General features: G+C 51.1%; 4 protein-coding genes and 1 long non-coding RNA gene across 7 annotated transcripts; 2 read left to right on the top strand and 3 right to left on the bottom strand.

Annotated features, from left to right (window-relative positions):
* Nucleotides 1-26,779: 26,779 nt before the first annotated feature.
* Nucleotides 26,780-37,693, bottom strand: LOC311510735 (CD209 antigen-like protein C). The gene is made up of 7 exons (XM_084610691.1): nucleotides 37,550-37,693; nucleotides 36,802-36,891; nucleotides 35,771-35,839; nucleotides 33,945-34,012; nucleotides 33,026-33,171; nucleotides 30,283-30,389; nucleotides 26,780-29,117 (listed from the first exon to the last, which is right to left on the bottom strand). Exons 1-7 carry the CDS (start codon nucleotides 37,576-37,578, stop codon nucleotides 28,973-28,975), a joined length of 654 nt encoding a protein of 217 aa, XP_084466817.1. The 5' UTR covers nucleotides 37,579-37,693; the 3' UTR covers nucleotides 26,780-28,972.
* A 3,953-nt stretch (nucleotides 37,694-41,646) lies between these two features.
* LOC311510311 (C-type lectin domain family 4 member G-like) lies at nucleotides 41,647-59,951 on the bottom strand. Its single transcript, XM_084609882.1, has 12 exons — nucleotides 59,814-59,951; nucleotides 58,574-58,708; nucleotides 58,168-58,203; nucleotides 57,693-57,746; nucleotides 57,258-57,311; nucleotides 56,306-56,431; nucleotides 54,426-54,488; nucleotides 46,498-46,563; nucleotides 44,531-44,626; nucleotides 43,932-44,083; nucleotides 42,710-42,819; nucleotides 41,647-42,623 (listed from the first exon to the last, which is right to left on the bottom strand). The coding sequence occupies exons 1-12, from the start codon at nucleotides 59,887-59,889 to the stop codon at nucleotides 42,491-42,493; spliced, it is 1,101 nt and encodes a 366-aa protein (XP_084466008.1). The 5' UTR covers nucleotides 59,890-59,951; the 3' UTR covers nucleotides 41,647-42,490.
* Nucleotides 59,952-68,305: 8,354 nt separating this feature from the next.
* Nucleotides 68,306-70,600, top strand: NDUFB7 (NADH:ubiquinone oxidoreductase subunit B7). Its single transcript, XM_084609860.1, has 3 exons — nucleotides 68,306-68,483; nucleotides 69,383-69,551; nucleotides 70,427-70,600. Exons 1-3 carry the CDS (start codon nucleotides 68,372-68,374, stop codon nucleotides 70,515-70,517), a joined length of 372 nt encoding a protein of 123 aa, XP_084465986.1. The 5' UTR covers nucleotides 68,306-68,371; the 3' UTR covers nucleotides 70,518-70,600.
* Nucleotides 70,601-72,717: 2,117 nt separating this feature from the next.
* Nucleotides 72,718-121,622, bottom strand: TECR (trans-2,3-enoyl-CoA reductase). Of its 2 annotated transcripts, none has more exons than XM_084609798.1 (13): nucleotides 121,461-121,622; nucleotides 96,477-96,527; nucleotides 83,512-83,563; nucleotides 82,551-82,595; nucleotides 81,967-82,070; nucleotides 81,768-81,883; nucleotides 81,005-81,110; nucleotides 80,776-80,848; nucleotides 79,126-79,169; nucleotides 78,711-78,768; nucleotides 77,654-77,742; nucleotides 75,266-75,311; nucleotides 72,718-74,164 (listed from the first exon to the last, which is right to left on the bottom strand). In XM_084609798.1, exons 1-13 carry the CDS (start codon nucleotides 121,473-121,475, stop codon nucleotides 74,037-74,039), a joined length of 927 nt encoding a protein of 308 aa, XP_084465924.1. In that variant the 5' UTR covers nucleotides 121,476-121,622; the 3' UTR covers nucleotides 72,718-74,036. The 2 variants fall into 2 exon arrangements, with proteins under 2 accessions (XP_084465924.1, XP_084465923.1); XM_084609797.1 differs by lacking the exon at nucleotides 121,461-121,622 and adding an exon at nucleotides 121,223-121,454.
* A 192-nt stretch (nucleotides 121,623-121,814) lies between these two features.
* On the top strand, nucleotides 121,815-126,311 carry LOC311510825. Of its 2 annotated transcripts, none has more exons than XR_014709148.1 (3): nucleotides 121,815-121,920; nucleotides 122,903-123,001; nucleotides 125,421-126,311. It is a non-coding gene; the product is annotated as an uncharacterized lncRNA (long non-coding RNA). The 2 variants fall into 2 exon arrangements; XR_014709149.1 differs by having other exon boundaries at nucleotides 121,828-121,956.
* The last annotated feature ends 6,465 nt before the right edge of the window (nucleotides 126,312-132,776 follow it).

Raw genomic sequence — 132,776 nt, 5'->3', positions numbered from 1 at the left:
TGAGCTACAGCTCACTTCCTCAGATGCATATCGTGGAAACTGCAGCAGGCTTTATATATACACAGAGAATATGAAACAATACCTATTCCCACCAGCAGGACAGTGGGGTGGGAATAGGTATTGTTTCATATTCTCTGTGTATATATAAAGCCTGCTGCAGTTTCCACGATATGCATCTGAGGAAGTGAGCTGTAGCTCACGAAAGCTTATGCTCTAATAAATTGGTTAGTCTCTAAGGTGCCACAAGTCCTCCTTATCTTAAACCTGGTACTTTTCCATTTAGAAGGAGGGGTGGGGACCCAGACAGACAAAAGATTCCCGCCTTGTGCCAAAGCTATAAAGGGTGTGGAGCAGGACAACGGGGTGCCAGTCATGAGAAAACCACAACTTACCACCTGAGGTGTCTGCTGAATGGAACAAAGACTGTACCAGGGGAAAGGACTGGGCCCAGACTAGGAAGGATTCTAGTCTGTGAAAGAAGCTAATTGGAACATCTTTGAGGGTGAGAGATTACCTGTAGTCAAAAACAACAAGGAGTTCGGTGGCACCTTAAAGACAAACAGATTTATTTGGCATAAGTTTTCTTGGGTAAAAAACCCACTTCTTCAGATGCAAGTGGGTGGATGTTTTACCCTTGAAAGCTTATGCCCAAATAAATCTGTTAGCCTTTAAGGTTTTCACCAGACTCCTCGTTGTTTTTGTGGATACAGACTAACACAGCTCACGCTCTGATACTTGATACCTGTAATCAGTTTCTTAATGTCCTAGGCTTAGACTTGCGTATTTTGTTTTATTTTGCTTTGTGACTTACTTTGTTCTGGCTGTTATTACTTGAAACCACTTAAATCCTACTCTTTGTACTTAATAAAATCACTTTTGAATATTAATAAACCCAGAGTAAGTGATTAACACCTGGGGGAGCAAACAGCTGTACATATCTCTTTATCAGTGATACAGAGGGCAAACAATTTACAAATTTACCATGAGTAAACTTTATACAGAGTAAAACAGATGTATTTGAGGTTTGAATCCCATTGGGAGCTGGGTGTCTGGGTGCTGGAGACAGGTAACCTGCTGAGCTGTTATTAGTTAAAGTCTTCAGCTTTGGGGGCATGGCCCAGACCCTGAGTCTGTGTTGCAGCGGGCTAGAGTGTCTGGCTCAACAAGGCCGGTTTCTGGAGTCCCAAGCTGGCAGGGAAAACTGACTCAGAGGTAATTTCAGCACATCAGGTGACAGTCCCAAGGGGATCTCTGTGACCAAACCCATCACACCCCCACCCAGTAATCTGGGAAAACTTCAGACCACGCCAGGTGCCTCTAAGAGGCAATTACATCCCCTGTCACAAGCACTGAGTCTGTGTATAACAAAGAGAACTTTCAATAAAAAGGGGAAAGGAACCTGGCAGTAATATGGGAAACCCCACAACCAAAATTCAAAAGCTTCTGACCATGAATAAGGCAAAGCTATTTTTAGTAAAAATCATGGACAGGTCGCGGGCAATAAACAACAATTCACAGAAGCCTGTGACCTGTCCTGACTTTCACTAAAACTATACTCCTAAAGAGGGAGTAGGTTTTATTGAAGCAGCCCCTGAGGAATATCCCTCCGTTTGTCTTTTATTTATGTAACCCTTCTGCCCGTCAGACTTGTCAGCAACAAGGGCCGGGTTCAGTATCTAGGGGTTCCGTTTCACTAACACAATGCAAAACTGGCTCAAGCCCTCATGCAGAGACCTGGGACAAATACATACCACCGCCCTGGGCGCCTCTAAGAGGCAATACTTCCCCTCTCGCTAGGACGGAGTCTGCGTGTAGCAAAAGCCTTTTAATAAAGGATGGAAACAATGCAGCGTTAGGTTGGGGAAACACCACAAACAGGATTCATAACACAAACCAAGAGCAAAAGACCCACCCCCAAGTAAGTTGGGCAATGTCCTTTTCCCCTCAGGGTCTTAAGTCCAGCAACCCAAAAGTCACCCAACTCACAGTTGCTGTCCTTGGTCAGTGCAGCCCCAGAGTTCAGAAGTTCATCTGCAGAGTTCACCTCCCAGCCTGGGTGGAAGGTGGGGAGGTATGGAGGCACCTCACACTCTCCACTGCTCAGGCCCTCGACCACCAATTGCCACTCCTCTCTGTGGGGTTCTGCTCCCGTCCTCTCCACCAGCCGTTTCGCCAGCCACCCAGCTGGCCATGCCTCTCCCACTAGCCACCCAGCTGGCCACACTTCTCTGCTAGTCATCTCACTAGCCACTCACCAATATGTCTTCAGGCCCTCTGCACTTAACACAGCTCTCAGTGATTTCAGCTCTCAGTAGGGGAGCCTCACTGCTGGTAAACATGGATAATTTTCTTGCACCAGAACAGATCTAATGCTTTGACCTAGGTATCAATGATTTCAGCTCTGCTCCATGTAACAAGACTCTTACTTCAGTCTAAATTAGCTCTATGATTACACAGTGGAAAGAGAACCAGTCAAGGTAGTGTTTCAGACCCCCATACCACCAGGTACAAATACCTACTCCCAATCTTCTCCTAATTCACTGGGCTTTGGAACCCATATCCCTTGCCTGGTCAGTGCTATTCAGTTGAGGGTGAGTCCCTCAGACATAAAATGCCCAGTACGGTTCTACTGTCCTTGATTCACATAACCAGGATAACAACCTTTATTACTCCTTCCCCAATAACACAGAGACTGGGGATTCTACAGCAGCCAAAGTGACCATTTGGGCAAGTAGTCCCATCATGTTAGGCAGGGTGGGTGTGCCCATGCAAACAAGATCAGCCCCTGAAGTCCTTTTCCAGGGCTCACCACCAGATGTTAGGGGAGAGCTCATCCTGACTCTGCTTATATCTTGAATTATCCAAATGAACAAAGGGCTGGGGAGAGTGTCAACTGCTAGCAGAGCAGCCTCATTACTGGGCCACTAGGGGATAACAACCTACTACCAGTTAATGGAGCTGCTTCTTTGGCCCAGCTTGGAGATAGTACCTTTCATCAGGGGAGAGAAAGCACTTTACAAAGCATCGTTTGGCCATTTTGCAGAAGGAGAACCAGAGGCACAGAGCAGAGCAGTGACTTGACCAAGGCCACCCAGCAGCACAGTCAGGGATGGAAGCCAGCACTACTGAGTCCCAGAGCAGGGCTCTAACCACTGGGCCAAGACATTACTGTTACAGGCCCTCAGTTCACACCCATGCAGTGGAGGATGTCACATTATCAGTGGTAGAAGCTGCCACCTACATGGGCTATGGCAGCACAAACTTCTCCTTGCCATGGTGTCTCAGACCTGCCAGGGCGCTGGGTCACACGCCACACCATGCGGCTTGGCCCTGCTCCAGCTGGGGTGCTCCAATGGCCCTCTCCGGTGCTCCAATGGGAGCTGCAGGGGCGGTGCCTGCAGATGGGGCAGCATCCAGAGTCACCTGGCTGCGCCCCTGCCTAGGAGCTGGAGAAGGGATATTCCACTGCTTCCGGGAGCCACTTGAGTTAAGCGCTGCTCGGCACCTGCACCCCTCAGCCTCTCCCTGCGCTCCAACCCCCTGCCTCAGCCCTGACCCACATAAAAGACCCCCTAAGTTTATATTTTACCAGATTAAGTTAAAAACTTCCCCAAGGCACAAATTCCTTTCCTTGTCCTTGAACGGTATTGCTGACACCACCAAGTGATTCACACAAAAATGCAGGAAAGGGTCACTTGGAGTCCCTAGTCCCCCAAAATATTCCCCCAAGCCCCTTCACCCCCTTTCCTGGGGAGGCTTGAGAATAATATGCTAACCAATTGGTTACAGTGTGAACACAGACCAAACCCTTTGGGTTTTAAGACACTGAAAATCAATCAGGTTCTTAAAAGAAGTATTTTATTTATTAAAAAAAGTAAGAGAATCACACCGGCAAAGTCAGGATGGAAGGTAATTTTACAGGGTAAATAAAAAGATTTTAAAGACAGAGGACTCCCCTCTGACTCTGCTTCCCAGTTACAAAACAGAATTAAACTACCTCTTAGCATAGGGACAATTCACAAGCTAAAACAAAAGATAATCTAATGCATTTCCTTGCCTTACTTACAGTTTTTGTAATCTTAGATGAATTATTTCAGGTATGTTTTCAGGAGATGTTTTACTGTCCGGAGAGGGAACAAACAAAGAGAGCACAGACAAAACCGTCCTCCCCCACAGATTTGAAAGTATCTTCTTTCCTTATTGGTCCTCTTGGTCAAGTGCCAACCAGGTTATTTGAACTTCTTAACCCCTTACAGGTAAAGTGTTGCAGTACATCTGGCCAGAAGGGATTTTATGTTACTGCATACATAAACATATTAAAAATTATTTTCCATACCTAGCAGGACTCATTGGGACAGGGAATGTTTAGCTAGATGCAATCAGGTTATTTCTTTATTTTGGCTTGTGGCTCTCCTCTCTGCTAACCCCAGATTCTTTTGTTTGCTTGTAACCTTTAAGATGAACCCCCAAGAAATCTATTTTGGGTGCTTAATTTTTGGAATTGTTCTTTTCAAATCAAGCAAAAGCCTAAGTTCCGGATGTATTTTCTTTCTTTGTGTTTTTAATAAATTTTACCTTTTTCAAAAACAGGATTTGGATTTTTGTGTCCTAAGAAGTTTGTGTATCTGCTGTTGGATTAGCTGGTGGCAACAGCTGCTTTCCTTTGTTTTCTTTTTCAGCTCTTCCCCGGGGGGGAGGGGTGAAAGGGCTTGAGGGTACCCCACAAGGAGGAATTCCCAAGTGCTCCTTCCTGGGTCCAAGGGGCCTTTTTTGCATTTGGGTGGTGGCAGCGTTTATCAAGCCAAGGTCAGAGAAAAGCTGTCACCTTGGGAGTTTAATACAACCCTGGAGTGGCAAGTATTAATTTTTAAAATCCTTGCGGGCCCCACCTTCTGCACTCCAAGTGCCAGAGTGGGGACTCAGCCTTGATAGCCCCCATCCCCAGTCTTCTCCCAGCTTTTCCCCAAATGATTCTGGGGCACAAGAAACAGCCTCTCTGTAGCAGCCCAACCCAGACTGTTCCCAGAAGCCCAGACTGGGAACACACTGGGGTGAGAATCCCCGGCACTAAAAGGTTAATCAGCTTCCCCCCCACACACACACCCCACCATTCAGAATGGGCCCCTGGTGCACACAGAGCCCTCAGCGCAGGCTCTGGGGGTATTGGCTGCGTCCTGGCCAGGAGTCCACAAGGGTGGGGCTTGGCCCTGGGTTTTCTGCCTCGATGCCTCCATCTCAGGGAATGAATCCCAAATGCTGCTTGCTCAGGCTGGAACTGGTGTGGGGGGAATCCCAGATTGCCATGGCCACCCAGGGCTGGGATACTCCAGCCCCATCTCAGCTTCCTACTCCTGTTCCCGCACCCCGGCCTTCCTCCGCCTGAGCCCCGCTCCACACCCCCGCCTGCCCTCACCTTCTGAAGGAGCTGTGAGTGGGACCCGGGAAGAGCGGAGACAGAGCTCCCCGGGCACAGAGCTCTCTGGAGGGGCAGCTGTGGAGATTTCTGAGCAAGGAACCTGGCTGCTGGGCCAAAGGGGTAACAACAGCAATACCAACAAACGGACACCTGGGAGTAAGCTGAATTGTTACCACTGGCTCTGAGCACCGATTGATCAGTCCGCATCTGCGCCAGCTCCCTGGACATCTCTGCATCTAGAAAGAGGGACAGACGTCAGCTGTTGTTTATATGGTTTTGGGGGACTCAGAGTAGGGATGGGTTTTCAGTTTGGAGTCATGGCCCAGGGAGGAATACTGCATTTCTATGTCCCAGCTGTCCACTGCTCACTCGTGTCTGGGGGAGACAATCTCCCAGTCCTCTCTGAGCCACCCCTGCCCTGGCGCAGTCTGGCCAACCCTAAATGTTAAAAAAAAAACATGAGATTGGCTTAAAAATGGTCACGTCACTTTCTCAGGCTTTTCTCTGCAACTAGAAACTGTCTCCATTTTTTAAATGAAAGCTGAGAGTCTCACCTAATCACATGACTCCAGGAGCTGGGGCTTTAATTCAACCACCTGGAGCTGGCAACGCTGCAGCTGTGTGTAATCTCCCACCAGGTGTCATCAGCAGGGTTTGAATATCTGACCCCTGCAGCAAAGACCTCGAACCACTTGAGCTAAAGGAGTAGCTCTGTTGGCCGGCAGCAGTAGTTGAGCTGTCATCCAATGTGGAGCAGCTGCCAGAGGGGGTCCCAACACACACTGTACTAGCTTGTGGCACATAGGGATACATTCAAGCATCACACCCCAGTGTGTCCCTGCTCAGAGTGCAGACCCTGGGAAGGGGCCCCGTCAGAGGCGCAGACAATGTGATTTCCCTGGGGCTGCTGGACCTTCTCTCTGACCCAGGCCCCACCCTCATTCCACCCTTTTCAAGAAGGCCCCACCCAACCTCTTCGTACCCCCACCCTGTCCCCTACCCTGCTTCTTCCTGCCCCCCCTCCTCCTCTTCCCCCCTTCAGTGCCTCCTGCAGGCCGCTGAACAGCTGATCGTGGCGGGCAGGAGGAGCTGGGAGGAAGCGGGAGGAGCTGATTGGTGGGGCTGCTGGTGGGTGCTAAGCACCCACTAGTTCTTCCCCATGGGTGCTCCAGCCCCGGAGCACCCATGAGTCGGTGCTTCTTGGCCCCACTGCTGTGAGCTGGAGGTCGGGTGGCCTGACTTAATGAGCCTTGTCTTACAATTAACAGTACTAGGGCACAGCAAAGTGCATTATGGGGGATTATACCCAACCCCTGCAGTATCCCACCCTGGCCATTGACAGAGACATGGGCTGGGGCTGCGAGGGACATGTGGGGTGATATCTTGGCCTTGTTGAAGCCAATGAGAGTTTGACCATTGACTTAATGGAGCCAGGATTGCACCCCTGGGCTTTTCCACTGGGACTGTTCCTTTGTCATGGTCCTAAATGCTCTCCAGGATACTTACACTTCGCAATTGCCACGGCGAGGAGCACGGCCCACAGCACGAACGACATGGCATGCAGGGCGTAAAGGGTGAATATGGACTTTGCCGCCCCCTTCGGGCCCCTAGGAAACTGCAGCCAGCCATTCCCCTGAAAGGAGCAGCAGAGATGGGGCGGTTAGAGCACCAATCCCTGCCCCATGGGGAAGGCACGAGGGAAATCAGCAGTCACGGTTATTCGCCTTCACTAACTCGGAGTGATGGACGTGCCTCTGGGGTCAGGCACCTCTGGGCACCGCAGGGCAAGTCACACCCAGAGGTTGGGAGGGACATCAAATAGGAATTGGAACATGATTTCCTGTATTTCCATCCAGCCATCCCCGTTCTATCTAATCTCTTTATCCCCAGGACATCCAGAGTCCATCCACCGTCTCAGGCTTCCATCACTCCTGTTACCCTAGCAGTGAGAGAACCCCATTTCCTGGTTTCAGAGTAGCAGCCGTGTTAGTCTGTATCAGCAAAAAAAAACAGGAGGACTTGTGGCACCTTAGAGACTAATAAATTTATTAGAGCATAAGCTTTCGTGGGCTACAGCCCACTTTGTCGGATGCATAGAATGGAACATATAGTAAGAAGATATATATATACATACAGAGAAGGTGGAAGTTGCCATACAAACCGTAGGAGGCTAATTAATTAAGATGAGCTATTATCAACAGGAGAAAAAAACTTTGGTAGTGATAATCAAGATGGCCCATTTAGACAGTTGGCAAGAAGGTGTGAGGATACTTAATATAAAGAAACAGCTTCAATATGTGTAATGACCCAGCCACTCCCAGTCTCTATCCAAACTCAAGTTAGAATCATAGAATCATAGAATATCAGGGTTGGACGGGACCTCAGGAGGTCATCTAGTCCAACCCCCTGCTCAAAGCAGGACCAATCCCCAATTAAATCATCCCAGCCAGGGTTTTGTCAAGCCTGGCCTTAAAAACTTCTAAGGAAGGAGATTCTACCACCTCCCTAGGTAACGCATTCCAGTGTTTCACCACCCTCCTAGTGAAAAAGTTTTTCCTAATATCCAACCTTAACCTCCCCCACTGCAACTTGAGACCATTACTCCTTGTTCTGTCATCTGCTACCACTGAGAACAGTCTAGAGCCATCCTCTTTGGAACCCCCTTTCAGGTAGTTGAAAGCAGCTATCAAATCCCCCCTCATTCTTCTCTTCTGTAGACTAAACATCCCCAGTTCCCTCAGCCTCTCTTCATAAGTTATGCGTTCCAGTCCCCTAACCATTTTTGTTGCCCTCCGCTGGACGCTTTCCAATTTTTCCACATCCTTCTTGTAGTGTGGGGCCCAAAACTGGACACAGTACTCCAGATGAGGCCTCACCAGTGTCGAATAGAGGGGAACAATCACATCCCTCGATCTGCTGGCAATGCCCCTACTTATATATCCCAAAATGCCATTGGCCTTCTTGGCAACAAGGGCACACTGTTGACTCATATCCAGCTTCTCGCCCACTGTAACCCCTAGGTCCTTTTCTGCAGAACTGCTGCTGAGCCATTTGGTCCCTAGTCTGTAGCAGTGCATGGGATTCTTCCGTCCTAAGTGCAGAATTCTGCACTTGTCCTTGTTGAACCTCAACAGATTTCTTTTGGCCCAATCCCCCAATTTGTCTAGGTCCCTCTGTATCCTATCCCTGCCCTCCAGCGTATCTACCACTCCTCCCAGTTTAGTGTCATCTGCAAACTTGCTGAGGGTGCAATCCACACCATCCTCCAGATCATTTATGAAGATATTGAACAAAACCGGCCCCAGGACCGACCCTTGGGGCACTCCACTTGATACCGGCTGCCAACTAGACATGGAGCCATTGATCAGTACCGTTGAGCCCAACAATCTAGCCAGCTTTCCATCCACCTTATAGTCCATTCATCCAGCCCATACTTCTTTAACTTGCTGGCAAGAATACTATGGGAGACCATGTCAAAAGCTTTGCTAAAGTCAAGGAACAACACGTCCACTGCTTTCCCCTCATCCACAGAGCCAGTTATCTCGTCATAGAAGGCAATTAGATTAGTCAGGCATGACTTTCCCTTGGTGAATCCATGCTGACTGTTCCTGATCACTTTCCTCTCCTCTAAGTGCTTCAGAATTGATTCCTTGAGGACCTGCTCCAGGGGACTGAGGTGAGGCTGACTGGTCTGTAGTTCCCAGGATCCTCCTTCTTCCCTTTTTTAAAGATGGGCACTACTTTAGCCTTTTTCCAGTCGTCCGGGACTTCCCCCGATCGCCATGAGTTTTCAAAGATAATGGCCAATGGCTCTGCAGTCACATCCGCCAACTCCTTTAGCATTCTCGGATGCAACGCATCCGGCCCCATGGACTTGTGCACGTCCAGCTTTTCTAAATAGTCCCGAACCTCTTCTTTCTCCACAGAGGGCTGGTCACCTCCTCCCCATGCTGTGCTGCCCAAGGCAGTAGTCTGGGAGCTGACCTTGTTCGTAAAGACAGAGGCAAAAAAAAGCATTGAGTACATTAGCTTTTTCCACTTCCTCTGTCACTAGGTTGCCTCCCTCATTCAGTGAGGGGCCCACACTTTCCTTGACTTTCTTCTTGTTGCTAACATACCTGAAGAAATCCTTCTTGGTACTCTTAAAATCTCTTGCTAGCTGCAACTCCAGGTGTGATTTGGCCTTCCTGATTTCACTCCTGCATGCCTGAGCAATATTTTTATACTCATCCCTGGTCATTTGTCCAATTTTCCACTTCTTGTAAGCTTCTTTTTTGTGTTTAAGATCAGAAAAGATTTCACTGTTCAGCCAAGCTGGTCGCTTGCCATATTTACTATTCTTTCTACACATTGGGATGGTTTGTCCCTGTAACCTCAATAAGGATTCTTTAAAATACAGCCAGCTCTCCTGGACTCCTTTCCCCCTCATGTTATTCTTCCAGGGGATCTTGCCCATCCGTTCCCTGAGGGAGTCAAAGTCTGCTTTTCTGAAGTCCAGGGTCCGTATTCTGCTGCTTTCCTTTCTTCCTTGTGTCAGGATCCTGAACTCGACCATCTCGTGATCACTGCCTCCCAGGTTCCCATCCACTTTTGCTTCCCCTACTAATTCTTCCTCGTTTGTGAGCAGCAGGTCAAGAAGAGCTCCGCCCCTAGTTGGTTCCTCCAGCACTTGCACCAGGAAATTGTCCCCTACATTTTCCAAAAACTTCCTGGATTGCCTGTGCACCACTGTATTGCTCTCCCAACAGATATCAGGGTGATTGAAGTCTCCCATGAGAACCAGGGCGTGCGATCTAGTAACTTCTGCGAGTTGCCAGAATAAAGCCTCGTCCACCTCATCCCCCTGGTCCGGTGGTCTATAGCAGACTCCCACCACAACATCACCCTTGTTGTTCACCCTTGTTCTTAATGGAAGTTAATGGTATCTAGTTTGCATATTAATGCAAGCTCAGCAGTTTCTCATTGGAGTCTGTTTTTGAAGCTTTTCTGTTGCAGAATTGCCACCATTAAGTCTTTTACTGAGTGGCCAGAGAGGTTGAAGTGTCCTACCGGTTTTCGAATGTTATGATTCTTGATGTCAGATTCATGTCCATTTATCTGTGTTTTCCCAAGGATCCTTCGGGGAACCAGGCTGGGCGGTGCATGTGAGATGCTGTGAGGATTCCCAGGTGTTTCACTCTCCGCCCTGCCCCTGTCTCCTCTGTCCCCTTTGACTAGCTTCCACCATCAGCATCCGGCTCCATGGCTCAGCTCTCTGTGTATATCTCCCCACTAGCCCCATCCCCTGCTCGACTTGTGATCCCCTCTTGATGGCTGCCTGTACCGCAGCCCTGGCCTACTCTCCCAGTGCCCGGAGCTTCCCCAGCACTGTCCCCCAGAATCCTTCATACGCCATGAAGACCCCCAGCCAGCGAGGCTGCCCCCAGCTCTGTGCCACTGTCCCCTCTGCTGTAGCCTCCTACAGGCAGGGACCAGCCGTTGGCTCGGAAGGGTGTTCCCTGCACAGTGCCCTGCGAACCCCAGCCGCTCCCCAGCCTCAGCCCACTGTGCTCCTGTCAGCGGGGGGCTGGGGAGGGGAAGGAAGCAGCTGTGTCCCCAACCCCCACATCAGCCCCATCCCACCCATCACCCCTCTTCGCTTCCCAGGCATGAAAATAAAAAAGAGGAAGAAAAGAACTGAAACTCTGCTGTAAATGCGGAATTGTTTCTACCCAGAAAGCACGTGACGCCTTCCCATTGCACAACCCGGGGCATGCTGCCTGGTCAGCAGGACTCCGGGGCTGAAATGCAGCGGGCAGGACATGTACCTCTGGGCCAAGGAAAGGCACTGGGGACAAGGCTGCTGATGGCACGACCTGGGATGTGTATGGGAGCCCTGCATGGGACAATTATTTTAATCCCGCTCTAGTCCTGCTCTGCAATACGCAGGCCCACCCGCTCCCGCATTGTTACTTGTGTTTTTATCCTGCTCCCATCCGTAAAAACCTTAGATCCCGCAAATCCCGCAGGAGACACAGATCCCCCCATGCTACTAAAAATACAAACAAAACAATAACCGTCAGGTAATCTAATCTGTCTAGATAGATAGATCTCAATGAAGTTCAGTTACAATTTTTAGCACTGAAAGAATAAAACTAGAGGGTGATCAGACTGAAGTCTTGGACACTCTGTTTACCTTCCCCAGACCTGAAGATGAGCTCTGTGAAGCTCAAAAGCTTGTCCCGTCCACCAAGAGAAATTGGTCCAAGAAAAGATATTACCCCGCCCGCCTTGTCTCTCACACATCCTGGGACCAATACAGTTACCAGACTATCTATCTATTTGTCTACCTACTTTTAGATCCCTCGTTTCTGTACTACCCAAGCACCAAACACAAACATCTGACAAAATGCTGCTGAACCAAGTTGGGAAGTCCAGCCTGGTTCTGTGCAGCGCCCTCCGGCTGCGATGTCTGAAAAGCCACATCCCAGAGTAGAAACCTGCTCAGTTCCCACCCCATCCCCTTCCGGAGAACAGGGGCCCCTTCACGGGTGAGCACTGCACACCTCTGTATGCCGGGCCCGATTCTGCAGAGCTCCTTCAAACCGCCCAGCTCTCGCAGAATAAGTACAACGGACTTCAAAAAAGCCAACGTTAACAAACTCAAAGAACGGGTAGGTGAGGTCACATGGGAAGAGAAACTACGGGCTAAAGGAGTTCAGGAGGGCTGGCAGCTTCTCAAAGAGACACTATTGAATGTGCAAAAGCGAACCATCCCGATGTGAAGGAAAGAGAGGAAGAATAGGGAAAGGCCAAGATGGCTCCGTCGGGAGCTCTTTGATGAACGAACAATCAAAAAAAAAAACCTAGAAGAAATGGGAACAGGGACAGGTTGCTCAGGAGGAGAACAAAAGAACAGCACAAGCTTGTAGGGACGACGTCAGAATGGCTAAGGTGCAAAATGAGTTACACCTAGCAAGGGACATAAACAGCAGTAAGAAGAAATCCTTTAAATCCATTAGGAGCAAGAGAAAGACGAAGGAAAGCATAAGTACTCTATTTAGCGGGGAAGGAGAGCAAACAACCAATGACATCAGGAAAGCTGAAGCACTTAATGCCTATTTTGCTTCAGTCTTCAGGTTAATGGTTAACGGAGACCAGATACTCAGCACGATTAATATTAACAACCAGGGGGAAGGAACACAAGCCAATCTAGGGAATGATCAGGTTAAGGGATAGTTCGATAAGTTGTATTCAAGACGGCAGGGCCCAATGCAATTCGTCCTACTTAAGGAACTAGCTGGTGAAGCAATTTCACAACCATTAGCAAAGGAATGATCTCTCTTGCTTCCTGACTGCGGACTTCTGGTTCTAAATGAGGTGTGTGGTTAGCCACTCTGAGGTTCTACTGTAGTGAAAACAAGAATAAGTTTATCATCAAACAGAGATTCCCATAATCAAGAGTGAGAATACTGGAGACAAATGGTTACTGTCACACTGTCTGGAGAGGCTCACAACCCTGAGTGCCAACCTCAAGGCAGAGACCCCAAACTGGTGGTATGTTCTGTGATTAGCTTTCACTAACCCCATAACAAGAGTGAATTCCTGAAGCACTTCTCACGGAGTCACAGTCCCTGTGGGCATTCCAGTCTGTCTTGCTAGGCAAGCTGGACCTTAGATCACACCCCAAAGACATTGCTTGTAGCCAGTCCTGTAATAAACTAACTAAAGGTTTATTAACTAGGCAAATGAAATAAGAGAGTTAAAGCAGGCAGCATACATACACAAATGAGTTACACGCTGTGGTTCCAAAAGGTGACAGTTGTCGTAACCTGTCAGCACTGAATGTCTTTTAGGGCTCACCCAGGTTGACCCAGGGGATCTCAGCTCCTGTTTCCTAGCTCCAGCCTGTGAGAATCCAAACAGCAAAGAGAAAGAGAGAGAGAGATGAAAAAGTTTCTTGTCATCTAGTTTTATTTCCTTCTTCCACAATTCAAGATGATGGGTCCAGCCCTTTTGCACGGAGCCTCTCCATGGGTGCGATGGGGTCATTAACAAAGCCTTTGTGTTGTGATGTCCCACAATGGCCCATTTGGATTCAACAGCCCTTCCTGATGGGCAGGAGATAACACCTTTTGTAAGGATTCAGCATTGTACATTAAGTGAAGTTTTTTCCCTGGTTGGTGAGTTACATAGTACAGAACAAGCATTTTATAGTTAATAGAGCAAGCACTCAAGTATTACCTTGTAGCATGGCATACGGAAATTATAAGTAGGATTAATCCACGCAGCAATTACAGGCATTTCATAAAAACTGAAAACTAAACACATTGTCGTAAGTCCACTACCCATCTTAACCACGCTAACATATTGGTAAGTGGGACTGGTTGCCAGCAATGAATTTGTTAGTGCTCGGCTGAGGCCTAAAGCTTTGGCAGAGCTGACACCTGGTTTGCCAGTGTCACAGTTACATACAAAGAACAAAATCATAACCCACTTTCTAAAGACTAAGACTAACGACCAATCATTCCCCTGTCTCCTATGAGATACCTTAGCCCAAGGGCTTTTCCCGGCACATCCAACCAGTCAGGCAGAGATCTGTTCTCAGAAGATCAAGCCTGCCGGTGGCTTGTCCACACAGATTGAAGGAGTCACTGGGGGTTCATCCGCAACCCAGATTGAGCTTCAAACATTCATTCTCTGACTCCTACACAGGATAACCCCATTGGATTTGGCGTTTCCTGCAATCTCTGCAGGCTAACGATTAGCACTGTGCTCAGACTGTAAATGGGCACCCGTTGTGAACCATCCACTACTTTATTCACATATGACAAACCCAAATGAGATAAGTATCTCTCTCCCAATCCCATACCCGGAATATGTGGATTACCGTTTGATGACCTGCCTTAACTCACAGACCTAGAGATGATAATTGCCAGGATCTGTACATACCTGTTCTCCTATTTGCCACACAGAAGTCTCACAATGATTACGGTAACCAGTGTGACACAGGCTTTCATTAGTGCCCTCACGTGACACTCTTAGGTGGACTAGTATATCCAAGGGGATCCCTGTAACCCCAATGTGCCCCTGTGCCCTCTACCAGTTGGCATCAGCAGGGACTTGGGTCACAGCTAGATTTCTGGATTATGTGGCAATCTGCCGGTAAGAATTTTGTTTCCTTTCCCTATCGCTCTATGCGCAGGCTGGGAGCAGAACACCCTGCGCAGGGGCGAGGGACTCTTGGCCTCATGCTGGGCCCTAAGCAGGGCTGGGGAGTCAGTGGGAAGTAGGGGGGCTTGTGCTGGGTCCTGCCTAGTGTGAGAGATTGAATCATAGAAGATCAGGGTTGTAAGAGACCTCAGGAGGTCACCTAGTCCAATCCCCTGCTCAAAGCAGGACCAACCCCAACTAAATCATCCCAGCCAGGGCTTTGTCAAACCGCGCCTTGAAAACCTCCAAGGATGGAGATTCCACCACCTCCCTAGGTAACCCATTCCAGTGCTTCACCACCCTCCTAGTGAAATAGTGTTTCCTAATATCCAACCTTAACCTCCCCCACTGCAACTTGAGACCATTATTCCTTGTTCTGTCGTGTGCCATCACTGAGAACAGCCAAGCTCCAGCCTCTTTGGAACCCCCCTTCAGGTAGTTGAAGACTGCTATCAGACTAAATAACCCCAGTTTCCTCAGCCTCTCCTCGTAAGTCATGTGCCCCAGCCCCCTAATCATTTTCGTTGCCCTCCGCTGGACTCTCTCCAATTTCTCCACATCCTTTCTGTAGTGGGGGGACCAAAACTGGACACAGTACTCCAGGTGTGGCCTCACCAGAGCTGAATAGTGGGCAATAATCACTTTCCTCGATCTGCAGGCAATGTTCCTACTAAGGCAGCCCAACATGCCATTGGCCTTCTTGGCAACAAGGGCACACTGCTGACTCATATCCAGCTTCTCGTCCACTGTAACCCCCAGGTCCTTTTCTGCAGAACTGCTGCCGAGCCATTCGGTCCCTAGTCTGTAGCAGTGCATGGGATTCTTCCGTCCTAAGTGCAGGATTCTGCACTTGTCCTTGTTGAACCTCAACAGATTTCTTTTGGCCTAATCCTCCAATTTGTCTAGGTCACTCTACACTCTATCCCTACCCTCCAGCCTATCTACCTCTCCCCCCAGGTTAGTGTCATCTGCAACCTTGCTGAGGGTGCAGGGAGGGGCTTAATTTGGCCCCCCTGCCTGGAGGAGGGGAAGGGCTTGGCATTGTGGTGGGCCCGGGGTGGGGGGGACAGGCTTGGCCTTGTGGTGGGCCCAGGGAGGGAGAGGGAGGTGCTTGATCTCATGGTGGGCCCTGCCTTGGGGGAAAAGAATCGGGGTGGGGAGGGGATCATGGTGGGCCGTGCCCGGGAGTGAGGGTGCTCTGGCCTGCACCAGACATTATTGACATTTGTATATGTGGCAGCCCCACTTCGTCCAGGCTGTGAGACAACTGCTCAGAGGGGGGGAGCTGCACTGTGCCTTTCACTGGGGCATGGACTCTGAGCCCTGCAACAGGGGCTTTGCCAGCCCTGCCCGGCAGGGGGTTTTGTGGGGTGGGGAGCTCAGCATGCCTGCCCCTCCCCGCACCCCCTCTCCGAGACACCCGTGCTGCCGATGTAAATATGGGGAGGGCCCCACTGCCCGCTCTGTGGGAGGGGGGGTGTAGTAAACTGGTCTTGGCAGAGTTGCCCAGACTATTATGGGATGGAACCTTGCCGTGCTCTGCCTTGGGTTGCTAGCTGATAGCCTGTGCTATCGTGTGCCACTTACTTCCTGTTTTCATCAGTGGGATCCCCGCCCGCCTGCCCAATACTTCCCCCCCGCCCCCCCGTGGGAATTCACGCACACTCACACACACACAGGCGCCAACTTCCTCAGTTCTTGGGGGGGGGGGGTGTTCAACCTCCACTCCACCTCTTCCCTCAAACCCCCACCACCACCCCACCTCTTCCCGCCTCGGCTCCTCCCCAGGACCCGCCCCCACTCCACCCCTTCCCCCAAATGCTCAATGCACCTCTTCCCGCCCCCACTTTGCCCCTTCCCACCCCTCTCTGCCCCTCCCCCAGTGCCTCCTGCATGCCCCTGAACAGCTGATCACAGCCCGTGGGAGGAGCAGGGAGGGAGAGGGAGGCACTGATTCACATGGCTTCCAGTGGGTGCTGAGCACCCATGGGGTTGGCGCCTATGCACAGATGGAGAATGCAGGTAAGTAAAGCAACGAGTTCCCAGCAGCACTCTTCAGCACTTACTTTGGTGGCACTGAGCAGTCACTTTACAACATTGGTGATGAGGAATAATGTAAGGCTGGCAAGTTATGGGAAAATTGAAGAGTTTCCTTTGAAAGTGAGGATCCACATTAATCTATGGAAAGCCGGAGCCAGTAATTTCCTTGCAAATGAGATCATAAATAAAAGACAAATGGAGTGATATGCCTCAGGGGCTGCTTAAGTAAAACCTATTCCCTCTTAAGGAGTTTGTTGCCTCAAAACTGACATTTAGACAGACAACACAATGGTGATTATCGAACAGCATCTCAAGCCCCGGAGGGCAGGGCCGGATTTACACCTTATGCGCCCCTAGACACTGCATCTTCAGCGCTCCCCCTTTCTACAGCTGACCGACATGTTGCACACTGGTTTAGAGAGGTCAGGCTCCCCTAGAATGCCAGCACCCCTAGGCACGAGGCTACCGTGCCTAATTGGAAATCTGGCCCTGTCGCAGGGTAGACACCTATGGTATGTCTACACAGCATACTAACCAGGACTCTGAGTCAGGTTTATGACCAAGCCCTGCTTCTGTCCACGGAGACATTCGTTTGACTCAGGTCTGCAGAGCCTGCTGGGGTGGGTCAGAGCCCAAGTCCCACTGTGATGCAAGTCAGAGCCCAGACATTTTGTAGTGTGGATGCAGCTCAGCTCCAAGTCACCAGACTTGGGTGTGGAGAGTCCGCCAACTCTATCCCACAATCATAGAATCCTAGGACTGAAAGGGACTTCGGGAGGTCATCTAGTCCAGTCCCCTGCACTCATGGCAGGACTATATTTTATCTAGACCATCCCTGACAGGTGTTTGTCTAAACTGTTCTTAAAAATCCCCAATGATGGAGATTCCATAACCTCCCAAGGCAATTTATTCCAGCTCATAACCACCCTGACAGTTAGGAAGTTTTTCCTAATGTCCAACCCAAACTGCCCTTGCTGCAATTTAAGCCCATTGCTTTTTGTCCAATCCTCAGAGATTAAGAAGAACAATTCTTCTCCCGCCTCCTTGTAACCACCTTCTATGTACTTGAAAACTGTTCTCATGTCCCCTCTCAGTCTTCTCTTCTCCAGACTAAACAAACCCAATTTTTTCAATCTTCCTTCATAGGTCATGTTTTCTAGACCTTTCGTCATGTTTGCTGCTCTTCTCTGGACTTTTTCCAATTTCTCTACTTCTTTCCTGAAATGGGGCACCCAGAACTGGACACAAGACTCCAGTTGAGGCCTAATCAGTGCGAAGTAGAGCAGAAGAATTACTTCTCGTGTCTTGCTTACAACACTTCTGCTAATACATCCCAGAATGAGGTTTGCTTTTTTTGCAACAGTGTTACACTGTTGGTTCATATTTAACTTGTGGTCCACTATGACCCCCAGATCCCTTTCCGCAGTACTCCTTCCTAGGCAGCCATTTTCTATTTTGTACCTGTGCAACCGATTGTTCCCTCCCAAGTGGAGTACTTTGCATTTGTCCTTATTGAACTTCACCCTGTTTACTTCAGACCATTTCTCCTGTTTGTCCAGATCATTTTGAATTTTAAACCTATCCTTCAAAGCACTTGCAACCCCTCCCAGCTTGGTATTGTCCGCAAACTTTATAAGTTTCAGAGTAGCAGCCGTGTTAGTCTGTATTCGCAAAAAGAAAAGGAGTACTTGTGGCACCTTAGAGACTAAATAAATTGGTTAGTCTCTAAGGTGCCACAAGTACTCCTTTTCTTTTTGCAAACTTTATAAGTGTATTCTCTATGCTATTATCTAAATCACTGATGAAGATATTGAACAGAACCGGACCCAGAACTGATCCCCACAGGACCCCACTCATTATGTCCTTCCAGCATGACTGTGAACCACTGATAATTACTTTCTCAGAATGGTTTTCCAACCAGTTATGCACCCACCTTCTAGTAGCTCCATCTAGGTTATATTTCCCTAGATTGGTTATTAGAAGGTCATGTGAGAGAATAACAAAAGCCTGACTAAAGTCAAGATATACCACATCTACCACTTTCCCCCTATCCACAAGGCTTGTTACCCTGTCAAAGAAAGCTATTAGGTTGGTTTGACATGATTTGTTTGTGACAAATCCATGTTGACTGTTATTTATCACCTTATTATCTCCTAGATGTTTGCAAATTGATTGCTTAATTATTTGCTCCATTATCTTTACGGGTACAGAAGTTAAACTGACTAATCTGTAATTCCCCAACTTGTCCTTATTTCCCTTTTTGGGTCTGGTTTACACGACAAAGTTAGCTTGGTATATGCCGCGTTAAGTCGAGTTAATAATGTATGTGTCTACACTACCGAGTCCCTTCCGCTGACCTAAAGGGCTTGTAAAGTCGACCGTTGTACTTCACCTCCACAAGATGCGTAGCGCTTCAGCTGACATCCGGCGTTGACATAAGGCTAGTGTAGACCCTCCTCTGTGTAATTCAAAGGGATAGGCCTCCAGGAAGTGTCCCCAAGTGTTCTGCTGTGACCGCTCTGGAGAGCACTTTCAACTCCATTGCACTTCAGCCAGGTACACAGGAAACAGCCCCTCGCATGTTAATGCCCCGGGAACTTTTGAATTTTCAATTCCTGTTTGATCGGAGTGGCGAGCTCACCAGCACAGCTGACCATGGATGCTCAGGGCTGCAAACGGGCTCCAGCATGGAGTACGCAGGAGACACTAGATCTTATTGCTGTGCGGGGAGAAGAGTCTGTGCAGGCAGAGCTCTGAACCAGCAGAAGAAATGGTAACATCTATGCCAGAAATCTCACAGGGCATGGGGGACAAGGGCTACACCAGGGACACACAGCAGTGCCGCATGAAAATAAAGGAGCTTTGGCAAGCGTACCAGAAGACAAGGAAGGCGAACAGTTGCTCTGGTTCTGAGCCACTTCTATGAGCAGCTGCATGCGACTCTTGCAGTAGCCAGCAGTTCTGCTTATGTTGTGGCTTGCAGGGAAGTGCATTGAGGGCTGTTCCTTTTATGAAAAGATTTAATATTGCACCTCAAACAATGTATGCACTGTCAGTGCTAGCCTTATGCTTTGCATTCTTTGCAGCTGAAACCTTGCTCATGGGCGCATCCTCCACAACAGGACAGTGACTTTCCTAGGTTAGAAGGTGGCAAAAGAAGACTCATAGACTTTAAGGTCAGAAGGGACCATTATGATCATCTAGTCTGACCTCCTGCACAACGCAGGCCACAGAATCTCCCCCACTCCTGCAATAAACCTCTCACCTATGTCTGAGCTATTGACGTCCTCAAATCATGGTTTAAAGACTCGGGAGGACATGTTCAGTGAGTTAATGTGTGCCTCCAAGAGTGACAAGACCGAGCTCAGTGCATGGAGGATTGCACTGTTGGAGAGCATGCACAATGACCACAAGGACAGGAGAGTATGCAGGGAACACAAGCGTGACACGCAGGATGAGATGGTTAGGATTATGAGGGAGCAAACAGACATGTTGAGGCGTCTGGTTGAGGTTCAAGAAAGGCAGCTGGACGCTAGAGTCCCGCTCTACCCTGTGCTGAACCTGCTGGCCTTGTCGCCAAGTTCCACATCCTTCTCTCCCAGACTTCCTAGGATGCGGGGGGGAGGAGGGAGGGGACGCTCTGGTATCCCTTGTACTCAACTCCAGGGGAGGGTACAAGGAACAGAAGGCATTCCCATAGCTTTTTATTGTTATTGCAGTACAAATTGTAAGCAACCTGTCCTTGTTTTTCCCCGCACCCGCAGTGTTATTGGTCCATTAGCCCCAGCTTATCTTTACTTTTCTTTGCTGTCTCTCATCAGTGTTTGTAATAAAAATTAATGGATTGAGAAGAAAAGGCTCTTTATTCACTCAGCACACTGTGGTTAGCGGGGGTGTAGTTTACAGGGGAGGACATGCAATGAAGGGGGCAGCTTGATAAGGAGCAACACACATAAGTTTCACATCCCTGTGCATCATGAATGAAACTAGTTTTCAAAGCCTCATGGAGACGCTGTGGGCCTCAATGTGCTCTTCTTATTGCCCTCATGTCTGGCTGCTCAGAATTGGCTGCCAGGCGATCTGCCTCCACCCCCCACCCCGCCGGAAACTTTTCTCCCCTTGTTTCACAGATATTATGGAGCACACAGCAAGCAGCAACAACAATGGGAATATTGATTTCACTGAGGTCTAACCTAGTAAGCAAACTACGCCAGTGGACTTTTAAACGTCCAAAGGCACATTCTACCACCATTCTGCACTTGCTCAGCCTATGGTTGAACTGCTCCTTACTGCTGTCCAGGCTGCCTGTGTATGGCTTCATGAGCCATGGGAGCAAAGGGTAGGCTGGGTCTCCAAGCATAATGATTGGCATTTCCATGTCAACAATGGCTATTTTGCACTCTGGAAAGAAAGTTCCTGCTTGCAGCTTTCAGAAGAGACTGGAGTTTCTAAAGATGCACACGTCGGGGGGAGGGATAGCTCAGTGGTTTGAGCTTTGGCCTACTAAACCCAGGGTTGTGAGTTCAATCCTTGAGGGGGCCATTTAGGCATCTGGGGCAAAAATTGGGGATTGGTCCTGCTTTGAGCAGGGGGTTGGACTAGATGACCTCCTGAGGTCCCTTCCAACCCTGAGATTCTATGATTCTAAATATTACTGTCATATACCATTCCACATTGATGTCTGTGAAACAGTTCTTGTGATCCACCAGCACTTGCAACACCATTGAGTAGTTTCCCTTTTGGTTTATGTACTCTTTGGCAAGATGGTCTGGTGCCAAGATAGGGATATGTGTTCCATCTATTGCCCCACCGCAGTTAGGGAACCCCATTGCAGCAAAGCCATCCACTATGACCTGCACATTTCCCAGAGTCACTATCCTTCTTAGAAGAAGTCTATTGATTGCCCTGGCAACTTGGATCACAGCAGACCCCGCGGTAGATTTACTCACTCCAAATTGATTCCCCACTGACCAGTAGCAGTCTTGCATTGCAAGCTTCCACAGAGCTATCGCCAGTTGCTTCTCAACTGTCAGAGTAGGTCTCATTTTCGCAGCTGCGTAGGGCACCCAAAAATTTGGAGAACCCCTGGGTCTTAGTATCCACCCACCTGCCTCTTCCTATTCCTGTTCTGACCCTTCCTGCAGGCTCCCACCACAGCTGGCTGCTGCAGGCTGGTGAGTCTTCCTCCCGAGGGGATCTAGTAACTTAAAAGTGAAAAACTTTCCAGCCTGCCAGACCTATTAGCACAACACTGAAACTGTTAAAGAGCCATTCAAGTGGTAACGAAGCCATTTAACAGGCATTTGCCAACCCCTAGGTATATACTGTCAGTTTCTGAATTTACTGACAAAAGCAGTTGTGAATTACTGTAATATTTACTCCGAACATGTTAGTCTACAGGACCTTAGTTTAAAATTTACTTTAAAAATATTTCATTAGTGTGTTGCTGAAGATGATAAAATCACATCTCTAAAAAATCCTTGCATAGATTTTTAGATGTACAATCTGAGTATTCTTTAGCCTTAAATGCTTGGATCTTCAGACATATAGTTTTTTAAATAAATCCTTCAAAGGACCACCCTTATCTAAAATACACATTTTAATTTTAATGACTATGGTACAAAAAACTTGCTTCCAAAGTCTTCCTGTCCTTTCTGTCCATCCTTCTCCCCCACTCCCGCGTTGAAGAGAGGCTAGCCCTTAAAAGGACAACACCCCTTTCCTGCCAGATAGCTGGACAAATGAGTTTCCCTTTCTTTACTTCTGACTGTTAGGTGAGAAAAATTAAATATGAAGCAGTTACACCAAATGAACCAAAGTCAGGCCAATAAAGGTTGCTGGAAAAGTCCCTGAACAAGATAAATAGAATAAAAGAATACTTGTTTAAGTTGCAGGGAGTAAGAAAAAAGAGGAGGTCTGCATTCCTGCATTTTTGTACCAGATGTTCTGGGAACTGTCTTGTTGAGATACGGAGGCACTGTTTTCCACTCCTTGTTTTTGTGTTATGTCTGTTCTTAACTCCTCGTCTCCTGGTTGACACCCATATCAATAAAGTTAGTGAAGCATTATGATTTGCTAAAAGTTATCTACAATAAGGGGGTAGAAGTGCATGCATAATAGAGAAAGAGGATTTTAACTAACATAGGGGAGGGGTGGGCTGCTTTATGAATAAATCTGTGACGTGACGGAACTGTCTATAAAAACCTATGAGTTTTACTTAGAGGCCGGCTGGTTCTCTTTGGAGACGGGCTGCTCCCTATTGTTGTGTGCACTCTTCAGTAAAGAGCTTTGTGTTCGGACCTTGCTGGTGTTAACTGTCTCTCTCCGGTCAGACAACGAACCGTGCCGTCTGGGGTTCGAGGCCTCGACATGACTATTTGATGAACTAGTTTTAAGAGAACCCTCCAGCAAAATCAGTACCTTAGTAAGATATAAAATCCTTTGTTATGCCTAAAATCTATGGAAACATATTTTTTAAAGTTGGTGAAACTTCATAAATGTGTCTGTTGTTATGGAGATCACACAAAGTAAATTAGTGTTCCCTTTTTCTAAAAGCAATGAACATTGTTATGAACACCCTAAACCTCTGTGACTGATTAATTTAAAAGAGTTTCAGTGAGTTAAATATGTAGTAATCTGGAATGGTTACTTTATGAAGGCTCAACAGTCCATTTAAAAGATAAAATTGTTGCCGGCACAGAGTGCCCGAGGCAAGCAACAGCAGGGTTCGTTGCCCGGTATGCGTCGCGCCAATGACCACAACGGGGTGGAGAAGCCGAGAGTTTTATTTGAAGCTTCAAACAGGGACACAGGGAGACTGAGCTGTCTCAAATCCTGCATGCCAAATGCAGGTTACGCCATACAATTTATACCTTTGTTTCTCCTTAACGACACAAGCATATACAACCAATTACCTGTTGCCCCATACAATAGCACAGCCAATCATCTAAAGCAGCCAGTTACATTTTTCCTGATTAGCATTGTTCAAGCCTGGCCTTATTTGGTTATACTCGTTACTAGCTTTTGCTAAACATTTCTTCCTTATCTATACGTTTACCCGGCCGAAGCTGGTTTCGGCCAGCAAGCCGTGTGCTAACATGTCTGTTTGTGTGTTAGCTTCCTCATAGGTTTGCAGGGTTACAGAAAGTTCAAGGAATGGAGGAGCTTCGGTTTGCCTGGGCCTAGAGCAGGAGGGCTTCATCGACACTCGTGGTCTTCCACCCTCCCGAGTTACCTAGAGTAGTGCCCAGCGTCTCCAACAAAATCATCGTAGAAATACTGATGAAGAAAATGTAAAACAGAGAATAGCTACATCATCTATTCCATAATGTTTAATGCTGTATTCAGCAGGACAGCTGACTTGCACTTACTACAAAGTAAATTTCTTGCAAATAAATCTCTGACAAACTTCAAGGCATATCAAAAACCTCATGACTGACATTTTTTATTCCTAAATTTAGTGCTTTTAATTAGGTGCCTTCTGCATGTCCAGTCTTCACCTTCTGGCATGCAGTGGAAAACATGCTCCATTTTCTTTTGAAAAAAAACCCCACTCTTCTGCAATTCCTTTCTAATTCATTTGCTTCATTTGGGTTCAGGGATTTGGCTGGAAGGGGGTGAGCAGGGAGGTGGAGGGAAGAGAGGAGGGAGACTGTGGTAAGAGGGCAGGGCCTGGGCAGAGTGGGGACGGGGCCTGGGGCAGAGCAGGGGTGGAGTATGCGTGGGGCCACAGGTAGAAGAGGTGGGCTGGGGAGCAAGCCTCCCCAAGTGGCAGCTTCACCCACCGTCCATGACAGCGGGTAAGAGCGGGTCGGCTCCCGCACACCCGGCGTGCGCTGCAGTGTCCTTAGGCAGGGGCCGAATGCACCGGCATCACGTATTCTGCGTGAGGGAGAGGGTCCGGGAAGGTCTGGGGCTCTCTGCGGGGAACTGTGACTCTCCGCTGCCGGGAGGCAGGCTGGGCGTCTCGGTATCCTTCGCTGCCTCGTCCCTCCTGCCCCGAGCTGCGAGGGGCACCAGTGTAATAATACTGCGTAGGGCCCCATAAATCCTAAGGACGGCCCTGAATGCAGTGTCACGTATACTTCTTTTATACATTTTGTATGTATAGTTGGGATTATATTTTGCCATGTGCATTACTTTGCATTTAACATAGAATTTCATCTGCCATTTTGTTGCCAAGTCACCCGGTTTTGTGAGATCCCTTTGTAACTCTTCGCAGTCTGTTTTGGACTTAACTAGCTTGAGTAATTCTGTATCATCGGCAAACTTTGCCACCTCACTGTTTACCCCCTTTTGCAGCTCATTGATGAATATGTTAAACAGCCCTGGTCCCAGTACAGACCCCTGGGGACACCACTATTTACCTCTCCCCATTCTGAAAATGGACCATTTATTCCTGCCCTTTGTTTCCTGTCCTTTAACTGGAGTGTCTGGCAATGCTTTCAGGATCATCTAATGATCCTTAATTTAATTTAATGACAAGCCTTTTGTTCTCTTAATCACCCTGCCCCTGTTTATAAATAGAACAGGAGGACTTGTGGCACCTTAGAGACTAACAAGTACTCCTGCTCTTTCTGCGGATACAGACTAACAGGGCTGCTACTCTGAAACCTGTTTATAACTAAACTCCCTGCCCCAAGGGCAAAAGTTGTTAGCAGTGCAGAACACGTCACATTCCACACTCAAGCTCCGACTCCTGGGTGCTGAGCACCCACTGTTGTTTTTTCTGTGGGTGCTTGAGCCCTGGAGCACCCACGGAGCGGCGCCTTTGCCCCCCTTCTGTAACCACGAGACTCCCCTCCCTTCCCAGAACAGAGACTAGAACCCAGGAGTCCTAACGCCCAGCCTCCTGCGATAACTGTAGTGTGAGGACAAAGACAAAGAGCCATGTCTTAAATAGCGATGGGAGCGGGAAGTTCCCATGTTTATTAAACTCCCCACTGCAACAGCTCAGGAGCTGTATAATTACTCCACATCTCCCTTCCTTTATAATAAAAGGTTAAAACTTAAATTATTACCCAACGTATATCCCAGCAATTCCAAAGAAACTTGATATTCCTTTAAATGATTTACACCACCATGACTCCTTATCAATTCCATGTAAATGGCCCTGAGCAGCAGTCTAAAGATCAAATTTTTGAGGGGGTCTGATTGGTCCTGCCACTGCATGTTCTCACGTCTCCTGAGGTGCACTCTGCCTGGCAGGGCACCGGCAGGTCCCAGAGCCTCTCTTCATCACATTGGGAAATGCTGAGACCATAGAATCTCAGGGTTGGAAGGGTCCTCAGGAAATCATCCAGTCCAACCCCCTGCTCAAAGCAGGACCAATCCCCAATTTTTGCCCCAGATGCCTAAATGGCCCCCTCAAGAATTGAACTCACAACCCTGGGTTTAGCAGGCCAATGCTCAAACCACTGAGCTATCCCTCCCCCCATAGCAGCTCCGCTAAGGAGGATCTGGGGGCTTCTTACCAGTTCTGACAGCCTGGGAGCTTTTGATCCATGCTTTGTTCCCTGGCCTCAGTTCAGGCAGCTGCTTGTTCGGTGCCAAATGTGCAAGTTTTGTTGTGGCCAAATTTTTATCTCAGTGTCCCAATTTTTGAAATCCCTTCAGGTTGGGCCACGCGGGTCATAACTGTATCGGTGCCCCAGGGAAAGGCGACCTTCCCATCCAACGTTCTGCTGGCGACAGTGCAGAGGCAAGCTCTCACGGATCCACAGGATTGGTGCCACGCCCCAGGCTTTGGAGCAGTCTCTTGGAGGAAGCCAAACCCCAAAAAGCTGGTGGATATTCCAATACTTAGGTTTACCAAGCCAGCATAAAACAGCTTCTTTATTACCTTCCTGGTTACTCAGAAGTCCAAACAACACAGTTCCCTTAAAGTGATCCAGCCTCAGGCCTCCATCCAGGTACCCACATCAAATATGATGATTTCTGAAAATCTTATTTCATCCTATAAAAGAAAAGGTTCTCCCAATCCCGAAGGGTCGGACACGTCACCACCCAGGTGAACGCATGTTTCCGATCTTACCCAAACACCCGCTACTGCCGATTCTTATTAACTAAACTAAAATTTATTAAAAGACAAAAGACAGAGAGAGTCTGGTTAAAAGATCAATGTACAGACAGACATGAGTTCAATCCATTGAGGTGCAGATTCATAGCAGAGACGGTGAGCTTTGTAGTGGCAAAGAGTTCTTTTGGAAATAGCTCATAGGTGATAGTCCAATGTCCAAATCTCATATTCAGGGTGTACCTGCATAACTGGGACCTCAGTCTTGTGACTCAAACTTCCCCTGATGAAGTCTAAGCAGATCTGAGATCACAGAATCAGGACCCAAGGCTCTTTTATACAATGTCATGTCCTCTTTGCCGAGTTGGGATTTCCTTGGGGAACAAAAGGTAATTAGGATGACTTTGAAGGAGGTCCATCACTGATTACTTCCCCCACCATTTACAGTACATTTCAAAGAGAGATGAATACCGAGATATCCCGTTTACAATTCATTCACATGATAGGATGTTCTTTTGAGCCCTCAGTTGTCAGAATACAGCACAGACAGGGACTGTTGATTACATTGTCCACCCTACTCATACATATGTAAATACATAAAAACAGAAACATTATCTCCCCACATGTCTTTTGAGGGTTATTTATTTTGCAGGATGTTTAACCCTTTCTCGCCATGCATCCCACACACACACACCCCAGCTCGTTTCTGGATTAGGACCCCTGCAATTACAACACCATGAAATTTCAGATTTAAAGAGCTGAAATAATGAAATTTATGATTTTTAAAATCCTATGACTGTAAAATTGACCAAAATGGACCATGAATTTGGTAGGGCCCTAGATATAGGGCAGACCAGACCTTAGTCTTCCACTCTCTACATGTCATGTTCCCAAAGCTTCAAAGGGCCGTTCACCAATCCTTTGTGTTGTGATATTCCTTAATAGCCCATTTAATCTTGCTAGGCCTCCTGAACAAGTGGGCAAGGGGAGGGGGGATGAGTCTCTTGCCTGGGGTCACAAATTCAGAGCCAACATTGTCAAAGTTACAAAGCAAAACGTTCATATGTGCTTAGAGCCTTGAATACAGACATTACAAGTGAGATTAACACAGCCAGCAATTCATGAGTCTACACAATGAATACAGTGTTATAAGTCTACGACCTACTTTGAACAAAACTAACATACAGGTGAGCTGGTCTGGTTTCCAGCTATGAGTTTGTCAGGTCCTAATGAACGCCTAAGGCCATGGCCGGAGCTCGTACTTACTTTACCAGCATCACACCATATCTGTAATGTTCAGCAAGACTAGCTACTGCAGTAATAAAAGTCTCAGCTGATGCTCCCTTGTTCCTGGTGCCTCCTGTTAAATTTGGCCCTTTCACATATAATATTCTGTCTGCCTATGAATTGGGCATCAAAAGCCTCTTTCTCTTTGAAGCTTCGTTCTTTTCCACCTCACTGAGGGGTAGGGCAGCAGGACCCAAGGCAAAGATCAGGGCATTTAGCCAGTATCCTTGTGCTTTCGCTGTTAGTTTTGGGAACCCAGGTAGCTGGAGCTGGCAATTTGAGCAACCCCACATCGCATCTGATCTAAGTTTCTCTAATGGAGCCCCTTGGGCTGTGGGCTCCATCACTGCACTGAGACAGGGCTCTGCCTCCTTCCTGCTGCAGCTTGCCCAGGTGTGCTCCTGGATTTTGCACTCACTCACCACACTGGGAGTGCCTCTTCTTCCCTTCACTCGCTTCTCATGACAAAGACAAAGAGCCAAGCCTCAAGCAGCAACTGGTGACCTCTCTGACTGGGAAGTGCCCATGTTTATTAAGCTCCCTGCCGCAGTGCCTCCTAGTTCTTCCAGGTGACTGTGGAGGACCAGGAGCTCAAGACCCACTCCACACTAACCACTAGACTCCCCTCCCCTCCAAGAGCCAGGGATAGACCCCAGGAGTCCTGGCTCCCAGCCCTTTCAGAGCAAGGGACCAACTCCCAGCACCCTCCTCCCCTCGGGACGCCTGCACTGGTGCAGCTCGTTATCTCCATGAGGGAGGGGAGAAAGGAGTTGTAGTGTTGGATTTCTAGTTTCAGATACAAGAATGATACATTCATACAAATAGGATGACCACACTCAGTAGATTATAGGCTTTGTAATGATACCTTACAAGAGACCTTTTGCGTGAAGCATATTCCAGTTACATCATCTTCACACCGACGGGCTGATGGGCTGATGCGCAGGCCATGAGCGGAGCCCAGGCCTCGTGACGGGGGGGATGAATTTCAGCCTGTGTTCAGAGCCGGAGGGAGGGGGAGCTGTTTACACGGTGGCGGCCCTTTCACAGATCCACCTGTAAGAGATACTACAGGGTACGTCATTCCACAGGCCGTTCTCCAGCAGGTGGGCGCAATCCTCGTCGCTGAGTCCGTTTCTGAGGTTATTGGGCTCCCCTGTGTTCCAGTACCTGAACGAGAAGAGAGAGACGAGCCCTCAGAGCCCTTAGCCCACCGACTCCCTGTCCCAGGGGAGACACACCCCCAGTAAGCTCAGCCCCACCCTCAGTGTAACCTAGAGCAGCCTCATTTAGGGTTCATTTAACTTATGCTCGGGCCCTGGTGGGGTTCTGAGAAGCTTATAACAGCCTGGGCCCAGCAGGGCTCCAGCCCCACCCCTGCGCCGGGGTCTGTTGTCCCAGATCTTCCCCAGCCCCTTTATGCTGGTTATATCCTGGGTGAGGATGGCGGAGGAGATTAAATATCCTTCAGAATCCCTTGATGCTGCCAGAGCAGAGTAAAGGGCCATTGAGCAACGGAGTATTGGGCCCATTCCATTGACTTTGGCCAGCGCTAGGAGGGATTAAAGCAAGTAGAGGGAACAATATGGCTGCCCATGATGGCAGGCTGAATACTCTCTGCAAGGGGTGGGGGAAAGGGGGGTTGAACAGTTTGCACCCCAGTCTCAAGGGTTTGTGACATTCCCCCTAGAGGAGACAGATCTTTTATTCCGAAGTATCCAAATGAATGTGGGGCCAGAGACAGTGTGACCTGCTCATAGGGCAGGCATCATGATTGGCCCACTAGAGGATAACCACCTACTACCAGTTAATGGCATAAGTGGTGGAGGGCTGCGCTGTTGAAGGCCCTTGTGCAGGGGTAGAGGCTGCTCCCCACACACGCCATGGCAGCACAAGCTTCCCCTCACCATGGTCTCTCAGATCAGACCAGCTTCGGAGAGACCCTTCTGTAGGCTGAGAGGGGTGCTCTGTCCCCATGACCCATTCCGTCCTTGGACCATTGGCTGTGATCGCCAACGAGCACCCAGCGTGATCTGTGGATGCTTTACCCATTGGGAGCTGGGCTGAGACCCGGCAAGCTCATTTCATACAGAGTTGCACCCAGCAGCAATGCCATTTGGTCATTAGAGACCTGGGCCAGATTTGAACCAGTGATCTGCGGGCGACCGATAGAGCCTCAAGTCGTTCAGTCCTCAGGGCATGAAATCAAACCCGAGCGGCTCCATCCCTGGTCTCAGCCTTGGAGCTACTGAGGTGGAAAGTGCCTGCAGGAGCAGGGGCAGCTGGGGAAGGCCAGGGGCAGGAAGGGGAGAGCAGAGGATCGCCCCATGCTTACGTAAATGCCTCAGGAGTATTGTCCACCCAGCGCCAGACGCCTTCAATCCTTTGGTCTGTGAAGCCGATCCAGTGACGAACAGAATCAGCTTTAATGGCCAAGTAATTCTAGAGAGGGGACAGCACAGAGGACTGGGTGGTTAGAACTGGAGCCAGATCCTGAGGCATCTCCCGTGCCAGGAACTAACCCCCAGGGATGGCCTGGGCACTCGGCCATCAGCGAGTGCGCTCAGTGCTGCATACGCCAGAGGAGGAGGCAAGGAGCCCGATTCTCCTCTCCCTCGAGTGGAGGGTGGGGGGGATGGAGAGACGTCAGCGGAGGAGCAGGGGTTGGCGATGGTCTAGGCCTGGGGTGGGGAGAGGAGGCACCGAGCCTGGGGGCGTGGATGGTGTTGGGGGGGGAGGGGGGGAGGGTATTGGGTCCTGCAGTGGGACAGAGGGGGCTGTGGCATAGATCACACCGCACCAAACAGATCCCAACCCTGCAGTCAAACTTGGGCACATCCCAGCAGGGGAGGGTAATGCACAGGGAGTCCAGGAGGGCCTGCGGTGTTAATTTAGCTGGAATATACGGGCCTAAGGTGTTACCAGAACCCAGCCGTTGGCCGACATTAAACAGCACTAACCCGGCCTGCTTTGTTCCCTTGAAAACCCTTTTAAACTTTGATCAAAGACAAGGCAAAGAAGAGAAAACAAGGGAAAGCCTTTGAACTGTAAAGCACTAAGCCAGGTTTTCATTCCAACAGCCTCCCTTGGTCCCGTCCCCTTCAGCAGCCGAGTTTTTAGAAGGAACCCGCGCCCCCCCCTTGTGTGACAGGCTCTTAGCAGGGCCGGATTAATCATTTGTGGGCCCTGGCACCCGAACTGTGGCCCCGCCCCCTGCTCCGCCCACCCTTTGCCGCAAGGCCCCGCCCCTGCTCAGCCTCATCCCCTCCAAGGCCCCGCCCACTGCTCGCAGGGTTGGGAGAGGGGGGAGAGGAGTGAGCGGCAGGCGGGGAGGGGCTGAGGGGGGCGGGGCGCTGGTGCAAAGCCTGGGCAGAAGGCAGGGGGCAGGGCCACAGTCCGGGCGCCGGGGCCCCTTCTCAGTGTGGGCCCCAGCGCCGTTGGCGCCATTGTAAACCCTGCACTGTCTCTTAGATGGTATCAGAACTGGTAACAACCGTCCAGCTGCTGAGACGGGCGGGAGCGGCTGCTGTTGTTCCATCCGACCCGCTTCATCCCCGGTGGTGGCTGGGATTAGCTGGAGCCGGTAGAGGCGACGTCATCGGGGTCCCTCTCTCTGGCCCCGTCTGGTCAGCCCGTCTCAGGCTCAGGATGGCAAAGGCCCCAGGAGATGCGGGTGGGGAAGCCATGAGGGTGAAGCTCGTTCCAGTACCCTGTTTTTCTCCCCAAAGTCTCTTTCAGGGCCCCAAAAGGGAGCGATGGGTGGAAAAGCCCATCCCCTCGTTCCTTGGGCCACCACGTATGTTTAATCTCCAACACTGGGTTCACTCCTTTCTGGTTCCACACGATTCTTGTTTGCCAGGCGTGATCTGAACCCAGTCCTTGAGTTACAGCAGAAGGCTCTTTTGTTTGGACTAACTCCGTCTGCCGCCTGTTTGGGACCGTTTTCCATCAGCCCGGTCATTGTGCCATCTCAGGAACGCTCACAAACTTTTACAGCTTCGGTCACAGTGAGGGTGAATTTGTGAGGTCAGTTATTATGACAGGGTCCATCAGGAGATAAGGGTGAGCGTTATGAATACACTGCCCGAGTTCCTCTTTCCAAAGGGCTGTTCCACTGTGAAAGTGACTATAAAAAGCCTGCCCCAGATGGGCTCCCCCATCCCTGTGGGTATGAGCCAGAGCTGCTGGCCACAGGGGCTCACCTAAGTCATTCATGCTTTTCCCTCCCATACGCCCAGCAGAGCCAGCCAGGGCCTGGTCTGGTTCAGGCCTTATCAGAATTGTCACCCAAGTTCCTGTTGCAGGATCTTTGGGCTGGATCCCCAGCTGATGTCAATCGGGATCGCGCCGATGACGGCTGCTGTGCGCCGGCCAGGGTGCTGGCCCATTCCTGGCACTGGAAAGCACTGACCAAAGGAAATACATTCACCACCATAGGTGCCGACCCCGTGGGCGCCCATCAGTTGTTTCGCCACCCCGCCGCTGATCAGCTGTTTGGCAGCCGGTGGGAGCTGCTTGGTAGAGGGGACGGAGCAGGTGTGGGACGAGGTGGGGCAAGGGCAGGGCCTTGGGGGAAGGGGTGGAGTGTAGGCGGGGCCGAAGGGGGGTGGAGCACCCACCCGGAAAAATAAAAGCCAGTGCCAGTGTCCTGGCTCTCCCCTGCCAGCAGACGCCCCTGGGCTCTGCAGTCTGGTGGGAATCCACTTCTGGCAGGATAGTTTCGTGTTCCCAGCCCCCCAGGGAGTCTGACAACCCTGCCGGGTAACCACCTCTCTTATCTGCCACGCAGCTCTGCTTTCCGAGCCCGCCTCAAAATTCCCCACCATTTGCTCCATGTCATCTCTTCTCTGTGCTGTTGCCCCGAGCCCCTCCTGCCCCAGGCGGGCAAAATTCACCCCTGTGTGGGGGCCAGGGCTAGCCCTTGTCACTGCTGGAGTCCTGCTCCTGCCCTGGGCTGGGGACTCCCAGTCCCACCGTTCCTTTCTTCCCCTCAGGCCCAAACAGAGCCGAAGCCTCATGCCGGCCCACTGTCCAGGGGTCATTCCACCCCAGGTTAGGGTAGGGCTGAGGGCTCGTACCTGCTCCCTTCCATTGTTGATCACCACCAGATCAGCATTCTTGGCTAAGCAGAAGTTTCTCGCTGCTTCCCAGGACTGGGTAGTCTGGGAGAAAAGATAGCACCTTCCTTGGTGCTCGTCCCAGCCCCACTGGCACCAGAAAGCGCCTGCCAGAGACAACACAGCTGTGAGCCCCTTCTCCCCACGTGCCAATGAGGGGCGAATCCCCCCCACGCGCCAACGAGGGGCCGATCCCTCCTTCCCCACATGCCAATGAGGGGCCGATTCCTGCCCCCTCTTGTGCTGACTTAGGGGCCAATCCTTCCCCACACGCACCTACGACGAGTGGATCCTCCAACCTCATGTGCCAACGAGGGGCCAATCCCCCAACCCGACGTACTGACTAGTGGCCAATCCCCCCACCACATGTGCCGACGAGGGGCCGATCCCTTCCTCCCCACGTGTCGACGAGAGGCCAATCCCTGCCTGCCACGTGCCGACAAGGGGCTTATCCGTCCTCTCCATGTAATGACGACGGTCCAATCCCTCCCTCACACGCGCCAATGAGGAGCCAAACACCCCATCCCATGAGCCAACGAGGGGCCGATCCCCCCACCCCATGTGCCGATGAGGGGCCGATCCCTCCCTCCCCACTTCAACAAGGAGCTGATCATTCCCTCCATACACTCCAACGAGGAGCCAACCCTTCCCCACCACGTTCCGACGAGGGGCCAATCCTTCCCCTCCACATGCTGACGGGGGGTTGATTCCTCCCCGCCACATGCCAACGCTCCTCCCCACGTGCCGTTGAGGGGCCGATCCCTCCCCACCCAACGCACAAAAGAGGTGCCAATCCCCCCACGTTACAGGCTGATGAGGGGCCGATCCCCCCCAGCTAGAACGTGACACTGCATTTGCATTCTCCCCACTCTGCTCTTACCTGCTGTGCTCCCCTTGGTCGTGCGGCAGGGTCTCCTGGCTCGGTGGAAGAAGGGGCAGCCTGTGAAACTGAGCACGGCCTGTGTTAGTCTCAGGGCCATTGATAGGAAACACCCCCCACCTCCGCAGGGTGCTGATCACCCCACCTCCCTGCACCCCAGAGGGTGAGGCTGCAACACCTGAACCTTGCCTAGTGCCTGATCCCCACCTCCCTGCACCTCTAAACCACATCAAGACTTTCCAGCATCTTTCTCCCCCACCTCATCTACAGGCTAAACCACCCCTGATCCCGACACCCCTAAATTGGAAAGAGACACTGCAGCACCCCCATCCCCGCTGGCTGCTCATTCCCCTCCCTATGCCCCGTGTGGTGTCTTCCTTGGTCCTGGTCCCAGCCCCACTGGCACCAGAGAGCGCCTGCCAGAGACAACACAGCTGTGAGCCCCTTCTCCCCACGCGCCAATGAGGGGCGAATCCCCCCCACGCGCCAACGAGGGGCTGATCCCCGCCCCACGCGCCGATGAGGGGCCGATCCCCACCCCCCATGCCAACGAGGACCCGATCCCTCCCTCCCCACATGCCAATGAGGGGCCGATTCCTACCCCCTCTTGTGCTGACTTAGGGGCCAATCCCCCCACCGCATGTGCCGACGAGAGGCCGATCCCTGCCCTGCCACGTGCCGAAAAGGGGCTTATCCGTCCTCTCCATGTAACGACGACGGTCCAATCCCTCCCTCACACATGCCAATGAGGAGCCAAACACCCCATCCCGTGAGCCGACGAGGGGCCGATCCCCCCACCCTATGTGCTGTTGGGGGGCCAATCCCTCTCTCCCCACTACCAACAAGGAGCCAATCATTCCCTCCATACACTCCAACGAGGAGCCAATCCTTCCCCACCACGTTCTGACGAGGGGCCAATCCTTCCCCTCCACATGCTGACGGGGGGCTGATTCCTCCCCGCCACATGCCAACGCTCCTCCCCACGTGCCGTTGAGGGGCCGATCCCTCCCCACCCAACGCACAAAAGGGGTGCTGATCCCCCCACGTTACAGGCTGATGAGGGGCCGATCCCTCCCTCCCCACGTGCCCACGAGAAGCCTATCCCTCCCTCCCCACATGCCAATGAGGGGTCGATCCCCCCATCCCATATGCCAATGAGGGGCCGATCCCTCCCTCCCCATGCTCCGACAAGGAGCCGATCCCTGCCCCCCGCACATGCCGATGACGGGCCAATCCCGTCTCCCCACATGCTGACAAGGACCTCATGTGCCAACGAGGGGCCGATCTCCCCACCCCACGAGCCAACAAAGGGCAGATCCCTCCCTCCCCATGCGCCAACGAGGGGCTGATTCGACCCTCCCCACATGCCAACAAGGGGCCATTCCCTCCCCCACACGCTCCGCTGAGGTGCCCATACCACCCCTCCTCGTGCCCCTGAGGAGCCAATCCCTCCCCCCACATGCCGACGGAAGGCCAATCCATCCCACCCCCTCCATGCGTCGACAGAGGGCCAATCTCTCCCCCGCATGTGCCTCCCCCCACCAGGCACAGAGCACAGGCCAAACCACAGCAGGTGTGGGTACCCCACAGGAGACCGAAGCCACACGTGAAATCAGACACTACAGGCGGCGACATGGGGCACAGGGGGCCCCTCCGTCCATCCTTATGGGCTCTGCTCTCGCAGCGCGAGTGGCAGGGCCCCATTCCCAGCCCCCAGCCCCACCCCCTGCACTAAAGGGAGATTCCGCAGCCCCCCACCCCAACTCGGGGGGACCCCCCAGCTAGAACGTGACACTGCGTTTGCATTCTCCCCACTCTGCTCTTACCTGCTGTGCTCCTCTTGGTCGTGCGGCCAGGGTCTCCTGGCTCGGTGGAAGAAGGGGCAGCCTGTGAAACTGAGCACGGCCTGTGTTAGTCTCAGGGCCATTGATAGGAAACACCCCCCACCTCCGCAGGGTGCTGATCACCCCACCTCCCTGCACCCCAGAGGGTGAGGCTGCAACACCTGAACCTTGCCTAGTGCCTGATCCCCACCTCCCTGCACCTCTAAACCAGATCAAGACTTTCCAGCATCTTTCTCCCCCACCTCATCTACAGGCTGAACCACCCCTGATCCCGACACCCCTAAATTGGAAAGAGACACTGCAGCACCCCCATCCCCGCTGGCTGCTCATTCCCCTCCCTATGCCCCGTATGGTGCCGTCCCTGTTCCCAGTGCACAGGGTGGGACATTAAGGAAAGGAAGACTAGGAACATTCAACAGGAGCCCAGAGAGCACCTCCCATTTATCCCTACCCCCCCAGCCCTGATCTTACTGGCCGGGCCCCTCTCAGTTGTGGGGCTGGAGTCCCTGGCCACGTCTGATGATAGGCCATCTAAGAAACGTAGCAGACCCCCAGTGTGAACCTCAGGGACACATCACACGCCTCTCCCAGTGGGCAGGTTGGCAGCTCCTCAGTCTGGTCTGTCATCTCTGTAGCTGGGTGGGGCAGGAATCCCAGCAAGGGGCTCCCTCAGTCCATTGGGGCTCTCACCTCCTCAGGGCAGGGATGAGCAGGATTTGGGGAGGGGGGAATCTCAAACCCTAATCATAATGCCTCCCCCTTCTCATCAGTAGAGCACACAAAGGACTTTGTGAAGGGGGTCAGGCTCATAAGCCCCATTTTATAGATGGGGAAACTGAGGCACAGGGCGTTGATGTGACTTGCCCAGGGTCACACAGCTGGAATAGAATCCTGGTCTCCTAAGACTTAGTTCCATACTTGCTCTACTAGTCCATGTTGTCTCAGAAGGTGACTAGCCCTCACCAGACCAGCTCTGGCTGGGGTAGGGGGCCCAGGTCACGGTGGATACTCACTGCTGGTGAGGACCAGGGTCATCAGGAGAAGTTTGATGGCCACGATGATCACGGTGGTGATCACCAGCTGCCGGTTTGTGAGGGGGGGATCTGGAAAGGGAGGAAATGGCTCTGATAACCCTGTCCTGGCCATACCCTAGATCTTACCCCACCCCCCACCACCACCACCCGAAGCACTGAGTGGGATGCACTTTTGATCAAGCCTGACAATAATTGAAGGGGCAGGGATCTGTGTGTAGCATCTTTAGCTAAAAGAGCTTTTCTCCCCACTGTGTCTCAGGCATTTGAGTTAAATGTGCACTCACAAAAATGAAAAGCATGAAGCCAAAGGGCCAGACTCTGCTCCCAATTACACCAGTGTAAATCTAGACTGAAGGCAACAGTGTGACTCAGGATTTACACTGGTGTAAATGGGAGCAGATGTTGGGTCAAATAGTTTCCAAACCTTTGGAGGAAAATAATCACATCCCCTGCCAAGCAGTGAGGTTTCCCCTGCACAGGGTGTGATGCTGTCAGTCCTGCCAGCTCCCCAGTCACCCCCGGGGCTTCCATGGATGGCAGGGTAGGTGAGACCCCCCCATTTCTGATCTGTTTTTGAAAAGAGGAAAAAACAAACTGCTTTTTGAGCTTTCTTCCAGCACCACGAAAGAGCAAAAAGAGAAGGAACCTGACAGCCACCCCCAGGAAACAAGCAACACACGGAGCAGCGGATTCCTCATCAGCCAGCAAAGGAGCTGGCATGTCTCACCGCGGGGAGGGGACAGACCCCCAGTCCATGTTCCTGGGTCCTCCCCGTCCCACTGAGGTTCTCCAGCCACGTCGGACATCTGCTCTGGGTCTCCTCGGATCTCTCAGTCATCCAGGCGCCTTCCTCTCTGGGGCCAAGGTTAGTGGGCTGGGTGGGTGCCCCGGGTGCTCTGCTGTTAGGTCCGACTGGGCTTCTTATACACGTGGTGACTGAGGTGCTCCCATGGTGCAAACTGGGTGGGGCAATGTCAGGGCAACGCCCATCACCCTGCCTCCTGCATCGCGCAGTGGTGACCCTGACTGAGTCACAGCTTCAAAAAGGGAACAGCCCTGCTAGGTCCCATCTGGTCCTTTGTCCCAGAGCAGGACTGTTCTCCCCAGGCTAGTTTTAAAGATAACATAACTGGGCAGGTTGACAGGATCACACTGTGGACCTGAAGCCGTGATACTCAGATCTCAGGAGACAAATTAAGACTCAGCATTACCCGAGAGAGCCACAGTCGGGTGAATTCGCAGTTTCATTTACTATAGGACTCTATGGTCATATTGAACCAGGGTGTCCGGTTTATACATATATGTATTCTCACACCACAACGACTGACCAAGTACCACTGTTTTATCAACTGCAATTGGTTAAAAGCACCCTGGTTGGTTAATAACTTAGACTGGTCAATAATTACGGAAGCAAGGTCTGAAGCCGCTCTCCTCGGACATCTAGTGATGAGCTGCGGGGAGGGGAGGGAGGCTACACAGACACACCGGCTCGGCCTGGGTATCCAGCAGACAGAGCTGCGTTGCCCACGTGATCAGTTTTGACTGGTGCTGGGTTACAAATCACTTTCGAACGTGGGGGCCTGAAATGTTTTCCTCCTGATTGTGGGCGGAACGGGCAGCAGAACGGTGCTTAGCCAGCCCTGGCTGACGGGATCTCCCTCAGCTGAACTGAGCTCACAAAGGGGGTTCGGATGCCAGAGCCCAGTGGTGAGGGAGAAGGGCCAGGGCGGGGCCAGGCCAGGCCAGTGTAAAGATAGAGGTACCTAGACTCCACCAGGTCTAAGGGCTGTTTAGATCTGTTGCGGGACAGCGTGTCTGCGGAAGAGACGGCTAGGCCTGCACTAGCGGTGAGGTTCCCCGGCTGAGGTCACAGTAGAGAGGCAGGTGCCAGCAGAAGGGGACAGCACAGGGCCAGCGGCGACGGAGAGGATGGCGCGGTGTGGTGACCGGAGACACAAACAACAGCAGCGGAGTGAATGACGCACAGCAGCGGGCAGTGAAGGCATTGCTCGATGCCCCCCACCCCCCAGGTGTGAACTCACGTGTAGGCACCTCTGGGTCTCTGCGGACCAAGGACAGCAGCTGTGAGTGGGGTGTGGCAGAGGGAGAGGGGAGTGCGTGTTAAAGGGACGTTTGTTTGTTGCACTTTCACACCGCGGTGAAAAAACGGAGGCAAAGAACACGGCCCAGTGTCCTCTGGGGTGGGAGTTTTGCTCATGGTCAGATGTGTTCGACTTATGGTTGTGGGGTTTCCCCCAATTAATGCCGGGTTCTTTCCCCCTTTTTATTAAACGTTTTCTCGGCCATGCACGGATTCAGTGCTTGTGAAAGGGGGAAGTGTTGCCTCTTACAGGCGCCCCGGGGAGTTTGATTTTCCCAGATTGCTGGGTGGGGGCTCGAGGCAGTTCTGTGGTGTATTGTTAAGAGGGACCCCTGGATACTGAACCCGGCCCTGGTGGCTGCCAACTCCACCCGGCAGAAGGGTACAATTCAATCACACCGTGTTTCAATATCACGTGCGGCGAAGAGCCGCCGGAGAAGCATTAAAGAGCCTCTTGCGGCTCGCGAGCCTCAGTCTGAGTAAGGGTTGCCCGGTGTCTGGTTTTCAGCTGGAAAGTCCAGTCGAAAAGGGAACCTGGCAGTATCCGGTCAGCAGTGCTGACTAGCCGCTAAAAGTGCCGTTAATCGCAATAACCAGCCTCCGCCACCGGGGGCAGGATGAGCAGAAGGTGCTGGAACCTGGAGGAGCACATGGGAACTGGGGGTCGCGGTACTGTGGGCTCCCCTGTCCTGCCCCACTCACCCCCACGCCCGGAGTGCGGCTCTCCCTCCCCCGCCCTGTCCCACTCAGCCCCCTGACCCCCAGAGAGTGGCTCCCCCTCCCCTGTTCTGTCCCACTCACCCCCTGTGACCCCCAGAGTGTGGCTCCCCCTCCCACATCCCGCCCCACTCGCCCCCAAACCTGGAGTGCAGCTCTCCCCCCCCCGCCCTGTCCCACTCCCCCTGACCCGTGGAGCGCGGCTCCCCCTACCACATCCTGCCCCTCTCACCCCCCACCCCACAGCCCTGGAGCATGGCTCTTCCTGCCCTGTCCTGCCTCACTCACCCCCCCCGACACCCAGAGCACAGCTCCTCCTTCACCACTCACCCCCATGCCCGGAGTGTGGCTCTCCCTCTCCCATCCTGCCCCACTCACCCCCTCTGACCCCCGGAGTGCATCTTCCCCTCCCCCGTCCTGCTCCACTCATCTCCTGGCCCCTGGAACATGGCTTCCCCTCCCGCATCCTGCCCCACTCACCCCCCACCCCGCAGCCCTAGAGCATGGCTCTTCGTGCCCTGTCCTTCCCCCCTCCCCTCCAGCCCTGGGAGCATGGCTCCCCTTCCCCATCCTGCCCCACTCCCCCCCGCCCCCACACCCAGAGCACGGCTCCCCCTTCCCCACTCACCTCCCCACCCCCAGAGCGTGGCTCTCCCTCCCCCGCCCTGCCCCACTCGCCCCCCCACCCCTGGAGTGCAGCTCCCCCTCCCCCATCCTCCCCCATTCACCCTACACCCCTGGAGCACGGCTTGAATGATGGGTTGCCAGGTGTACGGTGCAGGGGCGGAGGGCAGCAAAGTCTTTAAGTGGGTGGATCCGTTTGGAGCCGGGTCCACCCTTGCCCGAGGGCTGGGCGAGAGGAAGTCACCCACGTGCAGATGGTGAGCGCTGCTGCTCGAGGAAAGGGCCACCCACTGGGACTGCTCTGAGGGGAATCCAAGCCTCTGCACCTCGATCTCCGAAGGGTTTCAAGCTCCGGAGGTCTGAACAGAGACCAACCACTGCCCCAAGCCTGGGGCACCTAGGCTCACTACCAGGGCACAGATGTTCCCTGTAGCACCCCCTTCCTAGCGTTGGACCCTGCTGTCCAGCTGCCTGCCCCTCTGGCCACAGCGCTGACCCTTCAGACTCCCGTCCTTAAACCCAGCCTCCCCCAGAACTCCACCCAAAAGGTGCCTTGCTTCCGACCTACAGTTTAACCCTCTCAGGGACACGCCTCTGTTGAGAAGGAGTTACACACACACAGACAAACACACACACACGCTTTGTTCAGTCTATCAGCTTTATGTTCATTATATTTGATCTTGTAAAGCCCAGGAGAGCACAATTCACACAAAAAAGCAACGAGAAACAAGGTGGGCGAGGTAATATCTTTGACTGGACCAACTTCTGGGAGAAGCTTTCGTGCAACTCTGAGCTCTTCTTCAGCTCTGGGGAAGGAGGCAGAGCGAGCAAAATACAAGTTGGCACAGATTGTTAAGCAGAAGGGGTCATACGTGGTGGAGGCGGTCACAGGAAATGAAGTGGGCAATTGGGGGGTAGTGTGTTATGCATAAAGGGCTTGAGGTGGGCCGCATGGTGTGTTACAAATTGTTGTAATGAGCCATAAAACCAGTGTCCCTGGTAAGTCCATGGCTTTGGTATCTAGCAGACTCACCTTTTGAAGGCGTTGTGCCGTTTGCCTTTAAGGACAAGTATGGAAAGGTCAGATAGGGAGCAATCGCTTTGAGAAAAGCGTTCACACACGGGTGATACAGTGTTTTTGTCTTTGATCATTTTCCTGTGTGAGTTCATTGGCAAAAACGAACAATACACATATACAACAGCCTGAAAGCAGTTGCTAAATAGTATAGTCATTGCTTGCCCCAGCTTTGGCTCGTTATGAAACATATTCAAGAGACCAAACAATCAATATCAGTCAGGTTTATTGCTAAAAGCCAGTAATCATATAATAGAGGAAGAAAAGTTGAACAGTTTACCACTTTCTGGGCAGCCATATAGTACAGCACCAGGAGGGGTTATCCCATCGCTAGAGGAAATCCATCTCCCCGAGACGGGTAGCGCTAAGTAAACAGAAGAATTATTCCACCAACTGAGCTCTCCACACTGGGTGTTAGGTCAGTTTAACTACATTGCTCAGGGGGGTGGATTATTCACTCACGTTGGTGGGTCAGTCTGATTTTCTAGTGTAGATCAGCCCTTAATCTGGTGCAAGGTGGCTCTGTCCCCAAGAACGCTCCCCCCCTGGGTGTCCCTTTCTAAACTGCTGCTTCTTTCATTCTGCCTTTTGGTAACTTTCCATTACTTCCAAGCCCCCCTCACCTTGGACAAGAGCAGAAAGCACCATCTCCGAGGGAGAGGAAACTCATTGTCCCACGGTGTTTAACGTAATGTTGCATGCTGGTCCGTTCCCATTGTGTCTGGCCTGGCAGAGACATGCCGACCCTGCTACCCCCTGGGGCATCCACACACACGTAGGCATTCCATGACCCAGCCATTTCATAGTACAGTGTCATACAATCATCCAAAATTCAGAAGTGATACAGCCTGAGCCCTTACAAGGGGAAACTGAGGCATGGGGAAGGGAGTTGTCCAAGGTCCCAGGATGAAGCAGGGAATAGAACCCAGGTCTGCTGTGCTCCAGCCTGATGCCCTACCCACTAGGAAACACTGCAGAAATACCATCCCCCCTAGGGATTCGGAAAAACTCCCGGCTCCCAGAAAGAGCTGCGCGACGGGGAGCATCACCAAGAGAACACAGCTTGGGGAGACTGTCGACCTGGAGGAGGCAGGGCCTGGTCCCTCAGCCCATGGCTCAGGAAGGGCGTGGGCCGGCGGCCAAGCCAGGCTCTAGCAGAGCCAGGCCTTTTCGCAGATCCAGTAGTCGGTCATGTAGCAGTTTATGTCATTCCAGCGCCCGTCGGTCGCCATGGTGCCGCAGTCCTCATTGCTGGAGTCATTGGGCTCCCCGGTGCTCCAGAAGCTGTGAAGAAGAGCAAAGCTGCATGGAGACCACAGCGGGGAGCAAGGGGTTGGGCAGAGGGGCATGATGCCTTTCACCCCGCACACCTGAGGTTCAGAGGGGAGCCATCCACCCAGAGCCATTGATTTTCCTTTTTCTGGTCACTCAGCCCCAGCCAGTACACCCGGGACGTTGTGCGGGCCTTCACCAAGAATGCCTGCAATAGACAAGAACAGACGAAGGGGGTGAATGGGTGTGGGACAGGCCACGCGCTCTACCAACACCAGGAGCAATGGGACTCAGGAGACCCAGGTTCAAATCCCAGCTCTGCTACTGACTCCCTGCATGGCCCTGGCCAAGTCCCCTGCATCTCTCTCTATGCCTCAGTTCCCCCACCTGGACAATAGCCCTGCCCCTAAGGGTGCTAGCAAGATAAAGGCATTGAAGAGTGTGATGTGCGGGTGGGGGGGAGTGCTTAAATACCATAGATATGTCACCACCTCAAATCCAGCCGTAAGTGAGAGCTGCTCCTGGCAGGTGGGTGAAATGAGTTGGTGTGGTCTCAGTCCAGCTCTCACCCCTGAGCAACAGGAGGTCTGAAGGGGGCATGAGGCCTGAGCTCCTGGGGAGGTGGGGATGGATGCAGGGAAGAATCATGACCTGGTGTTGGGGGAACATACAGGGGTTCAGGGTGGAACCAGCGCTATAGTCATGTAGGTTTGTCTGGCTGATCTCTTTAAAACACCCCAGCAATTCCCATCCCAACAGAAATGGCAAAAACTCCATAGGGAGTCTTAGAAATATGGGGTGGAAGGGACCCTGAGAGGTCACTGAGCCCATCCCCCAGTGCTGAGACAGGACCAAGGAAACCGAGCCCATCCCTGACGGGTGTTTGTCCAGCCTGTTCTTACAAACCCTGCTCCCTGCTTATATTTTCCAGCTCTCGCAGGTTTTTGCCATGCTATTTAGGCTTTTGTTCTGGGTGCTTTTCTGGCCTGTTCAGGCCCCAATATTCCTCTGCTAGGAATATTAGCCCGGGCTGCCCTCAGAGCTTGCCCACGGTGGGCTGGTTAACATGCGGCATGTTGCGTGTGCTGGTTTGCAGAATGCCAGGCTGCCTTTGAGACCCAGGCCCGCTTGCGGTTTTTGAAAAACCTGGTGACCCTTAAAAGAGCTGTGTTTTAAGGGCCAGGCGCGGTCTCACCCACTGCCTGGTCACCTGGGTCCCACCCGCCAGGGATCCCCAGGGTAAAGCTGCTGCTGTCGCTGGTAGCTGTCCAATTCCCTGGCCTGGTCGGGGTACGCCAGGAGGGTGGCAGGCGACTTTACCTGCTCCTCTTTGGTGTTAATGATCACCAGCTGTGCCCCGGCATCCAAACAGAACTGCTTGGCCTCATGCCAGGTTTTGGTAGACTCTGAAAAGTGGTAACAGGTTCTCTGGAACCAGACCCAGCCCCATGGGCAATGGCCGCAGACAGAATCTAGAAAGCAAAACCCAGAATAACCCAATTCAGGGCCAGGCAGGGAATCTGGCAGAGCCAAGAAACGGACCCAGGAGTCCTGACTCCCGGCCCCCTGTTCTAACCCCATTCCCCTCCGGGGCCCAGGGGACCAAGTGCAGCCCCAGCCGCAGCGCCAAAGCAATAGCCACCCGGCTCTTTTTAGCATGCCAGCGCGAGGCTCCCTTCCAGCTCCAGGGTAGACATACGGAGAGAGATCCACAGGGGATGGCTGTAGACAGCAGCCTCGGTGGGCCTGGGGTTGGCTCAGAGAATCCCCCGCCCTGCAGCTCCCCCTGAGAACCACAGAGAATCCCGCAAGGGGAGATGCCACGTGCTGAGAGCTCCCTTGAGCATCTGGCCCTGCCCTGTACCTCCCTCTGATTGCAGCCCTAGTGTGGGCATGGCAGCTGGCACTGTGCTCCTCACCTACTCTTTTCTGTAATGCCGTGATCCGCTCTTGCATTTTACTGCTAAACTGCTTCACAGAGGCCAGCTCCCCAGATACCGAACGATGGACAGCGTCTGGATTGGTGGAGGAAAGGAGGTTAGCAGCCAACGCGCAGCATGGTCATCTCAGAGCTTCCTGCATGGCCTCCAACGCTGGGCCGCTTACAGACGCCGCGGGCCCTGCTCGAAGTCTCCTCTGCGATGCCTGGAACCTGGACCCCTGGCGACAGTCAGAGCAGCCTCCTGGCTGCTCTAACTCACACTCTGCCTCCTCTGGGAAGCAGGGAATACCCATGGTGCAGCACGCTCCTGATCCAAGCCCCTGATCCATGCCTTACACCAGGGGCTGGGAGCCGAGGCTCTGACGCCAGCTCCACACTAACCTGTGATTCCCCCCTGCCCAGGGCAGGGGCAATTTCCACCCCCTTCACACCAGCAGTGTGGCCCAGTGTGACACAGGATCAGTCCCTTTAGGGGACTGCAGAAAGCCAGTACCAGGCCGCTTAGGTCCTACTTAAAGACCCCAAATAGGGCTTTAGGCAGTCCTTGAGCCAGGTGCTGGCTACTGGGCAGACGAACCAGCTATGCGAGAATTCTTAACAAAACAATTTTCTGTGTCTGTTTCTTTAAAAATGGATCACTCGGGAGGGTTTTTAATTGCTTCCACCCTAATTAAACCATCAAAGCTAAACCTAAGAGTTCATCAAAAATGCTTCAGGGCAGCCACTGCTCAGCAGAACCCCACCAGAGGTGGGTGGGTACCAAACCTACAGAACTGAGCAATGTGTGAAGGAGGCAGGGTGAGCTAGTGGAAACAGCACTGGCCTGAGGCTCGGGAGATCTGAGTTTGATCCCCAGCTCTGCTAGTAACCCACTGGGTGACCTGGGGCAAGTGATTTCCTCTCCCTGTGCCTCAATTTCCCCATCTGTCAAATGGGGATAATGATACTGCCCTCCTTTGCAAAGTGCTTTGAGACCTACTGATGAACAGCACTATACAAGAGCTAGGGATTATAATATCTTCCTTGCCCTCTACTGTTTAGCTGTGTGCTGTAGACCCTATACTGCTGATGGAGATTCTCCTTAAGATCTGCCCTACCCCCAGCCTTTGTATTGGTATAACTATTTTGTTTAGGGATATGATTATTTTTTAAACTGCTCTAGGTATTCCATTACAACCCCTAGAGTGGACCCAGTTATACTGAGTCGAAGATAGCTTTTACAGGTAGAGCGTATTCCGTCCCTGTATAGGAATGGCTGTGTTGGTGTAAGTACATTTATACCAGGATAACTGGACCTCCACTCGGAGGGTTGTACTGCTTTAAATGGACCAATATAACTCGAGTAGCACACTTTTGTGTGTAGCCCAGGCTCAGCTGGAGAGGTAGGGGCTGCGCTTTCGGAGCAAGAAGCAGATTCATAGAGGGGCAGGGCAGAGGGGAAGAAACCCTCCTGGATTCCGGGGGGGCTGGATTTCACCCACAGATATTAAAGCCAGAACGGACCGTTCTGAGCATCAGGGCTGGCTCCCTGCATCGCCCAAGCCAGAGAATGTCAAAGACCCTCTCTGCATCATCCCTGCAGTGTTCTGAGAGCCCCAGCTGGGCAGGCCAGGGACAGCCGCACAGCCCTCAGTGGCTACAGACTCTCCATCCCATGGACACCGGGGTCCAGAGACGTGACTTGCTTAGGCTGGAAGAATTTTGGTCTGTGTTTGTACAGGCTGGGGCTTCTCGGAGCTACCGTAAAACACCTAATTACATACAGCATCTAGCACACTGGGGGCATGATCCATGACTGGGCTCCAAGGAGCTACCATAATACACCTAATAAAAAACTTGCCCCAGTCCACAGCCCCAGGTGGATACAAAGCCCACAACCCCGACCTCGCAGCCCCTCACTCTCGCTACTGATGAGAGGCAGAAGCGTCTGTGTCATTCTCTCACCTACTGTTTTCTGCAGTGCTGCAACCTCTGCTCGGATCTTCTCCCAATCCGCCAGGTTCTGGGACACTGCAAACACAAACGCCTTTGGGATCAGGAGAGGGGAAAGGTCGCCACCACCAGGATGATGTCCTGAGTGGCCCCTGTAACACTTGGGGATGGCGGCAGCTGTCTATCTCCATGGAGAGGAATAATTTGGTAATGGAGGGGTTCGTTGCTGACCATGGGGATTGTGATGCATGGCTAGACAGGGTGAAACACCCTGCAAAATAAATAACCCTCCAAAGACGCGTGGGGAGATCATGTCTGTGGTTTTGTGTATTTACAGGTGTCAGCAGAGTCTGAGTGAGCTCTCCCCTGACGTCTAGTGGTGAGCTGTGGAAAAAGACTTCAGGAGCTGATCTTGTTTGCTTGGACACACCCACCCTGCCTAGGTGCTCAGCATGATGGGATTGTTTCCCCCAAATGATTCCTTGTGGCTGGTGTTGGCTCCCCCAGTCTCCTCGTTATTGGGACAGGAGTAATAAAGGATTGTTATCCTTGTTGTGTGAACCAAGGGCAGCAGACCTGTACCTGGCACACCCCAATGGAGGGACTCACCCTCAACTGAATGACACTCACTAGGCAGGGGACATGGTTCCAAAGCCCAATTTGCTGGGAGGGGGGGGGGGTGTCTTGGTTGGTGTTGTGGGGTTCTGTTTAAAGAGCCTGGACATCATTTGATCCCTTTGCTCTCCATGTATAGTAAAAGAGCTAATTTAGACTCAAGGGAGAGTCCTGTTACATGCTGCAGAGCTGTAATCACTGATGCCTAGGTCTAAGTATGGGACCTCCTTTGGGACAGTGTCTCTGTTGCAAGAGACTGCCCAGTGTGCACCAGCTCTGAGGCTCTCCCACTAACAGCTGAAATCCCTGAGAGCTGTGTTAAGTAGGGGGAGAGGGCTGAAGGCACCTGAGTGGGTGGCTAGCAAGGCAGCTGGTGGAGAGGTACGGAGAGGCGTGGCAAGCAGCCAGTAGTGTGCCGTGCGGAGAGGCATAACAAGTGGCCAGCAAGCAGCCAGCAGGGACGCTGGCAGAGAGGTGTGGCTAGCAGGGAGGCTGGCGGAGAGCTGTGGTGAGTGGCCAGCAAAGAAGCTGGTGGAGAGCGTCAGAGCAGAGCCCTGCAGAGGTATGGCAATTGGCCATTGGGGCCATGAATGAGTGCCCCAGCAGTGCAGTGTGTAAGGTGCCTTCTTGCCCCACCTCTGCTCCCCCACCTTCCACACAGGGTGGGAGGTGAACTCTGAGGATGAACCTCTGAACTCTGGGGCTGCACTGGCCAAGGACAGCAACTGTGAGTGGAGTATAGAGAAGGGATGGGCATGTTAAAGGGACTTTTGTGTTGCTGGACTTAAGACCCTGAGGGGAAAAGGACAATGCCCAACTTACTTGAGGGTGGGTCTTTTGCTCGTGACTCGTGTTTATCAACCATAGTTGTGGTGTTTTCCCAAATTAATGCTGAGTTACTTCCCTCCTTTTATTAAAAGTTTTTGCTACACTCAGACTCTGTGCTCGTGAGAGGGGAAGTATTGCCTCTTAAAGGCACCCAGGGGGTGGTGTGTAATTGTCTCATGTCATTGGGTGGGGGCTCGAGCCAGTTTTGTGTTGTATAGTTGTAAAGGAGCTCCTAGATACTGAACCTGACCCTTGCTGCTGCTGGCAACACCTGGCAGAAGGGTTACACATATGAGGTAATAAAGGAGCTGTTTTATGCTGGCTTGGTCAATCTAAGTATGGAATATCCACCAGCTTTTTGGGGTTTGGCTGCCCCATTCTTTGCAGTTCACCCTAATTTAGTGACCACAGCTGGCTCCCCACTAGAACCCAGGTCACAGTGGCGTAGTCATGCTTGGATGCACATTACCACAGGTTAAGTGGGTTTTTGGATCAGAACCACACGCTTGTCAAAAATTAATTTTGATATGGGAGAGTTTAAGGGTTAAAAATCAGTTACAATGATTGACCCATGATCAAGTTCCTGACAGAAAAAAACTGGAAGAATTGTGCTTACAGAGGGGGTTGTCTTTTAAGAAAAAGGCCCTAGAGCAGGAACTGAGAAATCTGTTAATTGCCAGTGATAAGGAAGCAGACCCAGCAAAACTGCTTGCAGTGAGAAATCAGCAGCTAGAACTTGAACGAAAGCAAAAAATAGCTGATATGGAAGGAGAAGCTGCTGAAAGACAACATATGTGTTTTGAACATGAACAAACACAAGAGTATTTTTTCACGCAACGCACTGTCAACCTCTGGAACTCCTTGCCAGAGGGTGTTGTGAAGGCCAATACTATAACGGGGTTCAAAAGGGAGCTAGATAGATTCATAGATATTAAGGTCAGACGGGACCATTATGATTATCTAGACTGACCTCCTGCACAATGCAGGTCACAGAATCTCACCCACCCACTCCTGCGATAAACCTCTCACCTATGTCTGAGCTATTGAAGTCCTCAAATCGTGGTTTAAAGACTTCAAGGAGCAGAGAATCCTCATCAAGTGACCCGTGCCCCATGCTACAGAGGAAGGCAAAAAACCTCCAGGGTCTCTTCCAATCTGCCCTGGAGGAAAATTCCTTCCCAACCCCAAATATGACAGTCAGCTGAACCCTGAACATATGGGCAAGATTCACCAGCCAGATACCCAGGAAAGAATTCTCTGTAGTAACTCAGATAGATTCGTGGAAGATCAGTCCATCAATGGCTATTAGCCAGGATGGGCAGGAATGGTGTCCTCAGCCTCTGTTTGCCAGAAGCTGGGATTGGGTGACAGGGCATGGATCACTTGATGATAACCTGTCCATTCATTTCCTTTGGGGCACCTGCCATTGGCCACTGTCAGAGGAAAGGATACTGGGCTTGATGGACCTTTGGTCTGACCCAGTATGGCCATTCATATCTAAAGAATGGCATATATTCAATTGCAGCAGCTAGAAGCCAAGGAAAAAGTGGACAAACTTAAGCTCCAACTCAAGAGAATAAAGGTACAACAGGAACTGTATCATCCTGGAAAGCCAGCTCCTCTCAACAGCAAAATGGGGATAAAATCTATCCAGTTTGTAACAATGTTGCTACGTTGTTTAACTCTAAGAAGTTACCTGTTTGTAACCAAATTTACCCCAACATGGCCACCTTTTATGTAAATGCTTTTTCTGTGAGCTCAAGTGAAGGTAACCCCATAACTTGTGCAGAGAATGTAAAAGTCAATGGTAAAAGCTGCTTAGGGCAAATTACAGCTTCTAACATCACTCTTGTTAAAGCAGATCTTGTCAAAGAGGAAGATTACTTTACAAAGAAGGTAGTGAATATTGTAATCCTCTATGAGTTTACTGTAAGTGTGCCTTTAGCCAGAATCCATCTTGAATGGAATAGTGTTAAACATGAAGTTACAGCTGATGTAAGGAAGCTATTGCCTAAGGATCTTTTGATTGGGAGTGATATTAAAACTTTGTTCAATCAAGTTGATGACATAAACCGGTCACAGGAAAGAAATAGTCCTGAACCTGCGTCTACTAGGGGTAAGGATTTGCCTGTGGAGAGTTTATCCAAATGTTTGTCCGAGGAAGATGACTGTTTGTCTGTGCAAAGAAGCAGTGCATATGTGGAAAAAATTTGTGAGTATCTGTCTGGTATCTCAGAAGTGAATCTGGCATTAGATAAGGCTCAGGAAGATGTTTCTCTAGAGCAAATTAAAATTGGTGATTAGGTTAAAGCCCTAACTAAGGAAGGAAGGGGGACAGTCTTGGTGAGTGACACATTGTTGGCTACGTGGGAAAGTAAGCCTGACCCAGGTGAAAGTGATGTGCTTAAAAGCAGCTCAGTGTAATAAGACACTATTTGTGGAAAACAGCAGTTTATCTGTTAAGGGAGAGAAAGGCAAAGAGTTTAGATGAGCATAAGCAGCCTTCTGAGCTGATGGCTTTGTCTAATCAGCAGTTTGGGAAGGCAAGGTTAGTGGAACATGAGTATCCCTACACCTTACCTGTTACCAGTGTGGAGAACTGTGACAGTGAAGGAAATGTTCCTGTGTCTGTTAGGGGCAATGACTTACCCATGAAGGGAGCTACCCCAATCTCCAAGCAATTGTCCATGAACAGCCATGTGTGCTGGGACAAGGGAAATGATATCCCAAGCTGTGCGCCTGTTAAAGGGGAATGTTTCTCCAGGTCTTTTCTGTCTGTAAAGCAGACAGAAGAAGCCTTTCAACCTATGATGGTTGAAAATGTATCAATTGACCCAGAGTTGATTCTGGATACAGTTAAAGCCCAGGAAGGAAGTGGTCCTGAATTTCTGTCTGCTAGGGATGATGACATTCTAACTAGGTTGCATCCAGTTAATATCACAAATAACTCCCAAAGACCAAGCGATTCTGGTGCTTCTATTTTGCCTGTTGCTAGTGTATTGCTGGGTGAAGATATGACAGCCTTGTCTGATCAGGGTGATATCGTAGCCAGGGCACAAGGAAAGCATGAAGGTGATTTGACTATGTTACCCACTGACAGTGTGAAAACTTGTAACAAGGAAAACAATGCTTCTGATCTTGTGACTATGAAGTCTAGAAGTTTGCCTGAAAGGGGTTTTTGTGAAAATCCTCCTGATGGGACAGAGGTGATTCTGGATTTAAGTGAAGCCCAGAAAGAGTCTGTTGTTGCTCAGAAAAATTTTCCTTTAGAGCAAGTCCTAGTTTGCTGCAACTGATGGGTGTGCAAGTGATTTGACTGAGTTAACTCAGGGTGAATCACTGTATAGAGAAAGCAACAGTTTGTCTGGGAGACTTGTTCCAGTTCCTAACTGCCAGAGTCTTTCTGAGGTGTATAGATCCACTGACTTTGCTTTAAAAAGACCCAGTGTGGATAGCTTTGAAAAGTTTTCAAACGAAATACAAATTGTTAGCAAATTTAAACAGCCCTAAAAGCTTAACCAGCTTGTTGGGGAGACAATGTTGTTGGAACATGAATGTCTCTATGTTGATTCTTTAAGTAAGCAGTCTGTGACTCAGGTACTGAGGAAAGATCGGGATACTGGTTACTGGGTTACAAGAATGCAGGAGAGAGCAGGCAAACTCTCATCTCTAGATATTTTGGATATGACTTGTAGTCTCTTAGTGGACTTGACATCTGATTCCATGTGGAAGCAGAGGTTGGTAATGGAAGGACAAAAGAACCTTGAGTCTAACATGCTAGTGAAAATGGATGGAATTTCTTTAAGACATAGTCCAGCCGTGGAATTGGTAAAGGTTGAGAATCTGAAAACTAGTAAACAGGTGAGTGTCTGTGTTGATGCAAATTACCTGACTGACTGGAGGGAGAAAGACTTGCCTGTAGCTGTTAGCAAAAAGGACATACCCAGCCGGCCAATGAATGTTAAGCAAAAGACCTCAGATTTTGACCCTCTGGAACAGGGAGAAAGGGGAAAAGTTTATCATGCAAATAAAGCCACAGGTTAACCCTTAAATACCAAAACCCCAAGGAAGTGGTTAAACTGAAAGCCTATGTTAAGGAAGACCCTGAGGTCAAGAAAAAGCTACAAAGGTTCAAAAGGGATATTGAACAAGCTGACCTAAAGAATGATTTGTCTGAACCAAAGACTTGGCATGACAAAAATGATTGTAAATGTACACTTGTGATAGAACTGATGATGATTGCAACTAACTTGTTGCTGATACCAAGAACTGTAAAAATGTACAAAGTGCATGGTCTTTTGGAAAAGCCCGTGATCATTTTAAGAGTGGTACATAATAGAAACCCTTATGATTATGTGGTTGGTTCAACAAAAAAACACTTTGTGTTAAAAAGCCTAATAATGTTGAGGCTTCACAGCTAATGCATAGATATATTTCTAAAACTTTCCACAGCAGAAAAACCAGTACAAGCTTGAACTGCTGTGCATGAGGGGAAACTGACTTACAACAGCTCCCAGCCTTCATGGCTGAATACCAGAGTAAGTGCTCTCCGAAGAACATTAATGGCTATGTTAAGTTAACACATAGACCAAGCCCTGGAATCACTGAAGTGTTTCACAAAGTATGGACTAAGTTTTTGGCTGGAGCCAAAGCATGCCTCAATAATTTGGCCTTACAAATAATTCAGTGTAAACACAGCTCATATCAATGTGGGGAGATCCTTAAGGTGTATCCAGGACCTCTCATTTCACCCTTCCACACCAGTCTCACGTTCGGGGTGTGACACATGGCTAGAAAGGGTTAAAAATCCTGCAAAATAAATAGCCCCAAAAAGGCATGTGGGGACATAATGTCTGTGGTTTTGTGTATTTACATATGTATGAGTAGGGAGGACAGTGTAATTAACAGTCCCTGTCTGTGCTGTATTCTGATAATTCAGAAGTCAAAAGAACATCTTATCATGTAAATGAATTGTAAACAGGGGATATCTCAGTATTCATCTCTCTTTGAAATGTACTGTGAAACGGGGAGGAACAAGCAAAAGGCCTTATGTTAATTCGTATAGCTAAGTATCAGTGATGGACCTCCTTCAAAGCCATCCTAATTACCTTTTGTTCCCCAAGGAAATCCCAACTTGTCAAAGAGGACATGAAATTGTATAAAAGAGCCTTGGGTCCTGATTCTGTCATCTCAGATCTGCTTAGACTTCATCAGGGGAAGTCTGAGTCACAAGACTGAGGTCCCAGTTATGCTGGTACACCCTGAATATGAGATTCGGACATTGGACTATCACCTATGAACTATTTCCGAAAGAACTCTTTGCCACTACAAAGCTCACCGTCTCTGCTGTGAATCTGCACCTCAATGGATTGAACTCATGTCTGTCTGTATATTGATCGTTTAACCAGACTCTCTCTCTTTTGTGTTTTAATACATTTTAGTTAATAAGAATTGGCTGAAGCGTGTGTTTGGGTAAGATCGGAAACATGCGTTCACTTGGGTGGTGACGTGTCCGACCCTTCGGGATAGGGAGAACCTTTTCTTTTATATGAGGAAACAAGATTTACAGAAATTTTCATCATATTTGATGTGGGTATTTGGATGGAGGCCGAGGCTGGATCATTTTAAGGGAACTGTGTTGTTTGGACTTCTGAGTAACCAGTGAGGTAATAAAGAAGCTGTTTTATGCTGGCTTGGTCAATCTAAGTTTTGGAATATCCACCAGCTTTTGGGGGTTTGGCTGCCCCATTTTTTGCAGTTCACCCTAATTGAGTGACCACAGCTGGCTTCCCATTAGGACCCCGGTCACAGGGATACAAACTGAGTCTGACCTCTCTGAGTAGCAGGAGTTATGTAGAGGTTTGTGATCAAATGATGCCTTTGGAGGGAAGGTTATTGCTGGCTGATGGGTGGTGCATAAGAGAGTCACGCATTCAGGTCTATGATGTTGAGAATTAGGATACGGAACCATTTACTATGGCTGATAACACTAGTAGCAGCTAGAGCTGGTTACAAGTTTTCATTTGATTGTGTTAATGAAAATTAGCCTTAAAAAGTAGAAAACTTGGGAAAACACTGACATTTTCATGATGTTTTCTAATTTCTTAACTGAAAATGTGTTTTCGGTGCTTGGCTACTTGAGGTCTGGTGTGAACATGCCCATGTGCCCCGCTCCACTCCATGGTGTCTCTTTCTCACCTACCCCCGCCTGACTGGCCACATTAGCTCCCCAGTGGCATTTCTTGAAAATCAAAACTTTTTGGCTTTGGAAAGTTTCCAAAAAACTCTCTGAGAGACAAACACCTTGATGGGAAAACTACTAACATGGAAACAAAAAAACCCACCAGTTTGTGTCTTTTTGAGAATTTCAAAACTCAGGCTGCTAAACAATTCACTGTAATAAAATGACCAGCTCCAGCGACCCCACCCAGCCAGCGTCTATGCTGAGCCAGAGACAAGCATGCTGGGCTAGCCTGGGATTGGGAGCTTTTACTTACCATTAGCTGCCCTCTGGAAAAGGTGGAAATTCAGCTCCTCTGACTCCTGCTGCACCTCTGGGCCTGGGAGATGAACAAAGAGCAAACAGCAGAGCTGTGATCTCCCAGGGCATCCTTTACACTAGAAACTGCTCCAGGCCCCAGTGGCTGGGTTTCTTCCCCTGCTAGGGGAATCAGTTTGATGGGGAGGAAGGGGAGTCGCTTAGTGCTGTCAGTGATAGATTTTCCAATGCCAGGTGTTCAAAAAGTTATGAATCACGGCCCCCCCCCACCCAAAAAAAAAAACAACATTAATCCTTTTAAAATAATTTTGGGGATTCTTCTTGTTTGCCCTCTGGTCTCTTGAGCTATTAGTAATTGTGTGTACAAAGGCAGTGTGTAGGGACCAGCCAAGATCGGCGCCCTGTTGGACCAAGCACTGCACAAGCTCAGAGTAGACAGTCCCTGCCCTGAAGAGCTTACGATCTACATAGCCAAGAGAGACGCAGAGTAGGAGGAAAGGGTCTAACACACAAGACCCCTTGGGGATTGTGTTCTCCAGCTATTCCTTTCCCATGAGGGCTAAGCATTTACTGGTTTGTTTGGAAATTAGCTAAGAGTCTCCCATCATCCCAGGACTCCGGGAGCTGGGGCTTTAAGGGAAAATGCCAAATATAGTGAGGGTTGGCAGCACTATTAACACCAACCCCTTACTCTTAGGTGGTGATTCCTCATGTTTATAGACCAGGTGCTGAGTGGAGTAAATCCAGAGTTACTCCCTTGCCGATACAGCTCCTTCTGCTGCACTTTGCTCTTCTGCAGCTTAGCCTGGGTGCTGATCCTTTAGGGTCCAGCCCTGCTGAGTGCTTCCCTTGCAGGTTTGGGCTCTTCGGTTTGGAGCAAGGACCCACCCTGCCTTCTGGGCCGGATTCAGCGGAGTGATGCTGGATTTCCATCGGGGCCAGTGAGAGCAGAATCGCAGCGTAACACTTTTCAGGTACGAATTCTGGCTCCAGGGGAAGAGCGTCCGCTACTGAGATGCAGAGTTGCTCGAGATTTGCCCCCCACCCCCTTCAGATCTGGTGACGCTCGAGTCCGGGTGGCCTTGCCTGTGGACAGAGCTTGCTGGAAAATGCCAGACTTGTCCCCCAGACATTTTTTACACACACACACAAAACTTTAATTTTTGACTAAAATTCATGGAAAATTGATTTTTTTAAGACCTTTTTTCTTCCTATGGTGGAAATCCAAATACTGAAAAACTTTGATTTGGAAATTCTGCCCCGGCACCTCATGGGAGTTGTAGTTTGGATGCCTCATGCCCTCTTCCCCAGTAGGAACTCGTCTCCCCACCCAGACTTCATCTCCCATGATGCACCACCACCAGGCCCCATGATGCACTGCCTGTCCTCTCCAAGAGGGGAGACCGTCGCACACCATGTGAGATTTTAACGGTCCAATCAGGGAGCCATCCCTCTCTCCCATGATGCACTGCAGTCTCCCCTCTTGGAAAGTGGAGGTGGTGCATCATGGGAATCCCTGGCAGGGGTGCATTCTGGGAGGTGTAGTCCAGTTGAGGAGACCAGCCCAGAGAGGAGAATGGGGACACGTGGTAGCTGAACTCAGCTCCTTTGAGGCACCATGGCAGCATTTCTGAATGAAAATATTTCTTCTTTCCAGTGCTTGGTTTTTCTCTGAAAAAGGCAAAAAATTTCTGTGGAAACCGACCCCTTTTTGCGAAATTTAGTGGAATCAAAACCTCAATTTTCTGCCCCAAAGTCTCACTGGGAAATTCCTGAGCAGTCCCGTCCCTGTGAGGAATCATTCCTGGCACGGAGAGCCCAGCCTGCATGACCCCACTTGCAGCTGTCCTGACACACCCGGGACCGTACCACACTCACGTTTCATGAGGGCCAGGATGAGGAACACGCTGCACATGAGGAAGCAAACCCCCAGCAGGACGTAGGTGATCAGCAGAGACCTTCCAGGGCAGCCTCTCCGTGAGGCAGGCTTAGGGAGGGGAAGATCTATGGGAAACAGCAGCACTTAGCTCTCTGAGGGGCGAGGGTATCAGGACAGGGGGGAAGCAGGGAGGGCTGGGTAGGACAGGTTATAGCGAAGGACTCTCCCTTCAGTGGGTGACTGGGAAATGTCAGCAGGAGGTACTTGCTGGTACAAATGGGTTTATGGAAAGGAGGAAAGGTTTATGGGGCATCCCACCAGATAGCTGGGTAACTCTACAGAGAGCACCTCCATTTGGCAAGAGCCAAGAAGCCAGACCCCCAGCTCCCTCTTCCCAGCTGTGTCCATACAGGGATCGCTTGTCCCAGCACTTCAGTGCAGCCACCTCTGGGGCGGCGTGCTGCAGCCATTGGAGAGTTGTGTAGCACAGGGCCTGGCTGGATGGACAGTTCCCTGGGCGGTTGACAGGGCAGGGGGAATCCAGGGAGAGGGAATGGAATTCCCCCGCAATGGGCAGGACGCGGGGGTGAGCACCCCGACTCTCCCCAAAAGCTGCCCCAGGAGCTTTGCTAATTGGCTGTGTTCGGGCGTAATCGTCTGATTGTATGCCTTGCCTAAAAGAGATCACAGCGCCCCCTATGGCACTGGGGCCAGCACTGACTGCGAGGAGAGAGCCCCCTAGCGCTGCACTGTGGCACTGGGGGGGTCAGCATTGACAGTGAGGAGAGCGTGCCCCCTACTGAGCCCTCTGGCCCACTCCCAGCACCATAGTGCCCCCTAGGGCCGCACTGGGGTCAGCACTGACGGGGAGGGAAGAGAGCCCCCAACAGAGCCCCCACCCTGCAGCACAGCACCCCCTAGTGCCCCCCTGCCCTGGCAGACTCTACTCACCTCCTCCCGGGGGCTGGAAGGCAGCTGCCACGGCTGCAGACGACAGGTCCAGCCCTGGGCATGGGGGACAAAGAGCGTTAAATCTGCCAGCTCTGCTGGCAAAGGCCATGAAATCGTACCCTCCTTCCTGGGCTGCAGAGGGGGCCGTGCACACAGCCCCTACCTTGCTGGGCTTCACCCTCCCCACGCATCATGGCTTGCTGCTCTGGGACAGTCTGTGCCCCACTCTGGGGTGCTCCTGCTGGGACCCCCCCATCTCCCCACCAACCAGCACTCAGCTTCCCAGCCACCCAGGAAGCAACCGGGCCCCAAGGGATGGACCAGCCGGGATTGATAGCCCCGGGGAACAGACTGGAGGGACGGATTCTGCCCTGGGCCGGGATGTGGGTGCAGGGGGTGTTCTGCCTCAAGCCGAGCAGAGCTCCGAGTCCTCACCGAGCTTGGAAGGCCTAAGGGCCGGGTCCCCCGAGATCACTGAAATGGCCAGGTCTGAAAGGAAACAGGAGGGATTATACCGTGCGAGCTCCCAGTGCCGGGATGGGGGTTTGCATGGGCGAGGGGCAGCCCTGAACTCGGGCAGGGGATGTTCCTTCCAGTGCCGTAGTGAGCAAGGGGGTGCCAGGGAGGTAAAGCCTGCGATGCCCTGGAAATGGGGGGGGAATGGGACACACACTGCACAGCCGGGACATGTCAAAGCAGCTCGGGTATGTGGCGCTGCCCCCTGCTGGCTGGGACATGTCACGGCTGCGTTAGGCCAGCAGTCGTGAGAACAGAAGGTCGCGAGTTCTGTCCCCCGATGCTGCCTGTACATGACGAGCCCTCAGCTGCATGGACCTGCTGCTGGATGGCAGGGGCTGCTCTGTACCCAGGCCTCACTTGCTCCCCAGCAAAAAACTGGAACGTTTCTCACCGGTTTTGGGGGGTCTGCCTGGTGTCGCTGCCGGACCTGGAGAGGAGAGAGAAGGGTGAGTCTGGCCGGTGGCTTGGGGCGCCTAACAGAGACGGGTGCCTGAGTCTGTGCATCAGGGACCCGGGCAGTGCCCAGGGGTCAGGAACTGACCACAGGCCCGGCCTTCCCCTCCGTGTACCCAGCCTGCTCGTTCTGTGCTACCACCTCCCACTGTGGGCTTGCCCAGCTGTTCCCAGCCGGGCCGGTTTGCCAGCAGCCAAGCCAGGCCCAGACTCACCGGCTCCCACGGACCCAAAGGTGGCTCGGGGCTGGATGCTGAGTTCTGCGCTGACAACCCCTCCCCAGCCTCTGAGCAGTGGGGCAAGAGCGATCCCTGCGGAGGGGGGCAGCTGGGGCTCCCTGGTACCTGCTCCTCCTTTGTCCTTCTGGTTCAGCGCGGCCGCCTTCGCCTTCTTCCCGCGCGGCAGGGGCGGGGGCTTGGGACAGTTCTCCAGGGACACATTCTCATAGTCATCGTCATTGTCGGACTCAGCGGCCACACCTGGAGATTACAGAGCCACTCAGTCTCACCAGGACAGGCTGGGCCAGCATGGGGGGAATGGGAGATCTCCACGGGAGGGAGCTAGCCATGGGAAGAGAGGCTGGCTGGTCACATACCCTCCCTTGGGTGGGAAGGAAGAGGGAGGGTGGGGGCTCTTTTTGGGCAGCAGACGAGCTGGCTCAGCTGGAGGAGGGGGCTGCTTCACCCAGGGTGGGAGCGTGCTCACACACACTGATACAGTCCCTTGACTCTCCCTTTCATCCCAAGGCACTTCATGGGCTCTGGGTGTATTTCTATTGATCTATCACCTCACCCATGCCTGAGATGCAGCCACCTCTGGGGTGGGACACAGGGCTGTTTATACAAGGCTCTCGCACCCAGCGCTGAGATGATGCTGCCTCTGGGGTGTGGCATAGAGGCTGTTTATACAGGGATCCTTCAGCCTGAGATGCAGCCGTCTCTGGGGTGGGGTGTAGGGCTGTTTACACATGCAAATCCTTCATCCAGCATTGAGATGCAACCACTTCTGGGGTAGGACTCAGGGGCTGTTTATACAGGGATTCTTCACCCAGCACTGAGATGCAGTCATCTCTGGGGTGGGGGCACTGAGGGCTATTTAACAACTATACAGGGTGGGAACAACGAATCCAGTTCTCAGTTGAAACCACAATGGGGCTTTGGGGGGACAGCTGGAATTGCCTAGGCTGGAATTTGGCCAGGACACAATGGGTAACACCCAGACTTTTATGGAAGGGGCCAGAGGATCTTTAACAACCACACATGGCAAGACGTTGGGTGTACAACTTGTGTGAAAGGCAGCCCTGCACCCTCTAGCACCACGCTGGGGCATTGGGGTCAGCCCTGCCGGGGTGGGAGAGCACCCACCCTGTGACACAGCATCGCCTAGCACCATGCCAGGACATGAGGGTAGCACAGACTAGCAGGGGAGAGAGCCCCGACTAATTTCCCCACTATGCTCCCTGCAGCAGCCTGGGTTTTCCTCTGAGACCTCCCATCCGAGTACCTAGCAAGTGAGATCTGCCAACCTAACAGCCCCCGGAAGGTCTGGTAGCCAGGCCCCCACTCAGATTACTTGGCCATTTACCTCTGCGCACCGCTGGCTTTTTGCCCTTTGACTGCGAATGACCCATCCAGTTTCCGTAGTCACTTATGTGAGCCATGCCGATCCCCGACCGACGGACTCGAAGGACGTCTGTGGGGACCAGCAACAGCCTGGCTCTGCCAGGAGCTCTGTGATTTTCACATGCATGTAACTTCCTTCCTTCCCCAGCCCTACCATGGGTCACTGCCCACATTACCATACGTACCACACCCTGCTCCCAGCTGTGGGTTCAGTTAGCAGAAGAGGAACCCAGCCCATAGCCTTGCCCTTTAGATGCCAGAAAACAGAGTGACTGAAGGTGAGTCCCGTTCTGCAGTGCTTGGGCTGCAGGGATTTCTTATACAGCAGCCGTTGTCCTCTTTTTCATCTTCTACCAAGTGGGATCCAGTCAAGGGCTCGTCTAAGAATACATTTCTTTGGCATCCATGCAACAGGCCCAAACCACGTCAGCCTTCTTTCTCAAATCATTGGCTTTACGGCTGTTGGCCAGGCCTTTGTGACATATCAACGTTTGTCACATTTTCCCGCCTGTGGACGCCAACTATTCTCTGCAAGCGTCTCTGATGGAATGCGTGTTTCCTACTGGGGGCATCTCACATTTCCCAAGTGCCAGAGGTATATCCCAATGTGGATATCACAGCCATATTGTACATCTTCATCTTGGGTCTTGCGTGAAACTCCTTGTTTTCCCATATATTTGCCAGTCTCAGAACAGTTCCGCTTCCCTTCCCAGATCTTACTTCCACGTCCTTGGCCATCAGCACTGATTGTGCTTCCAAGATAAACAAACTTGTTAGCCATGTCGTATTCTTCACTGTCAATCACAGATGCCCCGTCATGGCTGGTTCCTCTTTCAACGAACACAACTTTTGTCTTCTTTTGGCTAATTCTTAATCCTCCTTTGGTGGTCTCATGTTTGACTTTGGTGAGCGTCATCATCTGTATCCAATGGAACAAAATTGAGATCTTGACGCTTTCCTCTGCTTGACATAACTCTGGTATCTTCCTTTGATGTTGCGTTTCACTTTCGCATCACGTAATCTATCATCACACCAAAAAGAAGGAGTGAAGAGATGCGACCGTGCTGCTCTCCAGCAATGATAATCAGCTCCATCGGCCTCCCCACTTTCTGTCCTTACGTAGCATTTTACCCTTTGTACAGCATCTTAACCAGCGATATGATCTTTCTAGGAAGCCATATTGTTTCAAGATTTTCCATTGCAATTCTGGATGAATGCAGTCAAACATTTTGATGGACTCTGTGAAAATCTCAGAGTAGCAGCCATGTTAGTCTGTATTCGCAAAAAGAAAAGGAGTACTTGTGGCACCTTAGAAACTAACCAATTTATTTGAGCATAAGCTTTCACGAGCTCCAGTCAAGACTAAGTTTCTCTGCCAGGCAAGCCCTTTCTCTATCAGTCATCTCAGGGCAAATCTTTGGGCTCCACACACTCTCTTTTCAGTCTAAAACCTGCATGCTCATTACAGAGTTTTTCATATATGACCAACTTCATTCCATCCAATAGTACACTACCAAACACTTTTCCAGGTACTGAAAATAATGTTATTTCTGGCCAGTTATCACACACCAAATAGTTGCCTTTCTTTGGTAATTTACAGATCACACCTGTCTTCCAGTCCTCTGGGTAAAATTCTTTCTCCCAAACTATATTACAAAGTTTATAGGTCTCAAATACAACCACATCCTCACCAGCTCTGAGCTTTAAAGGTTCCTCTCTCTGAGAGCCCCTGGCAGGTGGCAAACACACCCACAGGGACCAGAATAGAAACCCCACCAGCTGCAGCCACCACGCTCCAGTGGAGGGGAGACCCTGATTTGCGTAAACGCCTGTTTTACAAAACAAGTGCAGCTCATTAGAAGCCAGGCCTAAAGTGGGGCATTGGGATATTCTCAGCAGGATTGCGGGGGGTAAGGGGGATGCGAACTGGTAAAAGGCCTGTAGCCACCCCACCTTGGACTGAGAGCTCATCAGATCCCACAAGGCTGGGTCTAAAGATCTACAATTTCCCAGGAACAGGCGGGGTGCTGGGGGAGGGGGCAACACAGATGACTTAATGGGGGTGAGGTTTTGTCTAGTTAACTCAGAGGCCAATGCCCAAGCATGGCACTAGAGGGCGCTGTGTGGTTTCCTCAGAAATGGGATCCGAGATGGCTGCGTTTCAATGCACGAAGAGGCATTTTTCCAGAAACCGTGCCTAGAAGCCTCAACCCTGGCCCAAAACCCCATAGTGCTAGGTCCTGCATGTTATTTATTAGCTGTATTATGGTAGTGCCCAGGGCCCTGTAGTGCTAGGCACTGTACATTAGTTATTAGGTTGTGACGTTCGCCTGGTGTTATCTGGACTGGTGATCTGGTAGGTCACTCCAATCCTTGACTCTGGGAGCCAGCCTTACCTTGCTCTGCTGTGAGAACCCCCACTCCGGGGCTGTTCACGCACAGCCTCTGGCATGGAAGCTGCTCCCAGCTACGTGAGTGAGCACTTTGGGCCAGCCGCTGCTTGGATTGTGCAACCAAATGGCACTAGCCAATATCTCCAGTCCCAGACACAACCCTAGGAACCTCCGTCTTGCAGTGTCCAATTATGCCCACTGGACGCTGCAAGCTTATATGAGTTTGTCAGTTTAACACAGAAATTGATATATACCAGGCTTGTTATCCCAAGGGGAGCCTCTGACACACTTCAAACCAAATGCACTGCTTCAGGTAGAATAAACAAACAAATTTATTAACTATAAAGGTAGATTTTAAGTGATTAGAAGCCAAAGCATAACAAGTCAGATTTGGTCAAATGAAATAAAAGCAAAACGCATTCTAAGCTGCTCTTAACATGTTCAGTGCCCTTACAAACTTAGATGCTTCTCGCCACAGGCTGGCTGGTTGCCCTTCAGCCAGGCTCTCCCCTTTGATCAGCGCTTCAGTCATTTGGTGTGGTATCTGTAGATGGAGGTGGAAGAGAGAGAGAGAGCATGGCAAACGTCTCTCCCTTTTATCATGTTCTTTCTTCCCTCTTGGTTTTGCCTGCCCACACTCCCTCTGCCTTCAGAGTCAGGTGAGCATTACCTTACTGTAGTCCCAAACTGACCAAGGGAAGGGGGGTGACTCACTCGAGAGTCCAACAGATCTTTTGTTGCTGCCTAGGACAGTGTCCTTTGTTCCTGTGAGGCTGGGCTGGGTTTGTCCCATACATGCCCTGATGAGGCATGAACTGCCCCTCTGCTCCTGGAGAGTATTTGCCTGGCCTTGTTTTAAGCCATGAGGACACATTTTCAGCCTCATAACTATATACATGACATTATAACCTATAACATCACTATAACAACAATGCTCAGTGCATCATGAGCCTTCCGAAGACACCCGACATGACAAACTTTGCATTGGATACCACACAATCATTTTATAAGGATGAACATGGGGGTGCAGGGTGTTCCCCTGAGGCACAGAGCATCACATAGGTGTATTATGGTAGTGCCCAGGGCCCCATGGTGGTAGGTGCTGTACGTTAGTAATTAGGGGCATTATGGCAGCACCCAGGGCCCCGTGGTGCAGGGCACTGTACGTTATTTAGTACATAAGAACATAAGAATGGCCATGCTGGATCAGACTAAAGGTCCATATAGTCCAGTATCCTGTCTTCTGACAGTGGCCAATGCCAGGTGCCCCATAGGGAATGAACAGAACAGGTCATCATCAAGTGATCAATTCCCATTGCCCATACCCAGCTTCTGGCAAATAGAAGCTAGGGACACCATCCCTGCCCATCCTGGCTATTAGCCATTGATGGACCTATCCTCCATGAATTTATCTAGTTCTTTTTTTGAACCCTGTTATAGTCTTGGCCTTCACAACATCCTCTGGCAAGGAGTTCCAGAGGTTGACTGTATGCTGTGTGAAGAAATACTTCCTTTTGTTTGTTTTCAACCTGTTGCCTATTAATTTCATTTGGTGACCTTTAGTTCTCGTGTTATGAGAAGGAGTAAATAATACTTCCTTTTTTATTTTCTCCACATCAGTCATGATTTTATAAACCTCTATCATATTCCCCCTTAGTCGTCTCTTTTCCAAGATGAAAAGGCCCAGTTTTATTAATCTCTCCTCATATGGAAGCAGTTCCATACCCCTAATCATTTTTGTAACGCTTTTCTGTACCTTTTCCAATTCCAATATATCTTTTTTGAGATGGAGCGACAACATCTGAATGCAATATTCAAGATGTGGGCATACTATCGATTTATACAGAGGCAATATGATATTTTCTATCTCTTTCTTAATGATTCCCAACATTCTATTAGTTTTTGACGGCCGCTGCACATTGAGTGGATGTTTTCCACAATGACTCCAAGATCTCTTTCTTGAGTGGTAACAGCTAATTCAGATCCCATCATTGTACATATATAGTTGGGATTCTGTTTTCCAATGTGCATTACTTTGCATTTATCAACATTGAATTTCATCTGTCATTTTGTTACCCTGTCACCCAGTTTTGTGAGATCTCTTTGTAATTCTTCGCAGTCTGCTTTGGACTTAACTATCTTGAGTTGTTTTGTATCATCTTCAAATTTTGCCAACTCACTGTTTACCCCTTTTTCCAGATCATTTATGAATATGTTGAATAGGACTGGGCCCAATACAGACCCCTGGGAGAGACCACTATTTACCTCTTTCCGTTCTGAGAACTGACTATTTATTCCTACCCTTTGCTTTATATCTTTTAACCAGTTACAGACCCATGAAAGGATCTTCCCTCTTATTCCATAACAACTTGCTTTGCTTAAGAGCCTTTGCTGAGGGACCTTGTCAAGGGCTTTCTGAAAATCCAAGAACACTACATCCACTGGATCCCTCTCATGCACATGCTTGTTGACTCCCTCAAAGAATTCTAGTAGATTGGTGAGGCATGATTTCCATTTACAAAAACCATGTTGACAATTCCCCCAACAAATCGTGTTCATCTATGTGTCTACTAATTCTGTTCCTTACTATAGTTTCTACCAGTTTGCCCATTACTGAAGTCAGGCTTACTACCCTGTAATTACCAGGATCGCCTCTGGAGCCTTTTTTAAAAATTGGCGTCACATTAGCTACCCTCCAGTCATGTGGTATAGAAGCTGATTTAAGAGATAGGTTACATACCACAGGTATTAGTTCTGCAATTTCACATTTGAGTTCCTTCAGAACTTTTGGGTGAATACCATCTGGTCCTTGTGACTTATTACTGTTTAATTTATCAGTTTGTTCCAAAACCTCTGTGACGTTGCACCCCCTACTGCTTTATAGAAATATGCTTATGAGTGTAAATATGACATAACTGGAATATGTTTTATGCTAGATATGCCATGTAGCATATCTTTGCAAAGGTTGTGTTCTTCTGCATGTATTCTTCCTATTCATATGCATGTATCATTTTTATATCTGAAGTTATGAGTGTTGGCTCTATGCTTGTATTTAAAGTGTTTGCTGTAAGGCAAATTTGATCAACATAGCGTGAGGGGATTATTCAAGTAAATGAAAGTACTTGGCAAACTATGGACCTTGATAGACACCAATCCACATCTGAGCTTTTCTGGAAACATTCCTGTAAAAAACTAAGTCAAGCATGGACATGGGACTTGCCCATATGACTCCAAAACTCCGTCTTGTAGAAGGGATTCTACACAGGGGGAGGGAGGGGTTAAGACCAACTAGGAGAAACTATATAAAGCCTTGGGAGACCCCTCCATTTTGTCTTCAGCTGACTCAAGAGATAGCTTCTCCACCCCCAAAGCATACCTAAAAGAAATTGGAACAAAGGACAGTAACCACAGCTGGACCCAGACTAGAAGGAGGCTAGTCTGTAAAAGAAATGTATTGGAACATCTCTGAGGGTGAGATTTCATCTGTAATCACATTCTTACTGTATTAGGGAGTGTTTTATTTTATTTTGCTTGGTAATTCACTTTGTTCTGTCTGTTATTACTTGGAACCACTTCAATCCTACTTTTTATATTTAATAAAATCACTTTTTACTTATTAATTAACCCAGAGTATGTATTAATACCTGGGGCAGGGGGAACAGCTGTGCATATCTCTCTATCAGTGTAATAGAGAGCAAACAATTTATGAGCTATATACAGGGATTTATTTGGGGTTTGGACCCCCTTGGGAGTTGGGTATCTGAGTGCTGGAGACAGGAGCACTTCTTAAGCTGTTTTCAGTTAAGCCTGCAGCTTTTGGGGGACATGGTTCAGATGTTGGTCTGTGTTTGCAGCAGGCTAGCATGTCTGGCACAACCAGACCGGGCACTGAAGTGCCAAGCTGCCAGGGAAAACGGGCTTAGAGATAGTCTTAGCACATGAGGTGGCAGTTCCCAACAGGGTTTCTGTGACCCAACCCATCACAACCTCCTCTAATGGCACCTCAGTCTGGGACAGCTCCTCAGATTTGTCACCTAAAAAGAAGGGCTTGGGTTTGGGAATCTCCCTTAAATTCTCAGCCGTGAAGACTGACGCAAAGAATTCATTTAGTTTCTCCGCAATGGCCTTATCGTCCTTAAGTGCTCCTTTAGCATCTCGGTAATCCAGCGGCTCCACTGATGGTTTAGCCGGCTTCCTCTTCTGAGGTACTTAAAAAAAAAATTGCTGTTATTTTTTGAGTCTTTGGCTAGCTGTTTTTCAAATTATTTTTTGGCCTTCCTAATTATATTTTTACATTTCACTTGCCAGAGCGAACAGAATGTTAGGAATCATTAAGAAAGGGGTAGATAATAAGACAGAAAATATATTAGCTCTATATAAATCCATGGTACGCCCACATCTTGAATACTGCATGCAGATGTGGTCGCCCCATCTCAAAAAAGATATATTGGAATTGGAAAAGGTTCAGAAAAGGGCAATAAAAATTATTAGGGGCATGGTAGGCTATGAGGAGAGATTAATAAGACTGGGCCTTTTCAGCTTGGAAAAGAGACAATTAAGGGGGGACATGATTGAGGTCTATAAAATCATGACTGATGTGGAGAAAGTAAATAAGGAAGTGTTATTTACTCCTTCTCATAACATGAGAACTAAAGGTCACCAAATGAAATTAATAGGCAACAGGTTGAAAACAAACAAAAGGAAGAATTTCTTCACACAACACACAGTCAACCTGTGGAACTCCTTGCCAGAAGATGTTGTGAAGGCCAAGACTATACCAGGGTTCAAAAAAGAACTAGATAAATTCATGGAGGATAGGTCCATCAATGGCTATTAGCCAGGATGGGCAGGAATGGTGTCCCTAGCCTCTGTTTGCCAGAAGCTGGGAATGAGCAACACTTGATGATGACCTGTTCTGTTCATTGCCTCTGAGGGACCTGGCACTGGCCACTGTCAGAAGACAGGATACTGGGCTAAATGGACTTTGGTCTGACCCAATATTGCCATTCTTATGTTATGTACCATTCATGCTCCTTTCTATTTTACTCAATAAGATTTAACTTCCACTTTTTAAAGGTTGCTCTTCTGCCTCTAATTGCTTCTTTTACTTCGCTGTTCAGCCACAGTGGCTCTTTTTTGGTCCTCTTACTATGGTTTTTAATTTGGGGGTATACATTTAAGTTGAGCGTCTATCATGGCGTCTTTAAAAAGTTTCCATGCAGCTTGCAGGGATTTCACTTTTGGCACTATACCTTTTAACTTCTGTTTAACCAGCTTCCTCATTTTTGTGTAGTTCCCGTTTCTGAAATTAAATGCTACCGTGGTGGGCTGCTCTGGTGTTTTCCCCACCACAGGGATGTTCAATTTTATTATATTGTGATCAGTATTACCAGTGGTTCAGCTATATTCACCTCTTGGACCAGATCCTCTGCTCCATCTAGAACTAAATCAAGAATTGCTTCCCCTCTTGTGGGTCCCAGGGCTAGCTGCTCCAAGAAGCAGCCATGTAAGGTGTCAAGAAACTTTGTCTCTGCACCCCGTCCTGAGATGACATGTACCCAGCCAATCGGGGGCTAGCAGACATTTATTAGGTGTATTACGGTAGGGCCCCAGTTGTGCTCGGTGCTGTACATTATTAGGTGCACTGTGGTCGCGCTAGGCGCTGTACATACACAGACAAGGAGGGGTCCCAGCACGGGCAGCGGGCGGACACTGGCGGAGGCTGGGGAACAGGCCCCCCCTTGGGCCTCACCCACCGGGAGGCCCATGTCTTACCCCAGGAGCTGTGGCAGCCAATAGAATGTTACATGCAAATTTCCCCCCCCCCACCCCGCCCAGCAGAAGGGTGGTGATTGGCTGAGGTGTCCCTGCTCCTGGCGAACGGGATCACACCCTCCGGGGGACCCACGCGCCGGAGGGAGGGACAGGAGCAGGGCTCCCAGGGGAAAAGAGGCGGGGCGAACAGAGGGCCCGCCCCCACGACGACATCAGCCAGAAACCGGAAATCCTCCCCCCCCTATCTAGGAACTGCCCGGTGAACTCTCTGGTACTGGGGGGGCGGAGCCAGCTCGTCACGTCCGGTTCCGGGTGTGGGGGAAGCGCTTCCCCCGAGGTGACCGCGGCGGGCATGGGGGCGCACCTGGCCCGGCGCTACCTGGGCGGCGAGGACGTGGAGCCGGACCCGCTCCGCATGCCGAGCTTCGACCCGGGGCTGGGCTTCGCGGAGCGCAAGGAGCGGGGTGAGCCCTGGCCCCGCCCCTTCGCCACTGGCCCCGCCCTCCCCGGGGGGGCTCAGGCCCCCCCACCCCCTCCAGCGCGGGGGGCCGGGGGGAGCCCCCGGGGGGAGCCGGGTGGGCTGGGAGGTTCAGGGACCGAGGGGCGAGGGCGGAGCCCCCTGCTTCGAGCTGGGAGTAGCCCGTGGGGGTCCCGCCTGCACCGGCCCGGCGCATGGGGGGCAGGCGAAGGGAGCCGATGTCGCCAGTGTAGGGCCCTAATGTGGGGAGGGGGGGAGCCTCCCGCAGGGCTCTGTCCTTGCTGCGGGGGAGGCTGGTGCCATTGAGCCTGTAGGGTCAGCGGATCCCCCTTCCCCCTTGTTCTGGGTGAGTGTTTAACAGCTGCCTTGCCCCACCCCAGAGGTGGCCGCGTTTCAACGCTGGAGGAGCGTCTGAACTGCCTGTTACAAGGGTCAGTCAGTGCTCTGCGTTGGAAGGACCGGTGTAAACCCAAGATCTTTACAGAGGGCAGCCGAACCCCGTCCTGCGTGTAGAGGCATCGATCCTGAGACGAGTATAAATAATAATCCGTGTAATTGAAATGGAGAGAGAGAGAGAGCTTGGAGCTAAAGACTCCTGACTTGTATCCCTAGCTCTCCCTCTGTGAGCCTGGACAAGTTGCTTCCTCTCCCCGTGCCTCAGTTTCCCCTTGGGGCTTCATCAGACGGGCTCCTGTATAGGGCGTTCAGAGTCCCACTCTGTGCCCGATCCACGTAGGAGGCAGCTGTTACGGGCCCCGCTGTGGAGCCTGGCTTTTTGCCCAGGAGGTGGGGGGACACTCGTGTTTTTAGCTCTGGAGGTCCCAGGTTCAGTTCCCACGTCCTGCTCCCAGCCTCACCTCTGCCCCTCCTCTCTGTCCCCCGCAGTGATGGTAGCGACGCAGCAGCAGATGAATGACGCTCAGCTGCCCCTGGATCAGCGCGACTACTGTGCCCACTACCTCATCAAGCTGATGAAGTGCAAGCGCGACAACTTCCCCAACTTCCTGGCCTGCCAGCATGAGCGGCACGACTGGGACTACTGCGAGCACCTTGAGTACGAGGCCACCTGTGCCGGGGAGCTCCTGGCACCATCCACAGGCTACTCCAATCCCAGGGCCACAGAGCTGGGGGTGGCAGCCCTAGGGGTAGAGAGAGGCAGCATGGCCTAGTGGAGAGAGCACAAAGGAGACCAGGGTTTCTATTCCCAGGTCTGCCACTGGTGTCCTGGGTGTCCTGGGGCAAACTGGCCTCCTTTGCATGGTATTTTGAGATCTACTGATGAAAGGTGCTGCCAGAGCTAGGTGTGATTGGCACCTGCCCTTCCCACATAGGGTATTTAAGCCGAAGAATGTGCTGATGGTCCCCAGTAAGCAGCTATGGCAGGGGTTTAGCACAGAAATAAACTGTCCCCTCTCTCCCTCTTTGCGGAAGCCATCTCAGAATGCAGCATTCTGGGCCATTGCTGATTCCCTGGGCTCCACTGATATGGCTGACCCTGCAGGATGGTGATGAAACACATGTGTAGTGCCCTTCCCACAGAGGGTCAAGCCCTGGGCCTAGGCTGAGTAGACCCCAGGGAGTGAAGGGAGGGGTACTACATGGAACGTGGTTATGTGGTTGGCCTGGCTGTGTCACCGTGGGGATTGTGGGTTGGAGGAGGGATCTGGAGGTAGAAGATGTGGGGCAGAGGATTGTGGGGGGTGGAGGGGCCAGAGATCACAGGGATTGGTTTAAAGCAGTGAACCTAATTTCAGTGAGCCCCCCCCAGCAAGTGGGACAGTCAAACAGCTCTGAGATCTGCCTGTACCTAATGCAGAGTGTGCCAGTCTGCCCCTGCAGTGTGGGGTGCAGCATGCCGGGGCAGGGGCTTGCTTCTAATGGCGATGCAGGTGGACCCCCACCCCCGACTAGTGTCTCCTCTCCCCCCAGCTACGTGATGCGTATGAAGGAATTTGAGCGGGAGCGGCGCTTGCTGGTGAGGAAGAAGAGGCTGGAGCAGGAGGAGGCGGCTGGAGCATAGCAAAGCCCCGTGTCCCCATCCACATGAGGCTGGAGGAATCCTCTACTTGTGTCATATGTAAGGGAATAAATAATGGCTCATCAGCATCTGGAGTGGTGACTGGAGTGGGGTGGGCAGGGCAGGGCATGAGCGCGTATCGCACTGAGGCTGTAATGCCCCATCACTGCAGGTGCTGGTAGGGATGGGGAAGCCAGCGTGACTGAGGTAATCTCTCTCACTGGACCAGCTTCAGAGCTTCTTCAGATTTGGACCTGAAGTTATGGGGAGCAGAGAGCAGTGGCATTTCCTAGTGGTTAGAGTGGGAGGAGTCAGGACTCCTGGGCTACGTTCCCATTAAGCTGCGTGGCCACGCAGCTGCCTGTTAAACCCTGTGCAGAGGCTCAGGGCTGTGGTGGGGAGAGGTGCTCGTCCATGCCGGCCCCAGCACAGCCCTGCCTGGGGCGAGGCACCCCTCCCCGCTGGCTCCAGCGGACCTGCCCTGGACTTGCCGTGGCCGGGGGAGAGGCACCCCACCCTTGGCCCAGCCCAGCCCTGCCCCAAGCTGCTGCAGCAAGAGAGGGCTGAGGGGAGTCCTCTCTCCTCACTGTAGCCTGGGGGCAGCCTGCACCCCAAAGCCCTCACCCCCCAAACCCTCTGCCCCAGCCCTGAGCCCCCTCCCACACTCCAGCGTGCTTGGCCCCACCCCCACATTAATTTTATGTGCACCAATATGAAGGTGATATGTCACCTCATCTCCATATTGGTGCACATAACAAAATTCATTCCGCACATGGACATAAAAAATTAGAGGGAACATTGGTCCTGGGTTCTGTTCCTGCTCTGGGAGGGGGACATGGTCTAGTGACTAGAGCCAGGAGCACGGTCTAGTGACTAGAGCCAGGAGCACTTGGCTCAGTTCTTGCCCTGGCAGCCAGTGCTGGGAATCTACCCCCGGCCTGGAGCCTGCTCAGACTCGCTCCCTGCTCTCCGTGTGGGGAACCTTTGGACTGAGGCCATGTCTACACTGCACGCACTGCCATGGCACAGCTCCCGTAGTGTCGACATGCACTAAAGCCAAGGAAGGGTTTTATGGCACCCATCTTGCTAAGTGACGGTCACGCTAGCTGTGTCCACAGTGGGGGTTAGGTTGGCACAGCTCTGACACAGGGGGGTGGATTTGTCACACCCTGAGCCCAGCTTCCCTTGCCCCTCAAGGGCATGTGGGGGCAGCATGCTGTCAGCTGCTCTGGAGAGCCTAGGGTGTGCTGCACCTGCCCAGGGGACTATTTTCTTGCTTCCCTGCCCCTGCCATGGCCTTGGAGAAATGTCTGCCAGCAGCAGAGGGCAGAGCTAGGCTTGCTTCATCCCAAGTGCCTAGTCTCTGCTGCTGCTGCTGTGTACAAAGAAGCCAGAGCTGCCCCTCCCAGCTGTGCTGCATGGCTGGGTGCAGGGAGGCATGGGTGGCATCAGCTGTGGCTGCACCTGGCCCAGTGCCTGTGTTCAGGGGCAGGGGCCATGCAAAGAGCACCCCACACATGCCTAGAGCCCAGCTGATCCCCTCTGTAGAGGTGGGGGGGGAGCACTGAGACATGGCTGGGCAGGGGCGGGCTTGGTTTATTGCTGTGTCTCGGACAGGGAGAACGATCCTGGACACACGCTTTGGCAGAGGCTCATTGCAGCTCCTGTGCTAGGGCAGGGCCATTTTCAGTCCTACTTGCACAGTGGTTGCTGCTCTGGGGGGGGCTAGCTGGAGCTAAGACACTAGGTCAGCTGTCCAAATCAGAGCCACGATGGGACAAAACAGTGGCCCAAGGAAGCGAGCCTGGCTTATAGCAAGGAATCCTGGGCACAGGGGCCATGATGCATTCATGCTGCAGTGGAGGTGTGGTGGCACCCAGGGAGGCCCCTGTCCTAGGTGCAGCCCCTCTGGGAGACTCAGAGCTCCAGGTCTAGCCATTCAGAGAGGAAGAGCCTGGCCCCTGGCCAGTCTCTGCCCTCCCTGACCCCTTGCCCCATTGGTTTCTCTCCTGCAGACCCCAGAGCCTTCCCCAGGACTCCTCTCAGTGATGGGTTACTTAGCCCAGCCCTCCCCCCGGGGGCCTGTGCCTTGTCCAACATGCACCAAGCCCCCAGGGCAGGGAAAGACCAGCTCTTCAGGGCCACCCCTCACTCCCCAGCAATCACACGGAGTAAGAGCAAAGGAGACAGAAGCAGCCAAGGAGCCAGTGCAGGAGGGAGCTGAATAGCCTCACCCCGTGTCTTTATTAGAATAGCCTGCTCTAACCCCTGCCATCCCGGCAGAGCCAGGCCTGAGCTACAGCCTGGGACTGCGGGCCAGGGCGGCTGCTCAGCAACACGGGGAAGGAGGGAACAGAAGAATGGTACAAAAGAAAACACTTTACTGTGCTTACAATTAACGGTGCTGGCTTGAGTCAAGCAGCTGCCATCTGAGCTCCCCCACACAGCCCTGCTACTGCACCTCAATCCTGCCCCTGCCCCTGCCAGTGCCCCTCAATCTTGACCTGCTGCCCCTTGCTTTCCCTACACAGTAGTGCTGTTACTCTTCCCTTTTCTCTTGTCACCCCACTCCTGGCTCAGTTCTGCCCCACACCACCCCCACCTACCAACCTGCCTTAGTCCTGACTCCTGCTTGGCCCAGCATGAGACCCTGGAGCATCGTTTTAAACAGACTGATCTGTAAACTCGCTGGCCAGGGGGCCTGCTCCAGGCCTGATGCCCTTAACACCTGGGCCAGCAGAGCACAGGGGAAAGGCAGCCTGGGGCTAGGGGACTGACCAGACCCTGCCAGCCTTAGCTACCATCCTGCCCTCTTTCCATCAGCCTGGCGTGCAGGTTAGAAGCCAGAGCCCAGCTGTGTCTTGCAGCAGCCCCCTGGCAGCTTTCGATGGAGAGGAGTGCTGAACAGGGCCCATGCCTCAGCCCAGCACTCGCCCCCGAGGCCCTGCCATGGAGATGTGACCCAGGAAAGAAGTTGTCTTCCTGCTCAGGAGCCTGAAATGAGGCACCTATGATCCTGAGCTGATACCTAGAGAAGGGGCCTGGTCTCCAGTAGGGCTGAGCACCTGCCACTCCCACCAGCTCCACTGGGGGCATGAGCGCTCGGCTCCTCTGGGATCAGGCCGCATTGGCAGGTGCCTAGGGCCAGGTAGATGCCTGAGGTTAGGCCAGAGTCCTTCCTCCAGGCCACAGCTCTGAGTGGTTGCATCCAGCCAGAGGCAGCTGCAGCTTCTCCCTGGGTTAGTTTCCAGTTAGGCAGGGCTGTAGATCTGGGCTCGCTGGGTGCATGGAAACTAGCTCTGAGCAGGACTTGGATGTTGGCTTCCCTGGGGGGGTGGGGCCAGCCCCCACAGGAGCACAGGGGCAGCTGCAGAAACCCCAGCAGCGAGGAGGGTGAGAGTTTGCACAGCTTCCCCCGAGCCCTGTGCCAGCTGGCCAGATGAGGGGTGCAGAGACCCCCGTGGGGAGTGGGCTCCTCCCTGGACTGCACCAATACACAAAGCCCCAGCAGCCCCTGGCGGCTCAGAGCAGGAAGGGGATGATAGGCGAGCGCAGGGGTGGGTAGTCCCGGAACTCCTTCAGGTAGCTGCGGTGCTTCCCCTTCGCCCAAATGGTCATTTGGATGAAGCCAACCAGAGAGAACAGGGCCACTGTGAGCAGAGAGGAAAGTGGTGAGGAATGGGGGGGGGCACTCCCTTGGCCCCCCCAGCATCACCCCCACCCTACAGTCCTGAGGGGACCCTACTCCAGGGGTTGGATAGGTAAACAGGACCTTGCGGGTCAGCTCTCCCCTTGCCAGGGGGGTTGGCACAACTGCGTGCCCTGCTCCTGTCGGCCACCTCCACCGAGAAGTCACAGCACCTCTCACATTGCAGCAGGGGCTGGCAGGACCCAGGTACACAGTCATGGTGCCCTGGGCCCAGCTGAGTCAGCCTCCTGGCGTCCCGGCCGGAGGCGGCAGCAACACTGACTCAGGTTCAATGGGAAGGGTCAGGTTGGAAAAACGACTCGAGCCGCTTGGGCTTGGCTCTGGTTCGGCTCGGACTCGAGCCCCTTGGGCCAGCCCCCACACTAGCTCCCCTCCTCCTCCCACCAAAGGGACTAAGAACCAGATGTTGACAAGATGTGGTGCCTGCATTTCCCCAAGGCAGCAGCCGGGGGCTCCTGCCTGATGGGCTGGAGGCCCCTGGGCAGTGCCACTCCTGAGAAAAGGCAGCCAGCGGATGCCAGGGAAAGCAGCTCACAGCAGGGCAAATCATCCAAGAGCCTCGGCTGCAGGGCAGCTCATGCTGCAGTCTTTGCTTCACCTACTCCCTGCAGACCGGCGTAGGTCCCTCAGAGCTGGGCACCAGGACAAGCCTCGAGCGCAGGAAGCCTAGGGAGGTGGGCTATGAACCCAGCTCATCCTACTTGCCAGGAACTGGGCTGACACCCAACAAACTCCTTGAGTGTGGTCAAGTAGACGGGTGGGAATCGGGATTCCTGGATTCTATTCCCCGTCTACAACGATTCCTCAGGCAGGTCCCTTGGCCTGCCTTTGCCTCGGTTTCCCCCTGCGAGAGGGAGATGATCTCTGTGACATGCTGGGAGCCCTATTGCTGGCCATGTAGGGGCTTATTGTTCCCACAGAACAAGGATGGGTGGCCCTGGCAGCAAGAAGGCAAGACCCGCCTGGCCTGTGCCCCCTGGACGTTGTGGGGAGACAGTGTGGCATCCCCGGGCCCTGGCGCCTTCCCCCACACCGCGCTCACCTGGGAGACACTGGGTCATGATGGCAAAGCCGATCCAGGAGCCCAGCTGGAAGAGAAGCAGCTGCAGTTAGTGCTGGGGAAGCCAGGGGCTGAGCAGAAGCCTCCCCCTGCATGGCCACAGGGGAGACCAGGCCCCGGCAAGTGGCGCTCACTCACAGAAAGGGGGCACTCAGTCAAGTTCACTGAGCCATTTGCAGCCAACTGACCAGCCCACATCAGGACTTTTAACATACCTGTCCCTGGGGTGGGGGGGGAGGTGGGGGGGGGAGGGGAGAGACAACTGAGCTGCACAATACAAACCCTGGTACACGGGGAAGCAGCCTGGTGACACTGGCCGCTAAGACTCCCTGCACTCGCCTCTACGCGAAACGCCCCTGCCAGGCCCCAGCTCTGACGCCTTCATGGGCAGGGAGAATGACTGTGGGAAGATGGACTGGCCTCTGGGTGGGGGCACATCCTGGGCTCCAGCAGGGCACCTCACAGCCTGCTGCCTTGGCCAAGCAGGACTTCACCAGCTAGGCATGCACTTAATGCTGGCAATCCCATCCCAGTGCCTACCTGCTGCCCCTGCCCTGGGCTTCTCCCCCCATCTCTGCCAGTGCCCCTCAAGCCCAACCCAGTCCCCTGCTATCCCAGCTAGCACAGGGCTGTTGTGAGCAGGAGCTGCAGACCCTGTGACACAGAGCAATGCCCCCAGCCACCACACATTATTAACCCATAGTGCCCCAAGCTGCATGCCCAGAGCATAGGTGGCAGTGGGAGGCAGGGACTCCAGCCCAGCCGGTGAAGTGCTCCCTCCAAATGGGCACAAGCTCAGCACGCCTGCATCAACTGCATTCTCTGTGCAGAGTCTGCTGCGCCCTCCTTTACATGGACTCAAATGGCAGCAGCAATCTCAGACCCTCCTGGGGAGGGGCTGTCCAGCACTGGGGGTGCGGGTGCCCGCCTGGAGGGGTGACCTAATGCCCAGGGACTGGAAGGAAAGTGTAGTCAAAGGGGCCAGTTCTCAGGGGAAATCCTTCCCCCACCCTGTGCCCCCTATGGGGAGGGAGAGGCTAGGGCAGGAATAAGGGTGCTGGGGATGATGGGACTGGCAGGGGGAATTTCACCCCCTCACCTACACCAGGGATCAGGAGAGGGCAGGGCACTCCCCAAGCTGAGATCAGGGCAGCAGGGGGACCTGGTCTCCCCAGCAATGGGGAGTCCCCAGCCCTGGCAGCAGTTGAGTTGAAGGAAAGGGTGGCTGGGCACATGCAAGGCGGCTGCCAGCTTGGGCAGAGAAAGATCCCTTCCTGGCAGGTGAGTGGCACTCCAGCAAAGGGACGAGCTCTCAGGAAGCAGAGCCATGGAGGGTGGTGCCTGGAGAACTGACTCATGCCCAACTTTAGGAGTCATGATGGTCAAATTCAGCCCCCCCGAACCCAGCTCTGCCAGGGCCTGGGAGCCTAGAGTTGGCTGGAGGTACAGCCCCTGAACACCCAAACCCCTTGTGAGCATCACCAACACTGCCAAGTTGGAGCTGGCTTCAGGACCGAGGCTTTGCTGGTGGTGGCAGGCTGGGCATTTGCGGCCATTTCGCCTCATCAGCTCCAGGAGCTATGCAGGGCTGGGCCAGGCAGAGCACAGGTGCATGCTAATAGCTGCTGCTGATTTAATAGGGGCACTGTCCTGCAGGCAGTGGCGTGGGCAGTTCAGCAGGGGGTGCTCTGCTCTCTCAGTCAGGGCTGACTCCAGTACAGCACACGGGGGCGCTGTCCTGCAGGGAGCAGAGTCGAGAGCTCAGCCGGGGGGCATTCTCCCTTCTCAGTCAGGGCTGACCCCGGTGTGGCACTGGGGGGGCTGTCTGACAGGGAGTGGGGTGTGAAGTTGAGTAGGAGGCGCTCTCCCTTCTCAGTCAGGGCTGACCCCAATGTCCTAGCATAGCACTAGGGGTGCTGTGTCGAGTGGAAGCGAGGTCCCAGCTATTGCTGATCACTGGCACTTTTCCCAGAAGCAGGGCTGTTAACTCCCGGTTACCTGGCCAAATTCAAGTCCTACCACCTTCTGAATTCCCCCTGCAGTTTCAGTTAGACAAGGGCATTCTCCCTAATGGGCTCAGCTGTGTGGCTGTTAAGCCACTGCTGCATTCCACCCCAGACAGTTGCATTTCTGGGGTGAACAGTGACACAAGCTTGTTATTAATTAACAGCAAGCATGAGGCAGGTAGAAGGTCACTTTCTAGCCACCTGTCTCAGGGAGGGAGCTGCAGCTCATGGAGATGCTTCCAATGAGACCAGAAACAAGATCTGTGGGTCGGGGGGGGGGGGGGGCTAGCGCCAGGCAGCCCTCGGCTCAGGGAGCCTGCCAGTTCGCTACAGGCAGGGGGACGGGGGGGGAAGAGATGCTCACCTCATAGGTATAATTAGGACATGACACTAGCAAGAAGAGCCACGTGAAGGGATTCTTAGTGGGGTATGGGATCTTCCTGGTCTTGGAGCCTGGGAGGGAGAGAAGCAGAAATCCAGCATGAATTTATTTCACATGAACAGTGACCTCCCCCCCCCCACCTCCCAGGGAGTGGCATCAGCTTTCTGGGGGAACACGCAGGCACTGGGAAGACAGCCCTGTCAGACCGTTCTCCAGGAAGATGCTGCTGCAGGACCTCGGGATCGGGTGTCAGATCTCCAGTCACACACAGGCCAGTGCTTCCTGCAGCCCACTGGAGCCCGAGGCAATGGCATGTTCCCCCATCCCTGCTCTGCTGCACTGGGCACCATCGGGGTGACCATCGGACACATGGGGCTGATGGGGCAGTAAAGAGGCAGTGTGCCAGGCTGGCCAGGACTCAGAGAGTTCCCCCACCCCCTCCCCGGCTGCTGGGACTACACAGATCTGGGACAGCCACATCCCGGTCAGGGTGCCATGTCCTGCCCAGAGGGGCTGAGGCCTCCACGGTGCTTGTGCCTGGAGATCGAGGATCTGCCAGCCAGGCTGTTCAGACACTGCTATGAACCAGTCACTGGAGCCACCAGCGTCCAGATGGAGGCGTCTGCACTGGGAGGGCAGGTGTCCTCCGCAACCCAGGAAAGCCGTGGGGGTTTAGAGAGAAACTTGTCTATCGCTGCCCGTCTCTGTCTCTGAGGATGTTTATAGGGGGCCTGAGGAAGACAGGGGGTTTTCTCCTGTGTTTCTTACATTAAACGTTCAGCAAGACCCCGGGGAGCTGGGAGGACAGAGAGCAAGGATGAGAACCCTCTGTGAACGGGAGCCAGGGGCATGGGGGGATGGATTTTCACTCAGACTACGTCCTGGACCCAGAGTGCGCTCCCAATCCCCATACCTCAGCCAGGGATACAAGCAGGCCCCAGCCCCACCCTCAGGCTGCCCTCGGACTGACCATCCTTGCCCCGTCACCCCTGAGCAACTGAGGCCCTGGGAGGGCCAGCGGGGCCCCACCCCCACTCACCCGCCGGCCGCAGGTTCCGCAGAGCAATGTGAATGGAGAAGTTCCCCAGCTGGCAGAACTGGGGGGGGGAAGCAGAGGAGCGATCAGTGCCCTGGGTCTCAGCAACCCCCTTTCCTCTCCCTGGCCTGGGGGTTCAACCCCCCTTGCAGTGGCAGCATCCCCCATCAGCTCAGAGGGGCATGGGCCTGGAAGGGCATTGGTCTGGCAGCATTCTCGCGGTGGCAGCACAGAGCTGTGCCACCCACCACCCGTCCTCCTGGCACCCTCATCCCTCCCTCTCCCCAGCCCCACACTCTGGCACCCTCATTCCCCCCACACACACCTTTGCACACCCTGGGAGTACCCCCCTTGGTACTTCTGCCCAAGCCCAGCTGAGCAGCCTCCTTCCCTCCCCGCCACGGCCGGCGGCTCTTACCAGGAATATAATGAGCGCCAGCTTCACCTGCTCGTCTCCGTAGGCTGTGGGGGAGGGGAAGGGCAGAGGTCAGCCTGGCACGGGGGGGTGGGGGGGGAGAAGAGCACTCACATCATGGGGCGCCAGGGGTGAGTTTACAGGGTCAGAGCCTGGCGTCTGCGTAGGGAACATGCTAGCACATGGTCAGCAGGAGGAGCACATAGCCCTACTGCAATAATGGCTCGGAAAGAAACAAAAATTCATAGCAAGGGTGGATCTGTTAAGTGCCCATGAAAGATACCAGATTAACACCCCTAGGCCCAGTGCACATCCAGAGCCGGGCAGCACGGTGACCTTCCCTGTTCACCCCTCCTCTCTAAGGGTGGGGGCAGTGCAGTCCCAGGGGGCCCTCTTCTTCCAGGGTCAGAGCCAGCTAGAGTAATGGACCTGAGCGAGCAAAGGGGGGTGAAGTCGCTGGGCAGGGGTTATGGTACAAGATGCCGGGGGGGCAGGGAAACATCCGGACCGCACACTCATCAGTGCATGGAGATGAAGAGAAGGAATTGAGGTCACGGGCTGCTGCAGGAGTGAAGGAAAGTTCAATGGAACATGACATGCAAAGAGGAGAGTTTGGGCTTGTTCATGTGGGTTTTTAACCCTTTACGATGCAGGAAGGGACAAAAGGCCTTTATTAAACAAAACACTGACTGCTGCTTGTTTTTTACACTAGCAAATCAGGTCTGATCACCGGGGGGGCTCTGGGGACAGCTGGGGAGCTAGGCAGTTTACGACTAGAGATGCCAAGGAAACGAGACTGAGAGGGAAGCAATTTTTCACCCATTTGTTTAAAACTGACATCGGATTTCAGGGCCAGGAGGAACTGTTCTGCCCATTCAGACTGACCCCTGCCTAACCCAGGCCAGAAACCCTGCCCCCTGCACCAACACCTGGTCCAGAACTTGTGGCCGAGCTAAAGCGGAGCTTTGAGAAACTCGTCCAAGATTTGAAGTCTCCACGTTCCAGTGAGCGAGTCGTTCCAAGGGATAGTTACCCTCCTTGTTAAATGTTTGCACCCTATTTCCAGGCTGAGTTCAGCTACCAGCCATTTATCCTGGCTTGGGCTGTGTTTGCTGTAACGCACAACTATTTAATTAGCACATTTGGGAGAAAACCCCTGTGTTAGCAATGCAGGTCCCTCCATTCAGGGCTGATAGTGCTCCCAACCCACACCTCCGAGCCACCACTAAGTCCTGCAGAGACACAAGCCAGACTAGCCTGAAGCCTGGACTTGCCCAATGTCTTTAAGACCTTGGCTACGCTAAGAAGGTGTGCTAGGGACAGGTCTGCCGGCACAGTGCTGCTAACACAACTATCTCTGCAGCATGTGGTCACACTTGGCTGCTTGTGCGAGCGCCTTGTGACCACACGGTTGTATCAGCAATAGCATGGTGCATGGTGGGTAGGATCCCAGTGTTTTCACATGCCACGCAGACACACTGCCTTGTGGGAAACAGTGCTGTGCGGCAGCCGCTGTGCATTGTGGGGGCTGAGCAAGGCAGCGGAAAAGGAAGGACAGCCCCTGAGGCGATCGGTCTGTCAGAGAGAAGGGCTGGAATCGCATAGCGCCCTCTAGGGCACAGAGAGGCAAGGCAGCGGCGAGGGGTCACTTACTTGGCGGGGTGTACAGCGGATGGTTGATGTAATACGCCATCCAGGCCGCAAAGCCCCAGTAGTAGGTGCAGTTCTAGAGACAAATCAGGAAATGCTCTTTTAATACAGGCTCCACTAACGAGACGAGTCAAAGGGATCCCCCAGGCAACTGCTGCCCTAGTCCCCTGGCTGGCAGGCCCTGCACTTCCCTCACTTCACTTCCCCTGCCCCGCCCCTCCACCCCGCTCACCTTGAAGATGTTACGCAAGGGCATCGTCCCGTGGGAGAACCGATGGACAAAGAGGGTCTCCAGCAGGCGCTTGATGTAGTGGAATGAGTGGCAGATGCAGGCCAGGCTGGAAGGGAGGCACAAGGGTGCTAGTGGGTACCAGTGCCACTGAGATACGGGCTGGGGGTACGTTCCCCCCTACGGAATTGTTCTGAGCTGGCAAGTCCCCTGCGTCCCACCAGAGAGCACCTGCCAGATCCCCTGAAGGCTCCTCCCCAGCACAACTGGACAGGGGCCGTGCTGGAGCCTAAAGCAGACCACCCTTGATGAGCCACAAGATGCTCTGAGGGTCCTAAACTGTTCCCTCCTGCCAGGGATCAACTGAGTTTCCAGTGCAACAGCTCAGAGCACTTGCCAGTCCCTAGTCCCTCTCCAAGGCCTGTCCATGGGCTGAATATCCAGTGGCTGCAATGATGGCCAGATCCCAGACTGCCTGAAGAGGCCAGCAGGGAATCTCACGGGCACTGCATCCCTGTAGGGGTGAGATTTTCTCTTCCCCACTCATCCCACTCTAGAGAGGAGGCCAATCCAGGGGCTGCAGGCCTGGCCTGGGAGGCACGGCCCCTCCAGGAGTGGGATGCACATCCCATCTGTTTGTTTTCCTAGGACTCAGGTTTTCTACAGGGTCTCTGCCCCCAACAGCTCAGGAGAAGGCCCAGATCCCAGGGCACAGCACCAGCGCAGGCTAAGCAGACGCAGTGACGAGCCCCTGGCCGGTACTCACTGCACGACCGAGTGCTTGCTGGAGGTGAAGTCATACTTGGGGCCGTAGATGAAGGGCACTCGGAAGTAGAAGAGCAGGTAGATAAGCAGGGGCCCAGCATACTCGGTGAGGAAGACCTGAAAGGCAGAGCACGCTGTGAGCACAGGGGGGTGTCTATGGGCAGCGGGGCTCTCTCAGGCAGACCCGTGTCACTGCTCACCGTCACCCAGCTGATCTGCGCACCCAGGTCCCGGAAGTACAGCGTGGCTGTGGTGCCCACCGGCAGGTTCTGTAGCACGTCCTCATCCTTCAGGGATTTCCCCTCTGGAAGGAGAGCGGAGACTCAGAGAGGACAATGGGCGGAGGGGGTCCAACCGGGACGCCGATGCAATATGTTACCCTGGCATCGGTTCCATGGCAACGTGCCTGAGTGATCCCAGCCCCCTGAAACACGGCCTTGCTCTCTTGTTTGCTGCAGCACAGCAACACCCCCATGAAAAGCCATGTGGAGAATGGACCAAAGCCCCTGCTGCTGGGCAGAGCACTCTGATCCTGGATGTTCACGCTCCCCTGCATACAAGCTGGGAAGCCCACGGGTCTTCCTAGAGCCCTAGTCCTTTGGTGGTCGATCAGATCTCTCACCCTTTGGAACAGCGTCAGCACCTGCCCCACAGGCCCCTGTGGCTCGTGTTCCCCTCAGGCCCTTTCCCCACCCATGGGGCGCACGATGAGCAGCAGCAGAGAGGTGTGCCTGGGAACAGACACGGCGAGAGCGGTCAGAACCCACATGGCGCTCTAACTTACTGGGGTCAAGGCGGAGGGACTGTCGGGCTGGGTACCACTGGGGATCTGCGGAGAGAAAAGCAGAGACAATGGCATCACCCCTGTGGCTCCAAATCCCTGACTCTGCCAACTGATCGGCACCAAACCACGCTGCTGTTATGGAGATAAGTCCACCCACACAGAGACTCACGAGGCTGAGCTGGGCCTTCAGGCACCTTGCTAAGGGCAGAAGGCAACAGGCTGGCTCCTGCCTTGATGGCTCCTGCTGTTGATGGGTCGCCAAGCCCATTGCCCAAGCACTGAAATGTCAGGGTGATGCCCCCCCAGCCAGTACAAGGCCCAGGCGCCTGCTATGCCCCATTTTGAGGACTCCTGTGGGACACAAGCATTGCCTACACTTTGTGCTGGCCCGCTGCACAGGAGGAATTTCACTCAGCGATCTCAGGGCCTAGACGCTGTGGTGACGGGCGCATTACGAACACCGCAAGCTGCAGAGGTTTCTCACCACCCACTCGGAAGCTGGTCAAAGTCTGCCATCATAAACTGGCTGTTGGCGGAAAATTGGATTTTTGACTGAACAAAATTTTTCAGGAGAAGTGGCGGCTTACCATGGGAAACTGTTTTTTCTTACACTCCCCCTTACCACTCCGAATACTTGATACCTTCCTGAGCTCGTGGGGCATACAGCACAGCCTGTTCCACCGCCGCTCAGGCCAGGCCTGGGCCCAACGGGATGACACTAGACAGCACCAGCTAGGAGCAAGGTCAGGAGAGCCACAATGTCTGTCTGTGCTCAGCTGCCTCAAGAAAGGGCCCCCTCCGTATGCCCATTGCACAGGCAGCTCAGGTGCAAAGGCCCAACATTGCAGGGCACTCAGCACTCGTGTTTGGTGGGGACAGTCCCACGGGGGCAGTGACCGGGGGGGGAGTCTGATGAAGTGGGGGTGCAGGGCCGACACAAGCAAGCTCACTCCATACGTACGAGACTTGGTGAAGAGGTTCTTGATTTCGGCAATCGTGGCATTGGGCTCCACCTGCAGAGAAGCAGACAGAAGTGACCACAGTCCTAGGGGCACAGAGTGCGGGTCTGATCCGCTGCCACGGACATCAGCAGGAGCTTGGCTACAGACTTCCCAGGCCCCATAACCTTATACCCGGGGTCTGGGAAAAGACTCAGTGAACTCTGCCAAGGTTCTGCTCGACCCTCAGGGCTCTGATCAAAGAGACAGCGCAGCACTGGAGTCCCTGTGTTTGCCTTTGGAGCTTGCCAATACAACGGGCTGTTTCATAGTTTTCTCTCTTTGCTGCCAGTGCCACAAATGCCCAGCAAGCTTCGAAGGTCGAGCCAGGCTCTCCATGGGCCACGCGCTGCCCCAGGAATAGAGATTCTGCGGTCGGAATGCGGTTAACAGTTTGGACCATGGTGCACAAGCCGGAAGGAGCTTGACCTGGCCTCCAGACCAAAGCAAGCAATAAAACCTTAGAGGGATTCCAGTGGCAGCAGCCAGGCAAACTGCTCCCCAGGGAGGTGCCCTGGAGGTGCCCTGATGCTTTGGGCTTCTGTAAATAGAAAACAGATACACAAACTCTCCTCCAGCTGCAGCGTGGTACAGGCAGCACGAGCTAGTGAACAGGGTAGGAACACAGGCCACCTGGGTTCTACTCCCAGCTCTGCTACTGACGTGCCATGTGACCGTGGGCAGTCACTTACCCTCTCTGTGCTCGTTTCCTCCTCACCCAACCTATCTTGTTTACTTAGACTGGAAGCTCTTTGGGGCAGGGATTCTCTCTCCCTCTGTGTCTGTGCAGCACAATGGGGCCCTGATCTCAGCTGGGGCCTGTTGTAATAACTGGGCCTACAAGCGTACCCTAACTGGGAGCTCCTCTCTAAAAGGCAGCGTAAGTTCATAAGATGTCACAATAACCTATAACAATGTATGCTGATGGGAAAAGGTGCAAAAAAAAAAAAAAAAAAAAAAAAGAGAGAGAGACACACACTGAGTTATCCAAACAAAAAGGCCTCTCGAGGTAATGCAAGGACCGTTAAGATCATGCCTGGGAAACACAAAAAGAGGGGGACCAGAATTCAGTGAACGAATCAAGTCTAACCAGTGGACAAAATAACGAGGGGCTGGGCTATTCCACCCACCATTTACCTTGGGGTCCTCAAAAAAAGATTTCGGGGAGAAAAAATTGGCTATTGAGTGAGCTGCCATCTGCACCGTTTCCCAGGACTCTGAACCTTACTAGACCATGCCAGAGAGCGGGAGCCAGACGACATCGCCAACTCCACCAGCTCTGGCTGAATCCCAAATACCACTTGGGATGTGACCCTTTGTCCCCCCTCCCCACCTTATTTCTTCTCTTTCCTCTCTCACTTCTTTTGCCTTCTATCTAATAAGAGTCTGGCTTAGCTGGCCACAATTGCTTATTTTGCAACACAACTATGAGTCTGTGACCAGAGAGAGACAACTAAACACAATGCCCATCACCCATAACTGCCCAATGCTGGTACAAGTTTGCCAGGTCTTAGAGTGGCTAATCAGACCATCTGCTGGGCCCGTGTTTCTCCAGCAGTGACACGGCAAGTGAGAGCCAACCCCAGAGACCGAAGCTGCATTTTCTATCTTTGCTGTTCTTTTCTCTCCCCTTTTGTGTGTTTGTCTTGTTTTGGTGTCAAGGAAATGAGATCAGGCTTTATCAACAGCTCCAGCTCATTCTTAACTCACTTCTTCTCTTTTCCCCCCAAAAGGGCAGTTATCACCATTTTGATACCATCTAGTCTGACAAGAGGGTTTTTCCTTCTAAAAACTCTATCCCACTAAAGAGGAAGGGAACAAGGGACGCTGCTGAAATGAAAGCCTAGCTTACTACTTTACATTTTAAATGCTTTAACTGTTTTTCCCTCTTTTCTCTATCTTTAATACCACGTTAAAAGGATTGTTAATGGCATGTTTGCCATGGTACTATGCAGGCTGAAGTCTCTGCCAAACCCCATCCCTTGTTTAACATTGTTTAATGCTGGACAATGACAGATCATGTCAACACCTTTGACTCTTTGGGCCCCTTTATTCCATCTAAATTAATACAGCAGGCCTCTCGCTGCTACCGTAACACATCTAATAGCAGTCAGCACCAACTCACAGGGCTCAGGAAGGAACCTCTTTCAAGGGCAAGTAATTCCACTGGGGTGTTTTCTGCTCCATTCTCTGAAGCAGCTGAGATACCGGACTAACTGGGCCATTGCTCTGATAGTCCTTGTACAAAGGTCGAAGCACAGCTGCTGTCAGGGTTTGCAAGATGCCGAGTTAGGAAAATGGTTTCAAAGGGAAGGGTTGTTCTCCCATGCTAGTTCTGGGCCTGATCCTGGCAGGCATGGAGTCCACGCCCCGCTCCCCAATGGGTCTGATGTGAGGCTGTGCTGAGTATTACTGTGTACACAGCATGTCAGCAGCTGGGTGAAGCTGGTCACAGATCAGCACTCTGCTGCTCCTCGCGCTAGTTCCTCCCGTTTCTCTCACTGAGAGTGACAGCTTTCACACACAGCTCCTGGGAACCTTCTGTTCCCCTAGGACCCCTCCCACCTTCAGTCCCAGTGTCCTCCCTGGGCGGATCCCAAAATGCGGACTGTGCCTGGCTAAAGGGTGTTCTGTGAATCACCGCAGGACCAGACACTTACATTTAAGGAGGTTGTGGCCACTGCAAACCCAGCTAATCCAAGCAGGTGCTGGTGTAGGGTGTCTACAACAGCTGACAGCCACTTCCACAGTGGGGAGACCAGGCTCCCGCCTGAGAAAGCTCTCCAGCCAGCCAGCGTAAGTCAAAGGAACCCAAACAAACAGAAGCTGCTCAGAGCAGAACTGGACTTGTGCATTTCGTTGTGGGCCCAGGAGGAGTCTTTCTGGCCCTCCTCGCAGGACTGTGTGTTGCGAGTACTCCAGAGTGTGGGCCAGGGGTTTACATCCTGCGACAATGGCAAGAGCCCAGCCTGGCTGAAAGTTTAATGTGGGATTAGACTCAGCCAGGCTAATGAAATTTACAAGTCAGCAAAGTGACTAAGTGTCAGAGATCCTCCTCATATGGACGAGGCCACTTAGCACGTCTGCGGCGCACCCCGGCTGCAACCAGGGATTAGTCAATCCTCCTCGCAGCACCCTTGGGAGTTGGGTAGGGCAGTGCCAGCAGCCACTGTTCACAGAGTGGGACACTGAGACACAGGGAGGGGAAGCAGGTACAAAGTGAAATGGTGGCAGTGCCCTGTCCTTTGTACCTAGGCCACACGGCCTCCCTGAGATTGTCTTCTGTGTATCCAGACAAAGGGTGCACACAACAATCAGGACAAGTAAAATAAAGCCACATTCAGTGCAAGGCAGAATGTGCTGTGGGAGCTCATGGGTTCCTTAAAGCCTTTTCAATCACATGGCACAGTGCAAAGAAGAAAAGAAAAAAAGGTAAATGGGGCACTGGCTAGGGGACCGAGCCTATCTCCATACCAATCCTGGGCAGAGTGCTCTGCTATAAGTCTATCTCCTGCCCTAGTTCTGTGGGCAGGACCGCCATTGAGGTCAGTAGGAGATTGACACCCACAGCTGAAGGGCCTGAAAGGGCAGTTCTGCTTTGAAAAGGGACTCTGTAAGATGGTCCCATGCAGCCACACAGCCACCATCTCTCAGCGACTCCAGGTCCAACAGGCTCACAACACAAGATGGCTTTAGACCCCGCCTCCTGGGATCAGAGAATCAAGCTGGTTCTTTCCTTCTCATGCATCACTAGTATTCATTACGACTGCCCTCAGCAACACCCATGCCAACGCATTAGCAGTTTGTCCAGGCGTGAATGATTGGAACAGTTCTGGTGATGATGCACAAGGCACAGACTTCGGCTGCCTTTCCCGCAGCTGCGTTGACTCTTCAGGGGTAAGAGGAGCAAGAAGCAGCCAGAACTTATTTTTGGCAGGAACTCTGACTCCGTCTGATACACAGGGAACAGAGCTGTGCAGTACAGAAAGGCCATTTTTACAGCCAATTTTCAGAGCAGAGCCTCCCTTTTAAATCACGCTAAGATTTACTCCTCAGTTCCTTTGAGGGCAAGGTTAGCTAGTGATTAGAGAGCAGTAGACTGGGAGGGCATCAGGACTCCTGGGTTCTTTCTCTAGCTCTACCACTGATTCATTGTGCCATCTCCTCCTCAGTTCTTCCACTGTAACATGGAGATCAGCTCCTCACAGGGGGGCTGATAATTATTGCTGGCAGGGACCTGCTTGGAGTTCTCTCTCTGGAGGTGGCTGATGGCTTCACTGGTCTGCTGCCTCCACAGCATCAGGATGTTGCTGCTGGATCACGATTGCTACTTCACAGTGCCCTGTGGAAAGTCCAGGGCGGGCTGGAGAAAGTTTCAGATGCTGTCCTCCCCATCTCAGTTTCCAGTGCCGGGCTGCTTCAAGTCTGTGCTGCTCACAGAGATGCTGGGAACCACGAGGTTCCTTTGCAAAAGATGGAAAGACACCCCCGCAAACTGTACAGCCAGGGTCACACCCAGGGCACCCTCATGCCAAGTGAAAACAGTAATACGGGGAGACCCCCACCTTCCCCAGCAGCCTGACAGTTCGGAAGGTGGCAGTATCTGATGGGTTAAAGGAAAACTGCACTGGATGTGCCATGTTTGTCTTTCTTCCACAGGACAGAAGCGACTTTGTCTGTACAAAGTGCAAGCTGGTCTCCATATTGGAAGAGAAGATTGAAGGTCTGGAGCAACAGATAACAACCCTGCGTTGCATACGGGAAACTGAGGATTTCCTGGACGAAACTCAGGATAGGCTTCTAGGGGCACAAAGCTCTACAGATATAGAGCAGGTTGCACAGAGGAGCCAAGAGACCAGTGAAGAAGCTTGGCAACATGTGACCTCCAGAAGAGGTAAGCGGAATGTCCGGGTTCCAGTAACACAGACACAGGTAACTAACCGCTTTCATGTTCTCTCCACAGGTATCGTTGCGGAGAGTGGACCAGATGATATGTCTGGGGCGAGAAAGCAGAAGGAGACTCCGCTGGTTGGACGGCATGAGATGCGCTGTCCTGAGGTTGGGGGTTCCACGACCACCACCCCCAAGAGGAGAAGGCGGGTGGTGGTGGTCGGGGACTCTCTCCTCCGGGGGACTGAGTCATCTATCTGCCACCCTGACCGGGAAAACCGAGAAGTCTGCTGCTTGCCAGGGGCTAAGATTCGTGATGTGACGGAGAGACTGCCGAGACTCATCAAGCCCTCGGATCGCTACCCCTTCCTGCTTCTCCACGTGGGCACCAATGATACTGCCAAGAATGACCTTGAGCAGATCACTGCGGACTATGTGGCTCTAGGAAGAAGAATAAAGGAGTTGGAGGCGCAAGTGGTGTTCTCGTCCATCCTCCCCGTGGAAGGAAAAGGCCTAGGTAGGGAGCGTCGAATCGTGGAAGTCAACGAATGGCTACGCAGATGGTGTCGGAGAGAAGGCTTTGGTTTCTTTGACCATGGGATGGTGTTCCATGAAGGAGGAGTGCTGGGTAGAGACGGGCTCCATCTTACGAAGAGAGGGAAGAGCATCTTTGCCAGCAGGCTGGCTAACCTAGTGAGGAGGGCTTTAAACTAGGTTCACCGGGGGAAGGAGACCAAAGCCCTGAGGTAAGTGGGAAAGCGGGATACCGGGAGGAAGCACAGGCAGGAATGTCTGTGAGGGGAGGGCTCCTGCCTCATACTGGCAATGAGGGGCGATCAACAGGTTATCTCAAGTGCTTATATACAAATGCACAAAGCCTTGGAAACAAGCAGGGAGAACTGGAGGTCCTGGTGATGTCAAGGAACTATGACGTGATCGGAATAACAGAGACTTGGTGGGATAACTCACATGACTGGAGTACTGTCATGGATGGTTATAAACTGTTCAGGAAGGACAGGCAGGGCAGAAAAGGTGGGGGAGTAGCACTGTATGTAAGGGAGCAGTATGACTGCTCAGAGCTCCAGTACGAAACTGCAGAAAAACCTGAGTGTCTCTGGATTAAGTTTAGAAGTGTGTGCAACAAGAGTGATGTAGTGGTGGGAGTCTGCTATAAACCACCGGACCAGGGGGATGAGGTGGATGAGGCTTTCTTCCGGCAGCTCACGGAAGCTACTAGATCGCATGCCCTGATTCTCATGGGTGACTTTAATTTTCCTGATATCTGCTGGGAGAGCAATACAGCGGTGCATAGACAATCCAGGAAGTTTTTGGAAAGCGTAGGGGACAATTTCCTGGCGCAAGTGCTAGAGGAGCCAACTAGGGGGGGTGCTTTTCTTGACCTGCTGCTCACAAACCGGGTAGAATTAGTGGGGGAAGCAAAAGTGGATGGGAATCTGGGAGGCAAGTGACCATGAGTTGGTTGAGTTCAGGATCCTGACGCAGGGAACAAAGGTAAGCAGCAGGATACGGACCCTGGACTTCAGGAAAGCAGACTTCGACTCCCTCAGGGAACAGATGGCCAGGATCCCCTGGGGGACTAACTTGAAGGGGAAAGGAGTCCAGGAGAGCTGGCTGTATTTCAAGGAATCCCTGTTGAGGTTACAGGGACAAACCATCCCGATGAGTCGAAAGAATAGTAAATATGGTAGGCGACCAACTTGGCTTAATGGTGAAATCCTAGCGGATCTTAAACATAAAAAAGAAGCTTACAAGAAGTGGAAGGTTGGACATATGACCAGGGAAGAGTATAAAAATATTGCTCGGGCATGTAGGAATGTTATCAGGAGGGCCAAATCGCACCTGGAGCTGCAGCTAGCCAGAGATGTCAAGAGTAACAAGAAGGGTTTCTTCAGGTATGTTGGCAACAAGAAGAAAGCCAAGGAATGTGTGGGCCCCTTACTGAATGAGGGAGGCAACCTAGTGACAGAGGATGTGGAAAAAGCTAATGTACTCAATGCTTTTTTTGCCTCTGTTTTCACTAACAAGGTCAGCTCCCAGACTGCTGCGCTGGGCATCACAAAATGCGGAAGAGATGGCCAGCCCTCTGTGGAGATAGAGGCGGTTAGGGACTATTTAGAAAAGCTGGACGTGCACAAGTCCATGGGGCCGGACGAGTTGCATCCGAGAGTGCTGAAGGAATTGGCGGCTGTGATTGCAGAGCCACTGGCCATTATCTTTGAAAACTCGTGGCGAACCGGGGAAGTCCCGGATGACTGGAAAAAGGCTAATGTAGTGCCAATCTTTAAAAAAGGGAAGAAGGAAGATCCTGGGAACTACAGGCCAGTCAGCCTCACCTCAGTCCCTGGAAAAATCATGGAGCAGGTCCTCAAAGAATCAATCCTGAAGCACTTGCATGAGAGGAAAGTGATCAGGAACAGCCAGCATGGATTCACCAAGGGAAGGTCATGCCTGACTAATCTAATCGCCTTTTATGATGAGATTACTGGTTCTGTGGATGAAGGGAAAGCAGTGGATGTATTGTTTCTTGACTTTAGCAAAGCTTTTGACACGGTCTCCCATAGTATTCTTGTCAGCAAGTTAAGGAAGTATGGGCTGGATGAATGCACTATAAGGTGGGTAGAAAGCTGGCTAAATTGTCGGGCTCAACGGGTAGTGATCAATGGCTCCATGTCTAGTTGGCAGCCGGTATCAAGTGGAGTGCCCCAAGGGTCGGTCCTGGGGCCGGTTTTATTCAATATCTTCATAAATGATCTGGAGGATGGTGTGGATTGCACTCTCAGCAAATTTGCGGATGATACTAAACTGGGAGGAGTGGTAGATACGCTGGAGGGGAGGGATAGGATACAGAAGGACCTAGACCAATTGGAAGATTGGGCCAAAAGGAATCTGATGAGGTTCAATAAGGATAAGTGCAGGGTCCTGCACTTAGGACGGAAGAACCCAATGCACAGCTACAGACTAGGGACCGAATGGCTAGGCAGCAGTTCTGCAGAAAAGGACCTAGGGGTGACAGTGGACGAGAAGCTGGATATGAGTCAGCAGTGTGCCCTTGTTGCCAAGAAGGCCAATGGCATTTTGGGATGTATAAGTAGGGGCATAGCGAGCAGATCGAGGGACGTGATCGTTCCCCTCTATTCGACATTGGTGAGGCCTCATCTGGAGTACTGTGTCCAGTTTTGGGCCCCACACTTCAAGAAGGATGTGGATAAATTGGAGAGAGTCCAGCGAAGGGCAACAAAAATGATTAGGGGACTGGAACACATGAGTTATGAGGAGAGGCTGAGGGAGCTGGGATTGTTTAGCCTGCAGAAGAGAAGAATGAGGGGGGATTTGATAGCTGCTTTCAACTACCTGAAAGGGGGTTCCAAAGAGGATGGCTCTAGACTGTTCTCAATGGTAGCAGATGACAGAACGAGGAGTAATGGTCTCAAGTTGCAGTGGGGGAGGTTTAGATTGGATATTAGGAAAAACTTTTTCACTAAGAGGGTGGTGAAACACTGGAATGCGTTACCTAGGGAGGTGGTAGAATCTCCTTCCTTAGAGGTTTTTAAGGTCAGGCTTGACAAAGCCCTGGCTGGGATGATTTAACTGGGAATTGGTCCTGCTTTGAGCAGGGGGTTGGACTAGATGACCTTCTGGGGTCCCTTCCAACCCTGATATTCTATGATTCTATGAAAAGCACGAGGGTTGTGCCCTTTTTCGCTTCTCTAGGAGGGACAGAAATGCTCTGAAATGGAGACATTTTATTGGTTCGTCTTAAACAAATTTTCTGCCCTTTTTAAAAAAAATTAAATATGAGGTGAGGCAAGTCTGCTTTTGCGGCAGGTCCCAGCTAGCTGACCAGCAAGCAGCATGAGACAGAACAAGAACCCACAGCTGGAAACTGTAGCCAGACAAACTCACAGTAGAAAGGAGGCGCCATTTTACTGTAAACACTGGGGGGGCATTGGAACAAACTCCCAAGGGGAGTGGTGGATGGTCCATCTCTTGATGGCTTCGGATCAGAACTGAAGGCCCTTCTGAAAGATGCTTTAGTCAAATACAAATTGATTGAGCTCAATATGAAGAGAACTGGACGACATGCCCTGGCTTGTGTTATACAAGGGGTCAGACTAAATAATCTAATATTCTAATATCAATTAATCTTAAAAACCAGGGCTGCTGAATCTTTGAGGAAGGGATTTTTTTTCTCCCAAATGACTCTGTTGAAGAGGTATCCACAAAACCAAAGAGTTTTAAATAGTCTACGATTTAATTCCCCTCTCCGTTAAGCAGATTTCACTTCCTTGGCACTTGGGTTGTCACAATGCCCACAGACCCCCCCCCCCCCGTAAGCCAGTCACCCAGGGTGGATGAGATCTGAATATTTAACCTATAATTCAACCGAATAGAGACACCCTTTCATTAAAAGCAGCAGAGAAAAGGGGCCCTGCCCATTTCCTTTGCAGGGCGCCTTTTAAGACTGCACTTTAGAGGACCCACAAAAAGCCACATTTGGGATCCCAATCACTGCGCCTCTGCAAGGTATGGTGGCCTGAGGTATGGTGGACTTTTGATCCCTGCTGTATTGCCACATATGTAGGCATGACAGAACGAGGTCTGAAACTCAGTGCTTCCTGGCTTTGGTGGGTGACCTGCAAAGGGAGCAGTGAAGTCCCAGGGGCCACCCGCCCAGCCCAGAGCTCAGCAGAGGGAAGAGATTCAGGCCTTACTGCTGATGCCCCGGTAGCCTCTTGGGCACAAAGCACACAAAGAAGTTCTGATCACTCCCATTGCAAGATTATTTTAATCACATCTCTATATTTCGTTTTCCCATTTCTTCCTTGCCAGTCTGAATGGATTTACAACTCACACCGGGTTTATTCAGAGAGGGGCATCAGACCCGCTCAGACACAAAGTTAAACCACCAACGCCAGTTTGCCCACAGGACTGGGCCTGGAGAGAGTTGCCCTGGGGGCCCTATGGTGCCTTGTGCACAGTTGCTGACCTCAGTACTGCTGCACTTCAAAGCCTGCTGAGTTTATGGGGAATCTTTCCTGACATCAAGAGAGGCAGTGCTGTCTACTGGATAGAGCACTAGACTGGGGCTCATCTGTGCATTCAACTCCTGATTCTGACACAGGCCTGCTGAGTGACCTTGGGTGGGTCACTTCCCTGCTCTGTGCCTCAGTTTCCCCCATGTGTAAAATAGGGGTGATGCTCCTGACCTTCCTTTGTAAAGCGCTTGGAGATCTACGGATGAAAACTGCTAGATAAGAGCAAGGGGTTGTTATAATGCCCACTCCCCCATAGACACTTCACAGCAAATTGCTTTGGAAGGACAACACTCGAGCTCATGAACGAATCTCTCCTTTGCTTGAGCACAGGAGATGCTGCAAAGCATGAGGGGAAGCTCGCTTCAAAGCGGCAATGCTAACGGAGTCACAGGCTCATGGTGCTGGCGGTGTCTGGTGATCCCCAGATGGCAGCCAGCAACTGGGAGACACCCCATCATGGTGACAGATTCAGTCAGCTCGGGCAGCAGCGTGGCTCTTTTTCTGACCAAGGCCCTTCCCTCCCTGAGGCAGGGGAAAACTTGTCTCCCAGCAGTGGCTGTCAGTGCAACCCTGCAGGTGTCACAGGGGCAGCCCCTGGGGAACTCCAAACCTTCGCTGATGCTCTGGCAGCCAGTCAATTCAGCTAGGATTTGGGGGCATGGACAAGGCTGCTCCCTGCTTTGGGATTCAGCTTGATAAGGGCAAGCACAAGTGATTGATGGGTGCCAGCAGAGAAGTGGGGCTTGAAATGGGAAGCAGCTAGGTGGGTGGCAGAAACAGAGAAGATCTGCAGTGGCAGGACAGAAAGATTGGTCTCCAGAGGGAAAAGGAACAGCTCAGAACAGGCTGCAGAGGGGGAAACAGAAGTGGGTCTCATAGGATCTGGGAGAGCTGGTCTCTGATGCTGGGCAGCTGGCACCAACTACTATGAAGGACACACAGGAACGGCAGTAAGGTTTGGGCAGCTCTGGTATGTTTAGTTAAACACTACAGCCTCTCTGCATCTGGTGATGGGGCAGAAGAGGTATTTACACCTCGGCTGCTGCAGATCGTCTGGGCATCCACAGGCTGGGAAGGGAACAGCAGCACAAGTGCAGTGGACGCAACCTTTGGGCCTCCTTCCTAGGGCTGCTGAGTGAGGCGGCAGTTCTCAGGTAGAGGAGTTTCTCACAGACCCAGCCCCCTGTACTGACCGCAAAGCCAGTCACCTCTTTCCAGTAGCTGGGCTGGAGAGGAGACTCCACGCGCCTGGCAGGTGGCCCAACAAAAGGCCACAGGATCATAGATTCATTCGTAGTGTCAAGATCAGAAGGTACCATTAGAGCCTCTCATCGGACCTGCCTACAACAGGCCACAGAACGGCAGTCAGTCACCCTGCACTGAGCCCAGTAACTTGTCTGGCTAAAGCATCATCCAAAAGGCAGCCTGTCTCAAAGGCACCAAGAGACAGAGAATCCACCCCTTCCCTGGGAGACTGGTCCCGTGGCTAACCCGTTAAACACGTGTGCCTGTCATCGTTACTGCTGTCCATGCTGCACCAGCATCCAGGGGCTATAATCAGGAGCAAGGCCCCCATTGTGCTAGGTACTGTACAAACCAAAAAGGAAGGCGCTTCCTGGCTCCGAGGAACTGGTCTCCACTTTTGCACAGACCAAGGTACTTTATGAAGGCGAGTGAGTAGCATTATCCCCATTTTATGGGGGGATACGGAGGCACACAGTGGGGAAGGGACTAGCCCCAAATCACACAGCAAGTCTTCGGCAGAGCTGGGGTTAGAACCCCAGTCTCCCTCCCAGGTTCTAGCCACCAGATCCCGCTGGCTCCCCATCTCATTTGATAAAGTGGTTACAAGATGACACATTGCAGGTGGAATCAGCACAAACGGCCAGACTGCATGAGGCTAGGCTACATTCCCTGTAGCCACTGTAACTCCACCAAGCACCTCAGACTGCAGGCACTTGTTAAACTACAGAAACCGAGAGTTTGTGTTTTGTTTTCTTTCTAAGAAAACCCACAACACACACTGACAGCTCAGTGCAAATTAACCCACATGTGTGTAAACAGGTCAGGCCTGAAATGCATGCAAAGTCAGGCAGGCCAGGAGTGTATTTACTTTTCTTCAGAATGAGAATTCAACCCCAGATGTGGCCAAGGTGCCAGAGCCACATGGCTGGGGCTCCCTCCATCTGAGCCTGCACCCGATGGGAGTATTTTGTTAAGGCTGACGAAAGATGCTGGATTTACAGCCTGAAGGCCTGTGTGTACTCGCAGTCTGGGCAGCATGCACAGTGGCACTTGTTCCTAAGCCAACATCCCCTACCCCTCTCTGCTGAGGCTGCCAGTGAGGGCCACTCCCACTGGCAGCTCTCTGGGATGTGGGTGCCTGTCTGCTAGGCACTGGGCCCAGACTCTGCAAACTCAACCAAGGTGCGTAACGACTGCCAGCCTGCAAAAGGCTCAAACCGGCTGTGTCCCTCACGGTCAAAGCCCTGACTCCTCCGCTCCCACACAGCAACCGCTGTTTGAAAGGCTGTCCCTACCCGTGCTCGCTCACTCTGAACACACCGAAAACCCCAGGCCCCGCTCAGCGAGGCAGTGGGGCTCCCAGCCCTGAACAGAGGCAGCGCGCACCTCTCAAGGCACGTAAGGGGATAAAGACAAGGGCCTTGGTGCACCAAAGGCTTTTCCTTCTGCTGGGACAAGGTGGCCAAGCCCCGCTGCTCAGAAGCCCAAGGCTGAGACCTGGCTGCACAGTGTCATGCTCTGGCACCCATCGCTCATGACCACATGCCTTCGGGCTGTAGCTGAGAGGCAGAGGAGGGTCCCTGAACCTGGGAGCTTCAGGATGGCTGTAAGGGAGGGGAGAGCATGCTTCACTCTGGAAGGGACAATCCCCACTGAGAAATGACTCAGGGTCCGGGAGGCATCTTTACAATAACCACAGCAGCCACCCCCCTCCCAGCCCCCAGGGCACTACCTACCTTATCCAGGAAGCACAGCTTGTCCCTGGTCTTGGCATCCAGGATCTCCACCTCAAAGAAAAGAACAGCCTTTTTAGATTTCTTGGCCTTGGGGTGACGCTTGAGCCCGATGCCGTTCAGACCCATCAGGAGGGGCTGGCCCCCCTCCAGGGGCACCATGTTCGTGTCCATGCCTCTCCACAACTTTTCCAAGCAAACCCCAGGGAGCGAGTGGAGCCAGGGACTCAACACTGCAGCTTTGCTCTGGCTGTCCCAGTCAGTGGATTCCTGAGGGAGCTGCTTCTCCAAGGCTCAGTGAGATCTCCCCTTGCTCTGGGAGGATTCCAGGGGCCAGCCCATGAACGGGACCCAGCCCGGAGACCAGAGATCTGTTCTGCAGGCTGATTCGGAGGTGTAACCTGATAGCACAGGGAGGTGAATCACTACCGTATCCAGCTAAATATAAAACAGAGCCTAGCTTCTCACAAGCAAGCAGTTTCTACCAGGGGCTTTTTAAAGGCACTGCCAACACCCCAGAGGATAAACACCTCCCAGCATTCGCCTGGATTTGTTAGTTGCTTTCAGACTTTGCAGTTATTAAATGGGCCACTGCAGGCTACAACATACCCAGCCTGGTGAAAGTGTCTCTGTCCTGAAGTACCCACAAGCACCCAGGAGCCAATCAGGTGCTAATCTCACATCAGCAAGAGTTTGCATTCCTGTGAGATCTATTTGTCAGTATTATAGCAATACATAGAGGGCCCAATTAGAAAGGAGGATCTATTGTGCTAAGTACTATACAGATATGAACTAAACAGTCATCTCCCTTATGGTGCTCAGTAATGGTTTTGTTTGTATCAACCCGTTAGACGGATGGATTTCCCTCTGCTACTTAAAAAAATAGCATGCATAATTCATCTGTGGAACTCTCTGCTGCAGGATATAATTGAGACAAAGGGGCCAGCAGGTTTAAAATACAGGGCTAGGCATTTATAAGAGTTGCCTCTGAAATTACAGTGGCTAGGCTAAAACCTCCCGCTTGAAGGCAAAAGCTGCTCATTGCATTCACAGACATCTCCATCCCCGTCACCAGGAAATGGCATTACAGTAGGTATAGTATAGACATATTATGCCTTCTGAAGCAGCTAGCACTGGCCAACTTCAGAGACGTGACCCAGGACTAGATGGACTCCAGGTCTGTTCCAGTCCAGCAATTCCTGAATTCCAAGGTGCACACATGACAAGCTTGGCCCTGGATTTGGAAAGATCTTCTGCTGGAAGGACCACTGGCTCATTCTTCTCACTGCATTTTAAATGCAGTATATTTTTTCACTTTAACTGCATTCTCCCGATTTCCCTATTCTCTCCCCACCTGTTCTTAATGCACCTCCCCCCCTTCAACAAATCAGAAGCATTGGAAGCTTTGTACTGACAGATTAGAGCCTCAACTCCACCAGGGAAATATTACAGCAATGCCACTGTTGCAGAGATGGGCTCCCACTGGCATTTCATCACTAGGCATCTTAGATCTCCTCTGAGGAGGGTTAGAAGAGATTATGCTTATCACACCCAAACCAGCTGACAAACCATCTCCACTAGGGCTCTGGTACTGCTAACACAGGTGATGCTGACCCTTGGCTTAAGCAGAAAGGCATTTTCCTAAAGCTAAGCCTGGTTAGGGATTTTTCCCCAAAAGAAGTAGTATTTGTTTCTTACTCTTAAGAGTGCGGGATTTGACATTGTGCATCAATTAGCCAGTCTGAGGCTTGCCTGCTAGGAGCATGGATGTCTACAATATTGCAACACACAGTCTGTGAGCAATAGAACAGGGACTGCACTGCGGAGAGCAAAAACTAAATGCCGTTACCATATGAAACATGTCCCACTCTCTCCCCAGGCAATTTGGCAAACTTCTGAGAACTAGCTAAAAGTTAGAACTGGCTTGCACAGAAGAGTGAGAAGTCTGTGGGCGGTTTACACTTGAATTAACACTGCATTTTTAAAAGGAGCTGCCGAAGGCCTGGTTTTGAGTTCAGAGCACGCAGCATGGAAACTTGGGTCCAGGATGGGATGGACCTTTCAGATCTTGAGTGATGTCCAGCCGTTAAGTTTCAATCATTCTGTTGGAGTAGCTGGAAACTTGCAGTCAAAGGCACCGACTCCGTGGGTGCTCCAGGGCTGGAGCAGCCACGGTGAAAAATTAGTGGGTGCTCTGCACCCACCGGCAGCCAAGCTCCCCTCCTCACCTCACCTCCGCCTCCTCCCCTGAGCGCGCCGCATTCCCGCTTCTCCGCCTACCTCCCAGCGCTTGCCGCCGCACAACAGCTGTTTCGCGGCATAACAAGCTCCGGGAGGGAGGAGCGGGAATGCAGCTCACTCAGGGGAGGTGGTGGGAAAGAGGCGGGGCCGGGGTGGGGATTTGGGGAAGGGGCAGAGACTTTGGGGAAGGTATTGGAATGGGTGTGGAGCAGGGGTAGAGTCGGGGCAGGGCCCGGACATAGAGGGGAGTCGAGCACCCACCAGCACCAGCAAAAGTCGTCAACTATGTGTGCAGATCATCTCTTAGGGGCTTAAGGAGGTGGCAGTGATCTCAAATGTGGAGAAGACACAGCACTAGTTACGTATTTTAAATAATGAAGATAATTATCCCCCTGGAGACCCCGAAACCAACCTGGGGATCACAAAATTACAACACAGTGAAGTTTGTCCCTAAGAATTACAGGTCTAGTTTTCAGAGGTGGAGCCAATAGAAGCTGCATGGGCTCATACTGTGTGAAAAGAAGTCTGACCCTCGGTACTATGGCATATTCCTACCCACAACAAACTCAGTGCACATGGTGGAAAGAGATGAATAGGGGAAACCTAAGCCTGTCTCCTTGGAACACAGCAAGGGGTTACTACAGGAGCTTCTACCTTTGGTAACTGCAGGAAGGATTCCCAACAGCCTTGAACCAAAAAAGGCATCATCAGCCATGAGTGCAGGAGGAAACCCAGAGCAGAGGTCATGTTATTGATTCTCACTTGGATGAAGTCAGCCATCTAAGACTGGCCTCAGGAGACCTGGGTTCTACTCCTTGCTCTGTCACCAACCTGCTCCGTAACCATGGGGCAGTCGCTTCCAATCTCTGTGCCTCTGTTTTCCATCCCTCTGTCTGCCTGGTTTATAGATTATCTGGGAAGAGGTGGTGTCTTATTATGGGCAGGTCTACACTTAAAGTGCTGTACCAGTGCAGCTCAGCCACTGTAGCGCTTCAGCGGAGATGCCACCATGCCACTGAGAGAGCGTCTCCTGTCATAGTTAAATCGAGCTCCATGAGAAGCAGTAGCTAGGTCAACGGGAGAAGCCCTCCCATTAACATGGGTTTGGTCGGTATAACTACATTGCTCAGGGGTATGGATTTTTGAGTGACACAGTTATTCTGATGTAAGTTCATAGTGTAGACCTGGCCTCAGTGTCTGTACATGGTTTAGCACAATGGGGCCCTGATCTCAGCTGGAGCCTCGAGGTGTTACTATAAACACAAATAAGAATAAGTTTCCACGATATGCATCTGAGGAAGTGAGCTGTAGCTCACGAAAGCTCATGCTCTAATAAATTGGTTAGTCTCTAAGGTGCCACAAGTCCTCCTTTTCTTTTTGCGAATACAGACTAACACGGCTGTTACTCTGAAACAAATAAGAATAAGCCAATTTACTGGCTGTAAAGGTTTTAGGGCCTGATTTGCAGTCCTTCTGAATCTGCCTCAGCTCCCACTGACTTCAGCCAGACTTGCAGGTGCTTAGCGCCTCAGAAAAAAACAAGCCTTAAATGCCCATGCAAAGATTACAGAATAAAAAAACTAGCAGTTTCTCTCCTCCTGCTGCTTCTACTCATTGCCATTCTGAACCATTAATTATTATTAAACAGTTCAAAATTCACAGCCATGGGGGCATTCAGTTAGCCCTCTCCCAGCTGTCGGGGAGTTCTGGGTATCTGCAGAATTCAGAAGGCAGAGAGTGCCATTTCCTGCTGCACTCCCCAGGGACACTTGGGATTATTTTCGCTTTGCATTGAAGCAGTGGAGAAGGTGACAAATTCCTGAGCTTGTGGATTCCTGAAAACTGCCCCCAGACAAGCTGGGAGAGAAAGGGTCAGGGACTGTGTCAGAGGCACCCAGAAGCTCCCCAACATATGAACAACTCATTGTCTCAAAGATAACATACACAAGTCTGTGCTTCAAGGGACCCTGATGCATGGATTGGAAAGGCTTTAAATTCAAGGGGAACACTACCAAAAAAATCAGATCAAAACGGCACAGAGGTGCACGACAGCAAATGTGTTTGTCTGTAACTCATCCTTTCTTTCCCTTTCCCCCCCCCCCCAGCACTCACCCTCAAAGCCCCCTTCCTAGCCACATCCACAAACAGAAGGGAAGAAAGCCTCTCTCCTTCCTGATGGTTTCATGGAGACCCATTGCTCTGGAAGGATGCAGCCCATGGCTGCTTGCAGGGGGCAGGGACAGCGTGTTCTGCACTCTCAGCAGATCGGAAGGACTGAGTCCAAGCAGGTGTATTAATAGAAGCTGTGCTCTAGAGGCTAGGGCAGTTTATCATATGCCTCTAAACCCTGGAAACAACAAGAATCTCATGCAGGGGTAGCAGCAGGAGAGATACTGCTGAGGCAGTCAACATCTGAAAATACAAACAGCCAATTCTGGACATGAGGGACAGACTGGGGGACTTAGTACACCAGAAGGGGGTCGGGCAGAGCCACAGATCAAGAGAGCTTGGATCAGCAAGTGATTGGAATCAGAGAAATTGATCTCAAGCCACCATGACCCTGCAGGCCGCCTATGGGATCCCCATGGGAAAGAAGAGGCTCTCCACTGTAGACGGAGCTGGAGACAGAAAGCATGCTCATTTCAAGAGCAAAGCGGAGGGACAGTGGAGCAGCCCACTGGTCACAGAAAGGTAAGGGACATCCCTGCTAAACAACTCCCTGCTACAGAGAAAAAGCTGCTAACTGTAAAACGGTCAGGCTGGGCTCCGCTGCACAGACTGGACTCACCAATCTGGGTACTGAGAAAGTTTACCCTGCGTCTGGACTAACTGCCTGAGGTTCCTTGCAAGAACCTCGAAACAGGTCTAACCTGTTCCCAACAGAAGCAACAGCATGTGGTAGAAAGCCACAGGCATATGTGCAGGGTACATATCCCTGGCAATGAGATGGGCTAAACAGTGATTCTCAAACTTTTTTTTACTAGTGACCCCTTTCACATAGCAAGGCTCTGAGTGCGAATCCCCCATCAATTAAAAATGCCTTTTTATATATTTAACACCATTATAAATGCTGGAGGCAAAGCAGGGTTTGGGGTGGAGGCTGACAGCTCGTGACCCCCTGTGTAAGAACCTTCCGACCCCCTGAGGGATCCCGACCCCCAACTTGAGAACCCCTTAGCTAAAAGGTTGCGAGCAGGATCAATTGGGCACATGTAATTATTTCTCCTCTTGCACAACTTCTCCCTAGAGATTCCCAGTCACAGAGCTCGCTTGGAGCGAATTAGAAAGCAGCATGCACCATCTGAAATCAAGCCATCTGCTTTGGCCTCTTAACACCAGAGTGACACAAGTAATTATGAACTTGCCAATAATCAGACACATCGTGAGCCCAGGGCCTAAAACTCTGCTTGCTGTAATTATTTAAGAGACCATAGGCGGGGGTAGGGTGAAGGTGTTCTGGTGTAAATGACACATGCCATTACTGTACAGATGGACTGTGGTTTTCCAGCAATGGCTGACACTATGACTCAGACTCCAAAGTCCAGGCTGGTGACTAGGAAGGACAAACAGGTGTCTGGGGAGCAGCCAGCTGCCCCACAAGTGAAGACTGGAATTTTCACATAGGCAGCACTTTTCATCTGAGAATCTCAAAGGTGGGTCAGTATCATTATCCTCATTTCACAGAGGGGGAAACTGAGGCACAAAATGATATACCGAGGTTTCACAATCCGTCAGGGTGGGGCCACAAACAGAACCCAGATCTGCCAACTTCCACCCCCTGGCTCTAACCACTGGAAACACTGCTGCTCCCCAGGATGGAGACAGCAGAACCGGCACATGCTTTAGAAGGGAGCGTCTGGTATGCGGGCTTCTGAGAGAGATTGGCTACTGGGCCCACCCAGCATGCTCAATATGTTGAATACTAATCCTCCCAGGACCCAGAGAAGGAGGTTCTTAGGGAAGGACAGAATCCAGGGATGGTTGGGGAGAGGCCTTTCTCACGGACACTGGTTGCAGGGGGATCTTAGGCTCGGCATACAGCGTCTGGAACAGTGCGTGCTGCGGGGCAGAGAGCCAAAGCCCCCAGGAAGCTGTGGGCTGCCTCACCCATGTTTATTAGGGGAAGAGCTGACCAGAAGTGGAGGGCATAGCACGTGGTAAAGCGTCAAGCAGCTGCGGCTCCGTGCATGCTGGGAGCAGAACCCAGAATCCATGTGTAGTCTCAGAACCAGATGCAGAGCTCAGCACGCTCTTGTCTGTGCTTAACGGTCAGCGACACCAATTGCTGAACTGGGGCTATTCCCCAGAGTGGAGACAAGGCCCAGGAGACAGCCGGGATGGGGATGGAGTTCTATTTCCCCATTTACCAGGCTCTCTTCTAGTTAACACTGAATGAGGAGATGAGCTGATCATATTCCTGTAAGAAGCACGAGCCATCTCTGGGATATGGACTGGATCTCATGGTCAGTGCATGTGGGGGCTTTAATATAGGGACAGTCTCATCCGCACAGGGGAAGTTCTCCTAAAGGAGCAGCATTCCTTTTGTGGGGCACCAACGGCTGGACAATGAAGGAACTCTTCTGCTGGAGGATTGCAACGTCAGCAGCTAGTGGCTGTCAGTGCACAGCACAGCTACCATAGGGCAGGAGATTCTCCCACCTGAAACACAGCTTCATCCTAGCCCCCTTTAGCACTCCATGTCCCCTTAGGCTAGGGAGTGTGTTGTGCACTCAGTGCTCCTGCATGGGGCTGTCTGGCCATCAGGAAGCTGCATCTCTAAAAGCCTCATTTCCCCTGATCTGTTAGAGCAGAGGGTCCCAGAGGCAGTTCCACTGAACTGGCGACCGAAAATGGAAGGGGCCCCACCCATGGGAAACCCAGCACTGGGTTAGGCCTGCTTTGGCAGGCTGACTGCAGAGCACCTGCAGAGCTGCTGTTTCTAGGACATCCTTGACAGGTACCAGAAAGGACGTTCTAATGAGGAGAGACAGACACAGACAGCCACTGTTGCTTTAGTGCTGTGACAATGACCACTCAGAAGACGCCTCACTAGCTGTAGCAGTGAGCAGACCTTAGCATCAAGAACCAACTAGAGAAGCTATGACCAATCTGTATAAAGTGCTTGGTTCAGAAGACACTTCTTGGTAAATTAAGTGGTGACCAGATCCCCACTGGAGCTTCCTAGAGGAGTCTAGCTCTCCCCATCTTGGAAGCACCATCACTCATGACACCCCTCCTGGCAGCAAGAGGGGCTGGTCAAGGCGCCCCTCCAGAAGCAGTCACAGTGGTCCTTGAATTGTTCAGAGGCCAGTACCCTAAAAGGGACTTACACCACAGTCAGCCTTCTCTAGGTTCCTGGATAGCGGTGGAGTCATGCAATGCTCAATTCCCTAGCCTCTAATGCCAAAGCCTCCCTTGCACAAATCCTTCCACGATTCAATTAATTTTACCACCGGTTGCACCTGTCCCGTAAGAATCTGGTTTTAAGAGGCTACAAAGACCACACTCCAAACTGAAGAGCAGAGACAGGGAGAACTCTGAAGGCTGAATGAGGGGGTGCAAACCCAAATATCTTCCCCCACTAGCAGGGACCCCAGAAAGATCAGATCAAATGAGGGGAGAGAACAAAAGTTGTAGAAGACAGTGAATCCTGTACATTACAGCAAAGGAGGATAGAAAAGTGGGGACTGGGGGGGGGGTACACTGCTTCTTTAAAAGGAAAAAATTGGGGTGATAAATTAACAATAGAAGTTTGGGTCTAATCTACCAGCTTTTCCTGGAAGACCCAATGGATAGAGAACTTGTAAGAGGACTACATCACAAGCACAAAGGACGTGAAACCTGAGCACTAAGAAGTGATTTGCATTCAGACCACTGAAAATTTTGGTTTTGCACAACAGCAATTTAACATGAAAGCCTAAAAAACAGTGGGAAGGAACGTTCTTTGGTAACTGTTTGGCACCTTCATCCAAAACCCCAACCTGTTCTATTAAGGGCTGAGAAAGCTCCCAGGTTAGCTCTCTGGACCTCCATGAGGACTGTAGCATAAGACAGGATGAGAAGGCTAGATAGTCATGATATTTTTAGAGGAGGGGGTGAACTAAGTGGGGAAAAAATAACTTTTAGATGAACTTTCAAAGAAGCAAACAAAGGCATGAGCCCAACTCCTTCCCAAAACCATCCCCACATGCAGATCACTGTTAAGCTACTCATCAGAAGAACGGTGCCAGGCTGGCAGGTGAAAGTAGCAGAGCTGTTTATAAGAAAGATCCTACAACATGGCCTTGTTAGTACAGGCCTGGTGCCAGCAAACAGTGGGCTCTGCAGCCTTCAAAGCACCAAAGGAAGGGCCACTAGACTTCAGCCCTTTCCTCCTAGCCTTTGCTAATGCCAATGGGAGGCGCATTGCAAAATCCACAAGCTCCAAAGGGCATGGAGCAGAAAGCAGTGAAGAGAGACACACCAAAAATCCTTGTCTGGGAGAGCCAGTCACAGCCCACAAGGCAGAGAGCTGCTGCAGCAGGGGCCCCTCCCTCTGTACAGGGTAAACTCAGAGACTGGAGACCTCTTCTGGGGCAGACTCCACTCCTTCCCCCCTTCAAGGGTAACCACATACAGCACTGGAATGTGGGAACTTTATCCTTTAACTCCTGCTAATTGGGAACATAAACAGCCTCAGTCTGTGCCTGGCCATCGGACGCTCCTGGAACTTCTCAACCAAGGCAGACATAGCCCCGTAAAATGCTCCACCTTGTTAGGTGTAACATGCAGCACAGTTCTGCGTTCCATTCACTCAGGGCCCATGATAGCGTGTTTCACTCCGACTCAAGTTTGCTTCTCCTCCCTCAGTGCTCAGCCCACATGTGGAAAGCAACGATGATCTCCGTTACATCATGGCAAATCCACTGGAGCTAGCAGGATTACACTAGATTTACACCCGTATAAGTGACAGCAGAATCTGGCCCACGTTTCACACACGCAGCCTGTACAAACTTGGTACTTGGAATCGGATCAAGGGGTCAGACTTACAGCATGATGGAGGTGTTTGGACACTTGCAGTGATCTATATCTTGGCAGGTGGATGGCACTTGTCCCAGACATATATTGGCAGTGAGAGTTATTTTCCCATCCCCTGTGGGTGCGTTTGAAATAGCAACAGGGTAGAAGGAGCAAGAGCTATAGACATCCACGTTAGTTCTGAAAAATTGTCCATTAGAACAGGAGAAAATAAAGATATTTTTAGAGGGCAAAAGCAGCATAGAGCAGTAGAATCATCAGCCAGTGGAGTGAGGAAGGTGTGTGAGAAAAGACCCGATACAGAAAAGACTTGTGCTGGAATTCTCTTTATAAAAGAAGATACAAGAACAGCCCTGCTGGGTCAGGCCAATGCTGCATCTAGCCCAGTGTCCTGTCTTCTGATGGTTAGGCAGATAGATGCCTGGGGCACATGGAAGGGATGAGCCTGGGGCTAAAGTACAGGAGTGGGGGGGGTCAAGACTGCTGGGTTCTACTCCCAGCTTTGACATCGATCAAGTCCTTTCCCCTCTCCGCGCCTCAACTTCTCCCTCATAAAATGGAGGTGGTGATACTGACCTAGCTCAAAGGGTTGAAGTTTAATTAATTAATGGTTGCAAAGAGCTTTAAAAGCATTATTGCAGGGCCAGATTTTCAAGAGCTCTTACTGTGACACTATGCCCCCATATTCTTCATAGAGATATTGTTATGGTAGGATTATGGCATAACTAAGATGTGTTCTATGCAAGATGGACCACGTGAGAGATCACTGGAAAGGTTATGATTTACTGAATATGATTATCTTATCCTGTTGGGAAGGGCCATTAGGGCAAACAATACGTCTTTGAAGACGCTAATCTCCCACCTTCCTGGGAAGCTGCAAACAGCCTCCGAGTTATGGCTGCAGGGACATGTGACCAAGCTACCTGGTACTAGACTCCATGATGATATGAGTGTTTTTCCACTGATTGTGGGTGGGAATCGCATTGTTGGGATTATTTTTCACTTATCAGTGTTGAATTTCATCTGCTATTTTGTTGTTGCCCAGTCACCCAATTGTGTGAAATCCCTTTGTAACTCTTCGCACTCAACTTTGGACTTAACTGTCTTGAATAATTTTGTATCATGTGCAAACTTTGCCTCTTCACTATTCACTGCCTTTTCCAGATCATTAATGAATATGTTGACCAGCACGGGCCCCAGTACAGTTCCTTAACCTCTTTCCTTTATGAAAACGGACCCATTTATTTCTACCCTTCATTTCCTGTCTTTTAACCAATTGCTGATCCATGAGAGGACCTTCCCTCTTATCCCATGACTACTTAGTTTCCTTAAGAGCCTTTGGAGAGGCACTTTGTCAAAGGCTTTCTTAAAATCCAAGTACATTATATACCCTGGATCTGCCTTATCCACGTGCTTGTTGACTTCCTCAAAGAATTCTAATAGACAGGTGAGTCACGACTTCCCTTTACAAAAGCTGTGTTGACTCTTCCCCCAACAAATCGTGTTCATCTATGCGTCTGATAATTCTGTTGTTTACTATAGTTTCAGCCAATTAGCCAGGGACTGAAGTTAGGTTTACCGGCCTGTAATTATCAGGATCACCTTTTGAGCCCTTCTTAAAAATCAGCCTTACATTAGCTACCTTCCAGTCATTTGGTACAGAGGCGTGTTTCAGTGATAGGTTACATATTACAGTTAATAGTTCGCAATTCTGTATTTGAGTTCCTTCAGAACTCTTGGGTGAATACCATCAGGTCCTGGTAACTTTTATTACTGTTTATCAATTTGTTCTAAAACCTCTGCTATTGACTCATCAGTGCGGGGACAGCACTTCAGATTTGTTGCCCAAAAAGGAGAGCACTGATGAGGAGATCTCCCCTACATTCTCTGTAGTGAAGACCGATGCAAAGAATTCATTTAGCTTCACTGCAATGACCTTGTATTCCCTGAATGCTGCTTTAAAACCTTGGTCATCTAGTGGCCCCACTGCTTTTTTGGCAGGCTTCTGTTTCTTAAAAAAAAAAAAAAAAAATCTTACTGTCAGTTTTTGCATCTTTAGCAAGTTGCTTCTCAAATTATTTCTTCCAGTCTTATTATACTTTTACACATACCCTGCTGGAGTTTGTGCTCCTTCCTATTATCCTCACCAGGATCTGCGTTCCAAGTTTTAAAAGGTGTCTTTTTGGGTATGTCTACACTGCAGTTAGACACCCACAGCTGGCCCATGCCAGCTGACTCGGGCTCATGGAGCTGTTTGTGGTGTAGACTTTTGGGCTCAAGCTGCCCAGAGCTCTGGGACTCTCCCACTTTGCAGGGGCCTAGAACTGAAGCTCCAGCCAGAGCCTGAACATCTACTCTGCAATTAAACAGCCCCTTAGCCCAAACCCCGTGAGCCTGAGTCAGTTGGCATGAACCAGCTGGGGGTTTTTAATTGCAGTTAGACATACCCATAGCCTCTAACAGCCTTCAGTATTCTGCTGTTTAGCCATGATGGCATTTTTTTTGGTCCTCTTAGTCTTTTGTGATTTGGGGTATACAGTTAGTCTGAGCCTCTATTATGGTGTTTTTAAGTAGTCCCATACTGCTTGCAGGCATTTAACCCTTGTGGCAGCTCCTTTTAATTTCTAAGAAGTGTCCTCGTTTTTGTGTAGTTCCCCTTTTTAAAGTTAAACATTACTGTAGTGGGATTTTTTGGTATTATCCCCCCTACAAGGATGTTAGATTTAACCACTTTATGGTCACTATTACCAAGCAGTTCAGATATAGTTACCTCTTGGACCAGATCCTGTGATCCACTTAAGACTAAATCAAGAATTACCTCTCCCCTTGTGGGTTTCCAGGACCAGCTGCTCCAGGAAGCAGTCATTTATGCTGCTAGAAATGTTCTCTATATCACACTTTAAGGGGACATTTACCCAGTCAATATGAGGCTAGTTGAAGTCACCCATTATTACTGAACTTTCTGCTTTTGTAGCCTTTCAAACCTCCCTGAACATTTCACAATCATTGTCACTCAGTCTCCTCCTTAAGACCAGACTCCTTTCCTCTAAAGTCCTGTCCTGTACGGTCTTGAGTTCTTATTTTTTAAAGCCAGATTCTCCTCTCATTTTACACCCTGCAAAATCTGGAGCAACTCCCTCATCTCCAGCAGTTACCCCAGATTAAGAAAGCAGGGCTTTAAACTAGGTTCACTGGGGGAAGGAGACCAAAGCCCTGAGTTAAGTGGGGAAGTGGGATACCAGGAGGAAGCACGAGCAGTAGTGCATGAGAGGGGAGGGCTCCTGCCTCATACTGAGAAAGAGGGGCGATCAGCGGGTTATACACAAATGCACGAAGCCTGGGAAACAAGCAGGGAGAACTGGAAGTCCTGGCCAAGTCAATGAATTATGATGTGATTGGAATAACAGAGACTTGGTGGGATAACTCACATGATTGGAGTACTGTCATGGATGGATATAAGCTGTTCAGGAAAGACAAGCAGGGCAGAAAATGTGCGGGAGTTGCACTATATGTAAGAGGGCAGTATGACTGCTCAGAGCTCAAGTATGAAACTGCAGAAAAACCTGAGAGTCTCTGAATTAAGTTTAGGAGTGTGAGCAACAAGGGTGATGTCGTGGTGGGAGTCTGCTATCGACCACCGAACCAGGGGGATGAGGTGGACAAGGCTTTCTTCCAGCAACTTGCAGAAGTTACTAGATCGCAGGCCCTGGTTCTCATGGGAGACTTCAATCACCCTGATATCTGCTGGGAGAGCAATACAGCGGTGCACAGACAATCCAGGAAATTTTTGGAAAATGTAGGGGACAATTTCCTGGTGCAAGTACTGGAGGAACCAACTAGGGGCAGAGCTCTTCTTGACCGGCTGCTCACAAACCGGGAAGAATTAGTAGGGGAAGCAAAAGTGGATGGGAACTTGGAAGGCAGTGACCACGAGATGATCGAGTTCAGGATCCTGACACTAGGAAGAAAGGAAAGCAACAGAATACGGACCCTGGACTTCAGAAAAGCAGACTTTGACTCCCTCAGGGAAATTGATGGGCAAGATCCCCTGGGAGAATAACATGAGGGGGAAAGGAGTCCAGGAGACCTGGCTGTATTTTAAAGAATCCTTATTGAGGTTACAAGGACAAACCATCCCGACATGTAGAAAGAATAGTAAATATGGCAGGCGACCAGCTTGGCTGAACAGTGAAATCCTTTCTGATCTTAAACACAAAAAAGAAGCTTACAAGAAGTGGAAGATTGGACAAATGACCAGGGATGAGTATATAAATATTGCTCGGGCATGCAGGAGTGAAATCAGGAAGGCCAAATCACACCTGGAGTTGCAGCTAGCAAGAGATTTTAAGAGTACCAAGAAGGGTTTCTTCAGGTATGTTAGCAACAAGAAGAAAGTCAAGGAAAGTGTAGGCCCCTTACTGAAGGAGGGAGGGAACCTAGTGACAGAGGAAGTGGAAAAAGCTAATGTTCTCAATGCTTTTTTTGCCTCTGTCTTCACAAACAAGGTCAGCTCCCAGACTACTGCACTGGGCAGCACAGCATGGGGAGGAGGTGACCAGCCCTCTGTGGAGAAAGAAGTGGTTCGGGACTATTTAGAAAAGATGGACGTGCACAAATCCATGGGGCCGGATGCGTTGCATCCAAGAGTGCTAAAGGAGTTGGCGGATGTGATTGCAGAGCCATTGGCCATTATCTTTGAAAACTCATGCAATCGGGGGAAGTCCCGGACGACTGGAAAAAGGCTAATGTAGTGCCCATCTTTAAAAAAGGGAAGAAGGAGGATCCTGGGAACTACAGGCCAGTCAGCCTCACCTCAGTCCCTGGAAAAATCATGAAGCAGGTCCTTAAGGAATCTATTCTGAAGCACTTAGAGGAGAGGAACGTGATCAGGAACAGTCGGCATGGATTCACCAAGGGCAAGTCATGCCTGACTAATCTAATTGCCTTCTATGACGAGATAACTGGTTCTGTGGATGAAGGGAAAGCAGTGGACGTGTTGTTCCTTGACTTTAGCAAAGCTTTTGACACTGTCTCCCACAGTATTCTTGCCAGCAAGTTAAAGATGTATGGGCTGGATGAATGGACTATAAGGTGGATAGAAGAAAGCTGACTAGATTGTCGTGCTCAACGGGTAGTGATCAATGGCTCCATGTCTAGTTAGCAGCTGGTATCAAGTGGAGTGCCCCAAGGGTCGGTCCTGGGGCCGGTTTTGTTCAATATATTCATAAATGATCTGGAGGATGGTGTGGATTGCACCCTCAGCAAGTTTGCAGATGACACTAAACTGGGAGGAGAGGAAGATATGCTAGAGGGTAGGGACAGGTTACAGAGGGACCTAGGCAAATTGGAGGATTGGACCAAAAGAAATCTGATGAGGTTCAACAAGGACAAGTGCAGAGTCCTGCACTTAGGACGGAAGAATCCAATGCACCACTACAGACTAGGGACCGAATGGCTAAGCAGCATTGCTGCAGAAAAGGACCTAGGGGTTACAGTGGACGAAAAGCTGGATATGAGTCAACAGTGTGCCTTTGTTGCCAAGAAGGCCAATGGCATTTTGGGATGTATAAGTAGGGGCACTGCCAGCAGATGGAGGGATGTGATTGTTCCCCTCTATTCGACACTGGTGAGGCCTCATCTGGAGTCCTGTGTCCAGCTTTGGGCCCCACACTACAAGAAGGATGTGGAAAAATTGGAAAGAGTCCAGCGGAGGGCAACAAAAATAATTAGGGGACTGGAACACATGACTTATGAGGAGAGGCTGAGGGAACCGAGGATGTTTAGTCTTCAGAAGAGAAGAATGAGGGGTGATTTGATAGCTGCTTTCAACTACCTGAAAGGGGGTTCCAAAGAGGATGGCTCTAGACTGTTCTCAATGGTAGCAGATGACAGAACAAGGAGTAATGGTCTCAAGTTGCAGTGGGGGAGGTTTAGGTTGGATATTAGGAAAAACTTTTTCACTAGGAGGGTGGTGAAACACTGGAATGCGTTACCTAGGGAGGTGGTGGAATCTCCTTCCTTAGAAGTTTTTAAGGTCAGTCTTGACAAAGCCCTGGCTGGGATGATTTAATTGGGGATCAGTCCTGCTTTGAGCAGGGGTTTGGACTAGATGACCTCCTGAGGCCCCTTCCAACCCTGATATTCTATGATTCTATGAATTTGGCCCTCAGATTTGCAATGCATCTTTGTAGCTGCACAAAACATCATGTGCAAAGTTTACAGGACCACAAGCCAGAGTTCAGCACCCAAGGTGCTCCCAGCTCCATGTGCCGAGTGCTTTTGAAAACCAGGCCCCTTATTTTGGTGCCTGAACTAAAGCTTGGCTTTTTTTAAAAAAAATATATCTGGCTCCAAATAAATCATTAATCCAACCCCGTAAATTGTCCTGCGGTTATTGCAACCGACAGCAGAGCTTGATTTTGCATGAAGTGACGTGGCAGTGGCATCTCTTTAATACTGTGCTGTATGATGTTTATTTCATAGCCGTGCTGGCTCTCCAGTTATAGCAAGCAACAGGTGTTTGTCTTGGCAGAGCTTGGGAGCTTCGCTTGGGAGCATGACTCTGCAGAGGGCAGCAATAATGGAAACCCCGGCACAAGCCTTAGCCAGAGACATTTTCCAGCAAGAGGGTCTTTCTGAGCAATCACATAACTGATTGTGGAAAGAGTCCTGAAATCCATGGTAAACAGGGGGTGGGGAGACATCTATGTACTTATCTGGCCCTGTTACTATGGTACCCAAGGATCTCACAATCTTCAATTTATTTATCCTCACAGTCCCCCTGTGAGGCAGGGCAGTGCCATTATCCGCATTATACAGATGGGGAACTCAGACACAGAGAGACTAAGTGACTTGTCCAAGGTCATGCAGAAAGTCAGCTGCAGAGCAGGGAAATGAAACGGGGTCTCCAAAGTTCTTGGCTAGCACCTGGACCACCGATGCTCAAGATTATTTCAGTGGGCACCATGACAGGGCAAGACAAAAGGGTGCCTGCCTCACCAACTGGACTCTGCTGACAGGAGAGGACTGGCTCAAGGACACTTGCAGAAGTGGGGGGCCTCATGTGAGCGAGAGCAGCAGGTTAACATATAACAGGCTTTTGGGGAGGATGCATTCCTGATATGCACATGAGCTCAGCCAGTCAGTTGTCAATTTCACCAGCCAGCAGCTCCTTCACGGGATATGGAAACCAGAACAAGATGGAGCCAGCAGAGATGGGCCCTGGAATAGGGGGCAGGCCTGGTGTTTGGGGCGACACTGTGCTCAGAGGCTTTGTAAGATGTCAGAATCCAGGTGTGACTGTATTTTGGTATTAGGCAGCTGTGTCCACTCCCCAGCTTCAACCGCATCCTGCTTTCTATGGAGCTGCTGATCCCAAGCGGTGCAGACAGCCAAAAGCACGATTAAGTTGCAACATTAAAAAAAAAAACCCAGGCCTGTCTCTACAGTTTATATAAATGCTTATCAAGCTGGGCTCCTGTTTCAGGAGGGCTTTTACTGCTAAATACCATGCTAAGCCAGGGCAGGATAGGACCTAACTGAAAATAGAATAAATCAAAAAACATCTGTTCGGCATCAAAGAGCCAACAGCACCCTCTTGCGTACACACGAATGCCCTAGTGCAAAAGAGACTCCAACACCCTCATCCGGATCTGAGGAGTAATTACACGCTAACCGTCCCTTCACATCACTGGAGTAGCAGCACCACTAGAGGCAAGGCAGAGATCTGTACGACAGCACCAGCCAAGAATAAGCCCCCCACTGTGGTAGGCACTCTACAGCAGGGGTCTCAAACTCAAATTTACCTTAGGGCAAGTGCCAGTCCTCAAATCCTCTCAGCGGGCCAATATCATCGCTGAAGGTGGTGTTCAGAAAAGAAAACGTTTATATTGTATTTTTTATTTCAAATTTCTTAGAAATAATAAAACTGTCATACAACTTTATACAATTCTTCACCTGCCATGGCTGACTCTGCCCGGCAACTAGTGATGGTATCTCTGTCCCTCTCCGCTAGCCAATGGGAGCTGCACTTGCGTCTCCCCGCCACGGGCCACAGTGGGGAGGTTCTCGGGCTGCAGCTGGCCTGCGGGCCGGGACTTTGAGACCCCTGTTCTACAGACACAAACGAGAGACAACCCCTGGCCTGGAGCACTTAGGAAACAGCCATTGACACAAGGCCCAACATTTTAAATATGATAACAAGCTTTTATATATACACACACGGAAACATTTTCTTTTAAAGCGCAAACAACTGTTTTAAGAATGCACGTCGCCAGTGGTGTTTGCAAGCCAGCCATGGCTACTAGCCACCCGAAGGTGAAAAGGACTGTATGAACAACAAACTGATTTAAATCACTTTTGCTGTCTGAGCAGCAAGAAATGCAGAGGAAACAGAATAGTGACAAGTGCAATTTAATAAACTGTTCCGGGGAAGTAATAACAAGGAAAAGACCTTTCTGTTTATAGCACCTATTTAAAAAAAAAAAAAAACAATGGAGAGAGTGGCCCTTTGATTTGCCCAATTCAAGACCTCTCTGCTAGGAACAAGCACCTGAAGTTTACCAAACCCCTGCTGGCAGGTTTACTCACAATGCACCCTCCTCCTCTGCCAGCAGTACGAGTGTCTGCAAGTATCAGGGGGTCACCGTGTTAGTCTGTATCCACAAAAACAACAAGGAGTCCGGTGGCACCTTAAAGATGAACAGATTTATTTGCTCAAATAAATCTGTTAGTCTTTAAGGTGCCACCGGACTCCTTGTTGTTAGTGTCTGCAAGAGGATTAGAGATGAAGCGTGGACAGGAGCAGAGCACTGAGGGCAACCACAGAAAGGGAGGTCACTTGATCTTTATTTGCTGTGAGGCAATAGCATTAAAGAACAGCATCAGCTGAAGAGATGTAAGCCAGACTAAATAAACGTGTTCGGCTGTGGGCACCATGCCCACCTGCTCCATCAGACCGATATCCACCCATGAACAGGGCACTGATATTTACAAGCACCCTGCTCCTTTTAGATTTCCAAGAAGCACATGGGGATCACAAATCAACCCAGAACCCTGCATTTGCCAAGGTGGGTTCCCATCCATTGTGCATCGCTCCTCTCCCTAAGGAGCTGATCAATATTTTGGATACAGGAGGAATGGGGAATTTAAGAGTTAGTTTTTAGAGCAGGAGTTTTGGACAATCCCACCCCAAAAACTCCAACCAAATTCTATTAATACTTGGCACTTAGAGGGGCTTTACATCTTGGGATCGCAGCACACTTTACAAAGGTCAGTACTGTTACCCCCATTTAACAGATGGGTAAATGGAGGCAAGGAGACAGTGAAATGACTGGCACATAAGGTGTCAGTGGCAAAGCCAGTCTCCTGACTCCCAGTCTGGTGCCTGATCTCAAATTCCATACTGATCTGCAGAGTTTCTGACTGGCTACACTAACAATAGGACAGAGATGCTGGTTGAAGTTTCTGGGAGACGTAATACCAGTTGTGAGTTTGTCCTGAAATGTCTCATCACTCTACTGCATTCCTAGGGCCACTTACCACATTAGTTCTAGCCTCATCAATGGCTCTCCATGAGCAGTGGCATTGCACTGGCTTTTGAAGTTGCATCCCAGTGCAACCCACAAGCAGGTTAATCCTTCAGCAGCATTAGCAGGAGCTGCCGGATGCAGAGCAGCTAGGGGAGAGGCTTCAAAGAAGCACTTCCATCAAGAAATCCCAGAACTATTATGTTCCAGCCACAGAAAAGATTAAAATTGCCTCCTCCAGAGCATTCTTCAAGGTGACCAGAGAAGAGAGGGGAAATGTGTGTTCCCTTTGTTTCTCTGGGATGTAGACACTGAAGGGGGCTGTGTCAGGTTTTAATATTACAAGTTAGGTCATGTCTACTAAGAAGTGGGGAACTGGGCAGATGAGGACACCACACATACCAAAAAAGAGAATCCCAACTGACTAATAGGGGCAGTGATTTTTATTCTGCCTGTTGGTCTCTTAACACCCTCACACAGCAGCAAAAATAGATTCAATGTTTGAAAGACCCTTTGCTTCTTTTATTTGGAGTAGAGTTAGACACCCAATTCCACAATTAATAATTTGGCATCTTAAACAGTTTTTCTTTCTTTAAAAGATTTTTAAAACCCTTGCTGTACCCTGAACGTTGCCTTAGGGGAGGAGTTGTTCAAGGAATACAAAGGCTAAGGGGCCATCAGTTGTTTGTTAAAGTGACACTGTTTGACAGTTGTTTGCACACTCTGATTCATCCAGGACTTTAATTCCCAGGCTGCTCAGCAAAGAAAGTCCTTGCGGGAAGCTCCAAGATTCCCAGTATCCAGGCACTGGACCTTGGCATGCTGGGGAGTTTAAACTTAGCTATCTAACTGATGACTCCAAAGACCGTGGAGGTCAGTATCTGTTACCACAGCTCATCAGATGTATATATGTTATATACTGGATATGCTGTCCTCCTGGAAGTGTACTGTCCCACCTAATTTTTGGTCCTCTATAATGCATTGCTACATTCAAGCCTAGTAACAAGTGCTTTATGTTGTTTGCAAGCCGAGATCCACAGACCATCAGCTTTCAAATGAGATTTGATACAACACTTCTTTCCGCCTCTAGCTGGTCATGAGGCATTAACCTTGGAAGTCACATCATTCTGATTACCCCCTCTTGCTCCTCCCCCCCACTACTTGACTCCCATACACTTTGACAGCCTTACCACAACAGCCATTACTTTACACTGTCTCAAAGAGGTGAAGCCAGCAGTACATTAGTATGCAGAAGTGGGAGATAATGCATTGATTGTTAGTCCAGAAGACTGGAAATATTAGCTGGTAAAGTAACGCAGGCAGCTTCACCTCTATAATTCCTTGGAGGTAGATCCAACTGTGCCGTGGGTCTGATGTGCCCAACTGACAGCCTCCCTGTCCTGAAGAGCTTGTTTTCTAAAGGCACAAGATAAAACACAGACCAGGCAGAGTTTCATAGTTTCAGGCCAGAAGGGACCACTAGATCATCCAGTCTGACCTGGAGAGCACAGGCTATTCCATTTCACCCAGATACCACAATACTGAGCCCAATGATTTCAATTAGACCAAAGCACTTCAGTCCTCAGGAGACCAAGAGAGACCAAAGTGCCTGTGATGGCAGCAAACTGATTAGGTGAGATAGGCCCAGCTGACCTAGCAGACGATCCAGCATGAAGAGGAGTCTCCCATCAAAAGGCTCACAAGGGGGCTACAGAGCCAACTAAAGCTCAAGTGTGCATGCATAACAACCCTCCCAAGGCTCAATGGGCCATCTCCCCTCCTGCAGACCTAACAAGCAACCCCACACACCCAGTTCTCACCCCCTCCCTATGGTTCACAGCAGCAACAAGACGCTACTGGTACAAGAAACAGGACATTCAGCGGAGATGCATTAGTTTTTACACACACACACACACACCCCTGGCCAAGGTGGGAAGTCTCCCCATCATGGGTGCCTTTGGGTGGGAAAACCTCATTTCCATTTACAAGTCTTCCTAACAATTAGGTTACATTTTGAGCTCTCTTGGCACGAAAAAGGGCTAGAGACATTTTAAGAAAATGAAAAGCTTAAGTGTTCTCCAGCAGGCACTGAATGATCTGGACCAAGGTTGGCGAACAGCGATCTATTGAAAGCTGCACACTCAAGAGTAAGAGCTTACTAATCCCCTGAAAGTAGATTTTAAATCAACTCAATTGATTTGGTCACTAGGTCTCATTGAAGGGAGTCCAGCAAGCCAAATTGTGTCTCTTCTGCTTTTTGCTAGAAAGTGGTGCAAAAACATTAAGACTTCTTGAACTCTGAAATGGAAACACCATCCAATTCACCGCCAGTCTGGTAGAAAAGTTATACTTAACGTCACATTGACCTCATACAGTAAGTTACTTGGTAGATTTTAATGGCAAGGCCAAAAATGCAAAGTCAGCTGCAACTTTAATTATGGAGCAATTACCACGCCTCTGTCATATTGCTCCACCCTTAGCAATAACAGGAGAGAGAGAGAGAACACTTATTGCAAAATCTAAGCTAGCCTGGGGGATCCCTTTATGCCATTTATACACAGGCAGCATGAGATGTGCCAAAGTGTCACCCTGAAGAAGGAAGCAAGATTCAATATATTTCAAGAGTCTCACCAGTAACCAGCGATACAGATTGTTTTACTGACTACCCAGTACAAGTCCTCACAAATGGACCATTATGGAAGCTCTTCTCCCTCTCCACACATCCCCTCTGCTCCAAGCAACCACAGAACATTATTTCTATTGTGGCAGGACCTCACAGCCTTAGTCCTCCCAGACCAGGACCCAATTGTACTAGGTGCTGCACAAACACAGAACTAAAAGATCCAAAGAGCTCACAATAACCCCGCAAGTTCCACATCTCAGGGAAGCTCAAAGTTTGCCTCTCTTACAAAAAAGTTAGTTTGAGCTGGTGTTTCAGAGGTTTCATTACCTAACTGGCTTCTGTGGGTTTCCCTGATCCTCCCAGCACAGCCATGTGCTCAGTAAGAACAAGAGTAAAGGAACCTTGAGGTTTTTAAATACAAAATTGTTAATGAAGCACGTTTAGTGCTACTGTAAATGTGCCCTGAACAGGAGTGGCAGAGCAAGCTTCCCTCTCCTGGAAATATCCTCAGCCTTTATTTGAGATGAGAAGGGAAGTCAGTTTTCTGCAGCTGATTTGAATTATTTTGGGGACTTTCTCTAGCCTGTGTTCTACAGGAAAGCAGACTAGATGATCACAGTGGCCCCTTCAGACCTCGGAATCTGTAAATCATTGCTGTCTGTTGAGGCTGTCAGCTAAGGCACCAGTTAGTGTCCGTATGGGGGTCAGTGACATGGATGCCTGACTCATGGGAACTGGACTGTAACCCAACAAATTGTTTCACACACAGGTCACTGAAAGCCAATAAGACAGTAAATAAGATTTTTTTCACTCACTACCAACCAGGGTTGAATTTAAACCAGCCACCTAGGAGCACAAGACTCCATATTCCATTATCACTCCCCTACTGAATGTTCTGCTAGCGGTAACGTGCAGGTGGGAGAGTCGCTTACTCCTACTGACAGGGAGAACAAGACTCACTAGTCTAGAACAGTGACAAGCATTTTCAGGGCTGCAGAGCAATGAGGAGCTCCCGTGGTATCTTTAGAGGCCCTGGTCCGATTAGTCAGATCACATGCCACACCCAATCCAAGCAGCCTTTCCAAGATTTCTCCCAACTCCTCCGTGGTGGGAGTAAAATCAGGGCTTAGAAACTAGAGGCTGACACTGTAAATACATGAGATACAGCGACAGAGAGGGTGCCTCAGGCGATTTCTCCCTTGGTGTGGAATCCTTCCGTTGGAAGACTATGTGCCAAAGGTCCCTGCACGTCCCCCTTCCATATTTGCTGGGCTCCGTGGTGCCCACTAACATAGGTTGGGAGCCACATAAAAAGGTGTTTAGTGGCAATCCCACTGAGACAATCTACAGTCTGAGGACACAAGCCAGTATTCCTGAACTAGTTCCTTGGGGTGAGCAGAATGTGATGCACAGGTACCTGTTTTCTGAACTGCAAATACAGCTGTCTTTTGGGGGAGTCCTCCTTGTCAGGGAAATCCCAGAACCCCAGGTTTTGGGGAACAAATGGTTCTTCCCTTTTCTATGCTCAGGGAGGTGATCCAAAGGGCAGAGAGCTATGATAAGGCAGTAAGACAAGCAAAGAAAGAACTGTCCACACTGGTGCAGACCTTTGTCCCCTCTAGCAGCCCAGACTGCTAGGAGCAGCACAAATCCTACACCTCTTTATGTAGCTTTTAATTTTCACCATGTGGTTGTCATCTCACCCCTAGGTGTGCCTACAGTTTTCAACTACCTGTATCCTTATTAGTACAACTGCCAGGGATCATTAATAGCCATAAAAGGTTCAGCTGCCATTTTCTATAGAGGTAAATAGATGGTGTTAAGACCACAGCTGACATGAGCTGACCTGCATAAGATAACCAGCTCTGACCTTGTCAGCGAATCAGGAAGAGCATGTCCACGCACACACATCTGTCCTTGAGGGTGGGAAGAGTCAGGAGTACAATGTTCAGTTTGCAGGATAGTCTGTCGCACTCCAGATTCTCCTCCCAGATCAAAAGAGCACATGTGGGAGTTATTAAATCTTCCCCTACTTCATGCCCTGCATTCAACATTCTGGTTGGACAATTTGCCAAGTGAAGCATTTGGCAAACTGCTGAACTTGCTGAGAGAGCTGTACTTACAGCCAATATTAATAGCCCTGCATATCTGGGTATATATCTGTTTACAAGACAGGTGCAAGGATTGCTGTGACCTCCTCTCCCCATAGCTGTCCAAGCTGATTTCAGCAGCTTCTCTTTACAGGCTTAATTAGTTTTCTAGGTTGGTGGGTAGTCTGCACACTCACTCCAAAAATGTCACTCTGAAAGCAGAGGACTTCAGAACTTTCAAACAATTAAGGAAAGAATAAAAATCATTTTACATTCATATAAGCAGCTTTTATTCGGAAGGAAGACGCCCCAAAGCACTTATACTATATTCATCCAGAACCACTGAAATGCAACCATTTCTGGCCGTGGGAGGGGAAATTTTTGATCAAAGCCAATGGGCCATGCCCACCTTTTATGAAGACTGCCATAGGATATTTGGCATTCATGGTAATTACAGTAAAAGTCTGTTCACATTTCACCAGAAATAACCCCATGAGCAGAAATCTCCTTCTAGAGACCGCAGCAGTGCTTGGACTTGAAATCATTACACAAACCCACTCCTCTTCCTTTCTAATTGAAGGGGGCGGAGGGGAGGTAGGGCACAGGGTTGAGACACCAGATGGTTCAAGGGAACATAAGCAGGAATCCAGCCCAACAGAGATGGTGAGTTACCATCTGACGTGTCCACAAGACCCGAAACAGCCACAGAGTCCAAATCCTCCTCTACACTGGCCAGGGAAGATACTGGGGGTACGCTGAGGCTGCCAGTTCTGCCCCTGCTCAGGGGTCAGAGGCGCCCAGCGTTGTCAAGCCAGCACTAAATTCCGCACACGCAGAGGATGGTTCCGAGGGCGACAAGTGCCTTGTTAGTGAGTTAGCTGGCAGTGAATGAAAAGAGGCTGCTCAGGCAGCGGTGGAGCCAGCACGACCCGGTGACTCTGGGGATGCCCCTGCTGGGGGAAGGGACGTGCAGAGAGGGGCACGTGCATGCAAGCTGCTGGAGCTGGCACCTGCAACAGTCAAGGGCAGGCAGGTCTGGAAGGACGGGCGGGTGGGGGGGGGGGTATCTGCCCCCCAACCCAGCAGCCCCCCCCTTGCTTGCGATATAAATCCACCCAGCTCATGCGCACCCAGGCCCTTGTCCACCATGTGCGCATGCGTGCTCTCACCCTCCCACCCACATCATTCGCTGAGCGCATGTGCCCTTCGCCCGCTCGTCCAGAGATCAGGCATGCGCATGCGCACTCTCACCTCTCCGTCACATTTTTCGCGCTTTACGCGTCCGTTCCCCCGCCCACTCATCCCACGCGTGCGCACGAGCGCCGCCTGGCTGGTCTTGCGCATGCGCAGTGGGCGCCCACCGCTTCTCAGGGCGGAGCCTGTGGGACCGGTTCTCTCGCCGCCGGGCTGAGTGAGGGCCCGCAGAGGGGGGCCCCTGCGTTCGAGCGTTGCGGGGCTGGGGCTACGGCCGCCGCCGCCGCCTCCTCACCTCATAGTGCTTCATAGTTCCTCCCGCTCCAACCGCCGCTGCTACCGCCGCTGCCTGGCACCCGCTCCCCTCACGTGACTCGTCCCCACTCTCACCTGGGGGGCGGGGTCCGACCAGTCGGAACGGCCAATTGTAGGAGCCAGGCCGCCGAGAGCCAGACAATCAGAGCTCGGGGGGCTCCACGTCCCGCCCCTCCGCTTGCGAGCCCGCCCCAAGCGTCCCCATGGAAACTGAAGCGCGTGACAAGGCTCCGGCCAATCGGAAGCCAGCTTGGTGGACGGGAATGACGGAACGGCGCGCCAATCCCCTCAGAGCTTTGCCCGCCTGGAGCCAATCAAGACACAAGGCGCGGAGGCCATAACACGGAAGGGTCCGCTACGCAGCCACGTGGCTGTGGAATAGCCTTTGTCTCTGCCTGCCAGCGTGCGCCTGGCCCCGGCCCCGGTGTGCCGCTTTCCTGGTGACTGGTCCCTCTGGCCAGGGGGCCCCGCAGCCGGTCCGAGTGGGCCGGAAAGGCCTGGGCAGGGTTTGGGGGAGAGGGGGCCGGGAGGGCATTGGCAGGGTTTGGGGGTCTGGGGGGAACTGGCAGGACTCGGGGGGGAGGGCTGGAAGGGCACAGGGAGGGTTTGTGGGGGAGGGCATTGGCAGAGTTTGGGGGACATGGGGGGAACTGGCAGGACTCGCGGGGGGGGGGGGCTAGAAGGGCACAGGGAGGGTTTGTGGGAGAGGGGGCCGGGAGGGCATTGGCAGGGTTTGGGGGTCTGGGGGGAACTGGCAGGACTCGGGGGGTTGGGGAGGGCTGGAAGGGCACAGGGAGGGTTTGTGGGGGAGGGGCCGGGAGGGCATTGGCAGGGTTTGGGGGTCTGGGGGGAACTGGCAGGACTCGGGGGGGAGGGCTGGAAGGGCACAGGGAGGGTTTGTGGGGGAGGGCATTGGCAGAGTTTGGGGGACATGGGGGGGAACTGGCAGGACTGTGGGGGGGGGCCCGGAAGGGTACAGGGAGGGTTTGTGGGAGAGGGGGCCGGGAGGGCATTGGCAGGGTTTGGGGGATCTGGGGGGAACTGGCAGGACTCGGGGGGTTGGGGAGGGCTAGAAGGGCACAGGGAGGGTTTGTGGGAGAGGGGGCCGGGAGGACATTGGCAGGGTTTGGGGGACCTGGGGGAAACTGGCAGGACTGGGGGCGTGGGAGGGCGGGAAGGGCAGAGGGAGGGTTTGTGGGGGAGGGGGCCAGAAGGGCATTGGCAGGGTTTGGGGGACATGGGGGGGGGGAACTGGCGGGAGGGAGGGCCAGAAGGTCACAGGGAGGGTTTGTGTGGGAGGGGCCTGGAAAGCATGGGAAGGGTTTAGGGAGGGAATGGCATGAGTCTGGGAACCAGGACCTCGTTCCTTCCTGCTATTGTTTGTGCCAGCACTAAGTCACCTGCTGATCTGTGCTCTCGCAGGGCGTAGCCAGCTGTAGGGACACCCTGAGACTCCGCTACCCGCTGGGCACAGCGGGTGGGGAAGGTACAGAGGAAGCAGCACCAGGCAAAGAAATCCAGGTGGATAAAAATCAATGATTTTTTTTATTTAAATTGTATGTTTTTGATAAAATGCTTTTTGAGGAAAAAAACTATCTAAAGATAGATACATTATAGCTCAAATATATCTCATCATGGAACAGGGATTATAAATTCTATAGTATGAGATAATATATTCATGTAATGTTTAAGAACAGTTTTGTAAATGAGTTCCAATAGTTATGAGGTTCCAGGGGCTTCTGTATAGATTATTCAGGTTATTCTTTCTATCTACCTAATGGGACTCAGTGCTCAGTCTAGAAGATGCCATCAGAGATGCTTAATTTTACAGTTCTCAAACTGGATTTGTGTCTCCAGAGATAACATGCTTGTTAACAGCAAACATTGTTTTAAAATAAATAATATATAGAGGTGAGAAATAACAGACATCAGCCCTATTGTTCCTCTGCAAATTTGTGTACACAGAGTCAATCCCTTACCTCTCTCTTAAAGTGCAAAGTTTCAAAAAGTTCAATGAATAAAAGATTGTTGGGGTCGGAATAGATCTGGCCAAGGAGAAGTCGAGATAAATGCAAGGGAGGGACAGGCAATAGAAACAAAAGTGAAACTGAGCAGCATATTCCAGAAGTCTTGAGGTCTTTCTGAGTGTAGCCTTCATTAATTTGAGATCTACCATACCATTCTCTCGCTAGAAGGGGGAAAACCTATAATGGCAGCAGGCCGTTAAAGAGGCCCAGTTTGGGAATAAGAACCATTCAAGAAATGTTTGCTGATGATGTTTTAAAGAAAGTCACACCAGTGAACTGGTGGAAGTCACTTAAGCACTTGGATTCAGAGACTGTTGAAGTGATCATCTCACTTTAACAGCAGTAGCTTCTGTTGGTGTAGAAAGAATATTTTCTTGCTTAGGACTAATTCATTCCAAACTGAGAAATCGTTTGGGACCTGAAAAAGCAGGAAAGTTTGTTTTTTCTTTTTGATTATGAACAAACAGGAAATAAAGGTGAAGACAACTGAGTTGGCTGCAGAAACCAATATTTTAAGTTTCTCATGTTGACCTGGCTGACATAGTCTATTAAATGAAATATTTAAAAACACAAAAACAAAAATTAAACTATTTTAGTTAAGAACAATTTTAACAAAAACAAACCTAATTTTAACAAAAACAAACCTGATTTTAAAAAACGTGAATGTTTAACTAAATTCAAAAATTCATATGCTTTTTTTGTTAAAATATTATATGTTTGCTGTTGAAGAAAAAAATCCAGAATACATAACGTTGTTTTAGTTAAATAAAACAATTTAAATGTCTGTCTGGTGATGTTCTCCTCCTAATACAGCATGGCAAGAAAATCCTCCACATATTAATGATTAACCTGTTGAACTGGAGATAGTTCACCGCCCAATGACTTCATAAATATCTGCTTCTATTACCTTTGGTACATGAAATAGCCAAACAATCATTCATTTTCTGATATAGCTGTAAAACTAATCTAAAGTTTTCAAAATAAGTCCCTTAAATATGTATCGTGTGTACCTTCTAAAAATGAAACCTACACCTAGCTCTGAGTTGTGAAGAATATGTATTAAGGTTATAACAACCAACAAGAATGCACTTTTGTGTAGAAATCTATGATTAAATCAAGTTTTCCTGACTCGTGATTTAAATCAAATCCACCCTGAAAGAGATGCACCAAGGCAGCCTGGTGACTCATATGGGTGCAGGCTGGGAGCGTCTGGAGGGAATTACCATGTGAGAGGCAGCCAGCGCCTTCTGGAAGCTTAGGGGAAGTGGGCAAGGATCCCAACATCCCTCCTGCCGGTGGAAGCCCCAGTAGTGGAAGGAAGGGTTCAGAGTACCCAGTGTGAGCCCCACCTGGTTAACCTTGTCCTAAATCCAACTCCTAAAAGGAGGCAGGACTGGGCCCACCTCCTCAACCAGCCCTATGCCCTTGCTGCAGCTGTGCCAGGTGTTTGCGCTTGGCCAAGTGTTGCCTCCCTCTCCTGCCCTAGGCCTGCAGCGAAGGCCTAACCCTGTGTTTGGAGCATCCCACAAATGGATGTGGTCCCATGTGCAGGACCGAACTTGCTGGTTATTCATGCTCCTATCTATGCCTGCCCAGGCCCCCCGAGCTTCAGCTAACTCCAGCTTGTTGGGGGCTGTCACGGATAGGGCGAGGGCTGCTGAGCCAGCTCCGCTTATTGCAGGAACATCTGGAAGGCAATGAGCTAGAAGGGGGTTACCCAATCTAGTTCTACACTAACCCCTAAGGAATTTCACTTGCTCAGGTTCTGGCTGAGATCCTATGATCAACCCAGATTTTTTGGGGAGGTGGAGGACAGGAGAAAGGCGGATGAATGTAGTAACATATGCGTGGGTTTTACATTTACTGTCTTTCTAAAGACTAGCCTGTTGATTTTTTAAATCCATGGTCTGCAGTTTGGGTGCTTGCTCTTCGCTGCTGAACTTCAAAACTCCCTCCCTCCTGTGACAGCCGGAGAAAACAAGGCATATGCTCTTACGTTTCACAGCACCTGTCATCTGAGTGGCTCCCAGGATGCTTTGCAGAAGTCACCAAAATGCAGCCACCTCTCAGTGAGGGCCACAACAGCTGTTTAAAAGTGCACAGCAACAACACAAGTAGTGACGAGTAGTCTCTCCCTGTGAAACCACAGGAGGAAACTGAGAGTGGTGGGACGGAAATAGGCTTGTTGGAAACTGGCGAAGACAGCGGTTAACAGCCCAAGTCTTGGGCGTTAACTATAAACAGGATGGCAGGATGTGAGGTTTCCAGCAGCCCAGCACCTCCTACTGCCCATCAGATCCCTTTATTCACCACAGCCAGAAGAGGTCTGTCCCCATCCAGACCTGGCCTACCCCCTTTCGTGCCTAGGATCATGGCATGATATGAAAATCTCTACATTCTTTACAGTCAGAGCCTTGGGAGGATTAGATTTTTGTTGGTAAATGGCAATTTCACCAGACGCACAACCCTACAAAAAATATTTCCATTGCTAATAACTGAAATTGGCAGAGGGGCAAAGTAAGACAAATGCTGCTTGAGAATTTATTAGAGGCAAAAGCCAGTGATTTAGACTTCTGAATTAGGCTTCTTACAAATGACTAGCGAATGACTAGTAAAAGCAGGTATTGTGTGTTGACTTAAGGCTGCTGTCTTTGTGTATTTTGGCATGTGGTGGTGACAATTTGTGTTTTAACCATATATACAGCTTTCACTTTTTGAATCTCCGTGTCGACTGGCATTAGATAATTGTCTGACCTCCCCATAATTTCTCACAACTGTGAAAATTAATTGATGAAAGTCTAAAAAAATGCTTAAAAATAAACATCAGTATTTTCCATCTAAATTATATAGAAATCCAATTCTGTCAAGCTTCCATTGTCAGCATGACTGTTTGGCTGCGACTCAGGGGAGAAGCTGATGCGCTCCTCTGCCTGAGCGAATGTGGTTTTCTCTCCGCAGCAATGGTGCCGGTGGAAAGTCAGCACCTTCCCGGGTTTATCTTGCGCTACAGTTTTTATTAATTAAACGAACCACTGCCCTAGTGAGCTGCAAAACGTTTGTCTAGTTTAGCTGCTCCGGCACTCCCAAGACTGCGCCTCGGTGACTCACGCCACGCAATGGGATTACAAAATGGAATAATGCTCGGCTCTTTTATAATAACCCCTTACCGGCAAGGCTCCAAAATGGCCTTTCAATCTGTTAGTCAGCGTCACAAACGCCCCAGTTGTATTCATGGGGAAACCGAGGCACAGAGTGGCGACATGTCTTCCTTACAGTCATGCAGGGAGTGACTGACAGAGCCACCAGCCTTGGCTACTTTTGCCCTGCAAATTAGCACATGCTCTTCCTAAACTTGGCTTAAAAAACAGCTGCAGGGTTTTCCCATTTCTTGCTTTAACCACTATACTCCCTTCCCGGGCCAGGGCTAGAACCCAGGAGTCCTGACTCCCAGGCTGCTCCCTGCTCTCACCCATTAGACTCCACTTCCTTCCCGGGCCAGGGGTAGAACCCAGGAGTCCTGATTCCCAGGACACCACCTCTGCTTTAGCCACTAAACCACACTCCCCTTCCAGAGCCAGGAATAGAATCCAGGAGTTCTGACTCTCAGCAGAGAGACAATGAGGCAAGGCAGCTCCAGAGGCTACAGTGTAGTGGAGGAAGGGAATGGGGAGGGTTCTGTCATATTCAGTCACCCGTGTGACTAGCTGACCAGTAATACAGACCAGGATATGCAGCCAAGCTAACTGCCAGTGGATCTCCTGCTTAGTGCATTTCCTCCCTTTAGATTCAAATCTGCAAGGCTAATGCACAACCCTGCCTTGCAGAGTGACTCTAAAGCTGCCCTTGAGGGGTTCCACATTTATTGCCTCAATGGCTCCAATTTGCAGGGCCAGCTTCCATTTCTGATCTCATAAACTAGCCCTGCGATCTGAGAGTCAAGCTGGGCTATTCTGCATCTTCGCCAAGAATGCAAATCATTGGGGTTCACGATCCCAAGGCCGGAGGGGCCCAGTGTGATCATCTTGTCTCACCTCCTGTATAACACAGGCCAGAGACCTGCCCCGGAGTAATTCCTACTTGAACTAGAGCAGATCCCGTCGTGATTTAAAACCATGCAGCGCTGTTGTCTTCAGATTGTGCTCTCAGTGACCCCTCTAGCGTACTGTTGTCCACAGTGATTTTCACACCTAGGTTGCAGTTAAGGGCTTGTCTGCCTGGGGAAGTGGCTGGGAAAAGCTACTGCAGAAGCAGAACAAGAGAGTCCACATGGCCAGCTGCAGAATAGCTATCGCTAGAGACACGCTGCCTTAGTCCAAAATAAATCCTCAGTGTAGGCAAGTCCTGAGGCCCAGGTTCTCAAAGGGCGTTAGGGACCCATTGAGGGTCTGGGCCTTGTTCAACAAATCTTTTGCTTTGGAGTAGAATCTGTCTTGCTCTCCCTAGCTGGGATGGCTCCACAAGGCTAACAGGAGCCAGAAGTGATTGACACCGTTACACTGGACAGTGCTAATGGGATCCAAAGACAGTCACAGATCTCCTTGAAGCCAATGGGTGGCCAAGCTTGCTAAGGCTCAACAGAAGGAGTGATCAAATCCCTTTATGTATGAAACTGCTGCAGACAACGGAGGCAGCTGCCCAAGGCACCAGAGAACTGTTTTCAGACATGTGTGCAGCCACCTGTCTATTTGTTCTGCTGTAACATTTGTATCAAACAAACAGAGCTGGTGAGGCTGGGATTTATAGCCTAATAGTAGGGCAGGGTGTCCAATTAGAACAGGGGGCTGGAAGTCCGGACTCCTGGGTGCCATTTCCAGGTTTGGGAAGGGAGTGGTGTCTAGGGGTTAGAACATCAGAGGTGGGAGTCAGTCAGATAAAGTGACCAAGGAGAGAGAGACTGCCCGGAACTACATGCTGACAATACTATGGTTAGCTAAGGGTCACTTTCCTACCCCATGAGCCCTAGTCTCTGTTTCCGTCTCACTTTTAAAAATGTGCTTTGTTTAACCAAGCTGCTGCGGCTTCACCTTCCCTCCCTTCCCCCAGCCACATCTCTGCATTTTGCTCCCCTGGTCACATTCTGTTCAAAGCGACTTTAAGGCTGGTGAAAGGTTGCAAGCCCTGGCGCTCAGAGCCCACACCCTCTGGAGACGCACCAGGCAGCTCTGCACCCACATGCGAGATGGTGAAAACCTTGGGCGCAAGACAGCCAAGCTTGTGCATTGCAAAGAGAAGAAGAAAAAAACCTACAACCCGCTGCAGGGATCGCCCTGGGAAGGCAGCGATGGTTGGGTCTGCAGGCCAGGTGCCTGCAACCCAAAGATCCTCTCTGAGCTTTCCAGCTACCAGAGCAATGAGGTCAAAATTACCCACCTCAACACCTCACTCATCAATTCTTTCCCTCCCTGAGCCCTTTCCAGTCTCCTCTCCTCTATTCTTATACCATGCCCATCACTATGGTATCTGATCTCTTTAACTTGAGTTGCAGAGATGACCAGTTTCTTGCTCTAACCGTCAGATATACTCCCTTCTACAGTCAAGGATAGAACCCAGGAGTCCTGTTCCTGGTCCACCCATGTTCTATTCTAGACCCACCCCTCTCCCAGAGCCAGGTATAGAACCTAGAACAACCTTACTAGGCAGCATTCGTCACACAATGCACAGTTAGCCTGTGAAACGTGCTTCCAGGGGATATCATGAAAGCCATGAGTAAAACTGGGTCCAAAAAAAGAATGAGATAAGTTCCTGGAGTGTAGGTTCAGCGATGGCCAAGATGGTCAGGTACGCAACCCCATGCTTCAGGTGTCCCTAAATCTCAGAAGTTTCTGGCGCTGGCCACTGTCAGAGACAGGACACTAGGTTAGATGAACCATTGGTCTGACCCAGTGTGGCTGTTCTTACGTAAGTCCTGACTCCCAGCCCGCCTGGTCTAGCCACCAGACGCCACTCCCCTCTCAGAATCAGGTATAGAACCCAAGAATGCCGACTCCCAGCCCCCTTCCTCTAGATCATTGCTTCTCTGACCCCAGCACTGGTTTGACCTCTCCTAGAACACTGTGTCCAGTTCTAGTGCCCACAATTCAAGAAGGATGTTGATAAATTGGAGGGGGTTCAGAGAAGAGTCACAGGACTGATCAAAGGATCAGAAAACCTGCCTTAAAGGATAGACTCAAACAGCTCAATTTATTTAGCTTAACAAAGAGAAGGTTAAGGGCTGACATGATAATGGCCAATAAGTACTAACATGGGAAACAAATCTTTGATAACAGGCTCTTCCATCTAGCAGAAAAAGGTCTAACACAGGGGTGGCCAACCTGAGCCTGAGAATGAGCCAGAATTTACCAGTGTACATTGCCAAAGAGCCACAATAATACGTCAGCAGCCCCCCACCAGCTTCCCCCCGTTCCCAGCGCCTCCCGCACACTGGCAGCCTCACCGATCAGCGCCTCCCCCTCCCTCCCCACACCTCCCGATCAGCTGTTTTGTGGCCTGCAGAAGGTTCGGGGGAGGAGCGAGGGCACAGCAGGCTGGGGGGCGAGGGGGGGGGGGCCTCTGGCAGAGCCAGGGGTTGAGCAGTGAGCGCCCCCCGGCACACTGGAAAGTTGGCGCCTGCAGCTCCAGCCCCGGAGTCGGTGCCTGTAGAAGGAGCCGCATGTTAACTTCTGGAGAGCCGCATGGGGCTCCGGAGCCACAGGTTGGCCACCCCTGGGCTAACATAATCCAATGGCTGGAAGTAACTCAAATTTTTAGCAGATGGGTAATTAACCACTGGTCATGGTAGATTCTCTATCACTAGCAACTTCTGAAACAAGATGGGATATTTTCTCAAAGATCTGCTCTAGTTCAAAGAGAAATAAACCTGTACGATACAGGAGGTCAGACTAAATTACCACAATGGTCCTTTCTGGGCTTGGAATCTACGAATATCTAACCTTGCACTGAACATGCCATACCCAGAGCAAGCCTGGCCCCTTCCCCTCACCTGCTGTCCTGGTGATCAACCAGTGTTTCCCAAGGCCAGGGCACGTGCAAGTAATTCACTCCCCACAATAACCAGACTGCTCTTGCATGAGTTAGACCATTTGGGCCCAAAAAGGGTATTTCCCGGCCTGTCACTCCTCCAGCTCTTCCTGCAGTAACTTCTGAGACCAACTCATCACTTTCCTGGCAGGCTTTCTCCATCCTGGAAAGCTGGAAATGAAATCACTGTGCATCATCTTCCAGCAGCAGAACGTGTATTTCTAAACATTTTCTGCCAACCAGCTCCTCCTTCCTCCTTCCCCACTCTGAGGCAGGTCAGCTCCGGCATCGCAGGACAGAGGATGTGGTAGCCACTTAAGTACGAAAACAAGGGGCCAGATTCTGAGCTCAGTTACTCTGGTGCAAATGAATGGGTCTGCCCTGGTGTAACTGAGCTCAGATTCTGGGCCATGCTTTCTGTCCCAAAGAGATCATTGCAGTCTGAAAAGCCTGTCCAAATCTGCCTGAGCCAGAGGGACAGCAGCCCCTTGCAATGCCCCTTCATAATGCTGAATTCCTATGTCAAATGCTTTGAGCTCTGCTGATAAGAAGCTCGATAAGAGCCAGGAATTACCAGTGTTACCACTAGTGAAGTGGGCTAACACCTGTTTTATCCCACACATCCGGCTGGTTAGCCAGCACACAACTAGGCCATGACACATGGCCTTTCATCAGAGGATCACAGAGTGCTTGACACATGTTACACAAACCTCACCCACCTCTCTTGCCACAATTACGCCCATTTTCCAGACAGGCAAACTGAGGCAGAGATGATGCGGATTGCCCCAGGTCACACAGTGAGCCAGCAGTCCAACTGGGAAAAGTCTTGGTTCCCAGTCCCCTGCTCTAACCATGAAAAATACTCCCAAAATCCTGATTTCCAATCTTCTTTTCTATGATCCCTCCCAATGATCTATGATCATTTTCTATGATCCCTTCTATGATCTATGACCATGATCCCTCCCAATCAGCATCAGAACCCAGGAGTCCTGGCTCCCAGTCCCCTGTGCTCCACTTGACAAGCCACGCTGCCTCCCACAGTTGGTTTAGTCTTTGCCAGCTCTCCTGTTGCTTATTTGGTATCAGCCAATGGTCAAGAGCGGGGTGAGGGGATCAACAAGCAAAAAGTGTGTGAAAATGATCAGAACATATGTCTAGAAAAATTTGTAGACAAATGGATCTGTGGAAATGTCAGGGACAGAGGTACCATGGCAGCCCCATGCAGGGGCCATAAATTGTTCTCTTCTGATGGCCCTTTAGTGGCCCTCGTTTGGGGGTCTCCTTCCATTTCCCAGAGGGTAGAGGTCCCCTCCCATCACAACTGGTACTAACTGGCCCTTTGCTGGCAATCTCTTCAGAGAGGCCAATATCCATTTGGGCCACAGTAGCTGATCTATCTTCTACTCCCTCAAAGGAATTGTCAGAGGTCCCCTTTTGGCTACTCACTGGACTGCTGGGGAAGGGGAACCAGCTGCTGGATCCTGTGTGTTTTAAATCTCTGACTGGGGTCTGAACAGAGTCCAGGCAGTGACCCTGGCTTGAGGTCCCTAGGCGTACTTTCGGTGCACAGACCCTCTATCTACTAGCCTGTCCTGAGAGCTTAGACCAGGGGTGGGCAAACTTTTTGGCCTGAGGGCCACATCGGCTTTCCAAAATTGTATGGAGGGCCTGTTGGGGTGGCTTTGCCTCCCCAAACAGCCAGGCATGGCCTGGCCCCCGCCCCATGTCCGACCCCCCCTGCTTCTCACCCCCATCTACCCCCCCATCCCCTGACCACCCCCGGACAGCCCACCCCTGACCGCCCCCCGCCACCCCATCCAACTAATCCTCTCATTCCTGACTGCCCCCCCGGGACCCCTGCCCCATCCAACCACCCTTTCTCCCTGACCACCCCCGGAACTCCTGCCCCTGACTGCTGGCCGCCGCCCCATCCAACCCCCCCTCTCCTTCCTGACTGCCCCCCCCCCGAACCCCTGCCCCCATTCAATCCCCCTGTGATGAAGTGGGACTGTTCTTAATGTTTCCTCTGAATACTGTGGGGGTGCCTCAGTTTCCCCTAGGCATTTCTTAAGTATCTAGGGGGTGGGATAAGGGTGTATGATCCTTGCAGAGCCCTAGAGGGCAGGTGTGTGCAGGGGTCTGGACACAGAGAATGGCCGACACCCTGTTTCCTGGCAACTGATGGCCTGGGCCCTTCCCCCCTGCAAGGTGAGAGCTAAAGGGTTGGAGAACAAAGAAATCAGGTGACCTCC

This window comes from Lepidochelys olivacea (assembly GCF_965140295.1).
Source record: "Lepidochelys olivacea isolate rLepOli2 genome assembly, chromosome: 20".
Taxonomy (NCBI): Eukaryota; Metazoa; Chordata; order Testudines; family Cheloniidae; genus Lepidochelys; species Lepidochelys olivacea.
Note: the sequence above shows the minus strand (reverse complement) of the source record. Positions and strands in the feature narration are given on the sequence as shown.

Coding starts and splice junctions, on each gene's coding strand:
- LOC311510735 (XM_084610691.1), bottom strand. CDS start 37,578: ATGGACTGGGGGTCTGTCCCCTCCCCGCG. Junction 34,013..35,770: donor GACCAAGAGGAGCACAGCAG/GTAAGAGCAGAG, acceptor GGCCGTGCTCAG/TTTCACAGGCTGCCCCTTCT. Junction 30,390..33,025: donor TCAACAATGGAAGGGAGCAG/GTACGAGCCCTC, acceptor TCCCCTCTCTAG/AATTACTTGGCCATTAAAGC.
- TECR (XM_084609797.1), bottom strand. CDS start 121,315: ATGCGCAAGACCAGCCAGGCGGCGCTCGTGCGCACGCGTGGGATGAGT. Junction 82,071..82,550: donor GTCCCTCCGCCTTGACCCCA/GTAAGTTAGAGC, acceptor CTCTCCTTCCAG/AGGGGAAATCCCTGAAGGAT. Junction 74,165..75,265: donor CATGACCCAGTGTCTCCCAG/GTGAGCGCGGTG, acceptor CTCTGCTCACAG/TGGCCCTGTTCTCTCTGGTT.
- NDUFB7 (XM_084609860.1), top strand. CDS start 68,372: ATGGGGGCGCACCTGGCCCGGCGCTACCTGGGCGGCGAGGACGTGGAG. Junction 68,484..69,382: donor CGCGGAGCGCAAGGAGCGGG/GTGAGCCCTGGC, acceptor TGTCCCCCGCAG/TGATGGTAGCGACGCAGCAG. Junction 69,552..70,426: donor GACTACTGCGAGCACCTTGA/GTACGAGGCCAC, acceptor CTCTCCCCCCAG/CTACGTGATGCGTATGAAGG.
- LOC311510311 (XM_084609882.1), bottom strand. CDS start 59,889: ATGGCTCACATAAGTGACTACGGAAACTGGATGGGTCATTCGCAGTCA. Junction 44,084..44,530: donor GGCATTACAGAAAAGAGTAG/GTGAGGAGCACA, acceptor TTTGCTTTCTAG/ATTCTGTCTGCGGCCATTGC. Junction 42,820..43,931: donor TTAACACCAAAGAGGAGCAG/GTAAAGTCGCCT, acceptor TGTCTATTGCAG/GCATTCTTGGTGAAGGCCCG.